This window comes from Cavia porcellus, unplaced genomic scaffold (assembly GCF_034190915.1).
Source record: "Cavia porcellus strain 051 isolate PalLab524CR breed Dunkin Hartley unplaced genomic scaffold, mCavPor4.1 scaffold_17, whole genome shotgun sequence".
Classification (NCBI taxonomy): domain Eukaryota; kingdom Metazoa; phylum Chordata; class Mammalia; order Rodentia; family Caviidae; genus Cavia; species Cavia porcellus.
Window position 1 is genome coordinate 71,800,078 of NW_026947500.1, and position 111,374 is coordinate 71,911,451.

At 55.1% G+C, this 111,374-nt stretch overlaps 9 protein-coding genes across 15 annotated transcripts in view; 7 read left to right on the forward strand and 2 right to left on the reverse strand.

Annotated features, from left to right (window-relative positions):
• The first annotated feature begins 802 nt into the window (after positions 1-802).
• On the forward strand, positions 803-13,862 carry LOC100724236 (3-galactosyl-N-acetylglucosaminide 4-alpha-L-fucosyltransferase FUT3-like). The gene is made up of 2 exons (XM_063228778.1): positions 803-954; positions 9,830-13,862. Exons 1-2 carry the CDS (start codon positions 850-852, stop codon positions 10,952-10,954), a joined length of 1,230 nt encoding a protein of 409 aa, XP_063084848.1. The 5' UTR covers positions 803-849; the 3' UTR covers positions 10,955-13,862.
• A 1,948-nt stretch (positions 13,863-15,810) lies between these two features.
• Positions 15,811-28,871, forward strand: LOC134471054 (3-galactosyl-N-acetylglucosaminide 4-alpha-L-fucosyltransferase FUT3-like). The gene is made up of 2 exons (XM_063228776.1): positions 15,811-15,962; positions 24,839-28,871. The coding sequence occupies exons 1-2, from the start codon at positions 15,858-15,860 to the stop codon at positions 25,961-25,963; spliced, it is 1,230 nt and encodes a 409-aa protein (XP_063084846.1). The 5' UTR covers positions 15,811-15,857; the 3' UTR covers positions 25,964-28,871.
• A 1,948-nt stretch (positions 28,872-30,819) lies between these two features.
• LOC134471053 (3-galactosyl-N-acetylglucosaminide 4-alpha-L-fucosyltransferase FUT3-like) lies at positions 30,820-43,879 on the forward strand. The gene is made up of 2 exons (XM_063228774.1): positions 30,820-30,971; positions 39,847-43,879. The coding sequence occupies exons 1-2, from the start codon at positions 30,867-30,869 to the stop codon at positions 40,969-40,971; spliced, it is 1,230 nt and encodes a 409-aa protein (XP_063084844.1). The 5' UTR covers positions 30,820-30,866; the 3' UTR covers positions 40,972-43,879.
• A 1,948-nt stretch (positions 43,880-45,827) lies between these two features.
• Positions 45,828-58,889, forward strand: LOC134471055 (3-galactosyl-N-acetylglucosaminide 4-alpha-L-fucosyltransferase FUT3-like). The gene is made up of 2 exons (XM_063228777.1): positions 45,828-45,979; positions 54,855-58,889. Exons 1-2 carry the CDS (start codon positions 45,875-45,877, stop codon positions 55,977-55,979), a joined length of 1,230 nt encoding a protein of 409 aa, XP_063084847.1. The 5' UTR covers positions 45,828-45,874; the 3' UTR covers positions 55,980-58,889.
• A 1,946-nt stretch (positions 58,890-60,835) lies between these two features.
• Positions 60,836-71,080, forward strand: LOC134471056 (3-galactosyl-N-acetylglucosaminide 4-alpha-L-fucosyltransferase FUT3-like). The gene is made up of 2 exons (XM_063228779.1): positions 60,836-60,987; positions 69,863-71,080. The coding sequence occupies exons 1-2, from the start codon at positions 60,883-60,885 to the stop codon at positions 70,985-70,987; spliced, it is 1,230 nt and encodes a 409-aa protein (XP_063084849.1). The 5' UTR covers positions 60,836-60,882; the 3' UTR covers positions 70,988-71,080.
• A 3,082-nt stretch (positions 71,081-74,162) lies between these two features.
• Positions 74,163-85,854, reverse strand: Nrtn (neurturin). Its single transcript, XM_063228788.1, has 3 exons — positions 85,518-85,854; positions 77,692-77,867; positions 74,163-74,754 (listed from the first exon to the last, which is right to left on the reverse strand). Exons 2-3 carry the CDS (start codon positions 77,858-77,860, stop codon positions 74,330-74,332), a joined length of 594 nt encoding a protein of 197 aa, XP_063084858.1. The 5' UTR covers positions 77,861-77,867; positions 85,518-85,854; the 3' UTR covers positions 74,163-74,329.
• Positions 85,855-98,260: 12,406 nt separating this feature from the next.
• Dus3l (dihydrouridine synthase 3 like) lies at positions 98,261-104,369 on the forward strand. 4 transcript variants are annotated; one of them, XM_063228796.1, is made up of 13 exons: positions 98,271-98,557; positions 99,375-99,648; positions 100,614-101,114; positions 101,524-101,565; positions 101,716-101,868; positions 102,095-102,211; positions 102,443-102,508; positions 102,594-102,704; positions 102,898-102,994; positions 103,137-103,212; positions 103,436-103,624; positions 103,810-104,005; positions 104,102-104,369. In XM_063228796.1, exons 1-13 carry the CDS (start codon positions 98,460-98,462, stop codon positions 104,102-104,104), a joined length of 1,923 nt encoding a protein of 640 aa, XP_063084866.1. In that variant the 5' UTR covers positions 98,271-98,459; the 3' UTR covers positions 104,105-104,369. The 4 variants fall into 4 exon arrangements, with proteins under 4 accessions (XP_013003904.1, XP_063084866.1, XP_063084864.1 ...); XM_063228794.1 differs by having other exon boundaries at positions 98,273-98,557; positions 103,784-104,005; XM_003461105.5 differs by having other exon boundaries at positions 98,359-98,557; positions 103,877-104,005.
• Positions 104,370-104,565: 196 nt separating this feature from the next.
• Positions 104,566-106,545, forward strand: Prr22 (proline rich 22). The gene is made up of 3 exons (XM_023563344.2): positions 104,566-104,921; positions 105,006-105,071; positions 105,422-106,545. The coding sequence occupies exons 1-3, from the start codon at positions 104,795-104,797 to the stop codon at positions 106,525-106,527; spliced, it is 1,299 nt and encodes a 432-aa protein (XP_023419112.2). The 5' UTR covers positions 104,566-104,794; the 3' UTR covers positions 106,528-106,545.
• Positions 106,546-107,048: 503 nt separating this feature from the next.
• Positions 107,049-111,374, reverse strand: part of Catsperd (cation channel sperm associated auxiliary subunit delta) — a 40,643-nt gene continuing 36,317 nt past the window's right edge. For all 4 annotated transcript variants that reach the window (XM_063228791.1, XM_063228790.1, XM_063228793.1 and 1 more), the window contains 5 exons: positions 109,966-110,040; positions 109,745-109,873; positions 108,759-108,942; positions 107,671-107,828; positions 107,049-107,364 (listed from right to left, as the gene is read on the reverse strand). In XM_063228791.1, the coding sequence (XP_063084861.1) occupies positions 107,112-107,364; positions 107,671-107,828; positions 108,759-108,942; positions 109,745-109,873; positions 109,966-110,040 (799 nt within the window). In that variant the 3' untranslated portion in view covers positions 107,049-107,111. The remainder of the gene's footprint in view (positions 107,365-107,670; positions 107,829-108,758; positions 108,943-109,744; positions 109,874-109,965; positions 110,041-111,374) is intronic.

Below are 111,374 nucleotides of genomic sequence, written 5' to 3' on the forward strand. Positions count from 1 at the left end.
TGTATTACTCGGGGCCCCGTGGCCGGGGCCGGTCAGGGCGCCCGCGGCGGGGTGGGGCGCAGCTCCGGAGCCCCTCGGAAGGGGTGCAGGCCGGCTGCTCCCCGCCAGCCCTGAGCGCCGGAGGGCTGCACCGCGGCCTCGGCTGCTGCCCTATTTCGTGCTTGGAGGCCCCAGAACGTCTCGGGCTGTTGCTGGCCTGGGCTCTGGCCACTGGCGTAAAGATTAATCTGCCCCGAAGCCATGCTGGCCCTCGCCGCAAACCGCGCAGGCCCGCGCCGGCCCCGCAGTTGCTTTCTTGCTCACCCCGTCATTGTGTCTCTGTGCGCCTGAGTCGCCCTGTGTAATTCAGCCTGGCCCTGGGCTCTCTGTGGCCGAGTCTGACTTCAAGTTTGCAGCCACCCTCCTGCCTCAGCCTCCCGCGCGAGTGCCCGGACTGCAGGAGGGCGCCACCCTAAGGCGCCTGGCTTTCTCAACGGATGTTATGCCAATTTATTAATATTGGTGATTGCCCGCAGTGACTAACCCCTCAGCACGGCGGAATGTTCCAGGATAGACAGGAGAGGAAAGGAGTGGGGAACCGCAAACGTGGGGCTGCCGCCCCCGCCCTGCCACCCAGGAAACCCCGGGGCCATCATGGAACCCTGTCTGAGAACCACGGGCTCCACTCCCACTTCGAACTGGAGGAGCAGCCGGCCAGGAGCCCAGAGACACCCAGCATGGCCCAGGCCGAGGTGGGGCCTTGGACTTTGCCCAACCCAACAGTCTTCCCAAGTGTAATTGGGAAGGATTAGAGGAGCCCTGCTGTTGGCTTTTGGGTGAGAGGCCAGGGCCATACAGAAAGGTCACCTGATGCCCGGTGCAGAGGGCCAGACTGGGCCGAGCGCTGGCCGTGGCTCCACTTCCTTCTGCCATCATCGCCGCAAGAAGCAGCTGTCCCTTGTCTTTGCCTCCCAGGTAAGGGCTCTCAGGACAGATTCTCAACCCCCCAGCGCCCTGGTGACTCCAGGCTGGGCCTCTCCCCTCGTGTCCACGCCCCTGCCTTCCCGTCTTCCTGCAGCCTGGCTGCTCCCATGGAGGCTTTGGTCCGTGTGTGTCTCTGGGCATGTCTCGCCTTCACCATGATGTCCCCCCCGAGTGGCACCTTCAGCTAGGTTTGGTGACGCATGCCAGCACTTTGGAGGCTGAGGCAAGGGGATCCCGAGTCTGTGGCCTTCCTGGGAAAATTGGGAAGAGTCTGTCTCTAAAATATGCAGGCAAAAAAGGCCATTTTTCAGTTTTTTAGGAAAAACATTTTGCTGTCCGGGCTGGGTGACATCTCATCCCAGGCTTTGGTTCTCCCGTTCCACCCTCGCCCAAGCCCCTGCCCAGGCCTGGACTGTCTCTGAGGAGCGGCCACCACAGACGCATGTCCACGTGCATGGCAAGTGCATGTGATTTTTTAGGCAGGGTCTCGCTGTGCAGTCCAGATTGGCCTAGTACTCACTGTGACCCTCCTGCCTCAGCTTCCCAAGTGCTGGGATGACTGGCGAGCACCACCACCCCCAGCTGTGTTTTTTATTTTTATTAGCACATATGTTCAGGCTGCCGTGCTTCCATTCCCTGTGGGGAGCTGGACCTGTGCACAGCACATCTTAATTCTTCCTCTGGTCCCCGTCCCTCCCTCACGCCAACGCTCCATCCCCTCCCATCTGAGAGAGCCCTGTCTCCTGCTTCCCATGATCTACTTTTGATTTTGATCCTTTTTAATTCAAGATTCTCATGGAAGAGAAATCATACAGCGTGTAAGCCTGTGCATTGGATTTTTTTACCTAGCATCATGGTTCAGGGTGCCCTCAGTTGCCTACAGACGACTCACCCCGGTATATCTTTAAGGCACGATAATTCTCCATCGTGGGAGATTGCCTCGCTTTACCTGCCCCTCGAATCTTACACCGCTTGCAGACTTAGCTAGCGTGATGTCCCCAATGCGTCTGAGAAGGTACCTAGAATGGGGGACGTCGGGGCCAAATGGAATTTCTAGTTTGGGCTTCCTGAGGACTCTGCACACTGATTTCCAGAGTGCCTACGCCACTTTATATTTACCTACAGAGCAGAGGGGTTCATTTTCTCCTTCACACTCACCAGCATTTGTTGTTTGATTTCCTGATGACAGCCATCATCAGGACGAACCCTCAGTGTTTTTTAATTTGCAACTCTCTAATGCAGAGTGATGGTGGGCACCTCTTCATGTATTTATTGGTCATTTACCTTTCTTGTGTGGCTTGTGTATTCATTTTACTATTTTGTGACTGGGTCTCTTATTTAAGTAGGGGGTCTAATTTTTTAGTTTCTTTGCATCGTGTAGGTTGTCTTTTCTTCAGTCATTTTTTGCTGTGCAGAAGCTTTTAAATTTGAAATGACCCCATTAGCTGGTTCTCAGTCCTGTATTTCCTGTGCAACCAGGGTTCTGCTCAGAAAGTCCTTGTCTACACCTATGATGTCAAAAGATTTACCTGTTTTTCTATTCCAGCAGGATAAGTGCTTCTGTTTTAAAATTTCCTTCTTTGATCCATTTTTATTTTAGTTTAGTACATGGTGAGAGATGACAGGTCTGCACTCAATCTCCTGTCAGTTTTCCCAGCACCACTCATTACAGAGGCTGTCTTGCTTCGGTGGATGTTTTTAGCCCTTTTGTCAAAGATTAAATAGTGAATGTGCCTGTGGTAGTTTCTGTACCCTCTCTTCTGTTTCCTGGCCCTCATGCTGCTTTTTGTGTCAGTACATGCTGGGGTTTTGTTGTGTTTTAACCACACTGTTTTTGTCACCGTAGCTCTGTAACATACTTTCAAGCCTGGAACTGCGATGCGTCCCCGTTTACCCTTGTTACTCAAGATGGCTTTTGTTGTTTCGGGCCTCTCTTATTTCCATATGAACTTTAAGATTGTTTTCCCCAGTTCTGCCAAGAATGCTGTTAGTATTTGATTAGGATTGTGTTAAATCTGTATGTCAGCCTTGAAGTGTGGCCATTTTGATACATTGCTTCTGCCTACCCAGGAGCAAGGGGCATCTTTCTGCTTTCTGTTGTTGTTGCTTGAGCAGGGTCTCGCTGTGTGGTTCAGGCTGAACTTGGCCGCATAACAGTCGTCCTGCCTCAGCCTCCCACATGTTGAGGTTACAGGCGTGAGCCACCCGCCCCGTCACCTTTCCAGTTTAGGTGTGCACTGCAGTTTCCTGTTCCAGAGCGCTGGCGCTGTCACTGTGGTCGTGTCGCACTTCCTTGTTTCAGTGAACTGCTATGTGTTTAATGTTTCTGGGTGCTACTGTGACTGGCATTTTTCCCGACTTTCTGCTCAGCAGGTTCAGTGTACAGGGACATTCTGCATTTTGACATGTTGACTTTGTAACCGGCTACGTTATTCAATGTAGCTATTGCTTTAGGAACCCTTTCAGTGCATTTTGGGGGATTTTCTGTACACAAATCATGTACCCAGCACGTGGTCATGTGACGTCCTGCTTTCCTATGCGTCTCCTTATTTTATTTCTTTCCCTGCATACCGTCCTTGCTCATGTTTGGTACTGTGTTGCACAGAGGTGCTGACGGGGATGTCTTTGTCTTGTTCTTGCTTTTGGAGGGAAAATTTTCACTTTTCCCCTTTAATGTGGCTTTTGTCAGACTGCAGTGAGGTCCTAGAATATGCACTTTCCTCAGTATCGTTATGTGAAAGGGTGAGGGGTTTGTAAAGGCTTTGCCCGTGTCTGTTTGATGTCCTTGCTTCTGTTCCTGTGGTGCGTTTTATCTGCTGACTTGCGTAACTCGAACCATCCTTGCATTCCTGGAATGAAGTCTACGTGGTCCTGATGTTTGATCTTCTTGAAGATTCGTTGGATTCTGTTTGTTGAGAATGTCTGTGTCTCTGTTCATTAAAGAGATTGGTTTATACTTTTCTTTTTAGGTTGGATTCCTGCCTGGTTTGGGAATTGGGGTAATTCTAGCTTCCAGGAAAGTTGGGGAGCACCCCTTCCCTTTCTGGTCCGTCACAGAGCTTAACGAAGTGTCGGCATTAGGTCTTCCCTGAGGTTTGTGTGGAATTCTGCAGGGAGTCTGTCTGGGCGTGGACGTGTCCCAATGGCTGGGGTTTTTATTACTGTTTCAACCCTTACTCTAAATTCCAAGTAATCTCAGACCAGCCTTCTTTGCATCACCTGGAAGCTGTTGGATCCATCTCTCGAGTTCTCTTACTGTCTGAAAGGTACTACTCATTAGCACACACATGACGGGGCAGTGATTTGTATGTCTTGCTGCCAGCTGGCTCAGGTTTTAAGTTGATCATTCCACTAGCTGGAGCTGCCAGCAATACCCACGTGACTATCTGAGAAAACGAGGGCCACTGTGGCCGCAGAAAAAGCCAAAAGCATCCTGACGTTTTGCAAACCCTGCACAAACGAGCCACCACTATTTGTAAGATGTTTTAAAGGAATCCACAAATATAAGTATCTTTTTATTGAGTGAAATGTATTTGGTGACTATTGTTATAAATTTTAAGTGGTATGAATAGCATTCTTTTTTTTCTTTGTCTTTTTGAGACAGGGTCTCTATGCAGTCCAGGCTGGCTTTGAGCTCACTTTGTAGCCCAGGCTCATGGTCTGAAACTCGCCATGATCCTCCTGCCTCAGCCTTCCGAGTAGTGGGATTATAGGCGTGAACCACCATGCCTGGCTTATTTTTTCTTTTGAGACAGGGTCTCACTTTGTAGTGCAGGCTGGCCTTGAATTTGCTATGCAACCCAGGCTGACCTTGAACTCACTTTGATCCTCCTGCCTCAGCCTCCTGAGGCTGGGATTCAGGCGTGTGCCACCCACAGCAATCAATTCTGCTGTGCACTCTCTTGATAGAATTTTTGATGGCTCTCTCTTTTTTTTTTTTATGGGTACTGGGGATCGAACTCACAATCATGCGCTTGCAAGGCAGGTGCTTATTCCGCTGAGCTAAATCCTCAGCTTGATATAATTTTTTTTTGATGATAGAATTTTTGATCTCTCGATTTTCTGTTTGGAGTCTCTTGATGGATGCTAGTTCTCTTCTATGCTGGTCATTCATGTTTTGCATTGTTTTGTTTAGCTCTGTTAGCTTTTAATTAGTGTCTTCTGGTGCCTTGCCAAGATAATTTTATTTGGCCCAGTATCTGTTTACTGATACCTCCTGTGAGCTTGCTAAGTGCCTTATTGATCTGTTATCCCCCTGATATCCTTTCAAACAACCTGGGTGTGTGCCTTTTGGTTTCCTCCCCTTTGACACCTCATGGATCAAACGGAGGCTGGGTTAGGGTTGGGAGCTTTGGAAGGTTGGCTGCAGGCGTGGCTGCCAGCTTTGTTTTCGTTTGCTTGGCATTCGTGCTGAAGCGTGCGAGCTGGTTGCAGGGCACCGCTTTGTTTCCAGTGTGGAGACCGCGTTGGCGCATGTCCGCCTTTCAGTGAGCGCCTCCGGGACATGACTAAGTACCAGCCTCTGCCCGTCCCCAGAGTCAGCCTCCTCCATTGTTTGGGCAAATAACCTTTTCTCTAGGATGGGCCACGGTACCATTAAGGGTCCAAGGCAGGCAGATAGTGCCATCTCAAGAAAACCAACTAATAGCCATTAACAGCTGTGACAGCAGTGAGCAGCTATGACCCCTGGGCTGTGGTGAGAAACCGTGCGCCATTCCTGCATCAAATACAAACTTGTGTTGGCGAACCTTAGGGACAAACAGTGTATCCAAAAACGGCACTGTGAACAGTCAGAGGCATCCACTGTTGATCCACAGTAAAAGTTCACCCAGCACAACTTCCCTCTGCTGACAGAGCAGCAGTCAGCAGCAATGGCATCATTAACGAGGTGCCTGCACATTCATGCGCCTTAACAGTGGTATTAGAAAAAGTTGGGGAGGTGAAAAACCAGAGAATGAGAGAAGCAAAATTTGAAAAAAGTATCAATGGGGAATGCAAAAGAGAAAAAAGTGAGGTGGGGCTGGGGCAGGAGGGTCCCCTAGAGACGGAGGCCGCCAGGACTGCTCAGTGAGACCCTGTCTCCAAAAAACAAAAAGGAAGGCAGGGGAGGGGTAGACCCCAAATCCCACAGAATGCAATGAAGAAAAGATGAAAATAGAAAAATCAGAAAAGACCAAGTCAAAGAAAAACTTCCTGTGCATTTGAAGGAGTGGTTTGTTTCCAAGATCTGTGTCTGGAGCTCAGCCGGTCACAGCCCTGTGTCCGTTCACCCCGGATTGGTCACACCCAAGGCGTTCAGTGCATGACCTTTCTCCCAGTGGTGGGCAGGAAATGGTGTCAGCCTTCCGGTCTCTGCTGGACACTGACCTCAGATAGGAGTGTAAGAGTTGAGGTGGACAGTGTCCACAGCCTCGGGCTCTGGTTGTCCCTCCTCTCCAGGATCAGGGCAGTTGGTTAGTCCTGCCCCCACTGCCCTGGGCTATGGGGAGGGAAATCTAGACCAGCTTGGAGGAGGCAGCTGTCACACCTCACGTGGTGGGGCCTGGCCTCTGGCACTGGTTGCTTGCATCAGTGGGAGGCAGGCCCTACCTTTCTGTGTCTCTAGAACCTTTACAGAAATCATCACATTTTGGGGGGGTTATGCTACCAGTTGATGATTTCATTTATAGCTATAAACTTTGCTCTTAAAAATGCCTCCACTATGTCACGGGAGTTTTTTTCTTTTTCCTTTTCTTTCTTTCTTTTTTTTTTTTTTTTTTTTGGTCTTTGTGAGACAGGGTCTCAGTGTGCAGTTTGGGCTGGTCTTGAGCTCACTTTGTAGCTCAAACTCACAGCGATCCTCCTGCCTCAGCCTCCTGAGAGCTGGGACGACAGGTGTGCACCACCCTGCCCAGCTCTGTCCCATAAGCTTGGTGTTTTACACTTCTATAGTCATTCAATTCTAGAAACTCAATTTCTTCCTTGAATTATTGTTGGTTCCCTGGTTATGAGTAACCTATTGTTTAATCTTCATGTGTTTGCATAGTTTCTGTGGCTTACTCTGTTGATTTCTAGTTTTCTTCTGGTATAATTCAGGATTACTTCAATGCTTTTGCATTTACTTAGGCATGCTTTATGGCACAAACTATGGCCTATTTTGGACAAGGTTTCATGTGATGTTGGGAAAATGTGGATTCTGGGGCTGGGGATTTAGCTCAGTGGCATAACCACCTGCCTTGCAAGCAAGCGGTTGTGAGTTCCATCCCTGGTACTGATAAAAATGAAAAAGACAAAAAAAAAGAAAAGAAAAGAAAAATGTGAATTCTGTTGTTGGATGGTACAATCTGCAGATACCTGTTGAATCATTTTTAATGCTGTAGTTTAACACTGATAGTCCTTTTCTGATTTTTTTCTGCTTACCTTAGTTGATAGAGTGGGGTACTGAAGTTCCTTTGTATGATTATATTGGTGTCTATCTGCATTTTTTTTGTACTGAGCCTTGGACTCAGGACCTCAAGCTTGTTTGTTTTGAGGCCTTGATTGAATGGAATCATTTTCTGCCCTTTCATTTTCAATCTGTGCTGTTTGTTTTGGATGCATTGTGTCTCCTGTACGAAAGAGACGTGTACATTTGGGTTTAGGATCAAATCCACCCGTCCTTGTCTTTGGATTATGGAGTTGAGAACTCTGACATTGAAAGTGACAGTGCAAGGTGTGTCCTGAATTCTGGCATTGCTTGGTTTTTCCAGTGTTGATTGCTTTAGTTTTTCTTTGGCTCATACTATCCCACTTAGATTTATACTTCCTTGTGACCTCTTTGCGGTAGGTGGCTCCTCTGTCAGTCTGTCTGCCTGTCTAGCATACTCTTGACTATCTTCTGCAATGTTGGTTTAGGGGTTATGAATTTCTTTGCTGTGGAAACTTTGCCATTGATTCTGCAAGCTAATTTTGCAGGCTATGAATGTCTGGTTTAACTATTGTATTCTTTTATGGCTTGAATGAAGGACTTCACTCTAAGCTCTCCAGAGCTTCTCTATTTCTCATGAGAAATCTCCAGTTATTCTGATTACTGGGGACCTGGCCAGGGTCCCCAATCTCCCAAACAAGTGTATGGCAGAGGCTTAAATAAATGAGACAGTGGTGGGATTTTAGGGCTCCAGGTTGATCAAAACCCTCTGCAGAGTTCGAGCCTCTGGGGGCTGAGACGAGGGCTGTCTCTGGGCGGCCCGTATTTATTTAGTTTTTCAAACAGGGAACGAACGGTTAGAGTGGAAAATGCAGGAAACTGAGCAGAACCTGGGCTGGTCCGAGGACTCTGCCAGCTAACAGACTGTGTTAACTTAGGATAAGGTCTCCATTGGCTTTTCACTCCTGAGCTACAGGATGTATTTAGCTGACTGGAGCTGGACCTGGCAGGCAGGGGAAGCGAACGGTGACTGCGTGGGGCTCGGCCTCTCCCACAGCCAGGGCAGGATTCCAGGGCGCTTGCTTCTCTTCTGCTTTGCCTTCAGTGTCTCTGCTTTCTGGGCTGATGGTCAGCTCTGGTTGGTTTCTGGAGCTCTTCCTTTGCTTCCCAGGAGGCTGCTGCCTTTCAACTTCAGGTCCTGGAGAGACTGTATTTTGCTACCAGCTTTTATGCTGCCCTTTTTTTCCTTGCACCCATTTCCAGGGCACAATTCCTGTGTAAAAGGGGAGACAGAGAGGCAGAGAGGGAGGAAGGAGCAGAGGGAGAAAGAGGGACTGCTGTGCTGCCTTCTCTACCATCCACCTCTGAGAATTTTCAGAAACACTATATGCATTAAACAATAACTCACCAGCACAATTGTGCACGGCTGCAATCCCAGCCCTCGGGAGGCTGAGGCAGGAGGGTCATTGTGAGTCCGAGACCAGCCTGGGCTACACAGTGAGCTCAAGGCCAGCCCGGACTGCAGAGAGAGCCGGTGTCAAAAAGACAAAAACAAAGCAAAGCGCCTCAAAAAACAGTAACTCCCCACTCTGTCTTCCCCTCCAGCTTCTGTCACTTGATTTTTCAATTGATCTGTTTTTTTGTTTTTTTGGTTTTTTCCTTTTTTATCAGTTCTGAGGATCCAACTCATGACCGCACCCTTGCAAGGCAGGCGCTTATGCCACTGAGCTAAATCCCCAGCCCCTTTTGCTTTTTTGATTTAAACTCCATCTTTTTCTGCAGTGCTGGGAGCAGAACACAGGGCCTGCTGTTTGCTAGCCCAGCGCTCACCCTGAGCCACAGCCCAGTCCAGTGCGTGTGAATGGACGGAGGGTCTCTGCGTTCACCTGGCCACAGCGCCCTGAGCTGGGTGTCTGTGTGCGGCTGCTCCTCCTCGCTTTCTTGGCCTTGCCCTCCAGCCCTGGCTAGCGGGTCCAGGCTTCCCTTCCTGGTCTCCGCGAGCAATGCTCTACTGAGCAGGTGGACTGCAGTGGACTGTGTCCACCTTTGTTCCATTGGCCTCGAAGCTGCTCGCTGGTCCCCAGTGTCCATTCCAATGCCCACCTGCCGGTCTCTGCCCAGATTTTCCGGAGAGCCATGCTGTGTCCAGGCTGAGTCTGTGGGCAGCACAGGTGCGGCTTTGAGAAGATGTGGTACCCGGTGCAGGCTGGCCTGGAGCTCCCAGTCCTCGCTCCTCAGCCTCCTCAGTGCTGACCTTACCAATGTGAGTGGCCACTTGTGGCTTTTTGGCCAGGTTTCTCTGGGGCCAGGGTTTGCATGGGATAGTTCCACTTGTGCCGAGTCATGTCATCTTAATCCTCATTCCTAAAGAAGGACAGTGACGCTCCTGATGGCATCCCCAATGCGGTTAACCTGGTCAGTCACCTTCTTCCCAGGCGCGGTCCCTGCCCCTGTAACGCTGTGTCCTCCCCTCTCCCGCAGCTGTCCTGGCCCATGGAGTGGCTCCGGGGTCCCTGGCGGCACTGTCTCTCCGGGCTGCTCTTACAGCTGCTCTTGTCCATCTGCTTCTTCTCTTACCTGAGGGTGACCTGGGACCCTCCCACGGGGTCCCCTACACCCGCGCCCAGCTCGGAAGACGTGGTCCCCACAACTCCCCAGAGGACCCCAGGGCTGGCTTCCACCACGCAGCCCCCCGCACCCCGGGGCCTGCTCATCCTGCTGTGGACCTGGCCATTCGGCCAGCCAGTGGCTCTGTCCCGCTGCTCGGAGATGCGGCCGGGCACAGCCGATTGCCGCATCACCGCCAACCGCAGTGTGTACCCCCAGGCCGATGCGGTCATCGTCCACCACCGGGACATCAGTTTCAAACCCAAGAGGCAGCTGCCACCTTCGCCTCGGCCACCGGGCCAGCGCTGGGTGTGGTTCAGCTTGGAGTCCCCCAGCCACTGCAGGCAGCTGGAGGCCCTGGATGGCTACTTCAACCTCACCATGTCCTACCGCAGGGACTCGGACATCTTCACGCCCTACGGCTGGCTGGAGCCCCGGGACGCCCAGCTCCCCGCCCCGCCCCTCAACCTCACGGCCAAGACCAAGCTGGTGGCCTGGGTTGTGTCCAACTGGAAGGAGAACTCGGCCCGGGTGGGGTACTACAACCAGCTGCGCCTGCACCTCCCGGTGGACGTGTACGGCAGGGGCCACCTGCCCCTGCCCCGCCAGGACATGCAGGAGCGCCTGGCCCGCTACAAGTTCTACCTGGCCTTCGAGAACTCGCAGCACCCCGACTACATCACCGAGAAGCTGTGGAACAATGCTCTGGGGGCGCCCGCCGTGCCCGTGGTCCTGGGCCCCAGCCGCACAGACTACGAGCGCGTCCTGCCGCCTGACGCCTTCATCCACGTGGACGACTTCCCGAGCCCCCGAGCCCTGGCACAGCACCTGCTGGCCCTGGACCAGGACGATGCCCAATACCTGCGCCACTTCCGCTGGCGGGACATGCTGCAGGTGGGCATCGGAAACTGGACCCTGGCTTTCTGCAAGGCCTGCTGGCGGTTGCAGGAGGGGCCCAGGTACCAGACAGTGGCCAGCATTGCAGCCTGGTTCAAGTGAATCGACCGGCTGGCCTGGCCTCCCCAGTGGAGCTCCCCTCTTGGGATTCACCTTATGAGTGGTGCAATTTGAGGGGGCCTTAAAACTTAAGGAGGGGTATTTTAGTTTTCTGTTTGTTTCTTTTTGTCTTATTGAGCCAGGGCCTCCCCAAGCAGTTAAGGCTGTCCATGAGCTCACTTTGTAGCCCAGGCTGGTGCAGAATTCTCAGCAATCCTCCTGCCTCAGCCTCCTGAGTCCTGGGATTACAGGCTTGTGCTACCACGTCTGGCTTCTTTTTTTGTACCTGGGATTCAACTCACAACCCCGGGCTTGGCAGGTAGGCACTTGTTCTCCTGAGCCAAGTCCCCAGACCCTCTTTAAGGGGGTTTTAACTGTGTGGTGTCACCTATCTGGAGTCCCATCTGCCTTGGTCCCACTAGCAGGAGGAAATCTCCTGCGAGGCTCTCACTTGCTGTGATCACCCTGAGGGGATCTCAGCTGTCTGGTTTCTCAATTCCTGGGTCCAGCCTGCAGGAGCCTCCCCTGCTGGGGACCCTGGCTGTGGTGGCCAGGCAGCCGGGGACCTCACCCATCAGACCCACCAGTGACAGCTGCTCTGGCCGTTTTTTCCCCGATGGTGTTTCCTGCCCGTGGGCCCCGCAGACAGGCCCTGCTGTCCTTATTTCCCCAGTGGCTGTGACGGAAGGAAAAGGCTGTGTGTCCTTCTTGTTCTAGAATAACAGCTCTGACCACGGCGTGCTTTGGGCCATAACCAGGGTCACGTGGTGACATCCAGAGATAGCTGTGATTTTCACATATGGGGGAAAAGGGAAGGATGTCATCTAGTACAGTGCTGATTGCTGTTTGTGGCCTCATAAGAACCAGGCCACACAGCAGGTGTGAGGGGTGGCAGAGCAGTGGGGGAGGCTTCCTCTGTATTTCCAGCCTCTCCCCACCACTCACCACCACCTGAGCTCTGCCACCTGTCAGACCAGAGAGCACTGGATTCTCCCAGCAGCACAAAGCCCACTGCGACCTGCACACATGCAGGACTGACACTGAGTGACTTACAAGAATCTGGCTGATGACCTGAGGTGGAGCTGAGGCGGTGATGCTAGCCATGGGGAGGTGCTGCAAATGCAGATTCACATTAGCAGAGGTTGGACTGCCCAGAGACCACAAATCAACTGTTCCCACACTCATGTGCAAACCCTCTCAGGGAGCGGCAAGTGACATCCAGCTGCCACTGGTGGCAGGCTTCACAGTGCCAACTGAGTTGATGTAACTTAGTGGTGTAGCTTTATCTGGTGGCAGGCTTTAAGTCAGAGTCTGACAATGGTTTAGCCTGGATGCAGCCCTCTGAGGGCACTGACCTTCTCATCTGCATTTCTTTCTTGGACTGAGTTCTCGTCCCAGTCCCAGTTTCTGTGAGGTTACAGGCCAATCCCAGCCAAAATAACTTACAGGCAAATGTCACTGGAAGGCTTCTTTAAAAATAGGCAAGGACCCAAAGACGAGCCAACAAAAGACTCTTCAGAGTGCCAATGAAAGGAAGGTGCAATTAAAACAAATTAGGGACAGGGCTGGAGATTTAGTTCAGGGGCATAAGTGCCTGCCTTGCAAGGGTGTGGTCGTGAGTTTGTTCCCTGGTACCGAGAAATAGAAACAGACAAAAAAAATTAAAAAGAAAAGAAAGTAGCAAGAGCCCCCCCCCATCGTACTGGCTCACGGCAGGAAGAGATGTACGTGTGCCACGTGGCCTTGTAGAGTGAGTATAACCAGTTATCCAGCAAAGCCAGGACACCTTCCAGACTGCTCTGCCACCTGGGAGCCAAAGACCTGATTTACAAGAAAACCCTTCAGAGTTTTTCACAAGGAGAAAACAAAGCACCGATGGCCTTATGGTCGGCCACCATTTCATCCAGCGGGTCTGCCTATGGACCAGCGTCCTTCTCGGTGCCCAGCCATGTGGGTAAAGCTACAGAGCCCTTTAGATCCAAAAGTGCCCACCCTGCTGCTGCCAAGCCTTCTCTTGTAGAATCATAAGAGCGGCTCCAGGTCAACAGGTGCCAGGTGTCCCACTGAGCCAGCAGCATAACCCGGGTATGGCCGAGGGGCACTGAGTCGGCAGTGTCGGTGTTCGGGTCTCTGTGGTAGCCGGGGCTGCTGAGTCTGTGGTGCCAGCCACAAGGTTCCTTTCCAAGTGCTGCCGTATCAGAAGGGCAGGCAGGAAGATCACGTGTACTTCAGGTGCTACCCAGCACCACAGCGGTCAGCTCACCTTTTGGAAGGCCCCCTGCCCAGCAGGAGAGCTACAGCGGCCCGCTGGTGTCAGCACAGGCTGGTCAGGAGTCGATGCAGGCCAGGAGGCTGTTCCGGTGTCACTTTTCAGGGCAGACAGGGGGCAGAGATGTGAGTGTTCATACTGTGTCATCCCCAGCAAAAGGCGGGTGGCTGAACACTGTCTCTCAAACACAACAGTGTTTGGCAGGACCTGATTTAAATGATTGTTAGTGATGACATGTCAACTTCACTTCATAAGCACTGCTAAGCAGATCAGAAGGCCCTGGGTGTGTCTCCTGGCAAACTGGGGTGACACACACCCAGTCGTGGCTGGAACCAAGCCACAGGCTCCCAGCTCGGCCAGCACGGAAAAGGAAAGGATGCTTTGCTCTTTCTTGGAGAGGCCAGGGTCTTCAGCATTTCCTGTGTGCTTTGGCCTGCAGTGTTTTTCAGGCTTCCCGTGCAGACTCCAACATTGAGACCCGCACCCGGGACTCTACCGGGAGCTCTGGGACCTTTGGCCTTGTGGTGCTGCCGTATCTTCCGAGGCTCCAGAGTTCAGATGGCCATTCTGGATTCATCCATTTCTGTGCACCATCCTGTGTTTGATCCTGTAAGCTGCTTAATAAATCCCTGTGTTCAAGGCTCTCACTGGTCAATATTTGATTTTGTTTCCTGTTTTTCCTGTTTGTATTCAGTTTTGTCAGACCGGATCTCAGTATGTAGTTCAGGCTGCCTGGAACTCACTATGTAGCCAAATTTGGGCTCAAACTCACAGCGATCCTCCTGCCTCAGCCTCCAGAGTGCTGGGATGATAGGTGTGCCCCATCCGGCCCAGCTCGCTGGTCTGTGGACAATGAATTTTAGAATTATTTTCATAAATATGACAACGCAGTAATAGTAGAAACCGTCTTCTAGGTGAAACGCACTTGGTCATCATGAAACTGATCACAACCCACTGAGGATTCTTTTGCTCAGTTCACATGGAAATTACAAATCGGCAACATGCAGCTCCACTAGGGGACATCGGATAATGCTGGATGTCAGCAGCTGATCCTGCTGGCTGCTGGTCGATGTGGCTTCCAGCTGTTGCTGGCTCTCACTGGCTTGTGCTGGACATGCTAGGCCAACTCTGCCTGGTGCCGGCCCTGTTGCTGACCTCTGTCGTCTGCAGGTCTCTGGGGCTCTAAGGGCTAACCCCGCTTAGCTTGGCTTATTCTTTCTCTTGAGGCCACTGCTCCGTCCACACCGCAGGATAAGAATCCTGAGTAGATTCACAGGACTCTCCGAGCACTCGCGCCTGAGAAATTATCCAGAGCGGGGCCCCAGAGCAAGCCCGCTTTAACAGAAGCCTTGCCTCAGTAGAGGAGACCCTGCATGGCAAGCGACCACCTAGACTGACTCTGGAGTGCCTGCGTGCGTGCATGCGGGCCAGTGTTGCTTATATAGCAGCTGCAGGCCGGTGATTGGTCCGAGCCCAGGGCTGTGATTGGTGCAGGGCTCCAGGGCGGCCCCAGCGGGGGTGGGCTCTCGAGTGAGGGGGCGGGGCTGAAGCCAGGGAACCTTCTGGAAGGGCAGCTGTGGGGGCTCGGGGTTGCTCTCAGTGGGCCCAGATCCTTCCCCCTGGCTCGGCCCGCCACGGCGCCCCTCCCTTCTTCCAAAGGCGTCTTGTGGAGAGGAGCGGACGCCCCCTGACGGTAATGGTGCCGTGCCCCGCGCGCTCCCCTGGGTTGGGAGGCGGCAGGATCGGGTCCGGGTCCGGCCTGCCGCCTCCTGCTCCGGGCGCGTCTGCTGTATTACTCGGGGCCCCGTGGCCGGGGCCGGTCAGGGCGCCCGCGGCGGGGTGGGGCGCAGCTCCGGAGCCCCTCGGAAGGGGTGCAGGCCGGCTGCTCCCCGCCAGCCCTGAGCGCCGGAGGGCTGCACCGCGGCCTCGGCTGCTGCCCTATTTCGTGCTTGGAGGCCCCAGAACGTCTCGGGCTGTTGCTGGCCTGGGCTCTGGCCACTGGCGTAAAGATTAATCTGCCCCGAAGCCATGCTGGCCCTCGCCGCAAACCGCGCAGGCCCGCGCCGGCCCCGCAGTTGCTTTCTTGCTCACCCCGTCATTGTGTCTCTGTGCGCCTGAGTCGCCCTGTGTAATTCAGCCTGGCCCTGGGCTCTCTGTGGCCGAGTCTGACTTCAAGTTTGCAGCCACCCTCCTGCCTCAGCCTCCCGCGCGAGTGCCCGGACTGCAGGAGGGCGCCACCCTAAGGCGCCTGGCTTTCTCAACGGATGTTATGCCAATTTATTAATATTGGTGATTGCCCGCAGTGACTAACCCCTCAGCACGGCGGAATGTTCCAGGATAGACAGGAGAGGAAAGGAGTGGGGAACCGCAAACGTGGGGCTGCCGCCCCCGCCCTGCCACCCAGGAAACCCCGGGGCCATCATGGAACCCTGTCTGAGAACCACGGGCTCCACTCCCACTTCGAACTGGAGGAGCAGCCGGCCAGGAGCCCAGAGACACCCAGCATGGCCCAGGCCGAGGTGGGGCCTTGGACTTTGCCCAACCCAACAGTCTTCCCAAGTGTAATTGGGAAGGATTAGAGGAGCCCTGCTGTTGGCTTTTGGGTGAGAGGCCAGGGCCATACAGAAAGGTCACCTGATGCCCGGTGCAGAGGGCCAGACTGGGCCGAGCGCTGGCCGTGGCTCCACTTCCTTCTGCCATCATCGCCGCAAGAAGCAGCTGTCCCTTGTCTTTGCCTCCCAGGTAAGGGCTCTCAGGACAGATTCTCAACCCCCCAGCGCCCTGGTGACTCCAGGCTGGGCCTCTCCCCTCGTGTCCACGCCCCTGCCTTCCCGTCTTCCTGCAGCCTGGCTGCTCCCATGGAGGCTTTGGTCCGTGTGTGTCTCTGGGCATGTCTCGCCTTCACCATGATGTCCCCCCCGAGTGGCACCTTCAGCTAGGTTTGGTGACGCATGCCAGCACTTTGGAGGCTGAGGCAAGGGGATCCCGAGTCTGTGGCCTTCCTGGGAAAATTGGGAAGAGTCTGTCTCTAAAATATGCAGGCAAAAAAGGCCATTTTTCAGTTTTTTAGGAAAAACATTTTGCTGTCCGGGCTGGGTGACATCTCATCCCAGGCTTTGGTTCTCCCGTTCCACCCTCGCCCAAGCCCCTGCCCAGGCCTGGACTGTCTCTGAGGAGCGGCCACCACAGACGCATGTCCACGTGCATGGCAAGTGCATGTGATTTTTTAGGCAGGGTCTCGCTGTGCAGTCCAGATTGGCCTAGTACTCACTGTGACCCTCCTGCCTCAGCTTCCCAAGTGCTGGGATGACTGGCGAGCACCACCACCCCCAGCTGTGTTTTTTATTTTTATTAGCACATATGTTCAGGCTGCCGTGCTTCCATTCCCTGTGGGGAGCTGGACCTGTGCACAGCACATCTTAATTCTTCCTCTGGTCCCCGTCCCTCCCTCACGCCAACGCTCCATCCCCTCCCATCTGAGAGAGCCCTGTCCCCTGCTTCCCATGATCTACTTTTGATTTTGATCCTTTTTAATTCAAGATTCTCATGGAAGAGAAATCATACAGCGTGTAAGCCTGTGCATTGGATTTTTTTACCTAGCATCATGGTTCAGGGTGCCCTCAGTTGCCTACAGACGACTCACCCCGGTATATCTTTAAGGCACGATAATTCTCCATCGTGGGAGATTGCCTCGCTTTACCTGCCCCTCGAATCTTACACCGCTTGCAGACTTAGCTAGCGTGATGTCCCCAATGCGTCTGAGAAGGTACCTAGAATGGGGGACGTCGGGGCCAAATGGAATTTCTAGTTTGGGCTTCCTGAGGACTCTGCACACTGATTTCCAGAGTGCCTACGCCACTTTATATTTACCTACAGAGCAGAGGGGTTCATTTTCTCCTTCACACTCACCAGCATTTGTTGTTTGATTTCCTGATGACAGCCATCATCAGGACGAACCCTCAGTGTTTTTTAATTTGCAACTCTCTAATGCAGAGTGATGGTGGGCACCTCTTCATGTATTTATTGGTCATTTACCTTTCTTGTGTGGCTTGTGTATTCATTTTACTATTTTGTGACTGGGTCTCTTATTTAAGTAGGGGGTCTAATTTTTTAGTTTCTTTGCATCGTGTAGGTTGTCTTTTCTTCAGTCATTTTTTGCTGTGCAGAAGCTTTTAAATTTGAAATGACCCCATTAGCTGGTTCTCAGTCCTGTATTTCCTGTGCAACCAGGGTTCTGCTCAGAAAGTCCTTGTCTACACCTATGATGTCAAAAGATTTACCTGTTTTTCTATTCCAGCAGGATAAGTGCTTCTGTTTTAAAATTTCCTTCTTTGATCCATTTTTATTTTAGTTTAGTACATGGTGAGAGATGACAGGTCTGCACTCAATCTCCTGTCAGTTTTCCCAGCACCACTCATTACAGAGGCTGTCTTGCTTCGGTGGATGTTTTTAGCCCTTTTGTCAAAGATTAAATAGTGAATGTGCCTGTGGTAGTTTCTGTACCCTCTCTTCTGTTTCCTGGCCCTCATGCTGCTTTTTGTGTCAGTACATGCTGGGGTTTTGTTGTGTTTTAACCACACTGTTTTTGTCACCGTAGCTCTGTAACATACTTTCAAGCCTGGAACTGCGATGCGTCCCCGTTTACCCTTGTTACTCAAGATGGCTTTTGTTGTTTCGGGCCTCTCTTATTTCCATATGAACTTTAAGATTGTTTTCCCCAGTTCTGCCAAGAATGCTGTTAGTATTTGATTAGGATTGTGTTAAATCTGTATGTCAGCCTTGAAGTGTGGCCATTTTGATACATTGCTTCTGCCTACCCAGGAGCAAGGGGCATCTTTCTGCTTTCTGTTGTTGTTGCTTGAGCAGGGTCTCGCTGTGTGGTTCAGGCTGAACTTGGCCGCATAACAGTCGTCCTGCCTCAGCCTCCCACATGTTGAGGTTACAGGCGTGAGCCACCCGCCCCGTCACCTTTCCAGTTTAGGTGTGCACTGCAGTTTCCTGTTCCAGAGCGCTGGCGCTGTCACTGTGGTCGTGTCGCACTTCCTTGTTTCAGTGAACTGCTATGTGTTTAATGTTTCTGGGTGCTACTGTGACTGGCATTTTTCCCGACTTTCTGCTCAGCAGGTTCAGTGTACAGGGACATTCTGCATTTTGACATGTTGACTTTGTAACCGGCTACGTTATTCAATGTAGCTATTGCTTTAGGAACCCTTTCAGTGCATTTTGGGGGATTTTCTGTACACAAATCATGTACCCAGCACGTGGTCATGTGACGTCCTGCTTTCCTATGCGTCTCCTTATTTTATTTCTTTCCCTGCATACCGTCCTTGCTCATGTTTGGTACTGTGTTGCACAGAGGTGCTGACGGGGATGTCTTTGTCTTGTTCTTGCTTTTGGAGGGAAAATTTTCACTTTTCCCCTTTAATGTGGCTTTTGTCAGACTGCAGTGAGGTCCTAGAATATGCACTTTCCTCAGTATCGTTATGTGAAAGGGTGAGGGGTTTGTAAAGGCTTTGCCCGTGTCTGTTTGATGTCCTTGCTTCTGTTCCTGTGGTGCGTTTTATCTGCTGACTTGCGTAACTCGAACCATCCTTGCATTCCTGGAATGAAGTCTACGTGGTCCTGATGTTTGATCTTCTTGAAGATTCGTTGGATTCTGTTTGTTGAGAATGTCTGTGTCTCTGTTCATTAAAGAGATTGGTTTATACTTTTCTTTTTAGGTTGGATTCCTGCCTGGTTTGGGAATTGGGGTAATTCTAGCTTCCAGGAAAGTTGGGGAGCACCCCTTCCCTTTCTGGTCCGTCACAGAGCTTAACGAAGTGTCGGCATTAGGTCTTCCCTGAGGTTTGTGTGGAATTCTGCAGGGAGTCTGTCTGGGCGTGGACGTGTCCCAATGGCTGGGGTTTTTATTACTGTTTCAACCCTTACTCTAAATTCCAAGTAATCTCAGACCAGCCTTCTTTGCATCACCTGGAAGCTGTTGGATCCATCTCTCGAGTTCTCTTACTGTCTGAAAGGTACTACTCATTAGCACACACATGACGGGGCAGTGATTTGTATGTCTTGCTGCCAGCTGGCTCAGGTTTTAAGTTGATCATTCCACTAGCTGGAGCTGCCAGCAATACCCACGTGACTATCTGAGAAAACGAGGGCCACTGTGGCCGCAGAAAAAGCCAAAAGCATCCTGACGTTTTGCAAACCCTGCACAAACGAGCCACCACTATTTGTAAGATGTTTTAAAGGAATCCACAAATATAAGTATCTTTTTATTGAGTGAAATGTATTTGGTGACTATTGTTATAAATTTTAAGTGGTATGAATAGCATTCTTTTTTTTCTTTGTCTTTTTGAGACAGGGTCTCTATGCAGTCCAGGCTGGCTTTGAGCTCACTTTGTAGCCCAGGCTCATGGTCTGAAACTCGCCATGATCCTCCTGCCTCAGCCTTCCGAGTAGTGGGATTATAGGCGTGAACCACCATGCCTGGCTTATTTTTTCTTTTGAGACAGGGTCTCACTTTGTAGTGCAGGCTGGCCTTGAATTTGCTATGCAACCCAGGCTGACCTTGAACTCACTTTGATCCTCCTGCCTCAGCCTCCTGAGGCTGGGATTCAGGCGTGTGCCACCCACAGCAATCAATTCTGCTGTGCACTCTCTTGATAGAATTTTTGATGGCTCTCTCTTTTTTTTTTTTATGGGTACTGGGGATCGAACTCACAATCATGCGCTTGCAAGGCAGGTGCTTATTCCGCTGAGCTAAATCCTCAGCTTGATATAATTTTTTTTTGATGATAGAATTTTTGATCTCTCGATTTTCTGTTTGGAGTCTCTTGATGGATGCTAGTTCTCTTCTATGCTGGTCATTCATGTTTTGCATTGTTTTGTTTAGCTCTGTTAGCTTTTAATTAGTGTCTTCTGGTGCCTTGCCAAGATAATTTTATTTGGCCCAGTATCTGTTTACTGATACCTCCTGTGAGCTTGCTAAGTGCCTTATTGATCTGTTATCCCCCTGATATCCTTTCAAACAACCTGGGTGTGTGCCTTTTGGTTTCCTCCCCTTTGACACCTCATGGATCAAACGGAGGCTGGGTTAGGGTTGGGAGCTTTGGAAGGTTGGCTGCAGGCGTGGCTGCCAGCTTTGTTTTCGTTTGCTTGGCATTCGTGCTGAAGCGTGCGAGCTGGTTGCAGGGCACCGCTTTGTTTCCAGTGTGGAGACCGCGTTGGCGCATGTCCGCCTTTCAGTGAGCGCCTCCGGGACATGACTAAGTACCAGCCTCTGCCCGTCCCCAGAGTCAGCCTCCTCCATTGTTTGGGCAAATAACCTTTTCTCTAGGATGGGCCACGGTACCATTAAGGGTCCAAGGCAGGCAGATAGTGCCATCTCAAGAAAACCAACTAATAGCCATTAACAGCTGTGACAGCAGTGAGCAGCTATGACCCCTGGGCTGTGGTGAGAAACCGTGCGCCATTCCTGCATCAAATACAAACTTGTGTTGGCGAACCTTAGGGACAAACAGTGTATCCAAAAACGGCACTGTGAACAGTCAGAGGCATCCACTGTTGATCCACAGTAAAAGTTCACCCAGCACAACTTCCCTCTGCTGACAGAGCAGCAGTCAGCAGCAATGGCATCATTAACGAGGTGCCTGCACATTCATGCGCCTTAACAGTGGTATTAGAAAAAGTTGGGGAGGTGAAAAACCAGAGAATGAGAGAAGCAAAATTTGAAAAAAGTATCAATGGGGAATGCAAAAGAGAAAAAAGTGAGGTGGGGCTGGGGCAGGAGGGTCCCCTAGAGACGGAGGCCGCCAGGACTGCTCAGTGAGACCCTGTCTCCAAAAAACAAAAAGGAAGGCAGGGGAGGGGTAGACCCCAAATCCCACAGAATGCAATGAAGAAAAGATGAAAATAGAAAAATCAGAAAAGACCAAGTCAAAGAAAAACTTCCTGTGCATTTGAAGGAGTGGTTTGTTTCCAAGATCTGTGTCTGGAGCTCAGCCGGTCACAGCCCTGTGTCCGTTCACCCCGGATTGGTCACACCCAAGGCGTTCAGTGCATGACCTTTCTCCCAGTGGTGGGCAGGAAATGGTGTCAGCCTTCCGGTCTCTGCTGGACACTGACCTCAGATAGGAGTGTAAGAGTTGAGGTGGACAGTGTCCACAGCCTCGGGCTCTGGTTGTCCCTCCTCTCCAGGATCAGGGCAGTTGGTTAGTCCTGCCCCCACTGCCCTGGGCTATGGGGAGGGAAATCTAGACCAGCTTGGAGGAGGCAGCTGTCACACCTCACGTGGTGGGGCCTGGCCTCTGGCACTGGTTGCTTGCATCAGTGGGAGGCAGGCCCTACCTTTCTGTGTCTCTAGAACCTTTACAGAAATCATCACATTTTGGGGGGGTTATGCTACCAGTTGATGATTTCATTTATAGCTATAAACTTTGCTCTTAAAAATGCCTCCACTATGTCACGGGAGTTTTTTTCTTTTTCCTTTTCTTTCTTTCTTTTTTTTTTTTTTTTTTTTGGTCTTTGTGAGACAGGGTCTCAGTGTGCAGTTTGGGCTGGTCTTGAGCTCACTTTGTAGCTCAAACTCACAGCGATCCTCCTGCCTCAGCCTCCTGAGAGCTGGGACGACAGGTGTGCACCACCCTGCCCAGCTCTGTCCCATAAGCTTGGTGTTTTACACTTCTATAGTCATTCAATTCTAGAAACTCAATTTCTTCCTTGAATTATTGTTGGTTCCCTGGTTATGAGTAACCTATTGTTTAATCTTCATGTGTTTGCATAGTTTCTGTGGCTTACTCTGTTGATTTCTAGTTTTCTTCTGGTATAATTCAGGATTACTTCAATGCTTTTGCATTTACTTAGGCATGCTTTATGGCACAAACTATGGCCTATTTTGGACAAGGTTTCATGTGATGTTGGGAAAATGTGGATTCTGGGGCTGGGGATTTAGCTCAGTGGCATAACCACCTGCCTTGCAAGCAAGCGGTTGTGAGTTCCATCCCTGGTACTGATAAAAATGAAAAAGACAAAAAAAAAAGAAAAGAAAAGAAAAATGTGAATTCTGTTGTTGGATGGTACAATCTGCAGATACCTGTTGAATCATTTTTAATGCTGTAGTTTAACACTGATAGTCCTTTTCTGATTTTTTTCTGCTTACCTTAGTTGATAGAGTGGGGTACTGAAGTTCCTTTGTATGATTATATTGGTGTCTATCTGCATTTTTTTTGTACTGAGCCTTGGACTCAGGACCTCAAGCTTGTTTGTTTTGAGGCCTTGATTGAATGGAATCATTTTCTGCCCTTTCATTTTCAATCTGTGCTGTTTGTTTTGGATGCATTGTGTCTCCTGTACGAAAGAGACGTGTACATTTGGGTTTAGGATCAAATCCACCCGTCCTTGTCTTTGGATTATGGAGTTGAGAACTCTGACATTGAAAGTGACAGTGCAAGGTGTGTCCTGAATTCTGGCATTGCTTGGTTTTTCCAGTGTTGATTGCTTTAGTTTTTCTTTGGCTCATACTATCCCACTTAGATTTATACTTCCTTGTGACCTCTTTGCGGTAGGTGGCTCCTCTGTCAGTCTGTCTGCCTGTCTAGCATACTCTTGACTATCTTCTGCAATGTTGGTTTAGGGGTTATGAATTTCTTTGCTGTGGAAACTTTGCCATTGATTCTGCAAGCTAATTTTGCAGGCTATGAATGTCTGGTTTAACTATTGTATTCTTTTATGGCTTGAATGAAGGACTTCACTCTAAGCTCTCCAGAGCTTCTCTATTTCTCATGAGAAATCTCCAGTTATTCTGATTACTGGGGACCTGGCCAGGGTCCCCAATCTCCCAAACAAGTGTATGGCAGAGGCTTAAATAAATGAGACAGTGGTGGGATTTTAGGGCTCCAGGTTGATCAAAACCCTCTGCAGAGTTCGAGCCTCTGGGGGCTGAGACGAGGGCTGTCTCTGGGCGGCCCGTATTTATTTAGTTTTTCAAACAGGGAACGAACGGTTAGAGTGGAAAATGCAGGAAACTGAGCAGAACCTGGGCTGGTCCGAGGACTCTGCCAGCTAACAGACTGTGTTAACTTAGGAGAAGGTCTCCATTGGCTTTTCACTCCTGAGCTACAGGATGTATTTAGCTGACTGGAGCTGGACCTGGCAGGCAGGGGAAGCGAACGGTGACTGCGTGGGGCTCGGCCTCTCCCACAGCCAGGGCAGGATTCCAGGGCGCTTGCTTCTCTTCTGCTTTGCCTTCAGTGTCTCTGCTTTCTGGGCTGATGGTCAGCTCTGGTTGGTTTCTGGAGCTCTTCCTTTGCTTCCCAGGAGGCTGCTGCCTTTCAACTTCAGGTCCTGGAGAGACTGTATTTTGCTACCAGCTTTTATGCTGCCCTTTTTTTCCTTGCACCCATTTCCAGGGCACAATTCCTGTGTAAAAGGGGAGACAGAGAGGCAGAGAGGGAGGAAGGAGCAGAGGGAGAAAGAGGGACTGCTGTGCTGCCTTCTCTACCATCCACCTCTGAGAATTTTCAGAAACACTATATGCATTAAACAATAACTCACCAGCACAATTGTGCACGGCTGCAATCCCAGCCCTCGGGAGGCTGAGGCAGGAGGGTCATTGTGAGTCCGAGACCAGCCTGGGCTACACAGTGAGCTCAAGGCCAGCCCGGACTGCAGAGAGAGCCGGTGTCAAAAAGACAAAAACAAAGCAAAGCGCCTCAAAAAACAGTAACTCCCCACTCTGTCTTCCCCTCCAGCTTCTGTCACTTGATTTTTCAATTGATCTGTTTTTTTGTTTTTTTGGTTTTTTCCTTTTTTATCAGTTCTGAGGATCCAACTCATGACCGCACCCTTGCAAGGCAGGCGCTTATGCCACTGAGCTAAATCCCCAGCCCCTTTTGCTTTTTTGATTTAAACTCCATCTTTTTCTGCAGTGCTGGGAGCAGAACACAGGGCCTGCTGTTTGCTAGCCCAGCGCTCACCCTGAGCCACAGCCCAGTCCAGTGCGTGTGAATGGACGGAGGGTCTCTGCGTTCACCTGGCCACAGCGCCCTGAGCTGGGTGTCTGTGTGCGGCTGCTCCTCCTCGCTTTCTTGGCCTTGCCCTCCAGCCCTGGCTAGCGGGTCCAGGCTTCCCTTCCTGGTCTCCGCGAGCAATGCTCTACTGAGCAGGTGGACTGCAGTGGACTGTGTCCACCTTTGTTCCATTGGCCTCGAAGCTGCTCGCTGGTCCCCAGTGTCCATTCCAATGCCCACCTGCCGGTCTCTGCCCAGATTTTCCGGAGAGCCATGCTGTGTCCAGGCTGAGTCTGTGGGCAGCACAGGTGCGGCTTTGAGAAGATGTGGTACCCGGTGCAGGCTGGCCTGGAGCTCCCAGTCCTCGCTCCTCAGCCTCCTCAGTGCTGACCTTACCAATGTGAGTGGCCACTTGTGGCTTTTTGGCCAGGTTTCTCTGGGGCCAGGGTTTGCATGGGATAGTTCCACTTGTGCCGAGTCATGTCATCTTAATCCTCATTCCTAAAGAAGGACAGTGACGCTCCTGATGGCATCCCCAATGCGGTTAACCTGGTCAGTCACCTTCTTCCCAGGCGCGGTCCCTGCCCCTGTAACGCTGTGTCCTCCCCTCTCCCGCAGCTGTCCTGGCCCATGGAGTGGCTCCGGGGTCCCTGGCGGCACTGTCTCTCCGGGCTGCTCTTACAGCTGCTCTTGTCCATCTGCTTCTTCTCTTACCTGAGGGTGACCTGGGACCCTCCCACGGGGTCCCCTACACCCGCGCCCAGCTCGGAAGACGTGGTCCCCACAACTCCCCAGAGGACCCCAGGGCTGGCTTCCACCACGCAGCCCCCCGCACCCCGGGGCCTGCTCATCCTGCTGTGGACCTGGCCATTCGGCCAGCCAGTGGCTCTGTCCCGCTGCTCGGAGATGCGGCCGGGCACAGCCGATTGCCGCATCACCGCCAACCGCAGTGTGTACCCCCAGGCCGATGCGGTCATCGTCCACCACCGGGACATCAGTTTCAAACCCAAGAGGCAGCTGCCACCTTCGCCTCGGCCACCGGGCCAGCGCTGGGTGTGGTTCAGCTTGGAGTCCCCCAGCCACTGCAGGCAGCTGGAGGCCCTGGATGGCTACTTCAACCTCACCATGTCCTACCGCAGGGACTCGGACATCTTCACGCCCTACGGCTGGCTGGAGCCCCGGGACGCCCAGCTCCCCGCCCCGCCCCTCAACCTCACGGCCAAGACCAAGCTGGTGGCCTGGGTTGTGTCCAACTGGAAGGAGAACTCGGCCCGGGTGGGGTACTACAACCAGCTGCGCCTGCACCTCCCGGTGGACGTGTACGGCAGGGGCCACCTGCCCCTGCCCCGCCAGGACATGCAGGAGCGCCTGGCCCGCTACAAGTTCTACCTGGCCTTCGAGAACTCGCAGCACCCCGACTACATCACCGAGAAGCTGTGGAACAATGCTCTGGGGGCGCCCGCCGTGCCCGTGGTCCTGGGCCCCAGCCGCACAGACTACGAGCGCGTCCTGCCGCCTGACGCCTTCATCCACGTGGACGACTTCCCGAGCCCCCGAGCCCTGGCACAGCACCTGCTGGCCCTGGACCAGGACGATGCCCAATACCTGCGCCACTTCCGCTGGCGGGACATGCTGCAGGTGGGCATCGGAAACTGGACCCTGGCTTTCTGCAAGGCCTGCTGGCGGTTGCAGGAGGGGCCCAGGTACCAGACAGTGGCCAGCATTGCAGCCTGGTTCAAGTGAATCGACCGGCTGGCCTGGCCTCCCCAGTGGAGCTCCCCTCTTGGGATTCACCTTATGAGTGGTGCAATTTGAGGGGGCCTTAAAACTTAAGGAGGGGTATTTTAGTTTTCTGTTTGTTTCTTTTTGTCTTATTGAGCCAGGGCCTCCCCAAGCAGTTAAGGCTGTCCATGAGCTCACTTTGTAGCCCAGGCTGGTGCAGAATTCTCAGCAATCCTCCTGCCTCAGCCTCCTGAGTCCTGGGATTACAGGCTTGTGCTACCACGTCTGGCTTCTTTTTTTGTACCTGGGATTCAACTCACAACCCCGGGCTTGGCAGGTAGGCACTTGTTCTCCTGAGCCAAGTCCCCAGACCCTCTTTAAGGGGGTTTTAACTGTGTGGTGTCACCTATCTGGAGTCCCATCTGCCTTGGTCCCACTAGCAGGAGGAAATCTCCTGCGAGGCTCTCACTTGCTGTGATCACCCTGAGGGGATCTCAGCTGTCTGGTTTCTCAATTCCTGGGTCCAGCCTGCAGGAGCCTCCCCTGCTGGGGACCCTGGCTGTGGTGGCCAGGCAGCCGGGGACCTCACCCATCAGACCCACCAGTGACAGCTGCTCTGGCCGTTTTTTCCCCGATGGTGTTTCCTGCCCGTGGGCCCCGCAGACAGGCCCTGCTGTCCTTATTTCCCCAGTGGCTGTGACGGAAGGAAAAGGCTGTGTGTCCTTCTTGTTCTAGAATAACAGCTCTGACCACGGCGTGCTTTGGGCCATAACCAGGGTCACGTGGTGACATCCAGAGATAGCTGTGATTTTCACATATGGGGGAAAAGGGAAGGATGTCATCTAGTACAGTGCTGATTGCTGTTTGTGGCCTCATAAGAACCAGGCCACACAGCAGGTGTGAGGGGTGGCAGAGCAGTGGGGGAGGCTTCCTCTGTATTTCCAGCCTCTCCCCACCACTCACCACCACCTGAGCTCTGCCACCTGTCAGACCAGAGAGCACTGGATTCTCCCAGCAGCACAAAGCCCACTGCGACCTGCACACATGCAGGACTGACACTGAGTGACTTACAAGAATCTGGCTGATGACCTGAGGTGGAGCTGAGGCGGTGATGCTAGCCATGGGGAGGTGCTGCAAATGCAGATTCACATTAGCAGAGGTTGGACTGCCCAGAGACCACAAATCAACTGTTCCCACACTCATGTGCAAACCCTCTCAGGGAGCGGCAAGTGACATCCAGCTGCCACTGGTGGCAGGCTTCACAGTGCCAACTGAGTTGATGTAACTTAGTGGTGTAGCTTTATCTGGTGGCAGGCTTTAAGTCAGAGTCTGACAATGGTTTAGCCTGGATGCAGCCCTCTGAGGGCACTGACCTTCTCATCTGCATTTCTTTCTTGGACTGAGTTCTCGTCCCAGTCCCAGTTTCTGTGAGGTTACAGGCCAATCCCAGCCAAAATAACTTACAGGCAAATGTCACTGGAAGGCTTCTTTAAAAATAGGCAAGGACCCAAAGACGAGCCAACAAAAGACTCTTCAGAGTGCCAATGAAAGGAAGGTGCAATTAAAACAAATTAGGGACAGGGCTGGAGATTTAGTTCAGGGGCATAAGTGCCTGCCTTGCAAGGGTGTGGTCGTGAGTTTGTTCCCTGGTACCGAGAAATAGAAACAGACAAAAAAAATTAAAAAGAAAAGAAAGTAGCAAGAGCCCCCCCCCATCGTACTGGCTCACGGCAGGAAGAGATGTACGTGTGCCACGTGGCCTTGTAGAGTGAGTATAACCAGTTATCCAGCAAAGCCAGGACACCTTCCAGACTGCTCTGCCACCTGGGAGCCAAAGACCTGATTTACAAGAAAACCCTTCAGAGTTTTTCACAAGGAGAAAACAAAGCACCGATGGCCTTATGGTCGGCCACCATTTCATCCAGCGGGTCTGCCTATGGACCAGCGTCCTTCTCGGTGCCCAGCCATGTGGGTAAAGCTACAGAGCCCTTTAGATCCAAAAGTGCCCACCCTGCTGCTGCCAAGCCTTCTCTTGTAGAATCATAAGAGCGGCTCCAGGTCAACAGGTGCCAGGTGTCCCACTGAGCCAGCAGCATAACCCGGGTATGGCCGAGGGGCACTGAGTCGGCAGTGTCGGTGTTCGGGTCTCTGTGGTAGCCGGGGCTGCTGAGTCTGTGGTGCCAGCCACAAGGTTCCTTTCCGAGTGCTGCCGTATCAGAAGGGCAGGCAGGAAGATCACGTGTACTTCAGGTGCTACCCAGCACCACAGCGGTCAGCTCACCTTTTGGAAGGCCCCCTGCCCAGCAGGAGAGCTACAGCGGCCCGCTGGTGTCAGCACAGGCTGGTCAGGAGTCGATGCAGGCCAGGAGGCTGTTCCGGTGTCACTTTTCAGGGCAGACAGGGGGCAGAGATGTGAGTGTTCATACTGTGTCATCCCCAGCAAAAGGCGGGTGGCTGAACACTGTCTCTCAAACACAACAGTGTTTGGCAGGACCTGATTTAAATGATTGTTAGTGATGACATGTCAACTTCACTTCATAAGCACTGCTAAGCAGATCAGAAGGCCCTGGGTGTGTCTCCTGGCAAACTGGGGTGACACACACCCAGTCGTGGCTGGAACCAAGCCACAGGCTCCCAGCTCGGCCAGCACGGAAAAGGAAAGGATGCTTTGCTCTTTCTTGGAGAGGCCAGGGTCTTCAGCATTTCCTGTGTGCTTTGGCCTGCAGTGTTTTTCAGGCTTCCCGTGCAGACTCCAACATTGAGACCCGCACCCGGGACTCTACCGGGAGCTCTGGGACCTTTGGCCTTGTGGTGCTGCCGTATCTTCCGAGGCTCCAGAGTTCAGATGGCCATTCTGGATTCATCCATTTCTGTGCACCATCCTGTGTTTGATCCTGTAAGCTGCTTAATAAATCCCTGTGTTCAAGGCTCTCACTGGTCAATATTTGATTTTGTTTCCTGTTTTTCCTGTTTGTATTCAGTTTTGTCAGACCGGATCTCAGTATGTAGTTCAGGCTGCCTGGAACTCACTATGTAGCCAAATTTGGGCTCAAACTCACAGCGATCCTCCTGCCTCAGCCTCCAGAGTGCTGGGATGATAGGTGTGCCCCATCCGGCCCAGCTCGCTGGTCTGTGGACAATGAATTTTAGAATTATTTTCATAAATATGACAACGCAGTAATAGTAGAAACCGTCTTCTAGGTGAAACGCACTTGGTCATCATGAAACTGATCACAACCCACTGAGGATTCTTTTGCTCAGTTCACATGGAAATTACAAATCGGCAACATGCAGCTCCACTAGGGGACATCGGATAATGCTGGATGTCAGCAGCTGATCCTGCTGGCTGCTGGTCGATGTGGCTTCCAGCTGTTGCTGGCTCTCACTGGCTTGTGCTGGACATGCTAGGCCAACTCTGCCTGGTGCCGGCCCTGTTGCTGACCTCTGTCGTCTGCAGGTCTCTGGGGCTCTAAGGGCTAACCCCGCTTAGCTTGGCTTATTCTTTCTCTTGAGGCCACTGCTCCGTCCACACCGCAGGATAAGAATCCTGAGTAGATTCACAGGACTCTCCGAGCACTCGCGCCTGAGAAATTATCCAGAGCGGGGCCCCAGAGCAAGCCCGCTTTAACAGAAGCCTTGCCTCAGTAGAGGAGACCCTGCATGGCAAGCGACCACCTAGACTGACTCTGGAGTGCCTGCATGCGTGCATGCGGGCCAGTGTTGCTTATATAGCAGCTGCAGGCCGGTGATTGGTCCGAGCCCAGGGCTGTGATTGGTGCAGGGCTCCAGGGCGGCCCCAGCGGGGGTGGGCTCTCGAGTGAGGGGGCGGGGCTGAAGCCAGGGAACCTTCTGGAAGGGCAGCTGTGGGGGCTCGGGGTTGCTCTCAGTGGGCCCAGATCCTTCCCCCTGGCTCGGCCCGCCACGGCGCCCCTCCCTTCTTCCAAAGGCGTCTTGTGGAGAGGAGCGGACGCCCCCTGACGGTAATGGTGCCGTGCCCCGCGCGCTCCCCTGGGTTGGGAGGCGGCAGGATCGGGTCCGGGTCCGGCCTGCCGCCTCCTGCTCCGGGCGCGTCTGCTGTATTACTCGGGGCCCCGTGGCCGGGGCCGGTCAGGGCGCCCGCGGCGGGGTGGGGCGCAGCTCCGGAGCCCCTCGGAAGGGGTGCAGGCCGGCTGCTCCCCGCCAGCCCTGAGCGCCGGAGGGCTGCACCGCGGCCTCGGCTGCTGCCCTATTTCGTGCTTGGAGGCCCCAGAACGTCTCGGGCTGTTGCTGGCCTGGGCTCTGGCCACTGGCGTAAAGATTAATCTGCCCCGAAGCCATGCTGGCCCTCGCCGCAAACCGCGCAGGCCCGCGCCGGCCCCGCAGTTGCTTTCTTGCTCACCCCGTCATTGTGTCTCTGTGCGCCTGAGTCGCCCTGTGTAATTCAGCCTGGCCCTGGGCTCTCTGTGGCCGAGTCTGACTTCAAGTTTGCAGCCACCCTCCTGCCTCAGCCTCCCGCGCGAGTGCCCGGACTGCAGGAGGGCGCCACCCTAAGGCGCCTGGCTTTCTCAACGGATGTTATGCCAATTTATTAATATTGGTGATTGCCCGCAGTGACTAACCCCTCAGCACGGCGGAATGTTCCAGGATAGACAGGAGAGGAAAGGAGTGGGGAACCGCAAACGTGGGGCTGCCGCCCCCGCCCTGCCACCCAGGAAACCCCGGGGCCATCATGGAACCCTGTCTGAGAACCACGGGCTCCACTCCCACTTCGAACTGGAGGAGCAGCCGGCCAGGAGCCCAGAGACACCCAGCATGGCCCAGGCCGAGGTGGGGCCTTGGACTTTGCCCAACCCAACAGTCTTCCCAAGTGTAATTGGGAAGGATTAGAGGAGCCCTGCTGTTGGCTTTTGGGTGAGAGGCCAGGGCCATACAGAAAGGTCACCTGATGCCCGGTGCAGAGGGCCAGACTGGGCCGAGCGCTGGCCGTGGCTCCACTTCCTTCTGCCATCATCGCCGCAAGAAGCAGCTGTCCCTTGTCTTTGCCTCCCAGGTAAGGGCTCTCAGGACAGATTCTCAACCCCCCAGCGCCCTGGTGACTCCAGGCTGGGCCTCTCCCCTCGTGTCCACGCCCCTGCCTTCCCGTCTTCCTGCAGCCTGGCTGCTCCCATGGAGGCTTTGGTCCGTGTGTGTCTCTGGGCATGTCTCGCCTTCACCATGATGTCCCCCCCGAGTGGCACCTTCAGCTAGGTTTGGTGACGCATGCCAGCACTTTGGAGGCTGAGGCAAGGGGATCCCGAGTCTGTGGCCTTCCTGGGAAAATTGGGAAGAGTCTGTCTCTAAAATATGCAGGCAAAAAAGGCCATTTTTCAGTTTTTTAGGAAAAACATTTTGCTGTCCGGGCTGGGTGACATCTCATCCCAGGCTTTGGTTCTCCCGTTCCACCCTCGCCCAAGCCCCTGCCCAGGCCTGGACTGTCTCTGAGGAGCGGCCACCACAGACGCATGTCCACGTGCATGGCAAGTGCATGTGATTTTTTAGGCAGGGTCTCGCTGTGCAGTCCAGATTGGCCTAGTACTCACTGTGACCCTCCTGCCTCAGCTTCCCAAGTGCTGGGATGACTGGCGAGCACCACCACCCCCAGCTGTGTTTTTTATTTTTATTAGCACATATGTTCAGGCTGCCGTGCTTCCATTCCCTGTGGGGAGCTGGACCTGTGCACAGCACATCTTAATTCTTCCTCTGGTCCCCGTCCCTCCCTCACGCCAACGCTCCATCCCCTCCCATCTGAGAGAGCCCTGTCCCCTGCTTCCCATGATCTACTTTTGATTTTGATCCTTTTTAATTCAAGATTCTCATGGAAGAGAAATCATACAGCGTGTAAGCCTGTGCATTGGATTTTTTTACCTAGCATCATGGTTCAGGGTGCCCTCAGTTGCCTACAGACGACTCACCCCGGTATATCTTTAAGGCACGATAATTCTCCATCGTGGGAGATTGCCTCGCTTTACCTGCCCCTCGAATCTTACACCGCTTGCAGACTTAGCTAGCGTGATGTCCCCAATGCGTCTGAGAAGGTACCTAGAATGGGGGACGTCGGGGCCAAATGGAATTTCTAGTTTGGGCTTCCTGAGGACTCTGCACACTGATTTCCAGAGTGCCTACGCCACTTTATATTTACCTACAGAGCAGAGGGGTTCATTTTCTCCTTCACACTCACCAGCATTTGTTGTTTGATTTCCTGATGACAGCCATCATCAGGACGAACCCTCAGTGTTTTTTAATTTGCAACTCTCTAATGCAGAGTGATGGTGGGCACCTCTTCATGTATTTATTGGTCATTTACCTTTCTTGTGTGGCTTGTGTATTCATTTTACTATTTTGTGACTGGGTCTCTTATTTAAGTAGGGGGTCTAATTTTTTAGTTTCTTTGCATCGTGTAGGTTGTCTTTTCTTCAGTCATTTTTTGCTGTGCAGAAGCTTTTAAATTTGAAATGACCCCATTAGCTGGTTCTCAGTCCTGTATTTCCTGTGCAACCAGGGTTCTGCTCAGAAAGTCCTTGTCTACACCTATGATGTCAAAAGATTTACCTGTTTTTCTATTCCAGCAGGATAAGTGCTTCTGTTTTAAAATTTCCTTCTTTGATCCATTTTTATTTTAGTTTAGTACATGGTGAGAGATGACAGGTCTGCACTCAATCTCCTGTCAGTTTTCCCAGCACCACTCATTACAGAGGCTGTCTTGCTTCGGTGGATGTTTTTAGCCCTTTTGTCAAAGATTAAATAGTGAATGTGCCTGTGGTAGTTTCTGTACCCTCTCTTCTGTTTCCTGGCCCTCATGCTGCTTTTTGTGTCAGTACATGCTGGGGTTTTGTTGTGTTTTAACCACACTGTTTTTGTCACCGTAGCTCTGTAACATACTTTCAAGCCTGGAACTGCGATGCGTCCCCGTTTACCCTTGTTACTCAAGATGGCTTTTGTTGTTTCGGGCCTCTCTTATTTCCATATGAACTTTAAGATTGTTTTCCCCAGTTCTGCCAAGAATGCTGTTAGTATTTGATTAGGATTGTGTTAAATCTGTATGTCAGCCTTGAAGTGTGGCCATTTTGATACATTGCTTCTGCCTACCCAGGAGCAAGGGGCATCTTTCTGCTTTCTGTTGTTGTTGCTTGAGCAGGGTCTCGCTGTGTGGTTCAGGCTGAACTTGGCCGCATAACAGTCGTCCTGCCTCAGCCTCCCACATGTTGAGGTTACAGGCGTGAGCCACCCGCCCCGTCACCTTTCCAGTTTAGGTGTGCACTGCAGTTTCCTGTTCCAGAGCGCTGGCGCTGTCACTGTGGTCGTGTCGCACTTCCTTGTTTCAGTGAACTGCTATGTGTTTAATGTTTCTGGGTGCTACTGTGACTGGCATTTTTCCCGACTTTCTGCTCAGCAGGTTCAGTGTACAGGGACATTCTGCATTTTGACATGTTGACTTTGTAACCGGCTACGTTATTCAATGTAGCTATTGCTTTAGGAACCCTTTCAGTGCATTTTGGGGGATTTTCTGTACACAAATCATGTACCCAGCACGTGGTCATGTGACGTCCTGCTTTCCTATGCGTCTCCTTATTTTATTTCTTTCCCTGCATACCGTCCTTGCTCATGTTTGGTACTGTGTTGCACAGAGGTGCTGACGGGGATGTCTTTGTCTTGTTCTTGCTTTTGGAGGGAAAATTTTCACTTTTCCCCTTTAATGTGGCTTTTGTCAGACTGCAGTGAGGTCCTAGAATATGCACTTTCCTCAGTATCGTTATGTGAAAGGGTGAGGGGTTTGTAAAGGCTTTGCCCGTGTCTGTTTGATGTCCTTGCTTCTGTTCCTGTGGTGCGTTTTATCTGCTGACTTGCGTAACTCGAACCATCCTTGCATTCCTGGAATGAAGTCTACGTGGTCCTGATGTTTGATCTTCTTGAAGATTCGTTGGATTCTGTTTGTTGAGAATGTCTGTGTCTCTGTTCATTAAAGAGATTGGTTTATACTTTTCTTTTTAGGTTGGATTCCTGCCTGGTTTGGGAATTGGGGTAATTCTAGCTTCCAGGAAAGTTGGGGAGCACCCCTTCCCTTTCTGGTCCGTCACAGAGCTTAACGAAGTGTCGGCATTAGGTCTTCCCTGAGGTTTGTGTGGAATTCTGCAGGGAGTCTGTCTGGGCGTGGACGTGTCCCAATGGCTGGGGTTTTTATTACTGTTTCAACCCTTACTCTAAATTCCAAGTAATCTCAGACCAGCCTTCTTTGCATCACCTGGAAGCTGTTGGATCCATCTCTCGAGTTCTCTTACTGTCTGAAAGGTACTACTCATTAGCACACACATGACGGGGCAGTGATTTGTATGTCTTGCTGCCAGCTGGCTCAGGTTTTAAGTTGATCATTCCACTAGCTGGAGCTGCCAGCAATACCCACGTGACTATCTGAGAAAACGAGGGCCACTGTGGCCGCAGAAAAAGCCAAAAGCATCCTGACGTTTTGCAAACCCTGCACAAACGAGCCACCACTATTTGTAAGATGTTTTAAAGGAATCCACAAATATAAGTATCTTTTTATTGAGTGAAATGTATTTGGTGACTATTGTTATAAATTTTAAGTGGTATGAATAGCATTCTTTTTTTTCTTTGTCTTTTTGAGACAGGGTCTCTATGCAGTCCAGGCTGGCTTTGAGCTCACTTTGTAGCCCAGGCTCATGGTCTGAAACTCGCCATGATCCTCCTGCCTCAGCCTTCCGAGTAGTGGGATTATAGGCGTGAACCACCATGCCTGGCTTATTTTTTCTTTTGAGACAGGGTCTCACTTTGTAGTGCAGGCTGGCCTTGAATTTGCTATGCAACCCAGGCTGACCTTGAACTCACTTTGATCCTCCTGCCTCAGCCTCCTGAGGCTGGGATTCAGGCGTGTGCCACCCACAGCAATCAATTCTGCTGTGCACTCTCTTGATAGAATTTTTGATGGCTCTCTCTTTTTTTTTTTTATGGGTACTGGGGATCGAACTCACAATCATGCGCTTGCAAGGCAGGTGCTTATTCCGCTGAGCTAAATCCTCAGCTTGATATAATTTTTTTTTGATGATAGAATTTTTGATCTCTCGATTTTCTGTTTGGAGTCTCTTGATGGATGCTAGTTCTCTTCTATGCTGGTCATTCATGTTTTGCATTGTTTTGTTTAGCTCTGTTAGCTTTTAATTAGTGTCTTCTGGTGCCTTGCCAAGATAATTTTATTTGGCCCAGTATCTGTTTACTGATACCTCCTGTGAGCTTGCTAAGTGCCTTATTGATCTGTTATCCCCCTGATATCCTTTCAAACAACCTGGGTGTGTGCCTTTTGGTTTCCTCCCCTTTGACACCTCATGGATCAAACGGAGGCTGGGTTAGGGTTGGGAGCTTTGGAAGGTTGGCTGCAGGCGTGGCTGCCAGCTTTGTTTTCGTTTGCTTGGCATTCGTGCTGAAGCGTGCGAGCTGGTTGCAGGGCACCGCTTTGTTTCCAGTGTGGAGACCGCGTTGGCGCATGTCCGCCTTTCAGTGAGCGCCTCCGGGACATGACTAAGTACCAGCCTCTGCCCGTCCCCAGAGTCAGCCTCCTCCATTGTTTGGGCAAATAACCTTTTCTCTAGGATGGGCCACGGTACCATTAAGGGTCCAAGGCAGGCAGATAGTGCCATCTCAAGAAAACCAACTAATAGCCATTAACAGCTGTGACAGCAGTGAGCAGCTATGACCCCTGGGCTGTGGTGAGAAACCGTGCGCCATTCCTGCATCAAATACAAACTTGTGTTGGCGAACCTTAGGGACAAACAGTGTATCCAAAAACGGCACTGTGAACAGTCAGAGGCATCCACTGTTGATCCACAGTAAAAGTTCACCCAGCACAACTTCCCTCTGCTGACAGAGCAGCAGTCAGCAGCAATGGCATCATTAACGAGGTGCCTGCACATTCATGCGCCTTAACAGTGGTATTAGAAAAAGTTGGGGAGGTGAAAAACCAGAGAATGAGAGAAGCAAAATTTGAAAAAAGTATCAATGGGGAATGCAAAAGAGAAAAAAGTGAGGTGGGGCTGGGGCAGGAGGGTCCCCTAGAGACGGAGGCCGCCAGGACTGCTCAGTGAGACCCTGTCTCCAAAAAACAAAAAGGAAGGCAGGGGAGGGGTAGACCCCAAATCCCACAGAATGCAATGAAGAAAAGATGAAAATAGAAAAATCAGAAAAGACCAAGTCAAAGAAAAACTTCCTGTGCATTTGAAGGAGTGGTTTGTTTCCAAGATCTGTGTCTGGAGCTCAGCCGGTCACAGCCCTGTGTCCGTTCACCCCGGATTGGTCACACCCAAGGCGTTCAGTGCATGACCTTTCTCCCAGTGGTGGGCAGGAAATGGTGTCAGCCTTCCGGTCTCTGCTGGACACTGACCTCAGATAGGAGTGTAAGAGTTGAGGTGGACAGTGTCCACAGCCTCGGGCTCTGGTTGTCCCTCCTCTCCAGGATCAGGGCAGTTGGTTAGTCCTGCCCCCACTGCCCTGGGCTATGGGGAGGGAAATCTAGACCAGCTTGGAGGAGGCAGCTGTCACACCTCACGTGGTGGGGCCTGGCCTCTGGCACTGGTTGCTTGCATCAGTGGGAGGCAGGCCCTACCTTTCTGTGTCTCTAGAACCTTTACAGAAATCATCACATTTTGGGGGGGTTATGCTACCAGTTGATGATTTCATTTATAGCTATAAACTTTGCTCTTAAAAATGCCTCCACTATGTCACGGGAGTTTTTTTCTTTTTCCTTTTCTTTCTTTCTTTTTTTTTTTTTTTTTTTTGGTCTTTGTGAGACAGGGTCTCAGTGTGCAGTTTGGGCTGGTCTTGAGCTCACTTTGTAGCTCAAACTCACAGCGATCCTCCTGCCTCAGCCTCCTGAGAGCTGGGACGACAGGTGTGCACCACCCTGCCCAGCTCTGTCCCATAAGCTTGGTGTTTTACACTTCTATAGTCATTCAATTCTAGAAACTCAATTTCTTCCTTGAATTATTGTTGGTTCCCTGGTTATGAGTAACCTATTGTTTAATCTTCATGTGTTTGCATAGTTTCTGTGGCTTACTCTGTTGATTTCTAGTTTTCTTCTGGTATAATTCAGGATTACTTCAATGCTTTTGCATTTACTTAGGCATGCTTTATGGCACAAACTATGGCCTATTTTGGACAAGGTTTCATGTGATGTTGGGAAAATGTGGATTCTGGGGCTGGGGATTTAGCTCAGTGGCATAACCACCTGCCTTGCAAGCAAGCGGTTGTGAGTTCCATCCCTGGTACTGATAAAAATGAAAAAGACAAAAAAAAAGAAAAGAAAAGAAAAATGTGAATTCTGTTGTTGGATGGTACAATCTGCAGATACCTGTTGAATCATTTTTAATGCTGTAGTTTAACACTGATAGTCCTTTTCTGATTTTTTTCTGCTTACCTTAGTTGATAGAGTGGGGTACTGAAGTTCCTTTGTATGATTATATTGGTGTCTATCTGCATTTTTTTTGTACTGAGCCTTGGACTCAGGACCTCAAGCTTGTTTGTTTTGAGGCCTTGATTGAATGGAATCATTTTCTGCCCTTTCATTTTCAATCTGTGCTGTTTGTTTTGGATGCATTGTGTCTCCTGTACGAAAGAGACGTGTACATTTGGGTTTAGGATCAAATCCACCCGTCCTTGTCTTTGGATTATGGAGTTGAGAACTCTGACATTGAAAGTGACAGTGCAAGGTGTGTCCTGAATTCTGGCATTGCTTGGTTTTTCCAGTGTTGATTGCTTTAGTTTTTCTTTGGCTCATACTATCCCACTTAGATTTATACTTCCTTGTGACCTCTTTGCGGTAGGTGGCTCCTCTGTCAGTCTGTCTGCCTGTCTAGCATACTCTTGACTATCTTCTGCAATGTTGGTTTAGGGGTTATGAATTTCTTTGCTGTGGAAACTTTGCCATTGATTCTGCAAGCTAATTTTGCAGGCTATGAATGTCTGGTTTAACTATTGTATTCTTTTATGGCTTGAATGAAGGACTTCACTCTAAGCTCTCCAGAGCTTCTCTATTTCTCATGAGAAATCTCCAGTTATTCTGATTACTGGGGACCTGGCCAGGGTCCCCAATCTCCCAAACAAGTGTATGGCAGAGGCTTAAATAAATGAGACAGTGGTGGGATTTTAGGGCTCCAGGTTGATCAAAACCCTCTGCAGAGTTCGAGCCTCTGGGGGCTGAGACGAGGGCTGTCTCTGGGCGGCCCGTATTTATTTAGTTTTTCAAACAGGGAACGAACGGTTAGAGTGGAAAATGCAGGAAACTGAGCAGAACCTGGGCTGGTCCGAGGACTCTGCCAGCTAACAGACTGTGTTAACTTAGGAGAAGGTCTCCATTGGCTTTTCACTCCTGAGCTACAGGATGTATTTAGCTGACTGGAGCTGGACCTGGCAGGCAGGGGAAGCGAACGGTGACTGCGTGGGGCTCGGCCTCTCCCACAGCCAGGGCAGGATTCCAGGGCGCTTGCTTCTCTTCTGCTTTGCCTTCAGTGTCTCTGCTTTCTGGGCTGATGGTCAGCTCTGGTTGGTTTCTGGAGCTCTTCCTTTGCTTCCCAGGAGGCTGCTGCCTTTCAACTTCAGGTCCTGGAGAGACTGTATTTTGCTACCAGCTTTTATGCTGCCCTTTTTTTCCTTGCACCCATTTCCAGGGCACAATTCCTGTGTAAAAGGGGAGACAGAGAGGCAGAGAGGGAGGAAGGAGCAGAGGGAGAAAGAGGGACTGCTGTGCTGCCTTCTCTACCATCCACCTCTGAGAATTTTCAGAAACACTATATGCATTAAACAATAACTCACCAGCACAATTGTGCACGGCTGCAATCCCAGCCCTCGGGAGGCTGAGGCAGGAGGGTCATTGTGAGTCCGAGACCAGCCTGGGCTACACAGTGAGCTCAAGGCCAGCCCGGACTGCAGAGAGAGCCGGTGTCAAAAAGACAAAAACAAAGCAAAGCGCCTCAAAAAACAGTAACTCCCCACTCTGTCTTCCCCTCCAGCTTCTGTCACTTGATTTTTCAATTGATCTGTTTTTTTGTTTTTTTGGTTTTTTCCTTTTTTATCAGTTCTGAGGATCCAACTCATGACCGCACCCTTGCAAGGCAGGCGCTTATGCCACTGAGCTAAATCCCCAGCCCCTTTTGCTTTTTTGATTTAAACTCCATCTTTTTCTGCAGTGCTGGGAGCAGAACACAGGGCCTGCTGTTTGCTAGCCCAGCGCTCACCCTGAGCCACAGCCCAGTCCAGTGCGTGTGAATGGACGGAGGGTCTCTGCGTTCACCTGGCCACAGCGCCCTGAGCTGGGTGTCTGTGTGCGGCTGCTCCTCCTCGCTTTCTTGGCCTTGCCCTCCAGCCCTGGCTAGCGGGTCCAGGCTTCCCTTCCTGGTCTCCGCGAGCAATGCTCTACTGAGCAGGTGGACTGCAGTGGACTGTGTCCACCTTTGTTCCATTGGCCTCGAAGCTGCTCGCTGGTCCCCAGTGTCCATTCCAATGCCCACCTGCCGGTCTCTGCCCAGATTTTCCGGAGAGCCATGCTGTGTCCAGGCTGAGTCTGTGGGCAGCACAGGTGCGGCTTTGAGAAGATGTGGTACCCGGTGCAGGCTGGCCTGGAGCTCCCAGTCCTCGCTCCTCAGCCTCCTCAGTGCTGACCTTACCAATGTGAGTGGCCACTTGTGGCTTTTTGGCCAGGTTTCTCTGGGGCCAGGGTTTGCATGGGATAGTTCCACTTGTGCCGAGTCATGTCATCTTAATCCTCATTCCTAAAGAAGGACAGTGACGCTCCTGATGGCATCCCCAATGCGGTTAACCTGGTCAGTCACCTTCTTCCCAGGCGCGGTCCCTGCCCCTGTAACGCTGTGTCCTCCCCTCTCCCGCAGCTGTCCTGGCCCATGGAGTGGCTCCGGGGTCCCTGGCGGCACTGTCTCTCCGGGCTGCTCTTACAGCTGCTCTTGTCCATCTGCTTCTTCTCTTACCTGAGGGTGACCTGGGACCCTCCCACGGGGTCCCCTACACCCGCGCCCAGCTCGGAAGACGTGGTCCCCACAACTCCCCAGAGGACCCCAGGGCTGGCTTCCACCACGCAGCCCCCCGCACCCCGGGGCCTGCTCATCCTGCTGTGGACCTGGCCATTCGGCCAGCCAGTGGCTCTGTCCCGCTGCTCGGAGATGCGGCCGGGCACAGCCGATTGCCGCATCACCGCCAACCGCAGTGTGTACCCCCAGGCCGATGCGGTCATCGTCCACCACCGGGACATCAGTTTCAAACCCAAGAGGCAGCTGCCACCTTCGCCTCGGCCACCGGGCCAGCGCTGGGTGTGGTTCAGCTTGGAGTCCCCCAGCCACTGCAGGCAGCTGGAGGCCCTGGATGGCTACTTCAACCTCACCATGTCCTACCGCAGGGACTCGGACATCTTCACGCCCTACGGCTGGCTGGAGCCCCGGGACGCCCAGCTCCCCGCCCCGCCCCTCAACCTCACGGCCAAGACCAAGCTGGTGGCCTGGGTTGTGTCCAACTGGAAGGAGAACTCGGCCCGGGTGGGGTACTACAACCAGCTGCGCCTGCACCTCCCGGTGGACGTGTACGGCAGGGGCCACCTGCCCCTGCCCCGCCAGGACATGCAGGAGCGCCTGGCCCGCTACAAGTTCTACCTGGCCTTCGAGAACTCGCAGCACCCCGACTACATCACCGAGAAGCTGTGGAACAATGCTCTGGGGGCGCCCGCCGTGCCCGTGGTCCTGGGCCCCAGCCGCACAGACTACGAGCGCGTCCTGCCGCCTGACGCCTTCATCCACGTGGACGACTTCCCGAGCCCCCGAGCCCTGGCACAGCACCTGCTGGCCCTGGACCAGGACGATGCCCAATACCTGCGCCACTTCCGCTGGCGGGACATGCTGCAGGTGGGCATCGGAAACTGGACCCTGGCTTTCTGCAAGGCCTGCTGGCGGTTGCAGGAGGGGCCCAGGTACCAGACAGTGGCCAGCATTGCAGCCTGGTTCAAGTGAATCGACCGGCTGGCCTGGCCTCCCCAGTGGAGCTCCCCTCTTGGGATTCACCTTATGAGTGGTGCAATTTGAGGGGGCCTTAAAACTTAAGGAGGGGTATTTTAGTTTTCTGTTTGTTTCTTTTTGTCTTATTGAGCCAGGGCCTCCCCAAGCAGTTAAGGCTGTCCATGAGCTCACTTTGTAGCCCAGGCTGGTGCAGAATTCTCAGCAATCCTCCTGCCTCAGCCTCCTGAGTCCTGGGATTACAGGCTTGTGCTACCACGTCTGGCTTCTTTTTTTGTACCTGGGATTCAACTCACAACCCCGGGCTTGGCAGGTAGGCACTTGTTCTCCTGAGCCAAGTCCCCAGACCCTCTTTAAGGGGGTTTTAACTGTGTGGTGTCACCTATCTGGAGTCCCATCTGCCTTGGTCCCACTAGCAGGAGGAAATCTCCTGCGAGGCTCTCACTTGCTGTGATCACCCTGAGGGGATCTCAGCTGTCTGGTTTCTCAATTCCTGGGTCCAGCCTGCAGGAGCCTCCCCTGCTGGGGACCCTGGCTGTGGTGGCCAGGCAGCCGGGGACCTCACCCATCAGACCCACCAGTGACAGCTGCTCTGGCCGTTTTTTCCCCGATGGTGTTTCCTGCCCGTGGGCCCCGCAGACAGGCCCTGCTGTCCTTATTTCCCCAGTGGCTGTGACGGAAGGAAAAGGCTGTGTGTCCTTCTTGTTCTAGAATAACAGCTCTGACCACGGCGTGCTTTGGGCCATAACCAGGGTCACGTGGTGACATCCAGAGATAGCTGTGATTTTCACATATGGGGGAAAAGGGAAGGATGTCATCTAGTACAGTGCTGATTGCTGTTTGTGGCCTCATAAGAACCAGGCCACACAGCAGGTGTGAGGGGTGGCAGAGCAGTGGGGGAGGCTTCCTCTGTATTTCCAGCCTCTCCCCACCACTCACCACCACCTGAGCTCTGCCACCTGTCAGACCAGAGAGCACTGGATTCTCCCAGCAGCACAAAGCCCACTGCGACCTGCACACATGCAGGACTGACACTGAGTGACTTACAAGAATCTGGCTGATGACCTGAGGTGGAGCTGAGGCGGTGATGCTAGCCATGGGGAGGTGCTGCAAATGCAGATTCACATTAGCAGAGGTTGGACTGCCCAGAGACCACAAATCAACTGTTCCCACACTCATGTGCAAACCCTCTCAGGGAGCGGCAAGTGACATCCAGCTGCCACTGGTGGCAGGCTTCACAGTGCCAACTGAGTTGATGTAACTTAGTGGTGTAGCTTTATCTGGTGGCAGGCTTTAAGTCAGAGTCTGACAATGGTTTAGCCTGGATGCAGCCCTCTGAGGGCACTGACCTTCTCATCTGCATTTCTTTCTTGGACTGAGTTCTCGTCCCAGTCCCAGTTTCTGTGAGGTTACAGGCCAATCCCAGCCAAAATAACTTACAGGCAAATGTCACTGGAAGGCTTCTTTAAAAATAGGCAAGGACCCAAAGACGAGCCAACAAAAGACTCTTCAGAGTGCCAATGAAAGGAAGGTGCAATTAAAACAAATTAGGGACAGGGCTGGAGATTTAGTTCAGGGGCATAAGTGCCTGCCTTGCAAGGGTGTGGTCGTGAGTTTGTTCCCTGGTACCGAGAAATAGAAACAGACAAAAAAAATTAAAAAGAAAAGAAAGTAGCAAGAGCCCCCCCCCATCGTACTGGCTCACGGCAGGAAGAGATGTACGTGTGCCACGTGGCCTTGTAGAGTGAGTATAACCAGTTATCCAGCAAAGCCAGGACACCTTCCAGACTGCTCTGCCACCTGGGAGCCAAAGACCTGATTTACAAGAAAACCCTTCAGAGTTTTTCACAAGGAGAAAACAAAGCACCGATGGCCTTATGGTCGGCCACCATTTCATCCAGCGGGTCTGCCTATGGACCAGCGTCCTTCTCGGTGCCCAGCCATGTGGGTAAAGCTACAGAGCCCTTTAGATCCAAAAGTGCCCACCCTGCTGCTGCCAAGCCTTCTCTTGTAGAATCATAAGAGCGGCTCCAGGTCAACAGGTGCCAGGTGTCCCACTGAGCCAGCAGCATAACCCGGGTATGGCCGAGGGGCACTGAGTCGGCAGTGTCGGTGTTCGGGTCTCTGTGGTAGCCGGGGCTGCTGAGTCTGTGGTGCCAGCCACAAGGTTCCTTTCCGAGTGCTGCCGTATCAGAAGGGCAGGCAGGAAGATCACGTGTACTTCAGGTGCTACCCAGCACCACAGCGGTCAGCTCACCTTTTGGAAGGCCCCCTGCCCAGCAGGAGAGCTACAGCGGCCCGCTGGTGTCAGCACAGGCTGGTCAGGAGTCGATGCAGGCCAGGAGGCTGTTCCGGTGTCACTTTTCAGGGCAGACAGGGGGCAGAGATGTGAGTGTTCATACTGTGTCATCCCCAGCAAAAGGCGGGTGGCTGAACACTGTCTCTCAAACACAACAGTGTTTGGCAGGACCTGATTTAAATGATTGTTAGTGATGACATGTCAACTTCACTTCATAAGCACTGCTAAGCAGATCAGAAGGCCCTGGGTGTGTCTCCTGGCAAACTGGGGTGACACACACCCAGTCGTGGCTGGAACCAAGCCACAGGCTCCCAGCTCGGCCAGCACGGAAAAGGAAAGGATGCTTTGCTCTTTCTTGGAGAGGCCAGGGTCTTCAGCATTTCCTGTGTGCTTTGGCCTGCAGTGTTTTTCAGGCTTCCCGTGCAGACTCCAACATTGAGACCCGCACCCGGGACTCTACCGGGAGCTCTGGGACCTTTGGCCTTGTGGTGCTGCCGTATCTTCCGAGGCTCCAGAGTTCAGATGGCCATTCTGGATTCATCCATTTCTGTGCACCATCCTGTGTTTGATCCTGTAAGCTGCTTAATAAATCCCTGTGTTCAAGGCTCTCACTGGTCAATATTTGATTTTGTTTCCTGTTTTTCCTGTTTGTATTCAGTTTTGTCAGACCGGATCTCAGTATGTAGTTCAGGCTGCCTGGAACTCACTATGTAGCCAAATTTGGGCTCAAACTCACAGCGATCCTCCTGCCTCAGCCTCCAGAGTGCTGGGATGATAGGTGTGCCCCATCCGGCCCAGCTCGCTGGTCTGTGGACAATGAATTTTAGAATTATTTTCATAAATATGACAACGCAGTAATAGTAGAAACCGTCTTCTAGGTGAAACGCACTTGGTCATCATGAAACTGATCACAACCCACTGAGGATTCTTTTGCTCAGTTCACATGGAAATTACAAATCGGCAACATGCAGCTCCACTAGGGGACATCGGATAATGCTGGATGTCAGCAGCTGATCCTGCTGGCTGCTGGTCGATGTGGCTTCCAGCTGTTGCTGGCTCTCACTGGCTTGTGCTGGACATGCTAGGCCAACTCTGCCTGGTGCCGGCCCTGTTGCTGACCTCTGTCGTCTGCAGGTCTCTGGGGCTCTAAGGGCTAACCCCGCTTAGCTTGGCTTATTCTTTCTCTTGAGGCCACTGCTCCGTCCACACCGCAGGATAAGAATCCTGAGTAGATTCACAGGACTCTCCGAGCACTCGCGCCTGAGAAATTATCCAGAGCGGGGCCCCAGAGCAAGCCCGCTTTAACAGAAGCCTTGCCTCAGTAGAGGAGACCCTGCATGGCAAGCGACCACCTAGACTGACTCTGGAGTGCCTGCGTGCGTGCATGCGGGCCAGTGTTGCTTATATAGCAGCTGCAGGCCGGTGATTGGTCCGAGCCCAGGGCTGTGATTGGTGCAGGGCTCCAGGGCGGCCCCAGCGGGGGTGGGCTCTCGAGTGAGGGGGCGGGGCTGAAGCCAGGGAACCTTCTGGAAGGGCAGCTGTGGGGGCTCGGGGTTGCTCTCAGTGGGCCCAGATCCTTCCCCCTGGCTCGGCCCGCCACGGCGCCCCTCCCTTCTTCCAAAGGCGTCTTGTGGAGAGGAGCGGACGCCCCCTGACGGTAATGGTGCCGTGCCCCGCGCGCTCCCCTGGGTTGGGAGGCGGCAGGATCGGGTCCGGGTCCGGCCTGCCGCCTCCTGCTCCGGGCGCGTCTGCTGTATTACTCGGGGCCCCGTGGCCGGGGCCGGTCAGGGCGCCCGCGGCGGGGTGGGGCGCAGCTCCGGAGCCCCTCGGAAGGGGTGCAGGCCGGCTGCTCCCCGCCAGCCCTGAGCGCCGGAGGGCTGCACCGCGGCCTCGGCTGCTGCCCTATTTCGTGCTTGGAGGCCCCAGAACGTCTCGGGCTGTTGCTGGCCTGGGCTCTGGCCACTGGCGTAAAGATTAATCTGCCCCGAAGCCATGCTGGCCCTCGCCGCAAACCGCGCAGGCCCGCGCCGGCCCCGCAGTTGCTTTCTTGCTCACCCCGTCATTGTGTCTCTGTGCGCCTGAGTCGCCCTGTGTAATTCAGCCTGGCCCTGGGCTCTCTGTGGCCGAGTCTGACTTCAAGTTTGCAGCCACCCTCCTGCCTCAGCCTCCCGCGCGAGTGCCCGGACTGCAGGAGGGCGCCACCCTAAGGCGCCTGGCTTTCTCAACGGATGTTATGCCAATTTATTAATATTGGTGATTGCCCGCAGTGACTAACCCCTCAGCACGGCGGAATGTTCCAGGATAGACAGGAGAGGAAAGGAGTGGGGAACCGCAAACGTGGGGCTGCCGCCCCCGCCCTGCCACCCAGGAAACCCCGGGGCCATCATGGAACCCTGTCTGAGAACCACGGGCTCCACTCCCACTTCGAACTGGAGGAGCAGCCGGCCAGGAGCCCAGAGACACCCAGCATGGCCCAGGCCGAGGTGGGGCCTTGGACTTTGCCCAACCCAACAGTCTTCCCAAGTGTAATTGGGAAGGATTAGAGGAGCCCTGCTGTTGGCTTTTGGGTGAGAGGCCAGGGCCATACAGAAAGGTCACCTGATGCCCGGTGCAGAGGGCCAGACTGGGCCGAGCGCTGGCCGTGGCTCCACTTCCTTCTGCCATCATCGCCGCAAGAAGCAGCTGTCCCTTGTCTTTGCCTCCCAGGTAAGGGCTCTCAGGACAGATTCTCAACCCCCCAGCGCCCTGGTGACTCCAGGCTGGGCCTCTCCCCTCGTGTCCACGCCCCTGCCTTCCCGTCTTCCTGCAGCCTGGCTGCTCCCATGGAGGCTTTGGTCCGTGTGTGTCTCTGGGCATGTCTCGCCTTCACCATGATGTCCCCCCCGAGTGGCACCTTCAGCTAGGTTTGGTGACGCATGCCAGCACTTTGGAGGCTGAGGCAAGGGGATCCCGAGTCTGTGGCCTTCCTGGGAAAATTGGGAAGAGTCTGTCTCTAAAATATGCAGGCAAAAAAGGCCATTTTTCAGTTTTTTAGGAAAAACATTTTGCTGTCCGGGCTGGGTGACATCTCATCCCAGGCTTTGGTTCTCCCGTTCCACCCTCGCCCAAGCCCCTGCCCAGGCCTGGACTGTCTCTGAGGAGCGGCCACCACAGACGCATGTCCACGTGCATGGCAAGTGCATGTGATTTTTTAGGCAGGGTCTCGCTGTGCAGTCCAGATTGGCCTAGTACTCACTGTGACCCTCCTGCCTCAGCTTCCCAAGTGCTGGGATGACTGGCGAGCACCACCACCCCCAGCTGTGTTTTTTATTTTTATTAGCACATATGTTCAGGCTGCCGTGCTTCCATTCCCTGTGGGGAGCTGGACCTGTGCACAGCACATCTTAATTCTTCCTCTGGTCCCCGTCCCTCCCTCACGCCAACGCTCCATCCCCTCCCATCTGAGAGAGCCCTGTCCCCTGCTTCCCATGATCTACTTTTGATTTTGATCCTTTTTAATTCAAGATTCTCATGGAAGAGAAATCATACAGCGTGTAAGCCTGTGCATTGGATTTTTTTACCTAGCATCATGGTTCAGGGTGCCCTCAGTTGCCTACAGACGACTCACCCCGGTATATCTTTAAGGCACGATAATTCTCCATCGTGGGAGATTGCCTCGCTTTACCTGCCCCTCGAATCTTACACCGCTTGCAGACTTAGCTAGCGTGATGTCCCCAATGCGTCTGAGAAGGTACCTAGAATGGGGGACGTCGGGGCCAAATGGAATTTCTAGTTTGGGCTTCCTGAGGACTCTGCACACTGATTTCCAGAGTGCCTACGCCACTTTATATTTACCTACAGAGCAGAGGGGTTCATTTTCTCCTTCACACTCACCAGCATTTGTTGTTTGATTTCCTGATGACAGCCATCATCAGGACGAACCCTCAGTGTTTTTTAATTTGCAACTCTCTAATGCAGAGTGATGGTGGGCACCTCTTCATGTATTTATTGGTCATTTACCTTTCTTGTGTGGCTTGTGTATTCATTTTACTATTTTGTGACTGGGTCTCTTATTTAAGTAGGGGGTCTAATTTTTTAGTTTCTTTGCATCGTGTAGGTTGTCTTTTCTTCAGTCATTTTTTGCTGTGCAGAAGCTTTTAAATTTGAAATGACCCCATTAGCTGGTTCTCAGTCCTGTATTTCCTGTGCAACCAGGGTTCTGCTCAGAAAGTCCTTGTCTACACCTATGATGTCAAAAGATTTACCTGTTTTTCTATTCCAGCAGGATAAGTGCTTCTGTTTTAAAATTTCCTTCTTTGATCCATTTTTATTTTAGTTTAGTACATGGTGAGAGATGACAGGTCTGCACTCAATCTCCTGTCAGTTTTCCCAGCACCACTCATTACAGAGGCTGTCTTGCTTCGGTGGATGTTTTTAGCCCTTTTGTCAAAGATTAAATAGTGAATGTGCCTGTGGTAGTTTCTGTACCCTCTCTTCTGTTTCCTGGCCCTCATGCTGCTTTTTGTGTCAGTACATGCTGGGGTTTTGTTGTGTTTTAACCACACTGTTTTTGTCACCGTAGCTCTGTAACATACTTTCAAGCCTGGAACTGCGATGCGTCCCCGTTTACCCTTGTTACTCAAGATGGCTTTTGTTGTTTCGGGCCTCTCTTATTTCCATATGAACTTTAAGATTGTTTTCCCCAGTTCTGCCAAGAATGCTGTTAGTATTTGATTAGGATTGTGTTAAATCTGTATGTCAGCCTTGAAGTGTGGCCATTTTGATACATTGCTTCTGCCTACCCAGGAGCAAGGGGCATCTTTCTGCTTTCTGTTGTTGTTGCTTGAGCAGGGTCTCGCTGTGTGGTTCAGGCTGAACTTGGCCGCATAACAGTCGTCCTGCCTCAGCCTCCCACATGTTGAGGTTACAGGCGTGAGCCACCCGCCCCGTCACCTTTCCAGTTTAGGTGTGCACTGCAGTTTCCTGTTCCAGAGCGCTGGCGCTGTCACTGTGGTCGTGTCGCACTTCCTTGTTTCAGTGAACTGCTATGTGTTTAATGTTTCTGGGTGCTACTGTGACTGGCATTTTTCCCGACTTTCTGCTCAGCAGGTTCAGTGTACAGGGACATTCTGCATTTTGACATGTTGACTTTGTAACCGGCTACGTTATTCAATGTAGCTATTGCTTTAGGAACCCTTTCAGTGCATTTTGGGGGATTTTCTGTACACAAATCATGTACCCAGCACGTGGTCATGTGACGTCCTGCTTTCCTATGCGTCTCCTTATTTTATTTCTTTCCCTGCATACCGTCCTTGCTCATGTTTGGTACTGTGTTGCACAGAGGTGCTGACGGGGATGTCTTTGTCTTGTTCTTGCTTTTGGAGGGAAAATTTTCACTTTTCCCCTTTAATGTGGCTTTTGTCAGACTGCAGTGAGGTCCTAGAATATGCACTTTCCTCAGTATCGTTATGTGAAAGGGTGAGGGGTTTGTAAAGGCTTTGCCCGTGTCTGTTTGATGTCCTTGCTTCTGTTCCTGTGGTGCGTTTTATCTGCTGACTTGCGTAACTCGAACCATCCTTGCATTCCTGGAATGAAGTCTACGTGGTCCTGATGTTTGATCTTCTTGAAGATTCGTTGGATTCTGTTTGTTGAGAATGTCTGTGTCTCTGTTCATTAAAGAGATTGGTTTATACTTTTCTTTTTAGGTTGGATTCCTGCCTGGTTTGGGAATTGGGGTAATTCTAGCTTCCAGGAAAGTTGGGGAGCACCCCTTCCCTTTCTGGTCCGTCACAGAGCTTAACGAAGTGTCGGCATTAGGTCTTCCCTGAGGTTTGTGTGGAATTCTGCAGGGAGTCTGTCTGGGCGTGGACGTGTCCCAATGGCTGGGGTTTTTATTACTGTTTCAACCCTTACTCTAAATTCCAAGTAATCTCAGACCAGCCTTCTTTGCATCACCTGGAAGCTGTTGGATCCATCTCTCGAGTTCTCTTACTGTCTGAAAGGTACTACTCATTAGCACACACATGACGGGGCAGTGATTTGTATGTCTTGCTGCCAGCTGGCTCAGGTTTTAAGTTGATCATTCCACTAGCTGGAGCTGCCAGCAATACCCACGTGACTATCTGAGAAAACGAGGGCCACTGTGGCCGCAGAAAAAGCCAAAAGCATCCTGACGTTTTGCAAACCCTGCACAAACGAGCCACCACTATTTGTAAGATGTTTTAAAGGAATCCACAAATATAAGTATCTTTTTATTGAGTGAAATGTATTTGGTGACTATTGTTATAAATTTTAAGTGGTATGAATAGCATTCTTTTTTTTCTTTGTCTTTTTGAGACAGGGTCTCTATGCAGTCCAGGCTGGCTTTGAGCTCACTTTGTAGCCCAGGCTCATGGTCTGAAACTCGCCATGATCCTCCTGCCTCAGCCTTCCGAGTAGTGGGATTATAGGCGTGAACCACCATGCCTGGCTTATTTTTTCTTTTGAGACAGGGTCTCACTTTGTAGTGCAGGCTGGCCTTGAATTTGCTATGCAACCCAGGCTGACCTTGAACTCACTTTGATCCTCCTGCCTCAGCCTCCTGAGGCTGGGATTCAGGCGTGTGCCACCCACAGCAATCAATTCTGCTGTGCACTCTCTTGATAGAATTTTTGATGGCTCTCTCTTTTTTTTTTTTATGGGTACTGGGGATCGAACTCACAATCATGCGCTTGCAAGGCAGGTGCTTATTCCGCTGAGCTAAATCCTCAGCTTGATATAATTTTTTTTTGATGATAGAATTTTTGATCTCTCGATTTTCTGTTTGGAGTCTCTTGATGGATGCTAGTTCTCTTCTATGCTGGTCATTCATGTTTTGCATTGTTTTGTTTAGCTCTGTTAGCTTTTAATTAGTGTCTTCTGGTGCCTTGCCAAGATAATTTTATTTGGCCCAGTATCTGTTTACTGATACCTCCTGTGAGCTTGCTAAGTGCCTTATTGATCTGTTATCCCCCTGATATCCTTTCAAACAACCTGGGTGTGTGCCTTTTGGTTTCCTCCCCTTTGACACCTCATGGATCAAACGGAGGCTGGGTTAGGGTTGGGAGCTTTGGAAGGTTGGCTGCAGGCGTGGCTGCCAGCTTTGTTTTCGTTTGCTTGGCATTCGTGCTGAAGCGTGCGAGCTGGTTGCAGGGCACCGCTTTGTTTCCAGTGTGGAGACCGCGTTGGCGCATGTCCGCCTTTCAGTGAGCGCCTCCGGGACATGACTAAGTACCAGCCTCTGCCCGTCCCCAGAGTCAGCCTCCTCCATTGTTTGGGCAAATAACCTTTTCTCTAGGATGGGCCACGGTACCATTAAGGGTCCAAGGCAGGCAGATAGTGCCATCTCAAGAAAACCAACTAATAGCCATTAACAGCTGTGACAGCAGTGAGCAGCTATGACCCCTGGGCTGTGGTGAGAAACCGTGCGCCATTCCTGCATCAAATACAAACTTGTGTTGGCGAACCTTAGGGACAAACAGTGTATCCAAAAACGGCACTGTGAACAGTCAGAGGCATCCACTGTTGATCCACAGTAAAAGTTCACCCAGCACAACTTCCCTCTGCTGACAGAGCAGCAGTCAGCAGCAATGGCATCATTAACGAGGTGCCTGCACATTCATGCGCCTTAACAGTGGTATTAGAAAAAGTTGGGGAGGTGAAAAACCAGAGAATGAGAGAAGCAAAATTTGAAAAAAGTATCAATGGGGAATGCAAAAGAGAAAAAAGTGAGGTGGGGCTGGGGCAGGAGGGTCCCCTAGAGACGGAGGCCGCCAGGACTGCTCAGTGAGACCCTGTCTCCAAAAAACAAAAAGGAAGGCAGGGGAGGGGTAGACCCCAAATCCCACAGAATGCAATGAAGAAAAGATGAAAATAGAAAAATCAGAAAAGACCAAGTCAAAGAAAAACTTCCTGTGCATTTGAAGGAGTGGTTTGTTTCCAAGATCTGTGTCTGGAGCTCAGCCGGTCACAGCCCTGTGTCCGTTCACCCCGGATTGGTCACACCCAAGGCGTTCAGTGCATGACCTTTCTCCCAGTGGTGGGCAGGAAATGGTGTCAGCCTTCCGGTCTCTGCTGGACACTGACCTCAGATAGGAGTGTAAGAGTTGAGGTGGACAGTGTCCACAGCCTCGGGCTCTGGTTGTCCCTCCTCTCCAGGATCAGGGCAGTTGGTTAGTCCTGCCCCCACTGCCCTGGGCTATGGGGAGGGAAATCTAGACCAGCTTGGAGGAGGCAGCTGTCACACCTCACGTGGTGGGGCCTGGCCTCTGGCACTGGTTGCTTGCATCAGTGGGAGGCAGGCCCTACCTTTCTGTGTCTCTAGAACCTTTACAGAAATCATCACATTTTGGGGGGGTTATGCTACCAGTTGATGATTTCATTTATAGCTATAAACTTTGCTCTTAAAAATGCCTCCACTATGTCACGGGAGTTTTTTTCTTTTTCCTTTTCTTTCTTTCTTTTTTTTTTTTTTTTTTTTGGTCTTTGTGAGACAGGGTCTCAGTGTGCAGTTTGGGCTGGTCTTGAGCTCACTTTGTAGCTCAAACTCACAGCGATCCTCCTGCCTCAGCCTCCTGAGAGCTGGGACGACAGGTGTGCACCACCCTGCCCAGCTCTGTCCCATAAGCTTGGTGTTTTACACTTCTATAGTCATTCAATTCTAGAAACTCAATTTCTTCCTTGAATTATTGTTGGTTCCCTGGTTATGAGTAACCTATTGTTTAATCTTCATGTGTTTGCATAGTTTCTGTGGCTTACTCTGTTGATTTCTAGTTTTCTTCTGGTATAATTCAGGATTACTTCAATGCTTTTGCATTTACTTAGGCATGCTTTATGGCACAAACTATGGCCTATTTTGGACAAGGTTTCATGTGATGTTGGGAAAATGTGGATTCTGGGGCTGGGGATTTAGCTCAGTGGCATAACCACCTGCCTTGCAAGCAAGCGGTTGTGAGTTCCATCCCTGGTACTGATAAAAATGAAAAAGACAAAAAAAAAGAAAAGAAAAGAAAAATGTGAATTCTGTTGTTGGATGGTACAATCTGCAGATACCTGTTGAATCATTTTTAATGCTGTAGTTTAACACTGATAGTCCTTTTCTGATTTTTTTCTGCTTACCTTAGTTGATAGAGTGGGGTACTGAAGTTCCTTTGTATGATTATATTGGTGTCTATCTGCATTTTTTTTGTACTGAGCCTTGGACTCAGGACCTCAAGCTTGTTTGTTTTGAGGCCTTGATTGAATGGAATCATTTTCTGCCCTTTCATTTTCAATCTGTGCTGTTTGTTTTGGATGCATTGTGTCTCCTGTACGAAAGAGACGTGTACATTTGGGTTTAGGATCAAATCCACCCGTCCTTGTCTTTGGATTATGGAGTTGAGAACTCTGACATTGAAAGTGACAGTGCAAGGTGTGTCCTGAATTCTGGCATTGCTTGGTTTTTCCAGTGTTGATTGCTTTAGTTTTTCTTTGGCTCATACTATCCCACTTAGATTTATACTTCCTTGTGACCTCTTTGCGGTAGGTGGCTCCTCTGTCAGTCTGTCTGCCTGTCTAGCATACTCTTGACTATCTTCTGCAATGTTGGTTTAGGGGTTATGAATTTCTTTGCTGTGGAAACTTTGCCATTGATTCTGCAAGCTAATTTTGCAGGCTATGAATGTCTGGTTTAACTATTGTATTCTTTTATGGCTTGAATGAAGGACTTCACTCTAAGCTCTCCAGAGCTTCTCTATTTCTCATGAGAAATCTCCAGTTATTCTGATTACTGGGGACCTGGCCAGGGTCCCCAATCTCCCAAACAAGTGTATGGCAGAGGCTTAAATAAATGAGACAGTGGTGGGATTTTAGGGCTCCAGGTTGATCAAAACCCTCTGCAGAGTTCGAGCCTCTGGGGGCTGAGACGAGGGCTGTCTCTGGGCGGCCCGTATTTATTTAGTTTTTCAAACAGGGAACGAACGGTTAGAGTGGAAAATGCAGGAAACTGAGCAGAACCTGGGCTGGTCCGAGGACTCTGCCAGCTAACAGACTGTGTTAACTTAGGAGAAGGTCTCCATTGGCTTTTCACTCCTGAGCTACAGGATGTATTTAGCTGACTGGAGCTGGACCTGGCAGGCAGGGGAAGCGAACGGTGACTGCGTGGGGCTCGGCCTCTCCCACAGCCAGGGCAGGATTCCAGGGCGCTTGCTTCTCTTCTGCTTTGCCTTCAGTGTCTCTGCTTTCTGGGCTGATGGTCAGCTCTGGTTGGTTTCTGGAGCTCTTCCTTTGCTTCCCAGGAGGCTGCTGCCTTTCAACTTCAGGTCCTGGAGAGACTGTATTTTGCTACCAGCTTTTATGCTGCCCTTTTTTTCCTTGCACCCATTTCCAGGGCACAATTCCTGTGTAAAAGGGGAGACAGAGAGGCAGAGAGGGAGGAAGGAGCAGAGGGAGAAAGAGGGACTGCTGTGCTGCCTTCTCTACCATCCACCTCTGAGAATTTTCAGAAACACTATATGCATTAAACAATAACTCACCAGCACAATTGTGCACGGCTGCAATCCCAGCCCTCGGGAGGCTGAGGCAGGAGGGTCATTGTGAGTCCGAGACCAGCCTGGGCTACACAGTGAGCTCAAGGCCAGCCCGGACTGCAGAGAGAGCCGGTGTCAAAAAGACAAAAACAAAGCAAAGCGCCTCAAAAAACAGTAACTCCCCACTCTGTCTTCCCCTCCAGCTTCTGTCACTTGATTTTTCAATTGATCTGTTTTTTTGTTTTTTTGGTTTTTTCCTTTTTTATCAGTTCTGAGGATCCAACTCATGACCGCACCCTTGCAAGGCAGGCGCTTATGCCACTGAGCTAAATCCCCAGCCCCTTTTGCTTTTTTGATTTAAACTCCATCTTTTTCTGCAGTGCTGGGAGCAGAACACAGGGCCTGCTGTTTGCTAGCCCAGCGCTCACCCTGAGCCACAGCCCAGTCCAGTGCGTGTGAATGGACGGAGGGTCTCTGCGTTCACCTGGCCACAGCGCCCTGAGCTGGGTGTCTGTGTGCGGCTGCTCCTCCTCGCTTTCTTGGCCTTGCCCTCCAGCCCTGGCTAGCGGGTCCAGGCTTCCCTTCCTGGTCTCCGCGAGCAATGCTCTACTGAGCAGGTGGACTGCAGTGGACTGTGTCCACCTTTGTTCCATTGGCCTCGAAGCTGCTCGCTGGTCCCCAGTGTCCATTCCAATGCCCACCTGCCGGTCTCTGCCCAGATTTTCCGGAGAGCCATGCTGTGTCCAGGCTGAGTCTGTGGGCAGCACAGGTGCGGCTTTGAGAAGATGTGGTACCCGGTGCAGGCTGGCCTGGAGCTCCCAGTCCTCGCTCCTCAGCCTCCTCAGTGCTGACCTTACCAATGTGAGTGGCCACTTGTGGCTTTTTGGCCAGGTTTCTCTGGGGCCAGGGTTTGCATGGGATAGTTCCACTTGTGCCGAGTCATGTCATCTTAATCCTCATTCCTAAAGAAGGACAGTGACGCTCCTGATGGCATCCCCAATGCGGTTAACCTGGTCAGTCACCTTCTTCCCAGGCGCGGTCCCTGCCCCTGTAACGCTGTGTCCTCCCCTCTCCCGCAGCTGTCCTGGCCCATGGAGTGGCTCCGGGGTCCCTGGCGGCACTGTCTCTCCGGGCTGCTCTTACAGCTGCTCTTGTCCATCTGCTTCTTCTCTTACCTGAGGGTGACCTGGGACCCTCCCACGGGGTCCCCTACACCCGCGCCCAGCTCGGAAGACGTGGTCCCCACAACTCCCCAGAGGACCCCAGGGCTGGCTTCCACCACGCAGCCCCCCGCACCCCGGGGCCTGCTCATCCTGCTGTGGACCTGGCCATTCGGCCAGCCAGTGGCTCTGTCCCGCTGCTCGGAGATGCGGCCGGGCACAGCCGATTGCCGCATCACCGCCAACCGCAGTGTGTACCCCCAGGCCGATGCGGTCATCGTCCACCACCGGGACATCAGTTTCAAACCCAAGAGGCAGCTGCCACCTTCGCCTCGGCCACCGGGCCAGCGCTGGGTGTGGTTCAGCTTGGAGTCCCCCAGCCACTGCAGGCAGCTGGAGGCCCTGGATGGCTACTTCAACCTCACCATGTCCTACCGCAGGGACTCGGACATCTTCACGCCCTACGGCTGGCTGGAGCCCCGGGACGCCCAGCTCCCCGCCCCGCCCCTCAACCTCACGGCCAAGACCAAGCTGGTGGCCTGGGTTGTGTCCAACTGGAAGGAGAACTCGGCCCGGGTGGGGTACTACAACCAGCTGCGCCTGCACCTCCCGGTGGACGTGTACGGCAGGGGCCACCTGCCCCTGCCCCGCCAGGACATGCAGGAGCGCCTGGCCCGCTACAAGTTCTACCTGGCCTTCGAGAACTCGCAGCACCCCGACTACATCACCGAGAAGCTGTGGAACAATGCTCTGGGGGCGCCCGCCGTGCCCGTGGTCCTGGGCCCCAGCCGCACAGACTACGAGCGCGTCCTGCCGCCTGACGCCTTCATCCACGTGGACGACTTCCCGAGCCCCCGAGCCCTGGCACAGCACCTGCTGGCCCTGGACCAGGACGATGCCCAATACCTGCGCCACTTCCGCTGGCGGGACATGCTGCAGGTGGGCATCGGAAACTGGACCCTGGCTTTCTGCAAGGCCTGCTGGCGGTTGCAGGAGGGGCCCAGGTACCAGACAGTGGCCAGCATTGCAGCCTGGTTCAAGTGAATCGACCGGCTGGCCTGGCCTCCCCAGTGGAGCTCCCCTCTTGGGATTCACCTTATGAGTGGTGCAATTTGAGGGGGCCTTAAAACTTAAGGAGGGGTATTTTAGTTTTCTGTTTGTTTCTTTTTGTCTTATTGAGCCAGGGCCTCCCCAAGCAGTTAAGGCTGTCCATGAGCTCACTTTGTAGCCCAGGCTGGTGCAGAATTCTCAGCAATCCTCCTGCCTCAGCCTCCTGAGTCCTGGGATTACAGGCTTGTGCTACCACGTCTGGCTTCTTTTTTTGTACCTGGGATTCAACTCACAACCCCGGGCTTGGCAGGTAGGCACTTGTTCTCCTGAGCCAAGTCCCCAGACCCTCTTTAAGGGGGTTTTAACTGTGTGGTGTCACCTATCTGGAGTCCCATCTGCCTTGGTCCCACTAGCAGGAGGAAATCTCCTGCGAGGCTCTCACTTGCTGTGATCACCCTGAGGGGATCTCAGCTGTCTGGTTTCTCAATTCCTGGGTCCAGCCTGCAGGAGCCTCCCCTGCTGGGGACCCTGGCTGTGGTGGCCAGGCAGCCGGGGACCTCACCCATCAGACCCACCAGTGACAGCTGCTCTGGCCGTTTTTTCCCCGATGGTGTTTCCTGCCCGTGGGCCCCGCAGACAGGCCCTGCTGTCCTTATTTCCCCAGTGGCTGTGACGGAAGGAAAAGGCTGTGTGTCCTTCTTGTTCTAGAATAACAGCTCTGACCACGGCGTGCTTTGGGCCATAACCAGGGTCACGTGGTGACATCCAGAGATAGCTGTGATTTTCACATATGGGGGAAAAGGGAAGGATGTCATCTAGTACAGTGCTGATTGCTGTTTGTGGCCTCATAAGAACCAGGCCACACAGCAGGTGTGAGGGGTGGCAGAGCAGTGGGGGAGGCTTCCTCTGTATTTCCAGCCTCTCCCCACCACTCACCACCACCTGAGCTCTGCCACCTGTCAGACCAGAGAGCACTGGATTCTCCCAGCAGCACAAAGCCCACTGCGACCTGCACACATGCAGGACTGACACTGAGTGACTTACAAGAATCTGGCTGATGACCTGAGGTGGAGCTGAGGCGGTGATGCTAGCCATGGGGAGGTGCTGCAAATGCAGATTCACATTAGCAGAGGTTGGACTGCCCAGAGACCACAAATCAACTGTTCCCACACTCATGTGCAAACCCTCTCAGGGAGCGGCAAGTGACATCCAGCTGCCACTGGTGGCAGGCTTCACAGTGCCAACTGAGTTGATGTAACTTAGTGGTGTAGCTTTATCTGGTGGCAGGCTTTAAGTCAGAGTCTGACAATGGTTTAGCCTGGATGCAGCCCTCTGAGGGCACTGACCTTCTCATCTGCATTTCTTTCTTGGACTGAGTTCTCGTCCCAGTCCCAGTTTCTGTGAGGTTACAGGCCAATCCCAGCCAAAATAACTTACAGGCAAATGTCACTGGAAGGCTTCTTTAAAAATAGGCAAGGACCCAAAGACGAGCCAACAAAAGACTCTTCAGAGTGCCAATGAAAGGAAGGTGCAATTAAAACAAATTAGGGACAGGGCTGGAGATTTAGTTCAGGGGCATAAGTGCCTGCCTTGCAAGGGTGTGGTCGTGAGTTTGTTCCCTGGTACCGAGAAATAGAAACAGACAAAAAAAATTAAAAAGAAAAGAAAGTAGCAAGAGCCCCCCCCCATCGTACTGGCTCACGGCAGGAAGAGATGTACGTGTGCCACGTGGCCTTGTAGAGTGAGTATAACCAGTTATCCAGCAAAGCCAGGACACCTTCCAGACTGCTCTGCCACCTGGGAGCCAAAGACCTGATTTACAAGAAAACCCTTCAGAGTTTTTCACAAGGAGAAAACAAAGCACCGATGGCCTTATGGTCGGCCACCATTTCATCCAGCGGGTCTGCCTATGGACCAGCGTCCTTCTCGGTGCCCAGCCATGTGGGTAAAGCTACAGAGCCCTTTAGATCCAAAAGTGCCCACCCTGCTGCTGCCAAGCCTTCTCTTGTAGAATCATAAGAGCGGCTCCAGGTCAACAGGTGCCAGGTGTCCCACTGAGCCAGCAGCATAACCCGGGTATGGCCGAGGGGCACTGAGTCGGCAGTGTCGGTGTTCGGGTCTCTGTGGTAGCCGGGGCTGCTGAGTCTGTGGTGCCAGCCACAAGGTTCCTTTCCGAGTGCTGCCGTATCAGAAGGGCAGGCAGGAAGATCACGTGTACTTCAGGTGCTACCCAGCACCACAGCGGTCAGCTCACCTTTTGGAAGGCCCCCTGCCCAGCAGGAGAGCTACAGCGGCCCGCTGGTGTCAGCACAGGCTGGTCAGGAGTCGATGCAGGCCAGGAGGCTGTTCCGGTGTCACTTTTCAGGGCAGACAGGGGGCAGAGATGTGAGTGTTCATACTGTGTCATCCCCAGCAAAAGGCGGGTGGCTGAACACTGTCTCTCAAACACAACAGTGTTTGGCAGGACCTGATTTAAATGATTGTTAGTGATGACATGTCAACTTCACTTCATAAGCACTGCTAAGCAGATCAGAAGGCCCTGGGTGTGTCTCCTGGCAAACTGGGGTGACACACACCCAGTCGTGGCTGGAACCAAGCCACAGGCTCCCAGCTCGGCCAGCACGGAAAAGGAAAGGATGCTTTGCTCTTTCTTGGAGAGGCCAGGGTCTTCAGCATTTCCTGTGTGCTTTGGCCTGCAGTGTTTTTCAGGCTTCCCGTGCAGACTCCAACATTGAGACCCGCACCCGGGACTCTACCGGGAGCTCTGGGACCTTTGGCCTTGTGGTGCTGCCGTATCTTCCGAGGCTCCAGAGTTCAGATGGCCATTCTGGATTCATCCATTTCTGTGCACCATCCTGTGTTTGATCCTGTAAGCTGCTTAATAAATCCCTGTGTTCAAGGCTCTCACTGGTCAATATTTGATTTTGTTTCCTGTTTTTCCTGTTTGTATTCAGTTTTGTCAGACCGGATCTCAGTATGTAGTTCAGGCTGCCTGGAACTCACTATGTAGCCAAATTTGGGCTCAAACTCACAGCGATCCTCCTGCCTCAGCCTCCAGAGTGCTGGGATGATAGGTGTGCCCCATCCGGCCCAGCTCGCTGGTCTGTGGACAATGAATTTTAGAATTATTTTCATAAATATGACAACGCAGTAATAGTAGAAACCGTCTTCTAGGTGAAACGCACTTGGTCATCATGAAACTGATCACAACCCACTGAGGATTCTTTTGCTCAGTTCACATGGAAATTACAAATCGGCAACATGCAGCTCCACTAGGGGACATCGGATAATGCTGGATGTCAGCAGCTGATCCTGCTGGCTGCTGGTCGATGTGGCTTCCAGCTGTTGCTGGCTCTCACTGGCTTGTGCTGGACATGCTAGGCCAACTCTGCCTGGTGCCGGCCCTGTTGCTGACCTCTGTCGTCTGCAGGTCTCTGGGGCTCTAAGGGCTAACCCCGCTTAGCTTGGCTTATTCTTTCTCTTGAGGCCACTGCTCCGTCCACACCGCAGGATAAGAATCCTGAGTAGATTCACAGGACTCTCCGAGCACTCGCGCCTGAGAAATTATCCAGAGCGGGGCCCCAGAGCAAGCCCGCTTTAACAGAAGCCTTGCCTCAGTAGAGGAGACCCTGCATGGCAAGCGACCACCTAGACTGACTCTGGAGTGCCTGCGTGCGTGCATGCGGGCCAGTGTTGCTTATATAGCAGCTGCAGGCCGGTGATTGGTCCGAGCCCAGGGCTGTGATTGGTGCAGGGCTCCAGGGCGGCCCCAGCGGGGGTGGGCTCTCGAGTGAGGGGGCGGGGCTGAAGCCAGGGAACCTTCTGGAAGGGCAGCTGTGGGGGCTCGGGGTTGCTCTCAGTGGGCCCAGATCCTTCCCCCTGGCTCGGCCCGCCACGGCGCCCCTCCCTTCTTCCAAAGGCGTCTTGTGGAGAGGAGCGGACGCCCCCTGACGGTAATGGTGCCGTGCCCCGCGCGCTCCCCTGGGTTGGGAGGCGGCAGGATCGGGTCCGGGTCCGGCCTGCCGCCTCCTGCTCCGGGCGCGTCTGCTGTATTACTCGGGGCCCCGTGGCCGGGGCCGGTCAGGGCGCCCGCGGCGGGGTGGGGCGCAGCTCCGGAGCCCCTCGGAAGGGGTGCAGGCCGGCTGCTCCCCGCCAGCCCTGAGCGCCGGAGGGCTGCACCGCGGCCTCGGCTGCTGCCCTATTTCGTGCTTGGAGGCCCCAGAACGTCTCGGGCTGTTGCTGGCCTGGGCTCTGGCCACTGGCGTAAAGATTAATCTGCCCCGAAGCCATGCTGGCCCTCGCCGCAAACCGCGCAGGCCCGCGCCGGCCCCGCAGTTGCTTTCTTGCTCACCCCGTCATTGTGTCTCTGTGCGCCTGAGTCGCCCTGTGTAATTCAGCCTGGCCCTGGGCTCTCTGTGGCCGAGTCTGACTTCAAGTTTGCAGCCACCCTCCTGCCTCAGCCTCCCGCGCGAGTGCCCGGACTGCAGGAGGGCGCCACCCTAAGGCGCCTGGCTTTCTCAACGGATGTTATGCCAATTTATTAATATTGGTGATTGCCCGCAGTGACTAACCCCTCAGCACGGCGGAATGTTCCAGGATAGACAGGAGAGGAAAGGAGTGGGGAACCGCAAACGTGGGGCTGCCGCCCCCGCCCTGCCACCCAGGAAACCCCGGGGCCATCATGGAACCCTGTCTGAGAACCACGGGCTCCACTCCCACTTCGAACTGGAGGAGCAGCCGGCCAGGAGCCCAGAGACACCCAGCATGGCCCAGGCCGAGGTGGGGCCTTGGACTTTGCCCAACCCAACAGTCTTCCCAAGTGTAATTGGGAAGGATTAGAGGAGCCCTGCTGTTGGCTTTTGGGTGAGAGGCCAGGGCCATACAGAAAGGTCACCTGATGCCCGGTGCAGAGGGCCAGACTGGGCCGAGCGCTGGCCGTGGCTCCACTTCCTTCTGCCATCATCGCCGCAAGAAGCAGCTGTCCCTTGTCTTTGCCTCCCAGGTAAGGGCTCTCAGGACAGATTCTCAACCCCCCAGCGCCCTGGTGACTCCAGGCTGGGCCTCTCCCCTCGTGTCCACGCCCCTGCCTTCCCGTCTTCCTGCAGCCTGGCTGCTCCCATGGAGGCTTTGGTCCGTGTGTGTCTCTGGGCATGTCTCGCCTTCACCATGATGTCCCCCCCGAGTGGCACCTTCAGCTAGGTTTGGTGACGCATGCCAGCACTTTGGAGGCTGAGGCAAGGGGATCCCGAGTCTGTGGCCTTCCTGGGAAAATTGGGAAGAGTCTGTCTCTAAAATATGCAGGCAAAAAAGGCCATTTTTCAGTTTTTTAGGAAAAACATTTTGCTGTCCGGGCTGGGTGACATCTCATCCCAGGCTTTGGTTCTCCCGTTCCACCCTCGCCCAAGCCCCTGCCCAGGCCTGGACTGTCTCTGAGGAGCGGCCACCACAGACGCATGTCCACGTGCATGGCAAGTGCATGTGATTTTTTAGGCAGGGTCTCGCTGTGCAGTCCAGATTGGCCTAGTACTCACTGTGACCCTCCTGCCTCAGCTTCCCAAGTGCTGGGATGACTGGCGAGCACCACCACCCCCAGCTGTGTTTTTTATTTTTATTAGCACATATGTTCAGGCTGCCGTGCTTCCATTCCCTGTGGGGAGCTGGACCTGTGCACAGCACATCTTAATTCTTCCTCTGGTCCCCGTCCCTCCCTCACGCCAACGCTCCATCCCCTCCCATCTGAGAGAGCCCTGTCCCCTGCTTCCCATGATCTACTTTTGATTTTGATCCTTTTTAATTCAAGATTCTCATGGAAGAGAAATCATACAGCGTGTAAGCCTGTGCATTGGATTTTTTTACCTAGCATCATGGTTCAGGGTGCCCTCAGTTGCCTACAGACGACTCACCCCGGTATATCTTTAAGGCACGATAATTCTCCATCGTGGGAGATTGCCTCGCTTTACCTGCCCCTCGAATCTTACACCGCTTGCAGACTTAGCTAGCGTGATGTCCCCAATGCGTCTGAGAAGGTACCTAGAATGGGGGACGTCGGGGCCAAATGGAATTTCTAGTTTGGGCTTCCTGAGGACTCTGCACACTGATTTCCAGAGTGCCTACGCCACTTTATATTTACCTACAGAGCAGAGGGGTTCATTTTCTCCTTCACACTCACCAGCATTTGTTGTTTGATTTCCTGATGACAGCCATCATCAGGACGAACCCTCAGTGTTTTTTAATTTGCAACTCTCTAATGCAGAGTGATGGTGGGCACCTCTTCATGTATTTATTGGTCATTTACCTTTCTTGTGTGGCTTGTGTATTCATTTTACTATTTTGTGACTGGGTCTCTTATTTAAGTAGGGGGTCTAATTTTTTAGTTTCTTTGCATCGTGTAGGTTGTCTTTTCTTCAGTCATTTTTTGCTGTGCAGAAGCTTTTAAATTTGAAATGACCCCATTAGCTGGTTCTCAGTCCTGTATTTCCTGTGCAACCAGGGTTCTGCTCAGAAAGTCCTTGTCTACACCTATGATGTCAAAAGATTTACCTGTTTTTCTATTCCAGCAGGATAAGTGCTTCTGTTTTAAAATTTCCTTCTTTGATCCATTTTTATTTTAGTTTAGTACATGGTGAGAGATGACAGGTCTGCACTCAATCTCCTGTCAGTTTTCCCAGCACCACTCATTACAGAGGCTGTCTTGCTTCGGTGGATGTTTTTAGCCCTTTTGTCAAAGATTAAATAGTGAATGTGCCTGTGGTAGTTTCTGTACCCTCTCTTCTGTTTCCTGGCCCTCATGCTGCTTTTTGTGTCAGTACATGCTGGGGTTTTGTTGTGTTTTAACCACACTGTTTTTGTCACCGTAGCTCTGTAACATACTTTCAAGCCTGGAACTGCGATGCGTCCCCGTTTACCCTTGTTACTCAAGATGGCTTTTGTTGTTTCGGGCCTCTCTTATTTCCATATGAACTTTAAGATTGTTTTCCCCAGTTCTGCCAAGAATGCTGTTAGTATTTGATTAGGATTGTGTTAAATCTGTATGTCAGCCTTGAAGTGTGGCCATTTTGATACATTGCTTCTGCCTACCCAGGAGCAAGGGGCATCTTTCTGCTTTCTGTTGTTGTTGCTTGAGCAGGGTCTCGCTGTGTGGTTCAGGCTGAACTTGGCCGCATAACAGTCGTCCTGCCTCAGCCTCCCACATGTTGAGGTTACAGGCGTGAGCCACCCGCCCCGTCACCTTTCCAGTTTAGGTGTGCACTGCAGTTTCCTGTTCCAGAGCGCTGGCGCTGTCACTGTGGTCGTGTCGCACTTCCTTGTTTCAGTGAACTGCTATGTGTTTAATGTTTCTGGGTGCTACTGTGACTGGCATTTTTCCCGACTTTCTGCTCAGCAGGTTCAGTGTACAGGGACATTCTGCATTTTGACATGTTGACTTTGTAACCGGCTACGTTATTCAATGTAGCTATTGCTTTAGGAACCCTTTCAGTGCATTTTGGGGGATTTTCTGTACACAAATCATGTACCCAGCACGTGGTCATGTGACGTCCTGCTTTCCTATGCGTCTCCTTATTTTATTTCTTTCCCTGCATACCGTCCTTGCTCATGTTTGGTACTGTGTTGCACAGAGGTGCTGACGGGGATGTCTTTGTCTTGTTCTTGCTTTTGGAGGGAAAATTTTCACTTTTCCCCTTTAATGTGGCTTTTGTCAGACTGCAGTGAGGTCCTAGAATATGCACTTTCCTCAGTATCGTTATGTGAAAGGGTGAGGGGTTTGTAAAGGCTTTGCCCGTGTCTGTTTGATGTCCTTGCTTCTGTTCCTGTGGTGCGTTTTATCTGCTGACTTGCGTAACTCGAACCATCCTTGCATTCCTGGAATGAAGTCTACGTGGTCCTGATGTTTGATCTTCTTGAAGATTCGTTGGATTCTGTTTGTTGAGAATGTCTGTGTCTCTGTTCATTAAAGAGATTGGTTTATACTTTTCTTTTTAGGTTGGATTCCTGCCTGGTTTGGGAATTGGGGTAATTCTAGCTTCCAGGAAAGTTGGGGAGCACCCCTTCCCTTTCTGGTCCGTCACAGAGCTTAACGAAGTGTCGGCATTAGGTCTTCCCTGAGGTTTGTGTGGAATTCTGCAGGGAGTCTGTCTGGGCGTGGACGTGTCCCAATGGCTGGGGTTTTTATTACTGTTTCAACCCTTACTCTAAATTCCAAGTAATCTCAGACCAGCCTTCTTTGCATCACCTGGAAGCTGTTGGATCCATCTCTCGAGTTCTCTTACTGTCTGAAAGGTACTACTCATTAGCACACACATGACGGGGCAGTGATTTGTATGTCTTGCTGCCAGCTGGCTCAGGTTTTAAGTTGATCATTCCACTAGCTGGAGCTGCCAGCAATACCCACGTGACTATCTGAGAAAACGAGGGCCACTGTGGCCGCAGAAAAAGCCAAAAGCATCCTGACGTTTTGCAAACCCTGCACAAACGAGCCACCACTATTTGTAAGATGTTTTAAAGGAATCCACAAATATAAGTATCTTTTTATTGAGTGAAATGTATTTGGTGACTATTGTTATAAATTTTAAGTGGTATGAATAGCATTCTTTTTTTTCTTTGTCTTTTTGAGACAGGGTCTCTATGCAGTCCAGGCTGGCTTTGAGCTCACTTTGTAGCCCAGGCTCATGGTCTGAAACTCGCCATGATCCTCCTGCCTCAGCCTTCCGAGTAGTGGGATTATAGGCGTGAACCACCATGCCTGGCTTATTTTTTCTTTTGAGACAGGGTCTCACTTTGTAGTGCAGGCTGGCCTTGAATTTGCTATGCAACCCAGGCTGACCTTGAACTCACTTTGATCCTCCTGCCTCAGCCTCCTGAGGCTGGGATTCAGGCGTGTGCCACCCACAGCAATCAATTCTGCTGTGCACTCTCTTGATAGAATTTTTGATGGCTCTCTCTTTTTTTTTTTTATGGGTACTGGGGATCGAACTCACAATCATGCGCTTGCAAGGCAGGTGCTTATTCCGCTGAGCTAAATCCTCAGCTTGATATAATTTTTTTTTGATGATAGAATTTTTGATCTCTCGATTTTCTGTTTGGAGTCTCTTGATGGATGCTAGTTCTCTTCTATGCTGGTCATTCATGTTTTGCATTGTTTTGTTTAGCTCTGTTAGCTTTTAATTAGTGTCTTCTGGTGCCTTGCCAAGATAATTTTATTTGGCCCAGTATCTGTTTACTGATACCTCCTGTGAGCTTGCTAAGTGCCTTATTGATCTGTTATCCCCCTGATATCCTTTCAAACAACCTGGGTGTGTGCCTTTTGGTTTCCTCCCCTTTGACACCTCATGGATCAAACGGAGGCTGGGTTAGGGTTGGGAGCTTTGGAAGGTTGGCTGCAGGCGTGGCTGCCAGCTTTGTTTTCGTTTGCTTGGCATTCGTGCTGAAGCGTGCGAGCTGGTTGCAGGGCACCGCTTTGTTTCCAGTGTGGAGACCGCGTTGGCGCATGTCCGCCTTTCAGTGAGCGCCTCCGGGACATGACTAAGTACCAGCCTCTGCCCGTCCCCAGAGTCAGCCTCCTCCATTGTTTGGGCAAATAACCTTTTCTCTAGGATGGGCCACGGTACCATTAAGGGTCCAAGGCAGGCAGATAGTGCCATCTCAAGAAAACCAACTAATAGCCATTAACAGCTGTGACAGCAGTGAGCAGCTATGACCCCTGGGCTGTGGTGAGAAACCGTGCGCCATTCCTGCATCAAATACAAACTTGTGTTGGCGAACCTTAGGGACAAACAGTGTATCCAAAAACGGCACTGTGAACAGTCAGAGGCATCCACTGTTGATCCACAGTAAAAGTTCACCCAGCACAACTTCCCTCTGCTGACAGAGCAGCAGTCAGCAGCAATGGCATCATTAACGAGGTGCCTGCACATTCATGCGCCTTAACAGTGGTATTAGAAAAAGTTGGGGAGGTGAAAAACCAGAGAATGAGAGAAGCAAAATTTGAAAAAAGTATCAATGGGGAATGCAAAAGAGAAAAAAGTGAGGTGGGGCTGGGGCAGGAGGGTCCCCTAGAGACGGAGGCCGCCAGGACTGCTCAGTGAGACCCTGTCTCCAAAAAACAAAAAGGAAGGCAGGGGAGGGGTAGACCCCAAATCCCACAGAATGCAATGAAGAAAAGATGAAAATAGAAAAATCAGAAAAGACCAAGTCAAAGAAAAACTTCCTGTGCATTTGAAGGAGTGGTTTGTTTCCAAGATCTGTGTCTGGAGCTCAGCCGGTCACAGCCCTGTGTCCGTTCACCCCGGATTGGTCACACCCAAGGCGTTCAGTGCATGACCTTTCTCCCAGTGGTGGGCAGGAAATGGTGTCAGCCTTCCGGTCTCTGCTGGACACTGACCTCAGATAGGAGTGTAAGAGTTGAGGTGGACAGTGTCCACAGCCTCGGGCTCTGGTTGTCCCTCCTCTCCAGGATCAGGGCAGTTGGTTAGTCCTGCCCCCACTGCCCTGGGCTATGGGGAGGGAAATCTAGACCAGCTTGGAGGAGGCAGCTGTCACACCTCACGTGGTGGGGCCTGGCCTCTGGCACTGGTTGCTTGCATCAGTGGGAGGCAGGCCCTACCTTTCTGTGTCTCTAGAACCTTTACAGAAATCATCACATTTTGGGGGGGTTATGCTACCAGTTGATGATTTCATTTATAGCTATAAACTTTGCTCTTAAAAATGCCTCCACTATGTCACGGGAGTTTTTTTCTTTTTCCTTTTCTTTCTTTCTTTTTTTTTTTTTTTTTTTTGGTCTTTGTGAGACAGGGTCTCAGTGTGCAGTTTGGGCTGGTCTTGAGCTCACTTTGTAGCTCAAACTCACAGCGATCCTCCTGCCTCAGCCTCCTGAGAGCTGGGACGACAGGTGTGCACCACCCTGCCCAGCTCTGTCCCATAAGCTTGGTGTTTTACACTTCTATAGTCATTCAATTCTAGAAACTCAATTTCTTCCTTGAATTATTGTTGGTTCCCTGGTTATGAGTAACCTATTGTTTAATCTTCATGTGTTTGCATAGTTTCTGTGGCTTACTCTGTTGATTTCTAGTTTTCTTCTGGTATAATTCAGGATTACTTCAATGCTTTTGCATTTACTTAGGCATGCTTTATGGCACAAACTATGGCCTATTTTGGACAAGGTTTCATGTGATGTTGGGAAAATGTGGATTCTGGGGCTGGGGATTTAGCTCAGTGGCATAACCACCTGCCTTGCAAGCAAGCGGTTGTGAGTTCCATCCCTGGTACTGATAAAAATGAAAAAGACAAAAAAAAAGAAAAGAAAAGAAAAATGTGAATTCTGTTGTTGGATGGTACAATCTGCAGATACCTGTTGAATCATTTTTAATGCTGTAGTTTAACACTGATAGTCCTTTTCTGATTTTTTTCTGCTTACCTTAGTTGATAGAGTGGGGTACTGAAGTTCCTTTGTATGATTATATTGGTGTCTATCTGCATTTTTTTTGTACTGAGCCTTGGACTCAGGACCTCAAGCTTGTTTGTTTTGAGGCCTTGATTGAATGGAATCATTTTCTGCCCTTTCATTTTCAATCTGTGCTGTTTGTTTTGGATGCATTGTGTCTCCTGTACGAAAGAGACGTGTACATTTGGGTTTAGGATCAAATCCACCCGTCCTTGTCTTTGGATTATGGAGTTGAGAACTCTGACATTGAAAGTGACAGTGCAAGGTGTGTCCTGAATTCTGGCATTGCTTGGTTTTTCCAGTGTTGATTGCTTTAGTTTTTCTTTGGCTCATACTATCCCACTTAGATTTATACTTCCTTGTGACCTCTTTGCGGTAGGTGGCTCCTCTGTCAGTCTGTCTGCCTGTCTAGCATACTCTTGACTATCTTCTGCAATGTTGGTTTAGGGGTTATGAATTTCTTTGCTGTGGAAACTTTGCCATTGATTCTGCAAGCTAATTTTGCAGGCTATGAATGTCTGGTTTAACTATTGTATTCTTTTATGGCTTGAATGAAGGACTTCACTCTAAGCTCTCCAGAGCTTCTCTATTTCTCATGAGAAATCTCCAGTTATTCTGATTACTGGGGACCTGGCCAGGGTCCCCAATCTCCCAAACAAGTGTATGGCAGAGGCTTAAATAAATGAGACAGTGGTGGGATTTTAGGGCTCCAGGTTGATCAAAACCCTCTGCAGAGTTCGAGCCTCTGGGGGCTGAGACGAGGGCTGTCTCTGGGCGGCCCGTATTTATTTAGTTTTTCAAACAGGGAACGAACGGTTAGAGTGGAAAATGCAGGAAACTGAGCAGAACCTGGGCTGGTCCGAGGACTCTGCCAGCTAACAGACTGTGTTAACTTAGGAGAAGGTCTCCATTGGCTTTTCACTCCTGAGCTACAGGATGTATTTAGCTGACTGGAGCTGGACCTGGCAGGCAGGGGAAGCGAACGGTGACTGCGTGGGGCTCGGCCTCTCCCACAGCCAGGGCAGGATTCCAGGGCGCTTGCTTCTCTTCTGCTTTGCCTTCAGTGTCTCTGCTTTCTGGGCTGATGGTCAGCTCTGGTTGGTTTCTGGAGCTCTTCCTTTGCTTCCCAGGAGGCTGCTGCCTTTCAACTTCAGGTCCTGGAGAGACTGTATTTTGCTACCAGCTTTTATGCTGCCCTTTTTTTCCTTGCACCCATTTCCAGGGCACAATTCCTGTGTAAAAGGGGAGACAGAGAGGCAGAGAGGGAGGAAGGAGCAGAGGGAGAAAGAGGGACTGCTGTGCTGCCTTCTCTACCATCCACCTCTGAGAATTTTCAGAAACACTATATGCATTAAACAATAACTCACCAGCACAATTGTGCACGGCTGCAATCCCAGCCCTCGGGAGGCTGAGGCAGGAGGGTCATTGTGAGTCCGAGACCAGCCTGGGCTACACAGTGAGCTCAAGGCCAGCCCGGACTGCAGAGAGAGCCGGTGTCAAAAAGACAAAAACAAAGCAAAGCGCCTCAAAAAACAGTAACTCCCCACTCTGTCTTCCCCTCCAGCTTCTGTCACTTGATTTTTCAATTGATCTGTTTTTTTGTTTTTTTGGTTTTTTCCTTTTTTATCAGTTCTGAGGATCCAACTCATGACCGCACCCTTGCAAGGCAGGCGCTTATGCCACTGAGCTAAATCCCCAGCCCCTTTTGCTTTTTTGATTTAAACTCCATCTTTTTCTGCAGTGCTGGGAGCAGAACACAGGGCCTGCTGTTTGCTAGCCCAGCGCTCACCCTGAGCCACAGCCCAGTCCAGTGCGTGTGAATGGACGGAGGGTCTCTGCGTTCACCTGGCCACAGCGCCCTGAGCTGGGTGTCTGTGTGCGGCTGCTCCTCCTCGCTTTCTTGGCCTTGCCCTCCAGCCCTGGCTAGCGGGTCCAGGCTTCCCTTCCTGGTCTCCGCGAGCAATGCTCTACTGAGCAGGTGGACTGCAGTGGACTGTGTCCACCTTTGTTCCATTGGCCTCGAAGCTGCTCGCTGGTCCCCAGTGTCCATTCCAATGCCCACCTGCCGGTCTCTGCCCAGATTTTCCGGAGAGCCATGCTGTGTCCAGGCTGAGTCTGTGGGCAGCACAGGTGCGGCTTTGAGAAGATGTGGTACCCGGTGCAGGCTGGCCTGGAGCTCCCAGTCCTCGCTCCTCAGCCTCCTCAGTGCTGACCTTACCAATGTGAGTGGCCACTTGTGGCTTTTTGGCCAGGTTTCTCTGGGGCCAGGGTTTGCATGGGATAGTTCCACTTGTGCCGAGTCATGTCATCTTAATCCTCATTCCTAAAGAAGGACAGTGACGCTCCTGATGGCATCCCCAATGCGGTTAACCTGGTCAGTCACCTTCTTCCCAGGCGCGGTCCCTGCCCCTGTAACGCTGTGTCCTCCCCTCTCCCGCAGCTGTCCTGGCCCATGGAGTGGCTCCGGGGTCCCTGGCGGCACTGTCTCTCCGGGCTGCTCTTACAGCTGCTCTTGTCCATCTGCTTCTTCTCTTACCTGAGGGTGACCTGGGACCCTCCCACGGGGTCCCCTACACCCGCGCCCAGCTCGGAAGACGTGGTCCCCACAACTCCCCAGAGGACCCCAGGGCTGGCTTCCACCACGCAGCCCCCCGCACCCCGGGGCCTGCTCATCCTGCTGTGGACCTGGCCATTCGGCCAGCCAGTGGCTCTGTCCCGCTGCTCGGAGATGCGGCCGGGCACAGCCGATTGCCGCATCACCGCCAACCGCAGTGTGTACCCCCAGGCCGATGCGGTCATCGTCCACCACCGGGACATCAGTTTCAAACCCAAGAGGCAGCTGCCACCTTCGCCTCGGCCACCGGGCCAGCGCTGGGTGTGGTTCAGCTTGGAGTCCCCCAGCCACTGCAGGCAGCTGGAGGCCCTGGATGGCTACTTCAACCTCACCATGTCCTACCGCAGGGACTCGGACATCTTCACGCCCTACGGCTGGCTGGAGCCCCGGGACGCCCAGCTCCCCGCCCCGCCCCTCAACCTCACGGCCAAGACCAAGCTGGTGGCCTGGGTTGTGTCCAACTGGAAGGAGAACTCGGCCCGGGTGGGGTACTACAACCAGCTGCGCCTGCACCTCCCGGTGGACGTGTACGGCAGGGGCCACCTGCCCCTGCCCCGCCAGGACATGCAGGAGCGCCTGGCCCGCTACAAGTTCTACCTGGCCTTCGAGAACTCGCAGCACCCCGACTACATCACCGAGAAGCTGTGGAACAATGCTCTGGGGGCGCCCGCCGTGCCCGTGGTCCTGGGCCCCAGCCGCGCCAACTACGAGCGCGTCCTGCCGCCTGACGCCTTCATCCACGTGGACGACTTCCCGAGCCCCCGAGCCCTGGCGCAGCACCTGCTGGCCCTGGACCAGGACGACGCCCAATACCTGCGCCACTTCCGCTGGCGGGACACGCTGCAGGTGGGCATCGGAAACTGGACCCTGGCTTTCTGCAAGGCCTGCTGGCGGTTGCAGGAGGGTCCCAGGTACCAGACAGTGGCCAGCATTGCAGCCTGGTTCAAGTGACGCAGCTGGCATGCCCTCCCCCCCGTGGTATGTCACTGCAAGGGACTCTTCTGCTGGAGAACTTACCTGCGGGAAGTCTCACACGCAGGTGTCCCCTGCAAGAAAAAGGGGATCCTTGTGATGGGATCACCTGCAGAAGACTCCGGGACTCTCATCTGCTGACATTCATCTGCCAGAGTCTCATGTGCTGGGCACCCACTTTTCAAGGGTGTCCCCTGCCTGGGCTCTCACCAGCCTGGGGTCTCATGTGTCTCAGGCCACACCTGCTGGACACCTTGGATTTCAGACACATCAGTAGCTCGGCTGTCACCTGCTGCTAGGAACTGGATTCTGGGGCACTCACCTTATAGGGCCTCACCTGCTGGGTACCCCAGAACCTAACCCTTGTTCCCAGGGTGCTGGCTCCCTGGGGTCCTACTCATTGGTAAGAGTTCATCCAGATGGCTCGCCACACCCGTGCCATTGTTCACTGACTGTAGGCAGTGCAAACAGCACTGTCCCCATTTTCCAGACAGGTGTGATGCAAGGCAAATGCATGTGTCCTCTCGTTCTAAAATAGCCATCTCTTCCCAGGGTGCTTTTCCTGTCAATGTCCAGAGTCACTTTCCGCCGTCATTCTGTGGGTAGAGAGTGGCCTTGTTTAGAGGGCAGAGGCCAGGAACATGGCACATGCTCATCACCCCGGGTGCCCTGAAGAGACCCCTGTGGCCGGGAAAGATGTGACCCCAACGTCAAGAGTGTGCAAGGCTCTGTTCTTCACCTTCCTGTGGCCTTGAAGGTCAAGCCTGTTGGGAGGGGGATCCTGGGGCTGGGCGCTGCCAGGAGGTGACAAAGGCCAGGGCAGTGGGGAGTGGACGGCCAGGCCGTCGGGGGTCCTAGCAGGGCAGGGTTGGGACACCGCCCTGCCCTGCCCTGTGTCCTGGTTGAGGGAGCCCGGCTGTGTGCGTCCGGACGTGTGAACTTGCTCTTGGAACACTCCGCATGCGCAGTGCTGGGCTGCCGCTGCGGGTGCGGCGCGCGTGTGGGCGGAGGGCTGGCGTAAGCACGCAGCTCGGTCTCCCTGGAAGCATATGCAGTGTGACTCACATTGGGAGGTTGGGGTGACAGGCGCTCAGGACCGAGGCGTCTGTCACCGCCATTGGCGGGAGGCTGTGTCTGAAGGCAACGGTGTCGCGGGCTGCACCTGTGTGACCCTGTGTGTGTCCCTGTGTGAGGGGGAGGCTGCGGTGTGTGCAGCCTCCAGGCATAAGGCCTGACCCTGGGGTCATGAGAATCCGGCCCCGGGAGCCTACCGGAAGCTCTGTTTCCAGTTATCGCGTGGCCTGTGCCAGCGCCCCGCGCTCAGGGCGCTGCTGCAGCTGGCGGAGACCAGGCCTGGGGAAGGTGTGCGCATGCGCACACTTGCACGCACGCGCACACGGACGCAGGGAGCTTCCTGACTGCCGCCCCCCAGTCCCAGGGTCCATCTACCCCCTTTTTTTTGTCTGGGGCTGAACTGTTTCCCCTGTGAGGTTTGGGGACCGCAGGACCAGACAGAATGGGGAAACTGAGGTTCTGAGCCACTGGCCCTTCGCAGCATCTGGGGACTCTGGCCTCTGCTAAAACGGGGCTGAGTCAGCCCACACAGTGCCGGAATCCACCACCAGCCCAAACCTCAGAGTCAGAAGACTGTGGGGGTGGGCGGGGACCCCAGCCAGCCACGGGCTTGCAACTCCCTTCCAAGCAGACCACCCACTGCGGGGGCCTGGCCACCAAGCCCTGGCCGGAGGGCTCCTTGGATGAAGTCTTGCTTCGTAGCGGCCTCGAGTGTCTCCCATTGCAGTGGGGGTGAAGTGCGGTGTACCCACAGGCCTGGTGGTTCTCCCGGGGAGGGGGAAACTTATTTTGGAGACATGGTTTCACTGTGTAGCCCAGGCTGGCCTTGAACTCACAGGGATGCTCCTGCTTCAGCCTCTTGAATGCTGGTGTTAGAGGCGTGCACCATCATGTTAGGGGGTGCATAGCTTCTGATGGTGCCCTCAGTTTTCAGATAGATGCGCACAGAGTCTGGGAAGGCTTTGAGGAAGTCCTGAATTCAGAGGTATTGGAGAAGAAAGGACTGTTCCTACAAGAGTCGCCTGGTTTCAGAGAGGCAGAAAAGGGCCCTGTGCCCTCTAGAGCTACCTGGGAGAGGTGGGGCAGAGCGCCCCTGGAGCCCCTAGTCTGGGGCACAAGGGAGGGGGTGTGTCCCAGTGGGAGGGGGCAGCGGGTCGGGTCCCCCCCTCAGGAAAGCTGGGGGGGGATTGTACCCTGCGGAGGTGTCCGACGACCAGGAGGGGAGGGGTGCACGCTCTCTGCCCCTCCCCCGCCACTCCTCAGCCTCTGGCACCCATACACCCCTCCCAAGCTCTAGGAACACAACGCCCCGCCTCCCGCTGCCATCTGGGTCTGCCAAGCATCAAGGTGACACCGGGGACAAATCCAAAAGCTGGCCCAGAGCTTTTCCGCGATTCTCTGTGCAGGCCCATCGTAAATCCCTCTTCAGGGCTTTTATAGACCCAGGGCTCAGGAGACCCAGTTCTGCCCCAGCAGGCGCGGACCTCGGGCTGCGTAGGGCTGGCGCCTGCCCAGACCTACACCCACCCGGAGGTGGGCAGCGTGCGGGCACAGTATTTTTAGCTGGTGAAAGGAGAGAGCCCTGCAAGCAGCCGACCAGCCCTACCGGGCAGGGGAGGCCTGTGTCCACTTTGACCCCACTGTCTTCACCATATACAGGCTGTCTCCCTCTCCAACCTGCAGTGGCCCTCACCAGCACACACTGAAGGAAGGTGAGCCGGGGGCACACCTGGGAGGAGCACCGGGCCAATCGGAAGGTGGGGAGGAGGGCCCTGATCACAACATCCACACGCATATTTTTGTGTGCGTATAGACAGTCTTACTGCACTATCCAGGCTGGCTTTGAACTCGAGATCCTCCTGCCTCAGCCTCTCAAATGCTGGGATAACAGCAGGGAGCCACCACCACACCTGACCCCACTTTCTTTTTTGTACTCCCTAAACAGGACCCCCTTTGGATCTACTTTTCTTTCTTCCCAAAGCAAATGGGGTCCCCACCGCCAGCCCTCAGGAGTTCTGCCTACGCGCTCCCCTTTTCCCAGGGGAGATCCAGAGGTACTAGCTTGAATCACCAGCCAGGCACGAGTTCTCACACTTTATCTCAATACAGTTATCGCGAGAGTCCCGCGGCCTCGACGGTGTACTCTGCACATGCGCAGTCTTTTGCAGGACTGGCCATGCTGACCGGTGGGTACCGTCGGGGGAGCAGGGAGAGCGCCGCCGTCTTGCCAGGCAGAGTGAGGTAGGGTCACACGCAGGCACACTCGCGCGCCGACAGCTCGTGCACCGTGTGGTAGCGGCTGTGCACGTCCATGAAAGATACCTCGTCTTCGTAGGCTGTCGGGCGACAGCAGGGCTGCGCGCGCACCCGCTCCCGCCGCACGCGCCGCTGCTGGCGCAGGCGCCGTAGCCCCAGATCGTAGACGCGCGAGGACGCCTCGCACGCGCCTGCGCAGTAGCGGAACAGCACCGTCTCGTCCGACGCGTAGCCCAGGCCTAGCTCGCTCACGCGCACCTCCAGCTCGCGCAGCCCACACGGCTGCGACCCCGACCGCGCACGCGCGCGCCGCCGCCGGGGCCCCGCCCGACGGCGCGGACCTGAAGGGCGGCTGGCCCAGGGCGCCAGCTCTCGCAGCTCCACGGCGTCCGGGGCGCCCTGCAGCAGCGCTCGGTCTGCGGGGAGAGAGGAGGGGGGTCAGTGGGCCCCTGCAGCCCCGTCCCCGGGCCCTTGCTGGGACCCACGGCCAGATCCGTGCACCCTCTCTGGGCAGAACTGGCAGGTGCACGTTTGGACTCTGCCACCGCGCCCCTCTCGACCCTGCACGTAGCTCTTCTTTGACTCTGCACCTTGACCTGAGCTGAACCGGGCCTCGAATCACGTCCTTTGGGCCCCCACTCCACTGCTGCCCACCTTCCCTTCCCTCCGTCTGCTTTCCCAATTGTGTGTGGCCCCGCCTAGCCTGTGCTCGGCTGCCCGGGGGCACTGACGCACCCTCTCTGGGCAGTGTTGGGCGTCTCCTCCCGGCGGGGCTGACCGTGCCTACCCTTTAGCTGAGCTGTCATGGGTCCCCATCCAAAGCCCCCATATTCTGTCTCCGAGCCTTGGGACGCCTCTCAAGCGCCCTCCCTTCTGCTCGCTGCAAGGGCCCTCAGTTTCTTCATTCTCTGTCTAAGAGACAAGTGGTGGCACGCACGCCTGTCAGCCCAGCATTCTGGGAGGCTAACGAAGAAGAACCGCAAGGTCCAGCCCAGCCCGGACAACTTAGCGAGATGGACTTCGAGAAAAATCAGGGCTGGGGAGCTAGCTCAGTGCAAAGGCCCTGGGGGCAATCCCGCTTCTGGGGGTGGGAAAGAAACAGCGTTTGTTTCTGTCCCGAGGCCTCCGCGTGGGTGGCTGCGGCTACTGTGGGAAGCCGGAGGAGGGAGATGTGACCAAGAACCAGGTCACTTCCTGGCAGGTGGCAGAGAAGACAGACAGGCCGACTTTCTCTCTGCCTCCCTCATTTGCCCAAATTTGGTCCAGTCCTAGGGTCTTCTCCCAGTCACCAGGAGCTGCCTCAGGTCACAGATTCCCAGGGCTCCAGGTCGAGATTTATGACCCAAGGAGCTGGCCCTGCCCAGCAGTGCCACTCGGAGAGTGGGGCAAGCTCTGGAATGGCTGGCAGCGCCCGAGGAGGGAGGGCGGATGGCGGCCAGGAGCCCATGGAAGAGGAAATCGTGACTGGAGATCCTGGCCGAGCCGAGGCCGCGGCACCTGGCCTGGGGAGTCCGGGGAGGGGAGGCTGCCCTGTCTGCGCTGCAGGGGGGTGGGGGGGCCCTTCTCAGACACACACACACCCTGGCTCCGAGCTTGGCTTGGGCTCTGGCACTTTCATCCCTGCCAGGTCCCTGCTCTCTGCCTCCGTCTCCGTGTCTGCTCAAGGAATCCTGCTTCATCCCTGTCTTGGACTGGACTGAAAAAGGGGGTGTCTGGGGACCTCAGGGGCAGCAGATTCTGTGTCCCTTAAGTCCAAGATGGAGACAGGAGAGTGGAACAGTGCTGTGGGCCCAGCTCATTTCTGGTGCTTAAAATTGTACCATGAAGCTGACTGACTTAGCGTGATTCTGTCCCAAAATAAAAAATATTTTAAAAAAGACCGAGGTTACCAGGTGTGGTGATGCACGCCCGTAACCCCAGCACGTGGGAGCTGAGGAGGATCAGTGTGAGTTAGAAGCCAGCCTGGGTTACACAGTTAGTTCAAGGCCAGTCTGAACTACACAGAGAGACCCTATCTCAAAAACGAAAAACATGCGGGAGCTCATGGAAAGGCCCTGCATTCTCCCTGCAGGACTGCAAAAGGAATTCTGTGGTGTTTCCTCCCCCAAGTGACCTCGGGGTTGCCAAATAAAATACTGGTTCACAGTTAAACTTGAACTTCACAGAAGCAACAAATAACCCGGCTGTCCCTGCCTCCCTGCAGCAGGGCTGGCTGTTTCCAAGGGGTCTGCTAAAACAGAGATGAGACTCCAGCCCCTCCGCCCTGTTCCTGTTCGTCTTCCCAAGACTGCTCCCAGCTTGGCCTGATGATGGACGTTTGCCATCAGCCATTCAGGAGGCAGGAGGATTGCACGGTCAAGGCCAGACTGTGCACCTTAGATCCCGTCTCAAAAAATGAAATACAAATTTTAAAAAGGGCTGGGGATGTGTGTAGCTCACTGCAAAGGCCCTGGATTCAATCCCCAGAACTAAGAAGGAAAATCCACCCTCGAGGAATTGGTTCAGGGTTTTGGTGGGCCAGCAACCACTCTGTCCATCTCCCCACCACCCCTCCGGCCACCTACTATGGGCCCAAGGACAGCAGGACATGAGACAGACAGGCAACCGCTCCCACCTGCCCCCCCCCCCCGTAAGCTGGCTTAGGTCTGGGGACCCAGTGTCCTCGGAAGGACTCTGCTCGTAGGAAGCGCAGGGTGCTGGGGTTTAAGGGCCCAGAGCCCCTGCCCAAGGCCACCCTTGTCCATTGTGAGGGCAAGAAAGGACTGTGTGGGCCGCCAGCCGGCGAGCAGAGACCTGCCGGGCCCCACCCGCACGTGCACGCCCGCATCTGCGCCCGGCCACCTGCATGGCCATGCGTGTGTGCACGAGGGGTCAGAACCCGCGGCCTGATGGGCGCCGGGGCCAGGTGAGGAGCTGGGCGAACGAAGGCCGTGCTCTGCGGTGGGCATTCCCAGGGCGCCTGGCAGTCCTTACCCCGGACTGGGGGGTCTCTGTGTCCCTTTTTGGGTTTCTCTGCCTGTTTCCAGATCTCGCTGTCGCCTGTCCTTGGTCCCTGACATCCGGAAGGTCACCCTGGGATCCGGCCTCCCTCTCTCCCCGGCCCCCCGCTGCGCTGCAGGGCCAGGCTGACAGCCAGGTCTAATCTCCATCTGGTCCCCACGGCCCCTCAGGGCCAGCGCCTAATTCCTTGTGACAGCTAAGCTGAGGGACCCCGGTTGCCAGCAGCCAGCCTCCCCCGCACCCCCAGCCAGTCCCGCGGGAGGGGGGGGGATTTGCAAGCTCCTCTCCCCCCATCTGAAAGGCAGGGCCCGCAACCCCCCCACGGTGGCCGCCCGGGGCAGGGCACAGCTTACACTGAGCCAGGCGGGCGATCCGGGCGTCCAGGGTGCGCGGGGGGCGGCGCAGCGGGGCCAGCGCGGGTCCCAGGCGGCGGCCGAGCAGCAGCCCCTCTCGACAGATCCACAGAGACAGCACAGAGCTACAGAGCACGGAAGCCAGGGCCGCCGCCTTCCAGCGCTGCATCCTCGGCCTGCGGGGACGGGGACGGGGTGGTTAGGCGCCAGCCTCGTCCGTCTGTGTCCTTGGTGACAAACGGGGTGCCGGGCGCTGCACACAGAGGGGCCCCTGCCTTTGAACACCCCATGCTTAATGATCATTAGTAACATCGAAATGATTCATCTGGGAACCATGGAACACGATGATAAGGTATTGCCAGGCACAGGGCAGGCTCTGAGCCAGGGTAATGGGGAGCCACCCTCATTTCAGGGTCCCGCGGTGTTTTCCTAAGAAGCCCATGGCACAGCCCAGACTTGAACATGGGTAGGAGTTGGCCAGGCATCGGAGCGAAGTGTCTGCGGTAGGGAGGGAGAGCAGAGCAGTGCAAAGGCCCTGAGGCCCAACGCCGCAGGCGTATCCAGCACGTGCAGGGAGGTGAGGCCTTCCAACTTTCCGGTAGGTGGCGCTGCAGGACGAGAGTGGGAGGGACCTGGGCTGACCCTGCGCCCAACTATTTATGTCCTTGAATGACTCCTTGACTCTCTCGGAGCCTCAGTTTCCCCTCCTGGGAGATAAACCGATGCTCCAAAGTGGGCAGCGATGGCCAGCCCGCCCCCAACACGGAGCGCCACACCCGGGGCCTTGGCACAGGCTGCATATCCCCCCACTGCAGTCCCCCTTCCCACAGCGCCTCCTCCAGGACGCCCACCCTGACTGCCTCCCCGCCTGCCCCCGCGGTCCACCACCTGATGTCCCCTCCCGTGAAGGCGCAGCCCGAGCTGGCGCGGGCTGCATACAGTAGGTGTTTAATAACGCCGCGCCTCCCCTCCGGGCCCAGACGCTCCCCGCGCCGGTGCCCCGGCCGCGTTTACATTCCCGCAGGCCGCCTGGGGTCCCGGAGCCTGGCCGCCCGCCCGGCGTAAACATTTACAGCAGCTCCGAGCTGAGCGCGCACGGCTGCCGCCGCAGCCCTGCAGGCGGGCTCGGCCGGTGTCGCCAGCGCCCCCACGCGCACACCGCCGGCCGCGCAGGCCGCGGCGTCTATCAGCGAGCGATTTGCCTTCATTTGCACCGGGGACCATCAGCAAAGTGCTGGGGAAACCGAGGCACAGAAGGGGGGGCTTGCCTCCATTACTGGTATTTGGTACGGCTTGGCGTGTGCGTGCGTGCGTGTGTGTGTGTGCGTGTGTGTGTGTGTGTGTGTGTGTGTGTGCGCGTGCGTGTGTGTGTGTGTGTGTGTGTGTGCCCAGGCCCTCCCGCCTCGCCCCCAGCCCGGGATGGGCATTTCTGTATTTTTGTCTCTGTTGCTGGCGTTAGGGGATGAGCTCCCGACGCGGGAGTAAGCAATTCCTGGGCCGGTGAGCCGCACATGGGAAGAGGGCTCAGTGGACTCCCGAGCACGCGGCAGGTGCTCCACGGCCACTTGCAGAAGGGAGAAGGACGGAAGGGAAGACACGGCGTGGCACGGGGTGGCTGGATCCCAGGTTCTATTCTGGGAGGCGGGAGGAGCCCAAGTTCAAGCCGAACCCGGGCAACTTAGCAACACCCTGTCTCCAAATACCAAATAAAAGGCCTTGGGAAGTGGTTGGGATAAGGCTCTGGCTTCAATCCCCAGGACAGCAAATGCATAAATTATAGCAGCCCCGATGCTGATGCCGGGTCCGAGGGCTCAGTGTGTGGCCGACTCCCCACCAGGCCCCTTCGCGAGGCCCGCCCACCCCTTTATTAAGCGCTAACTGTACACCAAGCTGCGGGCCTCCGCCTCCGGGTCTCTGTCCTGCTCCCAATAAACCCATGCATGCATCCGCGCATCGTCCATCCGACGTTTATTGAGCACCTATGATGTGCAGGCTGGAGGACACGGTGGGCCCAAGATGCACAAAACGCAAACATACTGGGCCTGGGGGCGCACCTGTAACCCCAGCATTCGGGGGGAGGCTGAGGCAGAAGGGCCACCACGAATCCGGTCGCCACAACAGCCCAGGCTGTAATGAGCTATAGTGCGTTCGAAGTCAGCCTGAACTACGCAGCGAGACCCTGTCTCAAAAAGAAAGAAAAAGATGAAACATTGGGGCCCAGAGAGGTGAAGTGATTTGCCTAAGGCCACACAGCTTGGACTTCGAATGCTGCTGGCGGCCTGGCCACCAGGAGGGAAAGACAGGGAGAGACAGCCACCCAGACTTCACTGGCCCCCCCAGCCCCCTGCTCCCCCACACCTGAGTTGGGGAGTGGCTTGCCTCAGTTTCCCAATTAGGCAGGAAGAGACCTAATTCTGATAATTTCCACTATGAGTTTAATGGGGGGGGCAGGCCCAGGACGGCCTTGGGTCCAGACCCCCATGGGAGCTCCAGGGAGACAGGAAAGCTCGGCCCAGCAGTGGAGGCTGATAAGCCGCCTTAACAATAGCCTTTCTGTGTGGGGGTCACCCGACTGGTTTCTCTACGGGCACCACCAACCCGGCCAGGAGGGGGTTGCGCAGGTGTGGCAGGGGACGTGGGGGGCCCGGGGTCACCCATGCTGCCTAGTGGGGCTTGGTCCCTTCCCTGCTGGGGATAAGGGCCACAGGCTGGGGAACTCCCACCGCCCAGGCTGGACCTGGACCAGGGGTCTGCAGACTCGTGCTGGGACCGGTGGGCAGGGAGGGGAAACGGGGACTCAGAGAGGGGCCTCGGGTAGCTCAGAGTCACACAGCCGGGGAGTTCTCTCCACTGGGCGGAGGGAGGGCGCTATTTCATGGCGCTTCCCAGGGAGAGGTAGGAGGTCAGGGGACCCCTCTTTCCACCCAGTCATCTCTTCTACTTTGGGGAAGCTGGGAATTGGCTTATTGCCATTTGGCAAACTCCTATTCATCCTTCAAGGCTCTAGCTCTTAGAGCCCCTCCACCAGACTGCCTCCCCTGGTCCTCTAGCTTCATGGTGTCTGTCCATGTCACCCTCTCTTTCTCTTCACTCAGGACCCCTCGGTGACTCAGTATCCCCATCTGCAGCCGAAGGGTGATGCAAATCACCCCTGGAACCCCAGGAAGGGCCTGACCGACTGTCACGGCCACCAATAGAGCTAGTGAGCCGTGAAGCCACGCGTGCGCATGCGTGAGCATGCCACGCACCTGGGAGTGCGCATGCGCAGGGCTCTGGCCTGGGAGTTCTGTCCCTTCTGGCTAATTACCAGGCTCCCTGGGCCTCAGTTTCTCCACCTGTACAATGGTCTGCATCGGGCCCGCCCCTATTTAGAGAGCTACTGAATTCAGTGACCACCTGCTGGCCTGAGAGTGGCAGCCCGCATGATGGGGACCTCAAACCCACGCACCTGTGGGCTCGACTCAGTTTCCCCGCCAGCCCTCGCAGCCGCTCGGCCTGCAGCTGGGCTCACTCTCGGGGCTGTCTGGGTGGGGAAACTGAGGCGCCGTGAGGGGTGGGCCTGGGCTCTGGGCCTCTCAAGAGGAGAGGCTCGAGGGCTCTCGCAAAGCGACCAAAGGGGGCCCCCTCCCTCGGAGGCCCCAGGGCCCGGCCCCACCCCACCCGGCAGGCAGGGAGCCGGGGGCAGCTGCAGGCTGGCGACGCACATCTGGGGGCAAACCAGGAACATCTGGCCAGCACAGATGTTTGCACGCAGTGTCTGTGGGGGCCAGAGGCCAGGCTCTGGGGCGGGAGAGCGAGCCTCTCCCCCCCCCGCCCCCGCTTCCCTTCCGCTCCTGGCCAGGGGAGGGCGCCCAACCCGGCCTCTTCTCCTCAGCCCTAGAAAGGGAGGGCTGCTCGCCTGCTGGAACCATCCTGGCTCCCCACTGCTCCGAGGATCAGGTCCCAGCGCACAAGCTTGTCTCTGGGCCTTTCTTTGTCTAAGCGAGGGGTGTGAAGGCAGGGAGGGCGCCTTGGGGGGGGGAGGGTCTGCAGGTGCTGGTGAAAATCACTGTGCATGTAATCACAGCACCTTAGGAGGCTGAGGCAGGAGGGTCTCAAGTCCAAATCCCGCCGGACAACTTAGCAAGACTCTACCTCAAAATTAAAATAAATAAGGGCTGGGAAGTGCACATCAATGGGAAGACCTTGGGCTCAACCCTCAATACTGGAAATAAAAAGGGCATAAATTATTTTGTTCCATTTGGAATATGTACTGCCAAAGCAAGCCCATTTGGTAGATAAGAAAACTGAGGTCTAGAGAAGTGAGGTGACTTGCTCAAGGTCACACGGCCCAGGGCTAGGCCAGGATTGGAACACTGGTTCAGCAAACTCCTAGTCACTCTTCAAAGCCTTAGTTCCCACACCCACTGCTCCTAACCACATAGTCACTGGCCTGTGTAACTAGAAGAGTAATAATAACACTAATAGCCAACAATGTTGCCTTAAGGCTGAGTGCTTTCCCCTACATTCAGTCCTGCTCACAGCCCCTGAAAAAGATGCTGACAGCCTGATTTCTACATAGGGAAACTGAGGCTCAGGGAGGTTACGTGATGACTCAAAAATCACACAGCAAAACAAGGTTAAGCCAAGGTCTCTTAATAACTCCACAGCCACTTCCCAAGAGCCCTCTGGCTGAGGTCAGAAGCCACAGAGGCTGTCAGACCTGCTGTACGGAGGCCAGAGGGGTTGAGAGGTTTTCTCAAAGACACACAGCAGAGCAGAACCGGCAGGGAAACGCCTGAGAGAGAGGAGCGTGGCTGGAACAACCTCGGCCAGAGGTAAACCGGCCGGGCCGGGCACAGCCGTGTCATTCCTGCACTCTGGGAGGCTGAGGCAGGAGGATCCCAAGCTTGAGGCCAGCCTGAGCAGCTCTGCAATTTAGCAAGACTCTGTTTGACAATAAAAAATAAACAGGGTTGGGAACGGAGCTCGGTTTGCAGGCCCTGGCTTCCACCCCCGGACTGAAAAGGGAGGAGGGAAACGGCTGGGGGCTCTGGGTGGCCCAGGGGCACAGTCCGGGCACAGCAGGCGGCGGTGGCAGGGAGCGAGCTGGGCGGCAGCCGCGCTTCCGGCCCCCTGCTGTCGGCCTGTAAAATTCCCACCTTGACCACACAGGCGGCTGGCGGCGAGCGCGCACCTGTGGCCGGCGGGGGCGGCTGGGGTGGTGACGGGATCAGGCTAATGAGGCCTGGCACGGCTGAGCAGCTGGCGCGGCGCCCGGAGCGGGCTCAGGGGATGCGGGTCCTCGGGGAGCAGCGGGAAGCCGCCGCCCGGGGCAGCTGGCCGGCTGACCAGGGGAAACCGAGGCACAGAGCACAGGCGAGGCTGGGATTCCCACAGCGACGCAGACAGGGCTTCTGTCACCTCCCTGGACTCAGTCAAGCCTGGGTTCCTGCAACAAGCTGAGCTATTTATTTAGACCCCCATGCTGTTTCCCCTCCAGACTCAGTTTCCCAGGAGAGAGAGCAAGCCGGGTCCTGCTCATTTCTTCCAGGGCTCGCCTGAAGCCTAATTCTCTCTCTCTTTTTCTTTTCTTTCTTTCTTTCTTTTGGTCTTTTTGAGACAGGGTCTCGCTGTGCAGGTCAGCCTGGCCTTGAGCTCACTTTGCAGCCCAGGCTGGTCTCGAACTCACAAGGATCCTCCTGCCTCAGCCTCCTGAGTGCTGGGATCACAGTGTGGTCACCTTGCCCAGCTCTACAGCCTGATTCCTCTTGGACTGCATGAGGCAACTGGACAGTCGGTTCGGGCTCTCCACTTCCCACGCAGGACCCCCACGGCGTGGACACTCGGCAAGCAAAGGGTCCCCGGCCCACCGCTCCACGCTCAGCCCACACTCCCCGTGCACGCGTGGGAGCCGGCCCAGAACACAGCACACAGATACAACTCTGCGCCCCACCTCGTCCTGCCAGCTGTGAAATGGGGAGCCCAGGCTGGGGGCCTGCCGGCTGGACCTGGAAACCCAGCTCTGTGTCCTGATATTATAGACAGCGAAGTTAGGTAGAAATATGATAGGCAATCAGACAGGGCTAACCCCCACAAGACGTCAGTGCCCGAGACAAGAACACATCACAGTGGTGGCTGGAGGCTCACACATCGAAGTCCAGGCCTCAAAATAAAGATGGAATGACCTCTCCGGAGGACGAATACCATCCTATGATCCGTATCACCTGGTCCAATAAAGCCTAGCTAGGCATCAGGTCACTGAGGCAGGTGACCAGGACCTCCTGACCCATCTCTTCCAAAAAAGGTCCTGGTTCTCTCCACACACACCTGCTTCCTCACTGGACCAACATTACCTAAGCACCCATGCTTGCAATGCTATTGGCTAAACACAGATTTGGCCCTAGAAAACTTCCCGTAAGAAGTTGGCTCCGCAGCACCCCCCTGACCCCCCTGGACCCCCTCCTGCCTCGGGGAGCTGCCTGTGCACCTCCCGGCCCCTAAGCATTCATCCTTGGATTCCGGGGGGCATGATGAGCCCCGCACGCGTGACCGGGGAGCTGGGCGTGGCCCTGTTTCCCTGGCACTTGGAGGTCCCGGAGCACGGGGACTGTCCTTTGAACACACACTTGAAACAACCTCGCGTTTGTGTGCCTGTCCTGATTTTTTGATTCCTTCCGCCCCAGACTCTTGAAAGTGCTTTCTTCCACCCAAACGCCCCGCAAATCGAGGCCCAAAGCCCGAGGGGGCATTTCCTGCCGCTGGTGCCATGTCAGACACCGCGCCCCGGCTGAAGAGGGGGACTTTGTTTTCTTCTCCGAGCCCCTACAATTAGCTTTGTGCAGCTGGCCGGGGGCAGAGTGGGCTCGGGAACTCTGACCCTCAGAAGCCCCGGGATGAAAGCAGTGGGGAGGGGGCGGGGAGGGGAGCTGCAGAAGCTGGAATCTGCCCGGGCTGGTCACGCCGCCGCCCGCCCACCGCACTGGGGCTTCCTCAGCCTGCGGCACCGGCACCGGAGACAGACAAAGAACGTGGTGGAACCCGGACGGATGTAGGACCCGGGCACGGCGGGGCAGCCGGGCGGGGGTGAGGCAGGCGGGAGGGGCCCGGTCTCCCGCACCCTGCAGGTTGGGGTGACCCAGCCTTGCAGACCTGTGAGCCTGGCTGTTGCACCCCAATACCTGTGCTGATTCCTAGGGAGGTGGCTCGGTAGCACGGACCCCGGGGAGAGGTCATTTGTCCCCCCGGCCCTCTGCAGACCCCGGAGCCTAATGACCTGAAGTCACCCAGGACCTCGGGGGGCAACAGCAGGGCGCGCAGGCTTGCCTGGCCACCCCACCCCCAAACGCAATCTTTGCCCTTAAGGGACCCCCCTCCGCGGGGTTTCACGCCCTCTTGTGGCTAAACGGACGGGCTGGCGAGCTGCGCCAGGGCCGGCCCTCACCGGAGGACACGGTGTCCCCGGCAGGCAGGCAGGCAGGCAGGCGCGCGGGGAGCGCGCAGGAGCCCGCGGCTGACAGATGTTTACTTCTGCGCGCAGCTGGCCGCGACGGCAGCCCCCTCCCGGGCTGTGCGGGCCCCGAGCCCCCTCGAGGCCGCGGGGGACCCCAAGCGGAGGGGCGTCCGGGTCTCGCCCTGGCGGGGGGCGGGCGGGGGGCTCCGGGGCCGCCGGGGGGCGCCCACCCGGGCGCAGAGGGCACCGCGCGCGCGCCGTCGGGCGGCTGGAGCGCGCCCCGGACCCGGACCCGGACCCCGCCGACCTGTCGCGCCCCCGCCGCCCTCCGCAGGCAGGCGGACACCCCGGCCCGGACAGGGGACCCCGCGCCCGTCCCGCCCAGCCCGCTTACCTGCTCGCGGCGCCGACTACCCAGCCCCGGCCCCGGCCGCCGCGCCCGCCATCCGGGCCGCCCGGGCCCGCGGAGCTCGGGGGGGCCCGGGCCGGAGGAGGCGGCCGCGGGGGGTGCACGGCGCGGGCCGGCCCATGGGGTCCCCCCGGCCGCACCCCCGGGCGCCCTCAGCCCCGGGCAGCGGCCATCAGGGCGGCAGGGGCGCAGGCGGGGGCGCCCCGGACGGCGTCTCCGGGGCGCGGGGCGCGGGGCGCACGGACGTCGCGCGGGCAGCGGGCCCGGGCCGGGATCGGGCGGCGGCGCTCGGCGGCTGCACCGCGCTCTCCCTGCTGCCGCGGACGGCGGCGGGCGGGGCGGGGCCGGGGGCGGGGCGGGCGGCGGCTCGGGTTTCCCGGCCAGGAGCGGCCCCGCCCCCCGCAGCCGGCCGCCGAGGGGCGCACCCCGATCCTCCGGCGGCGCTGGTGGCTGAGTCGCGAGGACCCCCCAGACGGTGACAAAGAGCTCCCGGGGACCCCGACGGCCCCCCATCGGGAAATCCAGGCCCCCAAGACATCCGTTCCCCGAAAGAGGGGACCCCCCCAGCTCCCTCATCGCCCGGGTCTGCGGTGTCCCCTGACTGCCATACCCCACCATGTACCTCCAAATCCCCTTCAGCAAAGTAAATCTCCAGGAACGTCCCTTGGGGGAACCCCCAGAACGAATGTCCCCGGGGATTGTTTCCCAGGCCCATTCCGAGGATCCCTGTGGCATCTCTTCCAAAAATCTGGAGCCCCGAAACATCCCCAGATCTCTACCCGGAGGACTGAGAGCCCCAGTGTCCACTCTGACCGCCGGATCACGCCCCACAAGTGCCCCCTCCCCGCAGAGGAGTGTAGGACCCCCCCCCCGACCTGTTCCAAGTGCACTTTCAAAACAGAAAAAGAAATAGAAGCCCCCTCCCCAGAAAACCCATCTCCGGGAATCGGGTACCCGTAGTTTCCCCTAAAACAACACACAACACCCCAAGACAGGAGAAGAGACCAACAGAGCCCCCCTCCAGGAGCAGGTCCCCCAAATCTGGCCTCAAAACCCTGCAGGGGATCCCCTTCCCACTCTGGCTGGCGCCCCCTTCTGGGCACTAGGACCCTCGGTACCCCGTGGCATCCCACCCTCCCTGGCACCCAAACCCACCCAGCTCCCTGCCCGACGGCTCCGCGCGCCCAGCGCGCCGCCTGTCGGCCGCACCGGACTGACCCCCGAACCGGACTGGGCGAGGTGGGCGGGGCCGAAGGGGCCAAGGCCACGCCCCGGGGCCGTTGCCAGGAAACAGTGCCCTGAGGCCCCGCCCCCCGCACGTTCACTCAACCCCAGAGGTGGCTGCGCCCGCGGTCCGGGTCCTGGCCCCCCGACTTCTCCCCGCCGCCTGCGGTCTCCAGCCTCCTCCGCGCTCAGGTCCCGGGTTCCTCCGGTCCCAGGAGCCTGTGGAGGACACAGCCACAGCGAGGCCTGCGGGGACCACCGCCACCCCGCCACCTGCCTCCGGCTCCTCCTGCGGGCGCTGGATGCAAAGTGCGGGATTGAAGAGACTCGAGGTGACTGTGCGTCACAGAGTTGACGCTCCGAAGTGGCCTGCTCCCAGTCCAAGAGGAAAACCCAGGGGTCCCGTGCCCTGAAGTGCCCTGGGCTTCCACTGCCGCCCCGTGCCTCAGTTTCCCCGTGGTGTGTGACGAGTGGAGCCCGGAGGTGCAGTAAGGATCGGTGAGCGCGCGCTCCCCTGCTTGGTTCGGGGGCGCTGCTGCCCATCTCTGTCCTATCCGAGTGACAGATGCACACACGATACCACAGGGTGGCACTGGGGCCGCTCAGGCGCGGACCCCGAGTCTTACTCAAAGTGAGGTCACAGCCACCACCCTCTCCACCCTCACTCAGGGGCAGTCGCCCCACCAGACAGGGCTTGCAAGCTCGGGGCTCTGCACACACACTTGGACACAGGCCCCCAACCCCAGAACTGCGTCTCTCTCACACACACACACACACACACACACACACACACACACACACACACGCACATGCACACACACACACCCAGGGGTACCCTTACACGCTTTGCTCCCAAACTCACACGCAGGGCTGGCACACGCGCATGCGCGCACGCACAGACAGTCCCCCCCAGATGATGTTTGTGCGGCCACACAGACCAAACATCACACCCCAGCCCTGCTGCCACCCGTACCACACCCACTCCGGGAAAACACACCCCTGCCCTCATGTGCACACGCACAGTGCCCACACACGAGGCCCCTGTGCGCGGGTGTCGAGGTTCCTGGGGACACACAAGCTGGCTAGCAGCATGGCCCCCGGCCACCACGCAGCTGGTAGGGCACCCCCCACCTGGCCAGCCACCGTTAAACTGTCACCCGCTGCCCCCCGCCGCCTCCAAATAACCACAGGCACTGGAGGCCGTGGGGGTGGGGCGGGCAGACACGTGAGGTGCAGGACACACCAGACATGTGCCCACCATGTGGACGCTCGTAAAATGGTTGTCCTGGCAACAGACACTTGAAGCTTTGGTTCTGCTTCGGGGATGGAGGGGCATGGTGAATATGGGGGACCCAGGCTGAGTGGGTGGGGGCATCATCAGCACCCGCTTGTGGGGGGCCACATCCAGGGACACCCAGATGTGGAGGAGACCCGGTCACACCGAGGGACAAGGTCCTGCTACGTGGCCACACCAGAAACACAGGTTCCACCAACCCAGAGTCACCCACATACTGTGTCACCCCCTAGCAGGCGGGCGGTGACAGCCATACGCCCTGTCATGCTGTCTGAGTCACACCGCAGCCCTAAAACTGGGGCACACAGGGTCACACCTCCCTCTGCAGAATCCCTGCACCCCCTACTAGGCCGGGCGTGTTCCGAGCTGGAAAGTCGGGGACCCTCCTGGGAGCCCGGCCCTCTGGCCACCGTGCTCGCATCAGTGACACTGTGTGAGCCCGGCTGCGGGGAGGCAGGGGCCTGGGGGCCGGTGCTCTTAGCAGGAAGCACGGGTATTTTCAATGCTTTATTTTTAAAACTTTCCACGGCCCAGACGAGGGCGGCTGCAGGGCGGGGCAGGGCCTCCATGCCCCCAGCTTCCAGGGCGACTCTGGGTGGGGTCTTCGGTCTTCCCAGCCAGAGAGGTGGGGAAACTGAGGCTCAGTGAGGCGCAGAGCCTGCGGGCACTGCCAGGTGAAGCCCCAGAGGCATCTGGGGAAAGGTGCCCAGTGTCTGGGGCCCAGGTCCCAGAGCCTGCCTGTTTGCCTGGGAATTAGTTCTGCTCCTTCATGGTCTCCTCAAATGTCTGCCCCAGGTGGCTCCTGGTGACCGCCAGCCCGCTTCCCAGGGGAGTTCTTAATGGCTGTAAAATGCCATCATCAGAGAGGTCAGGCCGCAGGCCACAGGTCACACAGCAAGAAGAGACTCCAACCTGGGGGCTGGGTGACTGCAGAACTCTGCGTCCCTGTGCCCTGGCCCCTGTCCGCTCCCCGGAGGCCGCCTCTCCCAAGGGTGGGGGGGTCCCGTTCCTGGTGGAGACCCAGGCGGAGGTTCTGGGCGGCCAGAGGCTGCGGGCCAAGATTTGAACTTGGCTGGTGGAGAAATTTCCATCTTAGTGCTGGAAGTTGGGCAGGGTCCAGCAGGCCTGGGGCTGTACCCTTGGACCCCCAGGGGCCAGCCCTTTGGGGGTGGAGGTGTCCTCTGTCCCCACAGCTCACTGTGGCCTGAGCATTTGCCATCTTGGCACACCCAGCAGTGCCCTTTCCCCAGTGCCCTGCTGGGTATGTTTCTCCTCTTCAAAGTGGCTTCCAGCCCCAGGCAAGGGCTGTCTGATCAGAACCTTGGGGAGCAGGTGTTGTGGGGAGGGGACAGCCTGGGTCCCTGGCACCGCTCAAGACTGTTAGTTTTTGTTTTGTTTTGAGGCAGGGACTCGCTATGCAGGTCAGGCTGGCCTTGAACTCACAGCGATCCTCCTGCCTCAGCCTCCCGAGAGCTGGGATGACAGGTGTGCGCCACCATGCCTGGTTTAGGGATGTCAATTTTGAGCCTGCTTCTCCCCAGCCCTGGATTTCAGGGCTACAGATACCACAGTTGCACTCACCCACCCCTGGCCAGGACTGAGGGGGCCCGGGCTGGGGGGTTAGGTTGGGCTAGCACAAGACGGGGCGGGGGGGCGCTCTGGGATGGGGCCCTCCAGGCTGTGGGTGGCAGGAAGGAACCATTCCAGGCCAGGATGGTAAAAACAGGGCCTCATGTCCCCGCGGGGCCATTTACAGCCTGGGGTCGCAGGTCGAGGGCTGGGTCCCTGCGGGTCCAGGTCAGCAAGGTGGGGAAAGAATCAGGCTGTGTGGGCAGCGCGCCCGCTGGGGGCTGGGCCGGGTGTGCGGTCACCTGCGGGTGGTGGGGGGACGGGCCCCCCTCCCTGGCCCTCAGCGCCACACGCCCGGCCACCCGCTGGCCCGGCCATCTCCTGTCCTTGGCCCAGGCCGCCCTCATCCCGGTCTCCTGTCCCGAAGCCAGAAGATAAGAGGCAGCTGCCTGCACAGATAAAGGGGGCACAGCTCCAAATCCGGGGCGACGCGGGCGCCGGGCCCAGGCTGCACCTGCCTGGCCCTGCCACCCCCTTCCGGCCCCGCCAGGAGGGACAGCGGGACGAGGAGGAGGAGGGACAGCGGGAGATGCACGTCCAGGCCAAACGAGCTGTTTGCCTTGGCATTTCTGCCTGCCTGGGTTTTGTTTCTCTAATCTCCTTTCTCCCTTCCTACTAAGCTGCAGCTCCGACCCTTTGGAAAGTCTGTTCGTTTGTGTGTTTAAATTTTGAGACAGGGTCTCACTAAGTTGCCCAAATGAGGCTGTGATTTGTGACCCTCCCGCCTCAGCCTCCCTGAGTAGCCGGGATGACAGGCGTGGCTCCCTGCGCCCAGCCAGAGTGAAATTTTGAGACAGAAAGAGGAAACATTAAAAAAAAAGAAAGCCAGCCAGGCACGGTGGGAGGGGTCTGTCATCTCAGCGTTCTGGGAGGCTGAAGCAGGACCAACCTGGACGATTTGGCCATTTAGGGGGACCTTGTCTCAAAATGCAAAATTAAAAGGGGTTCCGTGCGGAGCCTGGGGTTCAGTCCTCGGGCAGGAACAGAGCAAGGGGGAGGAGAGGGAGGCTGAACAGAGCCAGCTGCTCTTTCCTCCGCCCTAGTGCTCTGCTCCTGAGAGGTCTGAGGGGGGCTTGGGCTCAGTGGGACAGGCGATGGGGGCTGAGGCTGGGGGCAGCTGGGGCTGGGTCCTGCTCAGCGGCCAAGGGAACAGGCACCGGTGGGAGGACGGAGCCGGGTGGGCGAGGACCAAGGTCAGATGGGGTTTTTGGAAGGAGCCGGGCAAGGCTCATGCAGCTGGGGGGCCCTGGAGCCCCCCAAGTTTTCTCTCCCGGTCCCGCTATGCTCCAGGCTGGCATGAGCTCGCTGTGTAGCACAGGCTGCTCTCCAGCGCCCAGCAAGCCTCCTGCCTCAGCCTCTGAGTGGCAGCACACAGGTCAGGCTCCCAGATTCGGTTTATTCCCAGAGTGTCCTACAGGGGGCAGTGCAGGCCAGAAGTGGAGCTGGAGAAACCCTGCTTGGGTTCTGTCTCCTAGGAAATCTGGTTCTGGGTGTTAAGGTAGCCGTAGGCAAAGCTCTTTCCTTTTTGTTACATGAAAAGCGCGGTCTGGATGCCTTCTCCTGCCAAGGAAAACTTTGTTAAGCAGTCGATTGTTCCCAGCTGACGAGCTGCTCCTGAATGTAAGGCAGGAAACAGCAGCAACACTGCGGGGTTCAAAGTTATCAATGAGCCAGCGTGGTGGTGCCTGTTTATAATCCCAGCCCTTGGGAGGCCGAGGCAGGAGGGTTTCTGCGGGTCGAGACCAGACTGGGCTACAAAATGAGCTCAAGTCCAGCCTGGACTGCACAGGGAGACCCTGATCTCAAAAAGACAAAAAAAAAAAAAAAAAAAGTTATTGATATCCCTTATTGGATCCTTGCCTTCTAATAAAATAGTTTGATGAGCCCCATTTTATTGCTGACAAGAGCTTACAAAGGACATTCGGGGCTCCCTGCAGGCAGGTACAGGGACGGGGACTCTAACAGAGATAACTGCAGAGAGCCCTGAGCCCCCTGTGCCCATGCAGCCTCCTCTAGGAAGGGGCGCCTGAGGGCCACAGCAGGGTATGGTGGGGGCTGCAGCAGGTGACCACCAGACCCTCTCCCTCCTCTGCCCTCAGCACTCCCTGGCTCCCCCCTCCCTGGAGCCCAAGCCCAGGTCCTACCTGCAGCCCTCAGGACCCTGCACAGCCCGCCCGTCACCTCCCTGCCTCCCCTGCTCCCTCTCTGTCCCTCATTCTCTGGGTCTCTTTGCTGTTCCTATACCATGCATGCTCTGCCCTGCCCCAGGGCCTTTGCATCACCATGCCCTCCACTTGGAACACTTTTCTCTCCAAGATCCCCATGTCTCTCACTTCTCCTGAGTCAACACAGCCATTTCCATGTTGGTGAAGCCTTCCAAGGCCACCGTGTTAAAATGTGTAGCCACCAAGCTGGCTTATAGACAGGGCTTTTTGTCTCTCTTGTTCACTGCTGTAACCCCAGTGCATTGACAGTTGCTGAACTAAATCATTTCTTGAATGAACGTCCCACATCAAAGCAGTAAAATCTAGAAATGGGACGAGCACTTGCCTAGTGTGTGGGAGGCCCTGGGCCCATGCCAGGCAGCTCAAAACAGCCAAAGCAGAAAGCCTTGAAATACATTTTATTTGCACAAGTTTATGAGGTACGCTGTGCGAATCTGATATATGTAGTTGTGCGTACAAATCAAATCAGGGTAGTGAACAGTTTAACAAATCTGATTAACAGGGAACCGTTGCATATGTTTATAGGACCACAGTGTGATACATCAATACCTTAACACACATGTACCTCTCAGGATAATGAACTTTCTCTCACCTTATTGGGGCTGGAGCTGTACAGCGATTAAAATATATAATCATAATAGATAATGGACTTCCGGGAAGACAGAGAGAAACAGCCTCTCTGAGATTTCACATGCAGACACCGGAATCCAGCAACATGAGGAAGTGAACAGGGAGGGAAGGGGGTGACCGGGCCCCAGCAGGGCTCTAAAGTACGAGGCCCACAGGGAGAGTAAGAGAGAGACCACAATGCAGGAAAAGGTGACAAGCAGCACTTTCTCCCTGAGCTCTGATTCACTACCCTGCCCCGGGGCCTTTGCATCACTGTGCTCACCACCTGGGAGCGGTGGTTCCAATCTGTGCATACACAGTGACTACTGGTGACCCCAGAGGCCTCTGCAAAGACCCACACCAGTGAGACAGATCAGTGGATGCACCAGACTTCAGTGGCTGGTGAGTTATTTCTGTTCAGATGCCCCCCAGGAGACATTGATTGGCTGGAGAGAGGAGACAGCTGAGCTCAGAACTCAGAGCTGCTGCCAGCCCCATCCAGGGGCGCCTAGTCGTCAAGAGCAGAGTTCAAGCTGCAGGAGGCACTCGGAGTGCTGCAGGCTGGACAAATGGGGTTCCAGCCTCACAGCTAGAAACCAGGCTGGACTTCAGTGGAACTAAAGGGCACGGCTTGCTGGGATTATCCACACCGCCGCCGTGCAGCTCTGGCCGGCTTGCTGGGACTGATCACCTCGGATCTGGGTCCTGTCTGCCCATCCAGGCTACCGACGACAGCAGAGGCTGACGTAGACATTTTGTACCTTCCTCCTTCTTTTTTTTCTATTCGTGTTTTGTAGTTGCTGTTTTAATTTTTACTCATTTTCTTGATCTATTATTTTTTATACAGGGTTTCCCCATGTCGTTCAGGGGGGCCTTGAACTCACTCTAGCCCAGGCTGGCCTCAAACTCTCAGTGACCTCCTGCCTCAGCCTCCCGAGTGCTGGGATGACAGGCGCACGCCAACATGCCCGGCTTCTTTTGGTTGTTTATTCCTGATCATCTCTTCCTGCCTTTCTATCGGCGTGGACCGTGTGCTTTTCTGATCTTGTTTTAATTCCTCCTCGGTTTACCTTTTGACCAGCTTCCCAGTGCTCCTGGAATCCTCCAGTCCTCCAGCTTTGCTTGTATGAAAGGAAGCTTTCTTTCATTCGTCTGCTTTTTCCCCAAGCCCCTTTTAAACTTTCTCTGCCGAAGGTAAAGTCACCACAGTGAAGGCACATGGATTGTGTACCATTTTCTGGTTTTAGATTTTGTTACATAACCCCTAAACGATAGGCTAGCCAGGGCCAAAGAACACGGGGCCAGACCAAACAGATAATGACGCCTCATCCCCCATAAATAGGGGAGCTAGGAGCTTGAAACACACTCAAAACTCAAAACCCAAAGACACTTAGAAGACTCCTCTGAGAAGCAGTCATCTCCTAAAAGTTCTAAATCCTAGCAATAAAATTACTTGCCATGAACAATTTCTAAACGTTGACTCAGAAATGAAACCAAAAAAAAAAAAAAAAAAAAAAGCCAGGCATGGTTGGCACACATTATGGTCCCAGCACTTGGGAGGCTGAGGCAGGAGGATCACTGTGCGTTCAAGGCCAGCCTGCGCTGCATAGGGTCTCAAAAAGACAAAAAAACATGTGGTTTCACTACCCAAGGCAAGGAGTTAAACCGAGGGGTGAACAAAAGGAAACCAGCAACAGGAAATTAACATGACAAGGTAAGTCAATCCCTGTCAGTGGTAACCATCAGCATTAAGTCTCAATCCTCCAGTCAAGAGAAACAGACCAGCAGAATGGATCAAGAAGAGGGAGTGAGCCAACGCTCAGCTGCAGACCAGCCTGACCTGCAGAGTGAGACCCTGTCTTAAAACACGAAAAGCAAGATCCAACAATATGCTGCATACAAGAAACACATTTAATTCAAAAAGAAATACGCTGGCTGAAAATAACCCGGAAAAGGATAGGAAACTCTACCTCATGGAACAGAAACCCAGCAAAAAGCAGGGTAGCTTCCTCTTTGCAGACAAAACGAATTTGGAGCCAAGACTGATCGAGACAAGAAGGTCATACATCCTTGTAAAGGCAAAGTCCAACAGGAAGAGATAACAATCATAAATATTGATGCACCAAATACCAGCACACCCACCACACAGAACAAAGGTGAACAGAGAGGAAAAATCACATAGGCACTAATGCAATTGCAACGGGGACCTCAGTAACCACTGTCACAAGCAGACAGATCAGTTAGACAAGTCAATGCATAAATATCAGATCAGAACCGAACTTTTGTACAAAGCGACTTAGTATATACCTACGAAAGTATTCCAACCCACAGCATCAGAATACGTTCTTGTCGGCTGCAGATGGCACAGTCTCCAAAGCACACCACAGACTGGCTCATGCAACATGCTTAGGTGCATGCATGGTAAGAGGTAAGAAATGATAAAGATCAGAGCAGAAATTAATGCCACGGAGACTAAGTAAATAAGGCAAAGAATCAATGAGTCAAAGAGTTGGTTCTTTGTTTCGTTGTTTGTTCTTTGGTTTTTTCGAGAAGGTTCTCCCTATGTGGTTCAGACTGACTTTGAATTCGCTTTGTAGCCTAGGTTGATCTGGAACTCACAGAGATCCTCCTGCCTCAGCCTCCCAAGTACAGGAAAGGCAGCCACGTGGCCCCACACTTGGCAAGAGTTGGTTTTTAGATTAGATTAAAACTGACAAACCATTTGCAAACCTCAATTTAAAAAGAAGAAACTAAAGAAAAGACTCAAACCCATGCGATTAGGAATGAAATGGGTGAAATCATAACACGTCCTATAGAAATCCAGAAGATTATCGATACCTGCTTCAAGAACCTGTATTCTAATAAGGTGGAAAACATAGAATAAAGGACAAATTCCTAGATACCTATGAATCACCAAAGCTGAATCAAGAAGACATAAAAATTCTAAATAAACCAATATCAATCAATGAACTTGAAGATGGAATTAAAAACCTACCAACCAAGAAAAGCTGAGACCCTGAAAGATTCACTGCTGAAGTTTACAATTTAGAGAAGACCTAATACTGCTAATGACACTGAAAATTCCTCAAATTCCTTAATGACACTGAAAGGAAAAAAACACTCCTTAACATTCCCCGGAAGCAACATCACCCTGATACCAACATGGAAGAAAGATCCAACCAAAAAAAGAGGACCACAGCTCAGTCTCGCTAGTGAACACAGGTACAGACATCCTCAGTAAGCTACTGGCAAACACAATGCAGCAGATCATCAAGAAGGCTCATCACCAGGCAGGCGTCACCTCAGGAATGCAGGGATGGTTCAATATCCACAAATCAATAAACGCCACCCACCACAGTCACACAGCCAAGGACCAAAGCCATGTGATCATCTCCACAGAGGCAGAAAAGCATCTGACCAAATCCAACACCCATTCACGAGAAAAACCCTACAGGAAATTGAAATGGGGGGTCTTGATGTCAATATGGCAAAAGGCAACTATGGAAGCCAACCGCCAGCATCTTACTAAATGGACACAAACTGAAAGCTTTCAACCTAAATCAGGAACAAGACAAGGATGCCCACCATCCCCACTCACTCAAAATAGTTCTGGAAACACCAGCCAGAGCAGTTAGGCAAGAGAAAGAAATACAAGGGATAAGGACAGGAAGAGGTTGAATTATTATTTGTGAATGACATGAGCTCTGCGTTAGAAAACCCCGAACACTCCGCAAGGCAGGTGCAAGGTCCTGAGTTTGATTCCTGGTACAAAAAAAAAAAAATCAGTAGCACTCCTGTACACAAGTAACCAACTCACTAGAGAAAAATTATGGAAATAACACCTTTTACAATAAGACCAAGAGAATAAACACCCAGGAATAAATACCTAGGAATCAATCTAATGAAAGAAGTAAAAAGCTTCTACAATGAAACTACAGCACTCTAGGCAAGGAAGTTGAAGGGGACATCAGAAAATGGACCGAGACCAGGGATGTGGCTCAGGGTTATGAGCAAGTGTGAGGCCGTGAGCTCAATCCCCAGTACAAAAGAAAAAGAAAGACATGAATTAATGATCTAAATATCGAAACAGAAACACTAAATCTGCCGGAAGATAGAATAGAAACTCTTGAGGACACTGGTGCAAGCAAAGAGCTTATGAACAAAACCCTGATCCCACAGGAACGATCACAGCGATTCAACAGCGGGATCTAGTGTTATTAAAAAGCTTTTGCTCAGGGGCTGGAGATTTAGCTCAGCGGCATAAGTGCCTGCCTTGCAAGCAGGCAGTTGTGAGTTCGATCCCCGGTACCGATAAAAAGGAAAGACAAAATAAATAAATAACAAAATAAATAAAGCTTTTGCACAGCAAGAGAAACCACCAACAGTGAGGAGACGACTCACAGAATGGGAAAAACTTTGGCCAGCAGTTTCTCAGACAAAGGACTAATACCTAAAATATACAGAAAGCTCAAAAAAATCAGATCCCTGAAATTTAAAGACCCATTCCAAATACGGACATCTAAAATGAATAGACACTTCTCAGGTGAAATAGAAGTGAAAAATATATGAAAAATATTCCACATCACTGGTCATATGAGAGATGCAAATTAAAACAACGCTTAGATAGCATCTCACTTCAGAAAGAATAGCTGTTATCAGGAAATCAACCAATAACAAGTGCTGGCTGCAGGGAAAAAGAACCTCTCTGCACTGTTGGTGGGAGTTTTAGACCGGTGAAACCACTGTGGAAATCAATGTGCAGATTCCTCAAAAAACTGAAACTAGAGGCTCCATTCTACCCAGTTATTTCCCTTCTTCTTCTTCTTCTTCTTTCTTTTTTATTTTTATTTTTTTGGTCTTTTTCCTTTTTATGGGTACCAGGGATGGAACTCACGACTGCCTGCCGGCATAAGCGCTGAGCTAAATCCCCAGCCCGCTATTCCCTTTCTGAGTATCTTCTCGAAAGATTAAAAGCACCAACCACAGCAATATATGCACACTCACATTTATAGCAACACAGTTTGTAATAGTTAAATCTTGGTATTAAATCAGCACTCCTGAGGCTGAGGCAGCAGGATCACCGTAAGTGGAGGCCCGCTTGGGCTACAAAGTGAGTTCAAGGCCAGCCTGAACTGCATAGCGAAACCCTGTCTCAAAAAGACAAAAAGTCTTAGCAACAGTCTAGCGACTGATAAATGGATAAAGAAGCTGTGGGGGTTTTCAAACAAGGAGGATAAACTTGAGGCATTTCCAGCTAAATGGGTCCACCTTGAGACCACACTCTGAACTACAGTAAATACATTATTTCTCTGTTGTGAGAAACCAGAAGTGTAAATAAGACCCAAAATGTGTAACAGATATTGGAAAACGGTAAAAAAAAAAAAAAAAAAAAAAAAAAAGTTCAAACGAGGAGGCGAACAAGGGAAGGAAAGGAAGGAGGGGAAAAATGGAACCCAAGGTTTTGTAAATGAGAAAGAGGGGCTGGAGGGAGGGCAGGGGGATGGGGGAAAAGGAATCAAGATATGTACAGGTACAAACTGCCTAAGATGAACGTTTTCTGTATGTATATTTAATATTCATCAATTTTAAAATGCAAAAAATTAAAATCATAAAAATAATAGATTATCGGGAACTAGAATGTCCCCTATGGAATGACATTTTAAAACCCACGCAAGACATCAGACCACATTCAGCGGCCACCTGTGACCTATACGTGGCGGGCGGGAGCCTAGGAAGACGCTTTGAGATTCCTCTTGCAAGACAGTTTACTAGGCAGGCGAGGCCCCGCCCACATTCAGACTCCGCCCCTCGGACCTCGGGATCCACAAAGCCTCATTGGAGCGTTTTGAGCATGCGCACTTCCCCAGTACAATCAGGGAGCACACGCGCGACCCGCGACCCGGAAGGCTTTCTTGCCACACTGGAGAGCCTGCGTGAGGGGTGTCGATGGCGGAGGGAGCGGTGGAGGTTCCAGCCGATAGCGGTGCTGGCGGAGACTCAGGAGCGAGTGTGTTGGAACGCGGAGTGGCGCCCATTAAGCCTCAGTAAGTGCCCGGGACAGGAGGGGGGTGACCTTATGTGATCTTTCGGTACCCGTAGCGCGTCCCGAGCGGTGCACGCCGGGAGGTGGGGCAGCGGCCTCCAGCGGGAAGCTCGCAGGGTCTTCACTACCAGCTGCTTCTCCTCCCGCATGATGGTCCGCGGCGGCGTCAGAGATCGTGCACGTTGGAAGCTGTCATATGTCCCCAGAATGGCTACGTGCATGCTGGGGCAGGCGGATGTTAGAGGAGCGGTCGGAGGGGCTTGCTGGGAATTGTAGTCCCCCCTAATGATGGGACTCGCACGTGTGTACCTTTCGCTGCAGTTATGGGCGGGAGACGCTGAAAGGCTGCTGGAAAGTGTGGCGGCTTAATCCTCGCTGCAAGGCATTCTGGGACTTGGATGTTTGGCGTTTTTTTTGCTTATTTGTTTTTACTTTGTCAGGGTCAAGGCTGTGCATGCCTGGTAATATTCTTTCGCACATCTCTCGCAGTACTGTGCAGGTCGGGGAAAAATAGGCCCCTCCGGGGTGGGCGTGGGGGCGCACACCTGGCACCCCAGCACCGAGAGAGGCGGGGCGTCGCGTGGCGGACCCCTGTCTTAACAGCTTGGTGCGGAGTAGCTCAGTGGCACAGCTGACTGCGATCCCAGTACGCGCGTACATACTCGCGCACGCCGCCGCGTTCTCTCTCTGGTTACAGGGTGGCTGGTTCAAAGGCGCGAGCTCCCTAATAAGCATTCGGGCAGGGGCAGCTATTCTCAGCGCCCAGCGATCCTTGCGTCGTATCGGAAGGGTTCTTTTCCTCCCCTGTCTGCTGGCAGATACCTCACCACCAAGGAACACTTTCACGGGTTCCTGGAAGCCAAAGGGCGGGAGAAGCTTTGCCAGGACAGTGAGGCAGGAGACCCTGATGGCGCTGACAACGCTGAGCCCGAGGCCAAGCGGATCCGATTGGAGGACGGGCAGCCGGAGGCGGCAGTGGAGCCTGGGAAGCAGCCGCAGGCCCCAAAGAGAGCGCGGGGCCAGAACAAGAGCCGGCCCCACATGAAGCCCACGCAGTATGACCAGAACCGGCTGTGCCCTTCCCTGATCCAGGTGAGCACCACCCAGCCAGGCCACTCTGGGCATCCTATCCGATCCTCATCAGTCATCAGACTTGAGTACAATGTATGTGGTTTAGTTTGTCATTTCTTTCTTTTATTATTCATTTATTTATTTTGCAATGCCAAGTATGGAACCCAGAACCTCATGCTTGCTAGGCAAGCACTCAACACTGGTCTGTATTTCCTGCCTTCACTTTATTTTGAGACAGAGTCTTGCTAAATTGCCCAAGCAGGCCTTAAACTCGAGGTCCTCCTGCCTCAGCCTCCCCGATGGCTGAGATGACAGGCTATACCACTGTGCTGTTAGCTTTTTGACTTTGTGGTGGTGAGAAAGTGATTTATACTCAGTAGAAACTGTGCTTTAGCCAGGAATGGTACTTGCACACCCGTCATCCCAGCACTCAGGAGACTGAAGCAGGAGGATCTCCGAGAGTTCGAGGGCAGCCTGGGCTACATAGCGACACATAGTGTATCTCAAAAACACCAAGAGAAAAACAGGAAGGAGGAGGAGAAACCGTTTGTCCTTCAGGTTCTGGCCTTCTCTGGACTGTGTCACCCGCTCCTGTCTTGGGATATTCCCTGAGGTCATGAGGGTGCTGCTGGTAGCTGAGCTAGGAGGCACTCGCTGTTTGTTTGGTTTTGGTTTTGCTGGGCCAGGGTTTCCTGATGAAGTTCAGGCTGGCTTCCAACTCGCAGCAGTCCTCCTGCCTCAGCTTCCTGCGTGCTGGGGTTTCGGGTGCGCGCCCACACCCTGCTTCTGAAGTTCATCTCTGACTGATGATATTTTCGTTTTACATTGTGCTCTCCGAGGTGTGACCCCACTGTAAACGGGGATACCTGCTTGGCTTTGCCTCCCACTTACAGGAAACTGAGGCACAGAGGGGCCAAGGCAGGTGCAACGCTCACCCGCTGCCGCTGTGCCCCTCCGCGGGCTTCACATCCTTCTGTCCCCCGCAGGAGTCGCCTGCCAAGTGTTTCTTTGGGGACCGCTGCCGCTTCCTGCATGACGTGGTCCGTTACCTGGAGACCAAGCCGCCCGACCTGGGCCCCCGCTGTGTGCTCTTCGAGACCTTCGGCAGGTGTCCCTACGGCGTGACCTGCCGCTTCGCCGGCGCCCACCTGGGGCCCGAGGGCCAGAACCTGGTGCTCGAGGAGCTGCTGGCCCGCGGGGCCCACATGCCGCCCCTGCGCAATGCCCTGGACAAAACCCTGCAGCGGCAGCTGCGCAAACGCCAGGTGCGCTTCGAGCGTGCGGAACAGGCCCTGCGTGGCCTCAGCCAGGGCCCTGTGCAGGCCGCAGCTGTCGCCGAGCTCACGGCCCCTGAGGGTGACTCAGGGCAGAACCACTGCACTGCCCTGCAGGACCCTGCAGAGCTGGGGGCTGGCAGCCCTGTGCAGACCTGCGGGCCCTTGACGGACGAGGACACGGTCAGGCTGCGGCCCTGTGAGAAGAAGCGGGTACGTGTCTCGGGCGCCCTGTGGAGGACGGACGGTGCCATCCACATTCCTGCTCATAGGCTGTGCCCGGCATTGTTCACAGCTCAGGCATCCTCTCTCCTCTGTGGGCTCAGCCCACCCAGGTTCTGGTCTGGAGAGGCAGAAAAATCTAGACTCATAGTCCTTGGGAGTCAAGGTGGGACAGATGACAATGTGGGACACTTCTTAAAAGAGTGGACACAGCAACAGGGGCTTTGACAGTTGAATAGAAGCTCTTCCTTAGTGGCAAATCTGGGATAAAGAACATTTAGTACACGTAAAGAGGTGGAGAAGTGAAAAGGAGCCAGGCTGAGCAGGGCAGAGAAAAACTTGTCCTGGACAGGAGAGAAGGGGGAACCCCAGGGTCTCACCACGAGTCTTTTCCCCTCAGCTGGACATCAGTGACAAACTGTACCTGGCCCCTCTCACAACGGTAGGACCTGGCTGAGTTCTCAGCTACTAGTGTGGGGCTGGGGGCCCTGGGGTACATCTTGCCCGTGCACTTCCGGCAGGGGTGGCAGTCTGGGATCCCTTCCTGACCACCCCGCCCTGTGTAACACACATGTGTATCCCGTGGCCGCAGTGCGGGAACCTGCCCTTCCGGCGGATCTGCAAGCGCTTCGGGGCGGACGTGACGTGCGGGGAGATGGCCATGTGTACCAACCTGCTGCAGGGCCAGACGTCTGAGTGGGCCCTGCTCAGACGCCACCCCTGCGAGGACATCTTTGGGGTCCAGGTCTGTTCCCAACCTGGGGGACGGGAAGGGGGCCCGGTGCTGTGCTTGGGAGACACCTTAGGGACCTGCCAGGTCACCTCGCCAGCCCCGCCCAGCTACGGGTGGCATCCACAGCTGATGGTCTCAGACAGGCCAGCGCCTCCTGAGGAGGCTGGGCTGGGGGTGGCAGGCGCTGGTGTGAGACCCAGAGGGACAGCGCAGCCTGACTCCAGCCCCGTGCCCGCAGCTGGAAGGCGGCTTCCCCGACACCATGGCCAAGTGTGCAGAGCTGCTGAACCGCACCATCGAGGTGGACTTTGTGGACATCAATGTCGGCTGCCCCATCGACCTCGTGTACAAGAAGGTAGTGGCCTCTAGCCACGCTGCGCTGGGCTCCTGCCTCAGTTTCCCCATCCGGGCCCCAGGGAGGACGCCAATCGCACCAATGACATGGCAGGGCAGGGGGGGTCCAATGCCCATGTGTGACCAGGAAGGTGCCCTTTCCGCCTCGTGGCATCTGTGGGTGCACAGGGCTGGGGGAGGGGTGGTCAAGGGGTGCCAGGTCCACCAGCGCCCCTCCGCACTTCTCTCCCAGGGTGGGGGCTGCGCCCTCATGAACCGCCCGGCCAAGTTCCAGCAGATCGTCCGAGGCATGAGCCAGGTATCGCCCTCCCCGGGCAGCCCCCACTTTTGCCTCCCCGCTTTGGCCCAGATTGTCCACCCGACCGTGCGGTCCCCTGCCGCAGGTGCTGGACGTGCCGCTGACCGTGAAGATCCGCACGGGCGTCCAGGAGCACGCGAACCTGGCGCACCGCCTGCTGCCCGAGCTGCGGGCCTGGGGCGCTGCCCTCGTCACGGTGGGTCTCGGGGCACCGTGGGCGTGCGGGGGAGCCCCGGGGAGCCCCGGCGTCTGTTCCTGACGGCCTCGCTCCCCGTTTCTTGTCCCCCTCACTGCTCCCTGCGTCTCCGGCCGCCGCCGCCCCTCTAGCCCCTCCCCCTCCCCCACATCTGCTCCTCTGCCTCCCTCCCCGGCTGCCTTCCCCCCCCCAGCTGCACGGCCGCTCCCGCGAGCAGCGCTACACCAAGCTGGCTGACTGGCAGTACATCGGGCAGTGCGTGGAGGCGGCCAGCCCCATGCCGCTCTTCGGTGGGTGCCGTCCCCGCCACCCAGGGTCACCCGTGCCCCACGCCTGCACTCCTCCACCGTGCCGGGGACCACCAGGGCCTGGAACCCCCAAACAGCTGGCAGGCTCCTTGTCAACTCCTGAGACCCCGGTCTCTCCCTGCAGGGAATGGGGACATCTTGTCGTACGAGGACGCCAATCGCGCCAAGCAGACTGGAGTTGCCGGGATCATGATTGCCCGGTAGGCTCCTGCTGGCTCCCAGGACGGTCGGGGCCACCCTGGAGCCCACCCTGGAGCCCGGCCTGGGGTGGGGGCACAGGGAGGCCGGTGTGGGCCGGGCAGGACAGAGGGATGCGGGCAGCGGGCGGAGGGCTGCGAAAGCCCCGGGCTGCAGCGTGTGATGCGGGGCTGGGCTCCAGCTGTGGCCCTGGGGCCTGGCTGACCTCTGCCCGCGTCCCCACAGGGGCGCCCTGCTGAAGCCCTGGCTGTTCACGGAGATCAAGGAGCAGAGGCACTGGGACATCTCGTCCTCTGAGCGCCTGGACATCCTGCGGGACTTCACCCACTATGGCCTGGAGCACTGGGGCTCTGACACACAGGGCGTGGAGAAGACCAGGCGCTTCCTGCTGGAGTGGCTGTCCTTCCTCTGCAGGTGGGCACTGGCCCTGGCCTTGGCCCCGCCCCTGCTTTGGCCCCTCCCACAGCTCTTGGTCCCGCCCCGTCTTGCCTCCTACACAATCTTGGCTGTGTCCTGACCAGTCTTGGCCTCTGCCTGTCCCGCAGCAACTGACCTCGGTCCTACCCTTTCCAGGGTTGACCCTCCCTTACCTCACCTAGGTCCCTTCCGGCCAGTCCTGGCCCCGCCCCTAGCCATTGGCCCCGCCCATCTGGCCCCGCCCCGCAGGTATGTGCCGGTCGGCCTGCTGGAGGTTCTCCCCCAGCGCATCAACGAGCGCCCCCCCTACTACCTTGGCCGCGACTACCTGGAGACGCTCATGGCCAGCCAGCAGGCAGCCGACTGGATCCGTATCAGGTTCGGGGAGCCGGAGAGGGGCCGGGCGGGAAGGGGGCCCGGCCACCCCATGCCCAGGCTGACCCATGCCCGCCTGTACCCCCTGTCTCCCCACAGTGAGATGCTTCTGGGCCCAGTGCCTCCCAACTTTGCCTTCCTGCCCAAGCACAAGGCCAATGCCTACAAGTAGCCCCCAGAGCCAGCTGGTGTGGAGGACAGACCTGGGGTGTTTTGGGGGAGAGGGGTCTGCCTTTGAGACAGGGTCTCACTGTGTGGTCCAGGCTGGCCTCAGACTCAAGGCGACCCTCCTGCCTCGGCCTCCTCAGTGCTGGCATCACAGCCAGGCGCCACCATGCCTGCTTTAATAAATCATATTCTTGTAAGATCCCGGCGTGTATCTGGTGCCGCTGCAGAGCCTGCCCGAGCCCCCTCGCCTGCCCACAGCATGGCCCCGCCTGGACCCCAGATCAGCGGTTCCTTGCAGCCCCCCGTGCTGTCCCCAAGATGCCCGCAGGGGTGTGCAGCACAGCAACCGCCTGGAGGTGGCTGTCTGGGACCGTCACCAGGATGCAGATGAAATCAGTGGAAAGTAGGGGCCGCAGCCCAGGGTCAGGCTGCTCTAGGGGAACCCGGCTGTGACCCCGGGGCCGCCTCTCTGACCCCCTGCCCACCCTACCCCCCTGGAATCCTGAGAGGTGGGCAGAGCTCGACCTCACCTGTTGCCCTGGTAACCGGCGACAGAACGCTGCAGGCCGCGGTCACTTTCCGGGTGGGTGGCCCCTGGTCTGCCCAGGCCAGACCCCGCCCACCATGCAGCACCCCAAACCCTTCACACCTGTGGCTTCCCAGGATGGCTTCAGCCCCCAGGGCCTGGAGGGCCCCACAGGCCTGGGCGGCTGCCCCGTGCTCACAGCCGCCGACCCCCTGCCCACCGTGGGTACGACCTAAGGGCTGGCGTTCGGGGTGGCTGGTCTTCAGGCCGGGGCGCCACCCAGCTCAGGGCCCACACCTCTGTCCACAGCCTCTGCGAACCTGCTCTGCCAACCCCCAAACCCGGAGAAAGATGTGTTTCCAGTGCCCCCGGCAGGTACCGGCCCCCATCCTGGAACAGATGTGGAAGCCGGGTGGGGTGAGCGGGGCCGCAGATGAGCCCTGGAGACAGACCGTATGTCCCTCACCTCCCTCATGGGTCCCCCAAAGAAAAGCCAGGTGTCACTGTCACCCGAAGGTGCTGCAGAGATAAAGCCTGGGCCCCCATCTTCCAGACAGGACCCCAAAACAAGATCTGTGTGTCTTGGCCTCCAAACGAGCCCCACTTCCAGGCTCGGGCTGCTTCCTGAGGGGAGCCCAGAAAGAGCACACCGTGCCCTTGTCCCCAGTGCTGTCTCCCGCCCCAGAGGCCACTCTTAGGGCCTGCACCCCGACTCCCTCCCGCAGGCTTCCAGATGGCCCCCTGCGGGTGTTTCTTCGACCCCCGCATCTACCGCATCGAGTGGGCCACCACCGACTTCGGCCAGGCCTTGTACAAGCTGGCGGTGGCCGGGACCCCCAGCCCCCCGGGCAGCTACCTCCTGGAGCCCCAGGCCTACGCCAAGGCCCCGGGGCCACCCCCATACCCCCACTACCAGCCTGGAGGGCCCCCATACCTGATGCCCTACTACCCGCCAGAAGGGCCCGGCCGTGAGGCTGTGGGCTTCCTGAGGGATGGGGGGCCCCCCAGCTTTGTGGAGCGGCCCCCACTGCTGCTCAAGGAGGGCCGGGCCGCCCTGCCGCCCGCCAAAGATGCCAAGCTGCCCTCGATGCTGCTCGCTGTGCCTGCCGAGGCCCCGCCGCCCCCTCCCAGCGCCTACGGCCACCTCCAAGACCACCAAGGCCAGGTCCCCGGGCCCCAGGCAGCCGGGCAGCCTGCAGAGCCCCTGGCATTTGCCACCAAGGAGCCGCAGGATGGTACCGGGGCCGAGCCGGGCCTGTCCCACCCGCAGGCCGCCTGTGAGCCCCAAGCCCCCGAGGCCGCCACCCCATCGGGGATAGGCGAGGTCCCCACATGCGAGGCAGCCCGGCCATCAGCGCTGCCGGACGAGGTGCTCCTGGAGGACGCCATGCGTCTGTTCGACTGCCTGCCGGGCCGCGCCGAGCCCCGGGGGGCCGTACCCCACAAGAGGCCCCCCAGACCGCGCCTCCTGGATGGGGGCAGCGGGGCCGATGAGTCCTCGTCGTTGTCGTCCTCCTCCTCGTCCTCCTGCTCGGCCAGTGACATCCGCTCGCTGCATCTCCCCGAGGACCTGCTGTCCTTCGACTACAGTGTCCCCGAGATCCTGGACGCCGTGTCCAACGTGGACTACCTGTTCAACTTCAGGGCGCTCGACGAGGAGCCGCCCGCCCACCCGGGGTCCCCCGCAGCCCAGCCCGCCGGCCCTGCGCCTCAGGCCGACACGCGGGGGAAGAAGAGGGCCACCTCCTCGGCCAGGAAGGGCAAGGCGGGCGTCAAGGCCAAGCAGGCTGCCCCCGCAGCCAGGCGGGACCTGGGCCCTGCCCCCCAGTAAAGCCCATTTAGTTTCTCAGCTTTGCGTCTCTGGTCCCAGGTTTTGGTGGCTGGCGGTGGTGGCTGGCTGTGGACACCTGTCCCCTTGCCGTGCTGTCCCGTGGATGAGCATGCAGCACAGTGAGGTGCCTCAAACTAGTGGCCATCCTCCTGCCTCAGCCTCCCGAGTGCTGCGGTTGCAGGGGTGCGCCATCGTGTAAGAAGCTGGCCTGGCTAGAGGGCCCAGAGGGGAGTGCTCGCCCAGCACTGCTGCAGGAGGACCCGGGTTCTATCCCCCGCACCGGGCACTCGGGAGGCTGAGGCAGCGGGGTCACCGTCAGAGCCCAGCCTGGACAGGTTAGTGACTTAGCCAGACCTTGTCTCAAAAAGGGTGAGAATGGGCTCAGTGCCAGCACTCTGGGTTCTATTTCCAGTACTAAAAAAATGGGGGCAGGGTTTGTTGCTGTCTGTACCCCAAAACTGACCTCCATTTGTCCAAGCGTGGCCTGAGGGACCAGTGAGAAACTCCTACCGACACACGGCTTCCTGCTCTGACACCGAACGTTTTATTTGAAACAGCAGCCTGGAGGGGACCCCGGGGCGGGGTCAGGGTGGTTTCGTCGGCCTCGGGGCCCGGAGGCCGCGGCAGAACCCCCAGAGTCTCCACTGTAGCCTCCTGTAGGCCTCCTTGGCCCTGTGGATGCCTTGCTTGTAGGACAGCTTCGGGAGGACGTAGGCCAGCCACACGGCCAGCAGCGAGCTGGCCACCAGCAGGACGATGGTGACCCCGGGCCTGAAGAGGGCCAGCGGGTAGGCGCCGTACACATAGATGCTGAAGGTGGTCTCCAGCTGGCAGTAGCTGGGGACACAGGCGGGGAGGCCTTGGTCCACCCACTGGGACCCCCAGCACCCTGAGGGGCCCCAGTGTCCTCTGTGGGATTTGGGTTTTGCGATTCAGGGTCTCGCTCTGCGGCTCAGCCGCCTTGAACTCAGTGCTGCAGCCGGGCCGGCCTCAACTCACAGAGGCCTTCCTGCTTCGGCCTGCTCGTGCTGGGGTGACTCCCAGCCGAACCTACTGTGGTCCTCGGATGGGCGCGGGTTTCCCGAGGGAGAACCCCTGGCCAGGGGGCCCGGCGTGGTCCACAGAGGTCACCACAGCCCTCACCTGTAGTACGGGTCCAGGATCGACAGCTGGAAGATGTAGATTCCGTTCCTCTGTTTGAAAATGATCTTGTTGTCCGTCTGGCCCCCCAAGATCTGATACTGGACGTTCGGCCACCGCAAGGGGTTGTGGGGGCTGGAACTGTGGCAGCTCAGGTAGTTCTGGGAGGGAACAGAGTGAGAAGTGCCCCGGGCTGCTCCTGCCCCGCACCCTCCCTGCACCGTGCCCAGCCCTGTGCCCAGCGCCAGCCTGCACACCTGCAGCCCGCCCCCGCTCGGCTCCCGTCTGCCCTCTGGGTGCCCTGTCTTGTGTCTTGGGACAGGGTCTCACTACGCAGGTCAGACCAGCCTCGGACCGCAGCGCTTCTCCAAAACAAAAGCTTTCGAAAGAGGCGGGTGCGCGGCTCAGCGCGAAGGCGCCAGCGTAACGCGGGGCAGGACGCGCCAGGAAACCGGGAGAGGCCCGCGCGGCGGGCTCACGGCGAGCGAGCGCCCTCTGCCGGTGGCGCCGCCGCGTCGCGCTGCCTCCCGCCTGCGCCCTGGACGCGCGGCTGCAAAAACCCGCCAGGCGGGGAGGGGACACGCGGGGACCCGCGCAGTTTCTGTAGCGGGGTGACGCCGCGCCCCCGGTCGGCGACCGTCTACAAACCAGCTGGCGTTACGGGGCGCCCTGACCACGGCGCAGCTTGTCACTTTTTTTCGTTTTCCGGGACTGGGGACCGAACCCGGGGCCTCCGCAGGGCTTTGCAGCCCCCGCCCTTTCTTTTCTTGCTTTAAAAATTTTTTTCGGTCTTTTTGAGGCAGGGTCTCGCTGTGCAGCTCAGGCCGGCCTTGGGCTCGCTTTGTAGCCCAGGCTGGTCTCGAACTCGCAGCGATCCTCCTGCCTCGGCCTCCCGAGGGCTGGGAGGCCAGGCGCGGATCACCGGGCTCTCGCTGGGGATCCAATCGGCCGCCGAGGTGGGCGTCCCGGGGATCCAGACCCCGACACCTCGGCGCCTCGCTGTCGCGCGTGGGGTCACCTTCGCAAGCGCAGCGCCTGCCCCAGCGAGCCCCCGCCCGCCCCTCCCTCCCGCGGCCACCAGGGGGCGCTACCTCTCGGGTCCAGGGCGCACGGCCCGGCTCGCGCGCGCTCTGCAGCACCGAGCTCCAGTTCTGCGGCTGCGCGTGGCAGCCCGCGGCGCGGGCGCTGAGCTCGTAGGAGAAGGTGTGCAGCCCGTGCACCTCGCGCAGCACGAATTCGGCCTCCACCAGCTCCACGAACTCGTCCCCTTGCCACCTGCGGGGGCGGGGAGAGCGGGGTGCAAGGGAGAGGGGCCTTCAGAGAGCTTCGCGTACTTTACAGCCCAAGGTACTGGTTGACTTTCCCATCTCAGGCCGTGGATCATTCCGAAGGGTGTCTGGTTCCCTCGGAAATCTCGGCATCCTCATACATCTTTGTTGAATGACTGTGTGAACACCAGCCCCTGACAGCCCGTGCTTTCTGTGTGCTGCCACATGGTGACTGCGGCACCCCCCATGCGGCATATGGGAGCTCACATCTGTTTCTTGTCTGAATCTATCTCCATTTTCAAGTCTCCCCGATGAACTCCTACTCATCCTTCAGAACCCATCGACCCCTCCACACTCCTGCAGACTCACAGCGGGGGAAGGGCCATGGCAGAGCACAGAATGGAGGGAGGCGGTAGGGTCCATCCCTGGGGGCAAAAAGGGCTGCAGACTGAACGGGGCCGTCCCAGATGTGTGTGAGGGAGCCTCAGGCATCCCTGTGTGGCCGGCCGTGTGTGACATAGAAGAGAAAAACCAGGGGTGGTCACATGCCTGTGACCCCGGTGCTGAGGGAAGCTGAGGCAGGAGGGTCACAGTTAGTTGAGAACAGCCTGAACTAAGACTATCTCAACAAAATAAAATAAAGTAAGGTCAAATAGGCAAATCAAGGGCCTGTGGGGACACGAGGTTATTAAGCTGGGCCCTTTTCAGAGCCACGTCCGGGCCTGGGACGCAGCTGAGTGAGAAGGGCCGAGCCCGGGAGGGAGGCCCGAGGCCCAGGGCGGAGGCCGGCCGGCCGCGCAGGCTCTTACAGCTCGATCGCTGGCTTCCAGGGGTTGTCGTAGTAGACGAGGCCGGGGCAGCCCAGGTCCCTGATCGGGTAGAGCACCTTCAGGTCCTTCGTGGCCGCCTGCCCGCCAGGGCCCGGGGCCAGCGATTCCCTGGGGGAGGAGCAGAGTGGGGGAGCCCTGCGAGGCCTGGGGGCCTGCCCCGTGCCCCCCTGGCCCCTGGCCCCAGGCTGTGGCCTGCTCACTTCTCGATGACGTAGGTGTAGTTGTCTTGCAGCACTCGAGGGTCGAGGACACCCACGGAGCAGGCAGAGATCTTACTGCAAGCACAGGCGAGGTGAGACGCGGCCTCACCGGGATGCACACACCGCCAGAGGCCCTCGCCGGGGACAGGGCAGGCTGGACGCGCTGAGCCCGGCCCAGCTGGGCGGCTTGTTCTTAGGGTCCCCTGCCATTACTGGTATTCACTTGCTGTTTTTGTTACTATGTTACGGTGTGTGCAGTGGCCACACGTCACCCCAGCATCCTGGGAGGCTGAGGCAGGAGGACCGCAGGCCCTGGGCACCTTCGGGGGTCAGCAAGACCGTCTCAAGATAAAAAGTAAAAAGGGGCGGGGTCACCGCTCAGGGTCAAGGCCCTGGCTTCCGTGGCCAGCACTGCGATCAGGCCGTCCGCCAAGCAGCCCATCAAATAAAGATTGAAGTCCTGTGGCTGGGGTGCAGCTCGGTGGCCAGTGCGGCCCCACGTGCTAAACTACGTCACATCTACAGCCGTGTGTTTTCTACACGGTCCTGCCACTCGCCACCCAAACTATTTCTGGTGCCGGGATCAGTGGTGTGGGGTGATCCCCGGAGCTGTGTGCTGTGCACCTCCAGGACCTGTCCCCTCCACAGCCCGGCACTGCCGTACTCTTTCCTGTCTGTCTGATAACATGAGTTCCCTGAGCACCATGTCAAAAGGGTCAGAGGCTTCCTCCTTTTCACGGCTGTGCAATATTCCACGTGCTCTCCCTCCTCCCTCAACGGTGCCCTCTTGGCGGGGCGCGGGGTGGGTGGTGCTGCCGTGGACAGCGGTGTGTGGCCACCTCTCAGAGCCCTGCTGTCCATGCTTTGGTACAGCCCTGTAGAGTACGCTGTGTGGTAGAATCATCTCTCTCTTCTGTCCCACAGCGGGAGAACCGTTTCATGCTCACACCAACCGTCCACAGCTTTCCTGTCCCCCATGTCCTTCCAACTTGTTACTGTCCACATTTTATTTTGTATTTTGTATTTTTCTGTCTTTTTTTTTTTTTTCATTTTTATCGGTACTGGGGATAGAACTCACGGCCACCTGCTTGCAAGGCAGGTACTTATACCACTGAGCTAAATCCCCAGGCCCTGTATTTTTTATTTTTGAGACAGAGTCCAGCCACATGGCCCAGGCTGGCCTCAAATGCATACAGGGGATCTTCCTGCCTCAGCCTCCCAGGGCTGGGATTACAGGAGTGTGCCACCTCACCCGGATTCTTTAATCTTTCTGGTCCAGCCTTTTTAACTGTATTTTCCCTGGTGCTGGGGATGGCACCAGGCCCTCCCACATACTATGCAAGCACCCTACCACCGAGCTGCACCCCAGGCCGTGGGCCTTTTTAGTTTTTAATTTGAGACTCAGGGTC

Bases quoted from the DNA above. Each gene is read 5' to 3' on its own strand.
- LOC100724236 (XM_063228778.1), top strand. From the start codon at position 850: ATGCCCGGTGCAGAGGGCCAGACTGGGCCGAGCGCTGGCCGTGGCTCC. The intron at 955-9,829 runs GTAAGGGCTCTC...CCTCTCCCGCAG, and splicing joins CCCTTGTCTTTGCCTCCCAG to CTGTCCTGGCCCATGGAGTG.
- LOC134471054 (XM_063228776.1), top strand. From the start codon at position 15,858: ATGCCCGGTGCAGAGGGCCAGACTGGGCCGAGCGCTGGCCGTGGCTCC. The intron at 15,963-24,838 runs GTAAGGGCTCTC...CCTCTCCCGCAG, and splicing joins CCCTTGTCTTTGCCTCCCAG to CTGTCCTGGCCCATGGAGTG.
- LOC134471053 (XM_063228774.1), top strand. From the start codon at position 30,867: ATGCCCGGTGCAGAGGGCCAGACTGGGCCGAGCGCTGGCCGTGGCTCC. The intron at 30,972-39,846 runs GTAAGGGCTCTC...CCTCTCCCGCAG, and splicing joins CCCTTGTCTTTGCCTCCCAG to CTGTCCTGGCCCATGGAGTG.
- LOC134471055 (XM_063228777.1), top strand. From the start codon at position 45,875: ATGCCCGGTGCAGAGGGCCAGACTGGGCCGAGCGCTGGCCGTGGCTCC. The intron at 45,980-54,854 runs GTAAGGGCTCTC...CCTCTCCCGCAG, and splicing joins CCCTTGTCTTTGCCTCCCAG to CTGTCCTGGCCCATGGAGTG.
- LOC134471056 (XM_063228779.1), top strand. From the start codon at position 60,883: ATGCCCGGTGCAGAGGGCCAGACTGGGCCGAGCGCTGGCCGTGGCTCC. The intron at 60,988-69,862 runs GTAAGGGCTCTC...CCTCTCCCGCAG, and splicing joins CCCTTGTCTTTGCCTCCCAG to CTGTCCTGGCCCATGGAGTG.
- Nrtn (XM_063228788.1), bottom strand. From the start codon at position 77,860: ATGCAGCGCTGGAAGGCGGCGGCCCTGGCTTCCGTGCTCTGTAGCTCT. The intron at 74,755-77,691 runs GTAAGCTGTGCC...CTCTCCCCGCAG, and splicing joins GATCGCCCGCCTGGCTCAGT to ACCGAGCGCTGCTGCAGGGC.
- Dus3l (XM_063228794.1), top strand. From the start codon at position 98,460: ATGGCGGAGGGAGCGGTGGAGGTTCCAGCCGATAGCGGTGCTGGCGGA. The intron at 102,705-102,897 runs GTGGGTCTCGGG...TCCCCCCCCCAG, and splicing joins GGGGCGCTGCCCTCGTCACG to CTGCACGGCCGCTCCCGCGA. The intron at 102,995-103,136 runs GTGGGTGCCGTC...CTCTCCCTGCAG, and splicing joins CAGCCCCATGCCGCTCTTCG to GGAATGGGGACATCTTGTCG.
- Prr22 (XM_023563344.2), top strand. From the start codon at position 104,795: ATGCAGCACCCCAAACCCTTCACACCTGTGGCTTCCCAGGATGGCTTC. The intron at 104,922-105,005 runs GTACGACCTAAG...CTCTGTCCACAG, and splicing joins CGACCCCCTGCCCACCGTGG to CCTCTGCGAACCTGCTCTGC. The intron at 105,072-105,421 runs GTACCGGCCCCC...TCCCTCCCGCAG, and splicing joins GTTTCCAGTGCCCCCGGCAG to GCTTCCAGATGGCCCCCTGC.